This window comes from Erpetoichthys calabaricus, chromosome 11 (assembly GCF_900747795.2).
Source record: "Erpetoichthys calabaricus chromosome 11, fErpCal1.3, whole genome shotgun sequence".
Lineage (NCBI taxonomy): Eukaryota > Metazoa > Chordata > Cladistia > Polypteriformes > Polypteridae > Erpetoichthys > Erpetoichthys calabaricus.
The window spans coordinates 126028506-126172684 of NC_041404.2; the positions used below are offsets into that span (position 1 = coordinate 126028506).

At 37.7% G+C, this 144179-nt stretch overlaps 3 protein-coding genes across 4 annotated transcripts in view; 1 reads left to right on the forward strand and 2 right to left on the reverse strand.

Annotated features, from left to right (window-relative positions):
• Nucleotides 1-27118: 27118 nt before the first annotated feature.
• On the forward strand, nt 27119-46382 carry snn (stannin). Its single transcript, XM_028813862.2, has 2 exons — nt 27119-27346; nt 44540-46382. The coding sequence occupies exon 2, from the start codon at nt 44650-44652 to the stop codon at nt 44911-44913; it is 264 nt and encodes an 87-aa protein (XP_028669695.1). The 5' UTR covers nt 27119-27346; nt 44540-44649; the 3' UTR covers nt 44914-46382.
• A 2620-nt stretch (nt 46383-49002) lies between these two features.
• Nucleotides 49003-105858, reverse strand: txndc11 (thioredoxin domain containing 11). 2 transcript variants are annotated; one of them, XM_028813863.2, is made up of 12 exons: nt 105466-105858; nt 101647-101863; nt 98936-99033; nt 96840-96969; nt 87451-87544; nt 84223-84335; nt 83426-83626; nt 76955-77699; nt 70583-70728; nt 61810-61922; nt 59469-59549; nt 49003-50259 (listed from the first exon to the last, which is right to left on the reverse strand). In XM_028813863.2, exons 1-12 carry the CDS (start codon nt 105588-105590, stop codon nt 49707-49709), a joined length of 2616 nt encoding a protein of 871 aa, XP_028669696.2. In that variant the 5' UTR covers nt 105591-105858; the 3' UTR covers nt 49003-49706. The 2 variants fall into 2 exon arrangements, with proteins under 2 accessions (XP_028669696.2, XP_051789570.1); XM_051933610.1 differs by lacking the exons at nt 70583-70728; nt 76955-77699 and having other exon boundaries at nt 105466-105854.
• A 21248-nt stretch (nt 105859-127106) lies between these two features.
• The window catches only part of zc3h7a (zinc finger CCCH-type containing 7A), a 103198-nt gene continuing 86125 nt past the window's right edge, over nt 127107-144179 (reverse strand). The window contains exons 19-23 of the mRNA XM_028813864.2: nt 144037-144142; nt 141383-141491; nt 140977-141110; nt 135823-135986; nt 127107-129766 (exon numbers count right to left, since the gene is read on the reverse strand). Coding sequence (XP_028669697.1) covers nt 129577-129766; nt 135823-135986; nt 140977-141110; nt 141383-141491; nt 144037-144142 — 703 coding nt within the window. The 3' untranslated portion in view covers nt 127107-129576. The remainder of the gene's footprint in view (nt 129767-135822; nt 135987-140976; nt 141111-141382; nt 141492-144036; nt 144143-144179) is intronic.

Genomic DNA, 144179 nt, shown 5'->3' on the forward strand with positions numbered 1-144179 from the left:
ATGTGAATATCAAGTTTCAGACAACCAATACAAAAAGGTGATATCATTTTTTAAAGGATATCAAAATTGATAATCAATTTCCACAACCTTGATGTCAACCTTAGAAATATCAATGTCAAATTTTAAAAATGAAAAGTTTTGAAAAGTTCAGCATCAAATTTTAAAAAGGTGACATGAAATTTCCGTGTTTTGATATTGAATTCAAAAACATGGATAATAAACTCTATCCCTCAAATGCTGCTGATTCACCTGCCTTGTAATTTAGAGCCTCCCTCCTCATATTTTATTTTAAGTTTTCAACAATTTAATTAATCATTTGTGACTGTACAATAAATAAGACTATAAACAAAATTTACTGTCAATAAAGGTTACAGATATTTAAATATTGGTATGTCAGTTTTCCAGTTATAGCTCTGGATTTTTAGCTGCACTTTCAATACAGAGGGTCTCCAATTAAGGGTCCAGGAGTGTCCCTAAAGAATTTCTAAATTCTCTGAACATTTGTTGTACACTGTCAGTGTAGCATCTGTGCATTTTCCCCCATGTCTTCCATGGGTTTTCCTCTGAATAGTCTTTTACTGAGCCTGAAAACAACCTCGTCAATATGTATTGGAAGAAGTAAGTCCAGAAAATAGTTCAGTAAGTGAATAATTGAAATGTGTAATGGACTGATGCCTTGTATCCCGTTAGTTCCTACCTTACTTCTGATGTTATTCTGTTGAATTAATTAATGGGTGTCTGTGTGTCTGTGTCTGTGTGTGTGTGAGGATGCCCTGTGATGTTGCTTGTTCTTTGTTGATTACTGCCTTGATTCTGATACAATGGAAATTGGCTCCAACTTCCCCACAACCCGTACTGGAATTAGTGGTTTCAGAAATGAATGAATGAATGAGGGTTCGCTTCCCGGGTCCTCCCTGTGTGGAGTTTGAATGTTCTCCCTGTGTCTGCATGGGTTTCCTCCGGGCTCTCCGGTTTCTTCCCACAGTCCAAAGACATGCAGGTTAGGTGGATTAGTGATTCTAAATTGGTCCTAGTGTGTGCTTGGTGTGTGGGTGTGTGTGTGTGTCCTGCGGTGGGTTGGCACCCTGCCCAGTATTGGTTCCTGCCTTGTGCCCTGTGTTGGCTGGGATTGGCTCCAGCAGACCCCCGTGACCTTGTGTTTGGATTCAGCGGGTTGGAAAATGGATGGATGGATGGATGGATGAATGAATGAATGAATGGGTGTGGATTTGTGTTCCATTTAAAGAACTGGTATGCCATCTAATGTGTGGATTTCTGCCTTACATTGGATTCTGCCATGAAGGCTCTGGACCCCCGCCACCCATGGCAATTTCTGTGAATGCCATCAGTTCACTATTTTCCCCAAATTTTCTTTCTCTTTTTAGACCAATTGCACATTCAATCTTGCATTAAAATATCTCTAAATTCAAATTCCTTTCATTTTGCCTCTCATAATAATAATGCCCCTAATTTATACTCTAGTGAGTTTCTGTCTTTAAATGTATTGCTGGTGCCATAAAAAACTGTTTTGAGCAAATCTGTAAACCTTTACCTTTATCCCTTTTTACCCTGATTTTAACCCTGTTTCCCCTTTCCTTTTCACATATTGACTCCTTTCAAATTAGACAAAGATCTCATTTGTCAATTTTATTTTTTGGAAGCATAAAACAACGTCAGCATCACCACGTTGCCAATTATTTTCCCTTTCACTGAGTGCTTGTTTTCCATAACCTCTAAATCTGCTATTCTGTTTTCTTACTCAAACCATCGCAGTCTTCTGTCCTTATCCTTTTATTTCCATTCTGTATTCTCAATCCATTTGTATCTTTGTTATTTGTATTCCATTATATTACACAGTTTATGTGTGCTCCCTTCAGTAATATCACAAGACTAAACAGGATTTATTAATTGTAGACATATGGCTTCCAATCTTCGACACCTACAATATTTAATGTAATATATTCACCCATAAAGTCTAATACTCCAGAGATCTTGTTATCTTTGGATGCAGAAAAAGCACTTGATATGGTTGAATGGGATTACCTGTTCATCACTTTGCATAAATTTGGGTTTGGCCCGAACATATGTGCATGGATCAAACTACTGTATACCAGTCCAGAAGCTTCAGTTTGTATTAACAACATCATCTCAGACTACTTCAAACTAGAATGCAGTACTAGACAAAGATGTCTCCTTGGCAGTTCACTTTCGAAATGCATCAGAGATAAAGGGGATTTTCAGAAAAGGACTTGAACAGAAAATGTCACTATATGCAGATGATGTGGTACTGTATATATCAGACTCACAAAAATTTGTGCCTACAGCCCTAATAGCACTAATAGAATTTCAAGCGATATCTGGACTCAGAATTAATTTGAACAAAAGTGTGCTCTTTCCAGTGAATTCTCTAGTAAGCAACATTAGATTGGACACTTTGCATATTATCATTGCAGATCAGTTTAAATTCCTAGGAGTAAACATCACAAGTAAATATAAAGCTCTTTTTCAACAAAATTTTGCTGTTTGCATGGACAAAATTAAATAAGACATGCATAGAGTGTCTACTCTCTATCTTACTTTTGCAGGGAGAATTAACATTGTCAAGATGAATTTCCTCCTTAAGCTTCTGTTCCTATTTCAAAACATCCTCATATATATTAACAAATCTTTTTTTAAGAAATTAGATTCAATCATAACCTCATTTATTTGGAATTCGAAAACTCCATGCATTCAAAAGGCAACCCTACAATGATCTAAATCAGAAGGTGGCATGGCTCTACCTAATTTTCTATTTTATTACTGGGCGGCAAACATACAACCTATAAAAACCTGGACATTGACACAAATAGATGAACATACACAGGCTTGGTCTGCAATAGAAACGAAATCCTGCAGTACTTCTTTATATTCCTTGCTTTGTGCACCATATAAATACAAGTTATCGCCAATATACTAACAATCAAATTGTCCTTCATTCATTCAAAATACAGAACAAATGTAGGAACAACTTCAAGTTAGAGAAGCTTTTATCTGTGGCACCTCTACATGATAACCACCTCTTTCCACCCTCTCGAACTTATACAGTTTTTAATGTTTGGAAAATGCATGGGATTAATCATTTAGAGATTTATATATAAATAATATCTTTGCATCCTATGAATAATTACTCTCCAAATTTAATCTCCCATCAACACAATTTTTCCACAATCTCCAAATTACAAACTTTGCTAAACGAAATCTGCCCAATTTTCCTCAACTTCCACCTATTTCTATTCCAGAAAAAATATTGGAATATCAGTCTTGGTTGCTCAGACAGCATTTTCTATAATATATAAAAACATTTTAAAGTCCCTTCCTTTTAAAGATCACAGAGTACAGTGGGAAAAGGATCTCATACTCAGCATTTCAGAAACAGAGCGGAAGGCAGCCACGCACAGAATTCACTCGAGCGCCATATGTACAGAACATTCAATTATTCAACTTGAAATCTTTTATCAAGCATGTGTGTCTCGTTTAAAATTGTACAAAGTGTTTCCAGGGCAAGATGAAACCTGCAAACTTTGCAATCAAGTTCTAGCCTCATTGGGCCACATGTTTTGGGCCTGCACCAAATTAATATCATATTGGATCAAAACTTTTAAATGCCTATCAGACAGCTTTGGTGACACAATCACTCCGAAGCCATACACTTCTTGTCGCTCTCTCTGGTCCTCCAGCAGTAATCTCCTTACTGTCCCACGCACCAGACTCTCCACCCTGGAAGCAGGTCCTTCAGTGTTTTGGCCCCTCAACTCTGGAACTCTCTTCCTCAGTCTCTCCGAGATTGCCCTTCTTTTTTCACCTTTAAATCTCAACTGAAAACTTTTCCTCTTCTATGAACTTTTGTCTTCTGTGTAATTTTTTTTACTCTGTTTGTAAAGCAACCTTGGGTTTGTGAAAGGAGCTCTATAAATTCAACTTATTATTATTATCTGATTTTACACCCTTTCAAATTACTGAGATATTTCATGCACACCCATTGTTAACAGGTGCATACAATCGAGCACATAGCAAGGCAATCTCCATTGACAAATACTGGTAGTAGAATGTGTTATCCTGAAGAGTTCAGTACGGAAGTGAAAACAGCACGACTCAATGAACATTAGAACACTAGAACACTCAGCCCAACAAAGCTCACCAGGCCTATCCACTGATTTCTTCCAAAAAAGTATCAAGTTGAGTTTTGAAAGTCCCTAAAGCTCAGCCAGCACATAAAATTTCTCTTCTGCTAGATCTGCCCTGGTCAACTGTAAGTGCAATTATTCTGAAGTAGAAGTATCTAAGGGCCACAACAGCTCAGACATGAAATTTTAGACCACACAAAGCACATAGCATATAAAAACCGCCCATCCTGTGTTGCATCACTCACAACATAGTTCCAAACTGCCTCTGCAAGCAGCACCAGTAGAAGAAAGAAGCTTCACAAAACAGGTTTCCATGGCCAAGTAGCTGCACAGAAGGCTAACACCTATGTGTAATGCCAAGTGTCATCTGGAGTGCACACTACCATTGGACCGAAGCAATGGAAATGTGTGACCTGGAGTGGAATCACACTTCACCATTTAGTAGTGTGATGGTTGAATCTGCACTTGGCGAATGCTAGATGAACCCTAACATCTGGACTGCATAGTGCCTACTGTAAAGTTTGGAGGAGGAGGGATATGGTCTAAGGCTGTTTTCAGAGTTTGGGTGAGGCCCCATGGTTCCAGTGAATGGTACTATTAATGCTACAGCCAGCACTGGCTTAACAGTACATTGCACCCCTTGGCAGAGGATGTTGCAAGCACCTAAAAAGAGATATTCCAGAAGAAAGTTCCACTTTTAGATCCATGTGATCAGATTCATCAGTGATACCGATGAAGGGGGGGCCCTCTGGAGAACAGCACCCACACCATCACATGCCATAAACAGTGGCATAGCTAGGGGCGGGCGGAGGGGGCGGTCTGCCCCGGGCGGCACATTTTTGGGGGCGGCATTATTGTCCAAAAGGCTCAGAACACTTCACGCGTAAGCAGCAGGGTTCGGAAAAATATCACTCATGAATGAATTCTCTGATTTTCATCCACAAATGCTTCAAAAATCATTTTCAGACAGCCCTTCTGTGACGGTATCAGACACGGCAGTTGAAATTTATGAGGCAATAACAAAAATAAACAGAAACATTAGATAGATAGATAGATAGATAGATAGATAGATAGATAGATAGATAGATAGATAGATAGATAGATAGATAGATAGATAGATAGATAGATAGATAGATAGATAGATAGATAGATAGATAGATAGATAGATAGATACTTTATTAATCCCAAGGGGAAATTCACAAATTCATTACATCGATAATAATTTCTAAGAAGACAAACAACTAGTTCACAATGTATAATTTCATTTCGTTAACAATCCGAATGCGTTCTTGCTCATCCCCACCTATCACTTGTACACCATACCGGTTATGGTTTTCGCAGCGTAATTATATTAAACTAATAATCAGAACACGGCTTATCAGTGCATCTGTACTATATTCTTGTCTAGTTGATGCTTATAAATAATTATATGTGAAAAAAATATTGCTGTTTCTCTATATATAAATAAATCTATGCAAAATGTATCTTAATTTTTCTCTATACATCATTTTAATTTTCTATTTAAATAGGTTAACATATTCAGATACGTTGGAGGGCGGCAAATTGAAGCCAAGCCCCGCCCGCCCCGAGTGGCGCGAACTCGAGCTATGCCACTGACCACAAACTCATGATCTGTCCCAATTGGGAAATGGAACCCTCATGATCGCATATGAAATTAACATTTTGGTACCTCCAGACCAGTGCTTACTCAGCCTATGCCTAGAGCTGGACCTGATTACAGCATACAAAGACATTTGATACAACAGTGTGCTCCCAATTTTAAGGCAACAGCTTGGGCAAGGCCCCTTTCTGTTTAAGCCTGACTGTGCTCCTGTGCACAAACCCAGGTCCATAAATACATGGAGGCCTTATGTCCTGAAAAACAGCAGATGCTTCATCTGATTATACATTATATGGCCAAAAGTACGTAGACCTGAACAGAGCCCTGACTTCAACCTTATTGAACACCTTTTGGTTAAATTGGAATGTTGAATGCAAGCCAGGTCTTCTCGTCCAACATCAGTATCTAGCCTCTCAAATGTTTTTTTGGCGCAAATTTCCACAGAACCGCTCCAAAATCTTATGGAAAGCTTTCCCAGAAGAGTGAACTCCATATCAATGCCAATGGTTTTGGAATGGGACGTCCAACAAGCTCATATAGGTGTGATGGCCAGGTATCCACAAACTTTGTTTCAACATAATTAAGTATTTATGATGATATTACTTCAAATGCCACATGTTCCTGGTAAAAGAAAGAGTGACAATGGTTTTCCGTTCTCGGTACCGCTCAGGTCTAATGTTTTAACAATTTATTGTAAGCATGTGCACCATTTCAAATATGAAGCCAGTGTTTACTAATTTCCTCTATCTATGTCAATATATCCCAGTAGTTCTATATGATTCATATTGTATAGCACTCAGAAACAGAAATACAGGAGTGGAGGATCAGTGTTTTTATTAACAACTGAATGTCAATACTTGATATTTTTTAAAACAATTCTATTTCTTTTATCATTGTTCTCTCACATTGACTATCTTTAATGGCACAGTGTGACATCAAGCCAGAGCCATACAGCCATTCATTGGCACAAAATTCCTGCTCCCTGGAGTTGTTCCATGCTCTTCCCTCTTACATTCTGAGTAAGTAAAAGTCCAGCTGGTGTGTTAGCCTTTTAATTTATAATGTCTTATATTGTAATAAATCTAAACAAACAGCCAGAAAGGTCAATGCTACCTCCTAAAGGATCCAACATCCTGGGATTTGAATTCCAAATCCAGTCAGTGAAAATCAAAAAAGGAGAAAGTAGGGACATCAGGAAGAAGCAACAGAACCAAGATGTGTCACCCTTTCTGTTCAAGAATATCAACAACATCTTTATAATTGTATTTATTACAGTAAAAGGAGTATTTCAGGGCAGATTTATAAAGTTACAAGGAAAAGGCAACGCTCTTTAGTTTAAAAGAGCACAGCTCATGAGCAGTCCACTTGTTTCCTACTGAAATGCCTTATATTGTAAAGAAACGGCTTTCATTGACTGCTAACATTTTTATGGACATTTCCTGTGTCTCTAATCTTGGATTTATTTAATAAAATGTACAAAGCAGTTTAGATTTTGGAGTGGCCGATTCTGTATCTGTAGGTGGTTTGTATAAACCTTGATTCTTACTGATCTCCCATAACATTTTGCCTCCTAGGATTTTTGCATTTACACAAGTAAATTACAGTCCTTCACTGACGTAAAGATGGCCATGTTTCATCGGAGGGCATTGTTTTAATGAACACCTAATTAGTAAATTATTTTAACCTACAAGTTGTGTCTGAAAGTATAATAACTTGAATTTCAGATTTCTCTGATGTTTTATTGAAGCACAGAGCTCATTTACAACCAAGCTATTGGATATTGTATTTATAATTATTTAAAACTGATAATATAATTAATTAATTCGCTTACAATTATTATAATAATTTTAAAATGAAAGATTTATCAGTTGTTTGGCCATTAAAGCTGTATACTGATGAAAACTTTGATAATGGTTTTAAAGTTTAATCCTCAACCTTCTTGACAGGATTTCTATTTCTGTTGCTCTAAAAATAAACTTCCCACCAAAATTGTTTCTGATCCAGAATTTCCGTTGTTATTATGTTTCTAAATAGGCTTCTAAGTGCCTCCTCCATTAATAGTGGATGCACACCTGGAGCACAAGATCCAAAAGATCCTGGACTCTTGTTCTGTAAGAGCAAAGTGTGATATTTGATTAAGTGGTGTGTTGATCATCCAGAGTAGCATTCTTGGGTAGAGGTTGCTGACTAAATTAAATTAATCTTAATTCAATTTATTATTCCTTCATTTACTAAATGTAATATTGCCTCATTTTAGGCTGGAAAAGACCCCAAGTCTATGTTAACAGTGTCAGACGTCATGTACAAAACAAGGCTGGATGGGGTGTGAGTTCACCGATCACTTCCTATACACTGAATTACATTGTGACTCCAATTTGTGTGATTGGCTGCTAACCAAATAACTAATAACGCATTAATCATTATAATGAACTCACTTAATCCATTTTAAGAGTCATAGTTAGCTGAAGTTCCAACAGCACTGGGCACAAGGCAGGGACTAACTCTGGGGGTGACATTACCTTACTAAGATGGTATTGGTGGTACAAGCAGGACACACTACAGTGGGATACGGTAAATATGTCATTCCAATTAGACCACAGACTGGTTACATGACCTGGTACAAGTCACAAAAGATATATACAGTTATATATCTTTTATAATAATATTTAATATACATAAATATTTTGACAGAGACAACTTTTTTCTAATTTTGGTTCTGTACATTACCACAATGAATTTTAAATGAAACAACTCAGATGTAGTTGAAGTGCAGACTTTCAGCTTTAATTCAGTGGGGTGAACAAAACGATTGCATAAAAATGTGAGGCAACTAAAGCATTTTTTTAACACAATCCCTTCATTTCAGGGGCTCAAAAGTAATTGGACAAATTAAATAACTGGACATAAAATGTTCATTTCTAATACTTGGTTGAAACCCTTTGCTGGCAATGACAGCCTGAAGTCTTGAACTCATGGACATCACCAGATGCTGGGTTTCCTCCTTTTTAATGCTCTGCCAGGCCTTTACTGCAGCGGCTTTCAGTTGCTGCTTGTTTGTGGGCCTTTCTGTCCGAAGTTTAGGCTTCAACAAGTGAAATGCATGCTCAATTGGGTTAAGATCAGGTGACTGACTTGGCCATTCAAGAATTTTCCACTTCTTTGCTTTAATAAACTCCTGGGTTGCTTTGGCTGTATGTTTTGGGTCATTGTCCATCTGTATCATGAAACGCCGCCCAATCAATTTGACTGCATTTAGCTGGATTTGAGCAGACAGTATGTCTCTGAACACCTCATAATTCATTCGGCTGCTTCTGTCCTGTGTCACATCATCAATAAACACTAGTGTCCAAGTGCCACTGGCAGCCATGCACGCCCAAGTCATCACACTGCCTCCACCGTGTTTTACAGATGATGTGGTATGCTTTGGATAATGAGCTGTTCCACGCCTTCTCCATACTTTTTTCTTGCCATCATTCTGGTAGAGGTTGATCTTGGTTTCATCTGTCCAAAGAATGTTTTTCCAGAACTGTGCTGGCTTTTTTAGATGTTCTTTAGCAAAGTCCAATCTAGCCTTTCTATTCTTGAGGCTTATGAGTGCCTTGTACCTTGCAGTGCACCCTCTGTATTTACTTTCATGCAGTCTTCTCTTTATGGTAGACTTGGATATCGATACGCCTACTCCCTGGAGAGTGTTGTTCACTTGGTTGGCTGTTGTGAAGGGGTTTCTCTTCACCATGGAAATGATTCTGCAATCATCCACCACCGTTGTCTTCCGTGGACGTCCAGGTCTTTTTGCGTTGCTGAGTTCACCAGTGCTTGCTTTCTTTCTCAGGATGTACCAAACTGTAGATTTTGCCACTCGTAATATTGTAGCAATTTCTCGGATGTTTTTTTTCTGTTTTCGCAGCTTAAGGATGGCTTCTTTCACCTGCATGGAGAGCTCCTTTGACCGCATGTTGTCTGTTCACAGCAAAATCTTCCACATGCAAACACCACACCTCAAATCAACTCCAGGCCTTGTATCTGCTTAATTGATAATAACATAATGACGGACTTGCCCACACCTGCCCATGAAATAGCCTTTGAGTCAATTGTCCAATTACTTTTGAGCCCCTGAAATGAAGGGAATGTGTTAAAAAAATGCTTTAGTTGCCTCACATTTTTATGCAATCATTTTGTTCACGCCACTGAATTAATGCTGAATGTCTGCACTTCAACTGCATCTGAGTTGTTTCATTTAAAATTCATTGATGGTAATGTACAGGACCAAAATTAGAAAAAAGTTGTCTCTGTCCAAATATTTATGGACCTAACTGTATGTATATAGTTTAGCTCTCTTTCTCATTAGCTTGACTGGTCTCTGAACATTTGTCGTTCACAAAATATTCTGCTCCACCTCCTGCAAAATGTTTTGCGGACGCTCTTGATGCTGTGCCACATACTAGCATACACAGTTGTGGTGAAGTCATAAGGGAGTCGAACACTGAGTAAAGCACTGTTGAAACAATTATATCTCCACCAGCCTGATGTCTCATTCCAAAAACCAGAAGCAGCAGCAGACTTTAGAGAAGAGGATGACAATGACAAAGAGTCAGCAACAAGTCATGTGACGAGCACAATTTATGAGACATTTATACAAGAACAACAGCAGTCTTTGTTAAAAGTACACTGTGTTAAATAATGCATCTTCAGCCTTTATTGAAATGCTTAAACCACAGAGGAAATCCTTACGCAGACAGACAGATCATACTAGAGTGTGTGGATCAATTTCTTTTTATTAAAATTTCATTATTTTGTATTGCCTTAACAAAACATAACAACTTGCAGAGGTGGGTACTGCTGTACCCTTAAGAGTTAGCCTTACTTGCAAGCCTTGCTTGTAGAGCCTCTGCCATTTGACTGAAGATATTTTTATAAAAGGAAGTGCATCAGCAGATGGTAATATTTTGACTTGGGGCTTGCTATCAACTTCATCTTTTTGTTTTTTTGTGTAGCACACTCAGTGCAGCCTCAGAGAAGTGTAACAAGTTCACAGGGAAAATGCAATATCTACCTTACCATTTACTAATTACGTAATGAATACATGTAAAGATACAGACTAATTAACTAATTAACAAACAGTAAATGTCCATTAACATTATCATTGAATTATAGCTAGTTGACAAGGAGTACAGAAAAACAAAAACTTAAGTTAGCAACATCCCTGAAGAAGATTAATTTCTGACAAGGGGGTTCAGAGTCAGTTATAGCTGACAAAGTCAAAGTCACAGCCACACCGTTACCTCCTGCCATGTTCCTCACTACCAACCCTCAGCTATTGTTTCATCATGGAGATTTTGCTTATTTTCTCTTGATTTCTTTGTACATATATGCACAAAAGTAACTTAAAGACTACAATTAATTTGTTCCTTAAACATTTCTGATATCCAAAATGTTTTTAAAGCTGCAAAAAGAAGGTGAAAATTGTGGATCCACTAGGGATTCTCCTTTTATTTTCAAACATAAAGGAAAATGAATAAGCACCTTTCCAATTCTGCAAATGAGATGTGTATGCCTCACGGTGGGGAAAATTTATATGATGGAACAAGTGCTTTTGAGCTTGGTCAGCTGTTACAGTGCTTAGGACAGGTATTCACCCCCTTGGAAGTTTTCACATTTTGTTCTTATAACATTGAATTACAGTGGATGTAGTTTGGCTTTTGTGACTCTGATCAACAGGAAAAAAGTCTCTTTAATGTCAAAGTTTAAACAGATCTCTACAGTGGTCTAAAATAATCACAAATATAAAACACAACATGATTCATCTTGTAAGTATTCACCTCTTTTAATATAGCACACCTAAATCATCATGGGGGAGCCAATTGGTTTTAGAAGTCAGAGAATTAGTTTGATGGAGATAATGAAAGTGAAATGAAAGTATCATTAATTACAGGAGGTCTATAAACCACAGCAAACAGTAGAGAAGGGGAGCTGCAGACTTCGAAAAGTTGGAGTTCAAAGCTGCTAAACGGACCTCTTGTAGGGCTCCAACACAAGAACATACTTTTAAAAATAGTGGCAATGCCCCCCCCCCCACGACGAGTCAGGCGAGGAGAGTTTAAAAATGAGTAACCTGGTGGAGTCAAGTCAGTAAAACAAGAAGAGTCACCATTTCAGGCCCGGCCTTAGGCATAGGCGAAATAGGCGACCGCCTAGGGCCCCGGCGTCCGGGGGGCCCCGGATCGACTCCTTGGTCTAATTTTCACGCATTTCACAGAGCTTCCAGGGGGCCCCTGGACCCCCCTTTCGCCTAGGGCCCCATAATACCTAAGACCGGGCCTGACCATTTAAAATCCAAGTCTCAGTGATGAAGAAGAAATCCAGATTATTTGAGGTAATAAAGTCTTGCAGAATAAAAGTTTTATTAGATAATGACCTCACGTTCAAGAGAGCAGCCTTGATAGAGGTAGAAGAGCTCGTTGCAGGATGAGCACGGGTGAGCGTGCGAAGATTAGCAGTGTTTACTACTTGATTGCAGGCCGAGGAAAAGTGATGCTGTCTTGAAATTGAGAAATTAAATCCGGTGTCCAGCGCCCATGAACCAGTGATGGAGTCCTGAGCAGGAGAAGATGGGTTATAAACGACTCGCAGGCATCGGGAAACAAAGCTCTGGGACTTGAGTCGGCGTTGTTTAACAGCAATTCCTGCTCTTTTTGAGATCTACCAATCTGGCTTTAGGCGTTATCATAGTGTTGAAACGGCACTCCTGAAAGCGTTCAACGACATCTCTCTTATTACTGACTCAGGTGATGCGGCAGTCCTTCTCCTCCTTGACCTGTCTGCTGCCTTTGACACAATTGACCATGAAATATTGCTGATGCGGCTTGAACATCTTGTTGGGCTTAAAGGGGCTGCTCTTAACTGGTTCAGGTCATATCTAACTGGTAGACACTTTTCAGTGACTTTTAATTCCTCTTCTTCATCTACTGCTCCTCTTAAATATGGTGTTCCTCAGGGATCCATTTTGGGTCCTATTTTATTCTCCATATACCTTCACCCTATTGGAGCAATTTTTAGGAAATTTAACATTGCTTTTCACTGCTATGCTAATGATACTCAGGTTTATATTCCTGTCTGCAACTCTACAACAAATCAACTCCACAACTGTCTGTCTGAATTAAGATCCTGGATGGCTAATAATTTTCTTGATCTGAATCAAAATAAATCGGAGGTGCTTATAGTGGGTCCATCAGCTAAAGCCCAAATTGGTCTTGGTCTTCTCGGCTCTTTCTCTGTCTTTTCCAAACCTCAAGTCCGCAATCTTAGTGTTACCTTTGACAGTAACCTCCCTTTTGAGAAACAAGTAAATTCTGTAGTCAAGAGTTGCTTTTTCCAACTTCGTCTATTAGGTAAGATCAAGCCTTTTTTATCTTCTAGGTATCTTGAGATAGCTACTCATGCATTTATTTTTTCTCGCCTTGATTACTGCAACTCGCTGTATGCTGAGATTAACAAATCCTTGATACACAGGTTACGGTTGGCCCAAAATGCTGCCGCTCGCTTTCTGGTTGGGGCAAGAAAGTATGACTCTGTCTCTCCTATTTTGGCTTCTTTACACTGGTTGCCTGTCAGTTTTCAAATTGGTTTTAAAATCTTGTTGCTAGTTTTTAAATCTTTACATGGGCTTGTTCCTGCCTATTTATCTGAACTGTGTGTTTTACATCAGCCATCTAGAGTGCTTAGATCTTCTGGTCAGCTGTCTCTGGTTGTCCCTCGTACCAAGTGTAAAACCAAGGGGGACAGGGCTTTTGCAGCTGTTGCACCTCACATGTGGAATTCTTTACCTCATCATGTAAAGGAGTCGTCTACAATTGAATTGTTTAAAACAAGATTAAAGACTCATCTCTACTCACTTGCATTCAGTGACCTTCAGTAATACTGATGGCTTCCTCTTTGTGATTATATTACATTTCTTCTATTTTTTATGTATATAACATTACTTCTATTTATTATGTATTTTATTTTATGTTCATATATTTTATTTTTATTTATGTTTTATGTTAATTTGTTCTATTTTTGTAAAGCACTTTGGTCACAGCATTACTATGTTGTTTTAAATGTGCTATATAAATAAATTGACATTGACGTTGACATAAACTGTCTGGGGTATCAATTGTAATATAAATGAACCTCATCTGAAGGTCCGGCTTGTGGTGAGTCAGTATGGTGGGTAAACTAACACCACCATCCATCCATTTTCCAACCCGCTGAATCCGAACACAGGGTCACGGGGGTCTGCTGGAGCCAATCCCAGCCAACAAGGTAGGAACCAATCCTGGGCAGGGTGCCAACCCACCGCAGGACACACACAAACACACTCACCACACACTAGGGCCAATTTAGAATCGCCAATCCACCTAACCTGCATGTCTTTGGACTGTGGGAGGAAACCAGAGCGCCCGGAGGAAACCCACACAGACAACATGCAAACTCCACACAGGGAGGACCCGGGAAGCGAACCCAGGTCCTCAGGTCTCCCAACTGCGAGGCAGCAGCGCTACCCACTGCACCACCGTGCCACCCCCAACACCACCAATTCTTTGAAAAAGTGATTGAAAAGCACAAGTCAGGAGATGAAGCCAAGAAAATATCCAAGTCATTGAATGTCCTTGGGGGTCTAGTTAAAACAATCAAGAGAATGGCACAGTTGTGAACCTGCCAAGAGCAGGCCATCCACAAAAACTGATTGATCATACAAGAAGAACAGTATGGGAGGCCACCAAAAGACCTATGAGAATGTCAGTAGGGAACATTTTTCTACAATGGGTGGTTTCTTTTGTCTTAGGCAAAAAAAGCAGGTAATAATAATATGTAAACGTAAAATAATAATAAATGGAAAAGCCAATAGATGATAGGGCGATAGGCACTCTTTGCTGAGACAGAGGTGAAAAGTGAAAAGGCAAATCTCCTGAATAATTCTGGTTACTGGTTATTGTCTATGTCTTGTCTATCTACAGGACGTAGATATTTACCTGTCTTGCAAAAGAGTCACGTGCTTTGAAGATTAAACCTCTTTGTATCTCTTCAATATACAACATTGTGATAACTGCCTGCTTCCTTGGAAAATGTTTGCAGAAAATTGACATGTTCTGGGGACATTGGTTTCTGATCAGCATTCAGTGATATATGTACTTCTTGATAGCTGAAAAAACAATACTCTTTTTTTAACTAATGAAAATGTGTTTACACTATAACGTAAGGAAATTGGTATGCACCATTGTTTAATCGGAAAGGACAGAGTGAGTCCAGAGGATGGTGTGAGAAGGCAGACAGTGTAAGAGGGAGAAGGTACACTGAGAACGATGTCAAGATCACTTGTACTGAGCGCAGGAACTCGCAGGTAGACCAAGGTACATTGGCTTACAAGACACAAGGCGCAAGGACGGTGACCCCTATCTCCAGGGAGGAAGAGACAGTTTCACCAGAGAGACATCAGGTCCAGCGAGAGAGGGAAGACTCACAAGAGGACCAATCAAAGCCGGCAGAGAAGAAGCAAGACTTATGTTCAGAAACAAGCATTTGGTGAACAGAGTGTTTCAGTGGGACAGCAGGGAGACTAATCGCTGTGTTTAAACAGTGTGCAACTTGGACTTTGCAGCACCAAAGGTTTTTAGATTCTTATGTACTTTTATGTTCTTAGTAGATTTTATATTTTCTGGTGTAATACCAGTTACTGAAGTTTATCTTGAAATTGCATTGTGTGTTTACTCACCGTCCAATTTAAAGAAACCTGTGAACTATTATCTTTAAAGTTCATGAGTTCCCAGACTCTTAATAAAACTGTGGCATAGTCAGATATTTTAACTGTGTTTAGGACAGATTACCTATAAGTGTGACCTAGACACCTGTCACAAGAACTCTAAAGTAGAGTTAACAGCTACAGTAGATGAGACTGGAGAGGTTGTGCAGATAACAACTGTGTCTGGGTCTTCACCATTCACAGTTTTATTGTAAAGTGGCAAAAAGGAAGATACTGTTACTTGGGAGAAGATTTGTTTTCCAGCAAGATAACAATCCTAAGCATAAAGCCAAAGTTTCACAGAACTGGATTCAAAATAACAAAGTTAATATCCTGGAGTGGTTGAGTCACAGTCCAGATCTCAATCCAAAAGAGAATTTGTAGCTGGACTTAAAAAAGGCTTCACTTGATCCCCATGCAACCAGACAGAGCTTGAGCAGTTTTGCAAAGAACTTTGAGATGTGCAAAGCTGATAGAGACCTGTGCACACAGACTCAAGGCTGTCATGGCTGCCAGAGGTGCATCTACTAAATGCTGACTGGAAGGGGATGAATACTTATGTGATCAGTTATTTTTGTGTTTTATATTTATAGTTAATTTAGCCTACTTTGTAGAGATCAGATTTCACTTTGATATTAAGAAGTCCTTCCCTGCTGGTCAGTGTCAAAAAAGCCAAATGAAATCTACCGTGATTCAATGCTGTATAAAAATAAAATGTGAAAATTTCGAAGCAGGTGAATACTTTTTATAGGCACTTGTTTTGTCATGTTATTAGATCACTGATGACATGCACCTAACAAGAAAGGTATCAACTAACATGTTAGATTCTCTTCTTAATGTGGGGCTGGAGGAAATGTCAAAACCAGCCATGTAACTGTTAGCTGTAACCTCTTATTTATCCCACTGTCCTTAATCTATCCCATATATTCAATCCTAAGGACCCCTATCAGAAGGATGCTCTCTGACTGGGTTACTTCATCCCAGTTTGCCACCAATAGAGGACTTCAAAATGAGTGCCCTTCAGACAGGTAGACAAGGAATGAACAATCATGACACTCAGCAACACTAGTAATCAGTCATCGGACAGAAACATTGAGTTAAAGCTTGAACTTACAAATTCTGTTTATTTGCATTATAACTGATAGTTGCACATATAAGAAATACAAAAAAAAACTACACAACCTGGGTGGGTTCATACAGTCTTCATTCAGTCCCAGATGGCATTTCCCAGATGGTTCATTTCCTTAGAATACAGATTATATATTCTTAATTGAAAAGTGAAAAGAAAGATTTCTTGCCAGGGACAGAACTCCTTGTCCAGCAGCTAAGCAGATAAAATGTTTGTGACTCCTCTCAAGGTGTCAGAAAGGCAAACAATTATCCAAAAGCTCCACTCCTACAACCAAGCCTCAGCTAAACTAACACTGAACTGAAAGCTGAACTCTTCTTGGAAGAACTTCTTATAAAAGGCAGCTGCTCTCTCCCCCTTTCTTGTCCAAATTAACAGCACACACACATTTTATTTTTTACTGTTTGCTTACAAAGTGGCACACCTCCATTATCACAAAATCTCATGTTGATTCCATTAAACTGCAAACAGAAAGGTTTTACAAAACATTTTACAATCCTGCTTTGCTTTTCACCTTTCCCTGAATACACTTCACTCCTGTCCAACTTGACAATTCTTTCAGGCTGTGACATTTAGCTGAATCTGTCAGTTCTAAAGGTTAAAGCATCCTCCATACAGCACTGTACAAGTAAGCCCACGATTCACTAGCGAATCGGAAATCCAAGAATGGCAATCAGTTTCCGTTCTGTCCGATATTTGGATGGATGACATATCATGGAGGGTGGGTGCATCTGGGGAAATGTCATTTAATTCAATAAGCATATCTGTACTAAAGTGGTTTCGTTTTGTGGAGACGTGATTCTGTTGCCTTTGCTGACACCGACTGCTGGCAGAGTGGAGCACAGCAAGTGTAGTTTACAGGTTGTGGTGTTCGTGTGCCAGCCACTGAGTCGGGGAAGCCGCTGGGTTTGAGTCTGTGACCGTTATGTGATCTATATCACTGGCACAGTGGATTAGAGCAAGTGTAGTGAACAGGTTGTGTTGTTTCGGCGCCACCTACTGACTCTGGGAAGCCGCTGCATTTGACTCTGGGGCGTGCGCCAAGGCTCAATATGCGCCTCAGTGGGAAGCCGCTGCGTGATGAAATATCATGGAGGGTATATGTGGTGGTGTGGGCGGTCGCGGCTGTACAACGTGGCGTGCACGCTTTACGTCAGGTGTAGTTCACAGGTCGTAGGCATGGTAAAGTTTCCATTTAATTCAATAACCCTATTTGAACTAAAGCGGTTTCTTTGTGTGGGTGCCTTCGTTCATTGTTTGTATCCATGACTGTACAGGTTGTGTTGTTTGGGCACTCACAGGTTGTGTTGTCTGGGCGCCACCTACTAACTCTGGGAAGCCGCCGCGTTTTGGGAAGCCGCTGTGTTTGACTCTGGGGCGGGCGCCACGGAGCAGCATGTTGTGTTATCTGACTCTGGGAAGCCGCTGCGTTTGACTCTGGAGCTGGCGCCGCTGCGCTTGACTCTGGACTCTGGGGCGGGCGCCAAGGCCGCAGTGCGCATGCGTGCGTTTGACTCTGGACTCTGGGGCGGGCGCCAAGGCCGCAGTGCGCATGTGCCTCGGTGTGTCCGCCGTGCATATATTAACTGTGGTTTAGTAATATAGATATCATTCTTTCTCGTTGGGTGACTTCAGAGCTGCAGAGGAAGTAGGCCGACATGTAACACTTACACCTTTAGACACTGCTACCTCCTATGGTATTGAGGTCCATGTAAGGGCAGCAGAATGGTCACACTCATGACTGCACCTTACATTGGTGAGTCTAACATCACTCCATAAAGTCAAGGACTAATCCAAGATGACAGATCAAATGAAAATTAGGATTATTTCTGTTTGTGAAGTTTACAGTTGCTCAAATAAGACAGCTTTCAAAAGTAAATCACAATTAACAGGAAAACAGCTGGAAATCATGTTATTCTGTTCAGTCACAAAAATGACAAACGCTGAGAAAAGACCAGATCATACTATCTATCATTAAAGTGGCAAGGTGAGCATTCATTTTTTGCTGTTAAAAATTATTTAGCAAGCATTTGAAATATCTGAACAGTAGGATAATAGACAGAGGTTATGCAAGATTTTAGAGAACCTCCATATGGAAATCAGGGGTTTGCTTTTTACAGGAAAGATTTTATTTGTTTATTCTGTTATGATTTCAATGTAACCCAAACACTCCAAACGGACATAAAGACAAAATGAAAATTTGTAGGCAAATTTAATGAGCTGTGCAAATTAAGACAAAATGAACACTTAAACCATATAAAATAAATGTAACATGTAAAAATAAGTTATTTGAAAATAAGACACTCAAGTGGCATTTAGAAAAACAGGACCATGGCAGGTAGCCATGGAGGAAGCCTTGGAAAATCAAAGTTGATTCATGTAGAGCTGAGCCATAGCTCTACAGAAATTTAAATAGAAATACTCTGCTTTTGTAACATGAAATCAATAAACATAGAAAAATATTTTCTTGCCATAAAACGTAAAAACTAGGATCACTTAACTTAATTTCACACAGTAAACTTCCTTAGCAAAGCACACTTCTGTTTGCCAATTTTTATATTTATTATGCCTCCCAGTGGAAATCTGCCATTAGCAACTAATGTAGCATTAATTAAGAGACAGACAATGGTGGGCAGCCATTCGAGTAGCCTGGAAAAACAGAATTCAGTTTTTTATATAGCACTGTATCATATGTTTCTCTCTCTAAATTGTAAATACAAGCATTATTGAATGAAACAATTAAACAGCTAAAACTGAAGATCTTTTAATAGTTAAAGAAAATCAAGTACAGTTTAACATTTTCCTACAATGCAAACATTTATCTTCTACCTTAGCTCTCCAGTTCTCTTTGCTCCATAAATTTTGATAATAAGTCTTTGAAGATTCTGGAAATAACATGCCTTGACACAGAAAAAGGTTTGGGGCAGCCTCCCTGAATACTTTCAGTATGTTTGAAAAATAGGCAAAAAAGGTAAATGAAAGGTTCTTACAGCTACGACTCCAAAACAGTACTGATTGGCAGAAAGAATATGGCAGTTTTAAAAGTCAGAAAGGGGAAATGACGTCAAATAGACAGGAACCAGAAGTGATGTCATTGGGTCTAGAACCAGAATTGACGTAATCGGGCCCAGAACCAGAAGTGACATCATCAAGTCCAGGCAGAGTTTCTCGTGTTTGGTCTGCACTCTGCCATCCCCTGCTTTGGCATGGAACTACCTTCTTTTGAGCCCTTTAGCTGCCTCCCATGTGCACATGTCTGACAATATGTATGGTTTCACTGCATGACTGAAAAAGAACTTGAGTATCTGTGGCTTGTTGTAGGGATATGCACAGTGACATCTACTGGAGTGCCATGGAGCTGCAGTGTATTTGCTAGTGGACTGAGCAAGGTTAAAGGTAAACAGTGATCACAAGTGATCAAATAGTTAATTTCTTTAGAAGATGAGCCATTTCTTTCTTGGAATAATATATTTATGAATCATTGTAAATTGGTTTTACAGTAATGGGTCTTCTTTCTTCTACATTTTCTAAAATTTGTGTGAAAATGTGTTCCTTTGATCATTTAAAGAGTACTGCAATGCCCTTTCAGAGTCCAACCAACTTATAGACATTTCAAAAAGTTAACCTTGTGAGACAAGTAAACAAAATTTAAGTTCTTTTTGTTTGGGAAAACTATCCAGCTAGATGCCGGGTTATGATGCCATTGCCTGAGTCATTTATGATTTGGTCTCTCATGATAAGGTCTCTACATCTTAAATAACATATTGCAGCATGTTCTGTGCCTGACTTGGTAATTTTACAGCTTTGATCATTCACGTACTGAAAGAGTAAATTTCTGAAAATCATACTAGGAATTCACCTGGGGAATGGTTGTATCAGATTTAGAGGACAGTGACTTTCATCAATACAAGTCCTCAAGTCAGTAGGATAATGGTAAATTCTTGAGATAACCTGCATATCCACAATGTCGTACAGCTTTCATTCACTTGTGTCTTCAACCTGCTTGTATTGCTGGGAAAACAGTTATGGATGAAAGAGGATCCTTCCAGTCATATGTGACTTGGACCTTATAATTTAATTGTAATGCCTGTGAAAATCACCATTTTTTCAAAAGTACAATTATTTGTTTCTCTTTGGCCGTGGTAGGGTCATTTTTTCCCCTTTTATAGTATTTATTACATAGACCTGAGCAAACCTCCCAAATCCCTGTTATAGCCCTCGTATGTTAGACTACCTTTTATATCTTTGACCTTAGGCAACAAGAGTAGTACTGGAACAGGCAGGAGAAAAAGTTACAAATTTCTTCATCATTTATTATAGCTAATATGCCCAAAATATAAGCAGAATACACATGTGAGTGTTGGCAAAATTAGAATGAATACAACCTGGATAATAATCAGTTAATCTTGTTTAGGCTACTAGGTGGTGCTCTGTCTTAGTATACTGAAAGGTCTCTGCGACCCTATGGCCATTGAATGGAGCAACAAAAACAGGTCTGTCTTCTACTTCTTCTCAGGATGGAAAAATGGCAGTGAGAGACCATCGTTAATTTGAATGAAACATTTAATTATAGCGATTCAGCAAATAATTATGAAAAGGATTGTCAATTTCCTGCGGTGGGTTGGCACCCTGCCCAGGATTGGTTCCTGCCTTGTGCCCTGTGTTGGCTGGGATTGGCTCCAGCAGACCCCCGTGACCCTGTGTTCGGATTCAGCGGGTTGGAAAATGGATGGATGGATTGTCAATTTCATAAATGCCTTTGCAAGCTTCAGTTATCCAATTGTAATGGTCTCTGACAGGTCTTTTGCACAAGTGGGAGTGTGTACTTCCCTAATGACCCAGCTTAGGCAGATTCAGCCCTCTTCTTATACTTTGTTACACTTTTCACTCCCAAAATGTCCTTATTTGTCAGAAAGCTGCTTCTTTTCTTTAAATATCAAGTTCCTTCTTAAATGACAATTTACAAACTTCTTCTTCTTTCAGCTGCTCCCGTTAGGGGTTGCCACAACGGATCATCTTCTTCCATATCTTTCTGTCCTCTGCATCTTGTTCTGTCACACCCATCACCTGCATGTTCTTTCTCACCACATCCATAAACCTTCTCTTAGGCCTTCCTCTTTTCCTCTTTCCTGGCAGCTCTATCCTTAGCATCCTTCTCCCAATATACCCAGCATCTCTCCTCTGCACATGACCAAACCAACACAATTTCGCCTCTCTGAATTTGTCTCCCAACTGTCCAACTTGAGCTGACCCTCTAATGTACTCATTTCTAATCCTGTCCATCCTCGTCACACCCAGTGCAAATCTTAGCATCTTTAACAATGCTACCTCCAGCTCTGTCTCCTGCTTTCTGGTCAGTGCCACCATCTCCAACCCATATAACATAACTGGTCTCACTACCGTCCTGTAGACCTTCCCTTTCACTCTTGCTGACAATATCAAATATTAATCTACATTACATATTTATCTTGTGCTGCCACAGGAGAAGCTGAGCAGCCAGCTGGCCTCAGTCCACCACCCTTTGCCCTGAACTTTATGACCCCACAAGCTTTATGGAAGGGATGCAGCTACCCAGCAATTTCCTTCCTCTAAACTTTCATCACACTGAGGTTTCCCTTTTCCTCACCTTTTCAGATTACAACTGGCTTTAAGCATATTCGCATGAGGTGTTTGTTACAGCCATATTCATTCTGTAACCTATGACAACTAACAATTTATTTGTACTATTAATCGTGCTGTATAAAAATTAACTAAATATTGCAATTTTGTCGATGTGCCTCGTGTTAGTACACCATTTGAAATAAAATTTAATCAAGGAATTGCTTTGCATGTCACCTCTAACTTAAAAAATAAACTGGATTCCTAATAATGTCTCTCTAAACCTAACATATTGCATGAGCTTACATGGGGCACAGCTTTGGAGTGACTAAAACAAAAAATAATAATATTCTGTTCAAATCTGTGCAAAGCAAAAATAAAATTCATAGGGTGGGTGGTTACAACGATAGGTGACTAAAAATAAGAGGGCTTAAAATAGGAACTGCAGACACATCAGCTCCCTTAATTAAGAATTTAGTGACAAGACTTAAACAAACAGCATCCGTAAGCATCTTTTTCTCTGAGTATTACATTTTATTAACTTCAAGAGTTAACAGCTCAGCCATTTTTAAAGAAACATACCGTATAATAGAAAGGCTCTGTAAATAATCAAGCACAGATGTTAACAATTAATACAAATTGATGCATAATTTGGAAATAGCCACACTGAGAAATGAAGGAATTGTGTAGTTGAGGAAAGAAATTCTGTTAAAAATAGCAGCAGCTGTCTCTGAATCACACACAGTCATCTTGGAATCACCCAGGTTAACATATCCAGGGTTCCATTTGCAGTTTCCTTGTATTTCTATTTCTGTTTCTAGTTTCCATGAGCCAATACCTTGTGACAAGGCCCTGTGAGTATATTTTAAAGTAATTTTTTATACACCATTTGCTTTATAAGCAATAGAGCCTGGATTTCTGATTTATTTATTAGTATTATTATTTATGTAATTTCTGAATTACATATTGATTCTTCAGAGAGTCACTATACAACACAGAAGTATTTTTCTTGCACTTGCTTCTTGTCCCACTTCTATATGGGGTCAATGTGCTTAGTCAACCTTCTCCAAACAGCTCGGCCCTGCACCTCCTCCCTAGTCAAGCCCTTTTCCTTCAGATCTTCTTTTACTTTATCCATCCCCCTCCACTTCGGCCTCTCTCACTTTCTCATCCCCTGTACTTCCATTCCCATTACTCTTTTGCCACATATTCATTGTCTCTCCTTAGCATAGGTCTATTACACTTTAACTTGCTTTCCTGTACATTCTTAGATATCTCTCCTACTTGTTTTGCATTTCTGAATGTCTAATCTCTTATTCTGTCCTTCTTTGTAACTCCACACATCCATCTAATCATTCATGTTACAGCCAAATATAACTCCGTGTCCTGTACTCCTTTACTGCCTGTGTATCAACTCAATATGTCATTGCTGGTCTCACCACTGTCTTCATAATCTTACCTTTATTGTTCTCCTCAATTCTTCAATTACACAGTACTCCTGATACCTTCTTCCAATTGTTCAATCCGTACTGCAATCTGTTGGTTATCTCTGCATTTCATTTTCCATCTCGGGCTACCACTGATCCTAGATATTTAAATGTATCCACTCTTTTCAATATCTATCCCTGCAGGCTAATTCTGAATTCTGTTCATCACTAAACCTCAAATATTCTTTTTTCTTCCTATTTATCTTTAACCCACTATCTTTCAAAACCCTTCTCCATTCTTCCAACTTCCTCTCCACTTCCTCTTTTCTGGTGCTACACAACATAATGTCATCAGCAAAAAAAATGCACTAGGGGGATTGGTCTTTTATCCCATGACTCAACACATCCATAACCAGATCAAAGAGGTAAGGGCTTAAAGAAGATCTCTGGTGCAGACCTACTCAAACTGAGACCATCTCTGTTCCCCTAACACTGCTTTTAACCCGAGTCTTCACTCCCTCATGCATATTCTGGACAAATCTTCAGATATTTCTCTGGTCCTTCTTTCTCTCTCATGCACCTCCAGACCTCTTGATGTGTCACTCTATCCTGCGCCTTCTCCAAATCAATAAGCACCATATGAAAGCCTTTCTGTTTTTCTTAATGCTTCTCTATCATCTGTCTCAATGCAAAGACTGCATCAGTTCTTTCTCTCCCAGGAATAAAATCAAACTGCTCCTCTCCTCTCTTCCCTAAGCCTTCTCTCAACAACCCTTTACCAAATTTTCATTGCGTGACGAAAAAGTATTTTTCTTGTAATATGACACAGATATACAAGTACCTGAATAAACATCTTTTTGAAGGTGGATAGCTATGATGAGGTGGCATTGCAGCTTCATTGACTTGGGTTCATTTGCGATATGGCCTCATCCCATGTGGAGTTTACATTTCTCTTTCTCTGGGGTCTCCAGTCCTATTGTCACTGCTAAATAGAGGTTATAAATGAGTTTGAATGTGTGTGTGTGTGTGAGAAGGTTCCTATCATGAGATCGAGACTGTAGCTCTCCATGGCCAAGGAGTACATGATAGTAAATATCAGAATCATACACTAAAGAAACACGAAAAATATTATGAAAAGCTCAAGTATGGATGTTTGACTTAAGACATAACTGAAATTAGCAAAATCTATTTTGTTGAATATTGGAAAATGGATGGATAACATACTAATTACAAAGTGGAATAACTTTTGCAATGAATGCTGAATATGTGTATTGTAATAACTAATAACAGACTAACATATGTGGGTATCAAAAATGGCTCAGAAAGAAAGAAAGAAAGAAAGAAAGAAAGAAAGAAAGAAAGAAAGAAAGAAAGAAAGAAAGAAAGAAAGAACTTTATTTACCCCAGAGCAAGTATTTAGCTTTTTACAGATGCTCAGGAAATGATACAGCAAACAACAACAACAGTGTGGAAACTGAAACAGACACAAACATTCTGGTGTGTGTCTGTCTGTGTCCGGGGGTACACACCAGAATGTCCAAAACACACTTCTTTATTTTTCTTACAGCACCACAATGCCTTCCTCCACCAACTCTTTCTTCTTTCTCTCTTTCTCTTCTTCTTTCTCTTTTTTACCTCCACTCCCCTCCTCACAAGCTCCGTCTCCTTCCTCCCAACTCCGGCTCGTCTACTGGAGGGAGGCGGCCCCTTTTATACTGACCCGGATGAGCTCCAGGTGCTCCCCCTGAAAAGACACTTCCTGGTGTGGCAGAAATGTCAAGAGAGCACCTGGAAGCACTCTGGGTGCCCCTGGGATTTCTTCCGGCAGCACTTCCTGGTGTGGTGGAAGTGCTGCCATCCAGGATTTCATAACCATCTGGGCGCCCCCTGGCAGTGGCCACGTCCTCCGGTAGGGATGAGCGTCCCAGCTCTGGTCCAGTGGCCCACAAGCAGACCCGGGCGGCAGCCCTCTCGTGGCCCTGGGGAGATATCGTCCATCTCGGGGACCGTCCAGGCATCCCGGCTGGGTGGGGTCCCCAGCTGTCTGGGACAACAGCAGCAACACCCATTCTCAAATAAATACATTTAACTATAAAACTACAAAAAAGAACCAGACTCCTGACTTGGCTAAAGATAAGACAGCAGTCACACTGAGGCATCATAAGTACAGTATAAAGCAGCCCCATTATTCTGTTGAATAATTTGTTGACTAAAAGTGCATAATGTTAGTGTGTCAGAGGGAAAATATGCAGCTTTATTCATAATGGCCATTATTTTTGTCTTTTTCATTACAACCACCAGTGCATCCCATTACTAACCCAGCACACCACAGCACAGAACACTGCATTTGCCATTAGAGTATTTAAACAGATAAAGGATGTCACTAACAATATTTCAGGTACATCTCCTAAGTAAGAGACTACTCTGCACTTTCTCATATAGGTACTCTGTGCCAGACCAGTCCCAGCCTGTCCTTGATATGGACCCTCAAGTTCTTGTAGCAGTTCACTATCTTCATGACCTATCCCAGAACGGTGACTGGGAGTAGAGGCAGTGGTGTGGTGAAAGTCAATAACCAGTTCCTTGGTTTTACTGATGTTAAGCTAAAGACAATTCTCTTTGTAACAAAAAACAAACTTCTCCACCTGACTTCTATGCTCTCACTCCCCTTCTGCCAATGCACCCATAAGAGCAGAAGCATCACAGAATTTTTATAAGTGACTTGACCTACTGTTATCATACTTACAGTCCAAGATGTACAAGGTGAACAAAAAATGAGACCAGTTCAACGCTCCAGGGTTGCTCACATCCACAAGAGAGATACAAATGTGTACATTATAAGAAACAGTACCATCTATTTTCCTAACTCGCTTTTCCACTTCGGCTAGTGCCAATTCTTTGAGTCATCTAGGCACACCTGTGGACGGGGTGCCAGTTATTCGCTGGACACACAAACACACCCATTGACACTCACTGTAGAACAGACTAGAGACTGATAATTCTGAATACTTTACATATGTGGCCAATTATTGCATCCATTTTTCCATTTTTGTGGCAGCTGCCTTACAACGCGATTCTATCACATAAAAACAAACTACCATGAATTTCGGATCGGGGGACAATCTGGTTTAACAAAGCATGTAAAGGATATTCGCTGTGTATAATGTAGCAAACATTAACGTTCCTACAAAGTACATATACATTTGACATGCACTTTAGATACGATCGCCCACTGGCTGTAATCCACATCCAGCTGACAAAGCCGTTTTGACTCGGAGTGCCCCTCATCAGCTGCTCTAAAGCCACGCCCTCTTGTCAGCTTGTTGCTAACGCCTCGTGTATGCCACGATTGGATGGCACTGTCGCCTCCGTCGGTTATGTCACTTCCTGTGAGGGGTGGGCCTTCTTGATTTTATTTGCTGCAGCAGTATATGCAGAATTAGCAGGAGAACGACAGCTCGAGAAACGCAGAGAAAAAAAAAGAAATAGTGTTGTGTAACGTGGGTTTAAGCGTGCGGTGCACGGTCATGGATGTGCAGCCTGATGGATATTGGAACCTTCTAGCAAAGCGTTAAGCAAGCATCGTTTGCTGCAGTGGTTATAAAAAGAGAAAACAAAAGCTAAACAATGGTGAGTGATATTCTGCTCTCAAAAGATTTTTTTTTAATAATATACTGTTAGCGCTTTGTCTCCGCTTCATCACAAGCTCACGACAACGAAAGCAACTGCGGGAGACTTCACCTTAAGTTCGTCTCGCGTGCAGAGCTACTGGACCCTAATGTCGTATACGGGAAAGTGGGGCAACTGCGGCTCCGGTAGCCACTCGGCGATATTTGCTGGACATTGGGATTGTGGGACCGTTTAGTGGCACGGGGCGAGAGCGCGCGCATGCGTGGGGTGGGGGCAAAGGGAGTGGGGCACAAATTCATCGTGACTGCGTTCAGGCGCAGAGCCGTTTTTTCAGGGAGTCAGTCCGTTGATTTACGTGAATATATTGTGGTTGGGTTTTCGAGTTATGTAATTCTTGAGTTTCGTAACTTGCCTGAGGGTCCATGCTGCTTTGAAGCGAATAGTATTGCCCATTCTTTAAATGTCCAATTTATCGCTATACAGACCGTTCGACAGCGACGTGAGCCGTAGACCGCACGAATGACGGGAACGTCGTAAATGAAAGGCAGGCTGTCCACGCGCGCGCGGCGTTTAACGTCGGGGAGACCTCGGGCTTGACGTTGTCAATCAAAAGGGGGCTTGGTTTTTTCTTAATGTTCGCGTATCGTGTACTTGTGTATGAATAACATATTGTGTAAGTCTGCCTTTGTCTCGTCTTTGCGCAGTTTTGGTTTGCATCGAGTAGAGTGCCATAATTTGATCATCGTAAGTACTCTTTAAACTATCAATAGGCCGCCGTCCCCGCGACACCACGGTTTTATATTGTGCGAGTGGACGCCGCAAGAAGGCTTGTCGTTTCCACGAGGAACACTGTGGATATGAAGGTACCTTCAAAAAGTTCTTCGAGGCATCGATTTCCTATTAAAATTGCTGAAGCAGCAGGTACAGTAGCTTCCTTTTCGTTGTTTTGTTCTGTAAGATTCGGACCGTTTAAATTAATGGAGCAAAGGTACTTTGAAACTAACGGCCTCGGCTTGGCAGGCGCTTGTCAGTTATTTTCAAAATGTTGATGACAAGCGTCTCAAAGATAAGTCAAGCTCCAGACGTTTACTTGTCTTTTTATCGACTTTTTTCCATTGTATGAGTCGGCTTCGTTTTCCCTATTGAACATCCTGCGTATTTTTAGATTTTTTTTTTTTCTTTTTTAGATTAATTTGTAAAGGAAAACGAGACAAATCTCTACCTCGATGTAAGGGAAGTTTAGTTTTAGAGCTGTTGAAACCCTAATTGAAAAAGTGATCTCTTGGGAAATCCTGTTTTTATTAACATTTTTAAACTCGTCTGCCTCTTTATTTGCTCTCCACTATGTTACAATTTGCAGCTACAGTACACAACTTGCGGGGTTTTTTAAGCCTAGAAATATTAGTACAGTATAATACAGTGACACAGAGCATTCAAGCATAGTAGTAGCCCATCATTAGATATGCAAGAACATAAGCTCATACCAGGATGAATGGATTGTTTACTATTATATAACAGTATCAGTTTGATTGTTTGGCTATTGTAGGTGTGAAGCATCATCCACTGAATAATTGTTGCTAGTTGAAAGAGTGTAACATTTACTTATTTAGTCGACGCCTTCATCCAAGGCGACTTACAATATTTATGATGCAACTGGTTACATTTCCTTTATTTCTAATTGGAGCACGGGCAAGTTAAGTGACTTGCTCATGGTCACACAGTGTCAGATGAGGGATGTGAACCCACAACCTCAGGGTTTGAGGTCCAAAACCTTAACCACTATAATGCACTGCTGGCCAATTATTCATTGGATGATGCTCGTCATCTACAACAATACCAGCTTGATCAATTGATGGGCCTTTCTTGAAGTATTTTTACTAATCCAGCACATAAAATCGTATTGGCCATTACAGTGTATTAGAACAGATTAAGGATGTCATTAATGGCATCAAAGGAACATCTCCTAATGCCAATGTCTGGCACAATGAAAAATGCTTCACACTGGGTTTTGCTGTGGTGGGAGCCAACACTGCTGTCCTTGTAGCTTACAAGTACAACACCTTAGCTCTAAGTCCACTCAATTATTTGCTGACTATAATTGCTGTGCTATTACATCTAATTTTTCCTCTTCAATTATATATAAAAAATGCGGAACTTTCAAAGCATAGTACTTTCTTAATACAAAGGCAACACTTTAACACAATTTTTGTAGCCTGAAGGACTAGTAAGATGAAATTTTGACTGGTCCATGGTAAGTCTGTAGTCCTGTCCTCAGTAGACACATTTCAAAATGAAACAAAAAATTCTATTCTGCAGTTAGCATCACACACATTGCGTTGAAGCTTAGCATTAACGAAGCAGTACTTATTAAAATCTGAATGCATGTCTTGAATGGGATCAGTATTTTCCAAATCTAAAGCCAAACAAACACATGACAAGCAGTATTAACATTGAATGTTTGTATTTCTTTGTTTGTTTTGTGCCTGCTCCTATTTTAATTTTGGTTACTCAAAAGTGTTTTCTTTTCAAGATATCCAAGAGTGCCACATCATGCAGCTCAGTGCACCCAAGTAAACCACAAGACTTCTGTCCTGTGCACATTTCTCACTGTGCAATTTTATTAATGTATATTAGTCATGGTCGCTTTTGTCATGCCACCAATCCATTTGAACTGCCACGCTAAGGGGAATTCCATAATAAATGTACTATTAACTGAAGTCATTGAAATGAAGGAAAGAAGGGGCTAATGAGTCGTGCCAAAGTTACTAGTCTGGCAGAAATCTTAGTCTTTCACTAATACTTGTTAATGCTTCCCAAAAAGCCATCTTCAGTTATTTCAGTAGCAAAAAACATCCATAGTTATGGTCATCAAACATGGACATGAGTGACTGTCAACTAGAATTACATTTTGATTTGTTATATAAGTAGTTTTTAAAATGTTATAGGTGTTATTTTAGTTATAAAATGTATTGCCATAACACTAGATTACTTTAGCAATGTGATTGTTCACTAATTGTTCTTAGTTATGTTTGTATTTGTTAATATGAAACCGCTGATTGTGCAAGATAATTGTGCTTGTAGCTAGATAGCCTTTAATTATCTGTATTAAAATACATTTAGTATCATTTGACAGCCATAAATTGTTTTGTCATTTAGTAAGGTTTAAATCTATTGGTTGTGTAGATTCTTTGTAAACATCCAGTCTCAAACTAAGATGTCATTCGATTCTCCTTCATATTTGGAGAGGTTTGCTTTACTGTCTGTATTTGTTGTTTTATCACTTCATTTTGAAGAGTCATTATTTCTCTTTTTATGTGTTGTCATTAAACCGATGGCTTGTAGTTGTGTCTTTTAAGGCATCCTGTCAAACCACCACCAAAAAGGCATAGATTGTGTGTGACACCACATGTTGCCTAAGGTATCTAAATGTATGTTGCTGATATTGAAAATACTCTTAAAATGGTGATTTCTAAATCACTTATAATAATAAAAGGAAAATCAGAAATATGATAGTTATTTTCCTTTGTCATTAATGAGTAATCAAACCTTTTTTTTTTGTTTGGTAGGTTGGAGGCTTAAGATTGAATTGGAGTAAGATCAGAATTGGAACAGTACCTCTGGTACTGTAAAAGTGTTTTAAAAATCTGTTATTTGTATACCTGTGGATCAAAATATAAAACTGCAAAGTAAGACAATTTGCCCCAAATGGCATTGTGATTGTGAAGGGGTGTGTTTAAAAAGCATAAAGCTGTCTGTTTCATGGTGATACAGGCTAAATATTTCAAAATTATGAAAAGGCAGATTGCAGAAGTAATGTGCAAAAACAGATTTGCAAAATATAGCAGGATTGCATAGTGTGTCTGGAGTACCAAAATTCCAAAATTAGCACAGTGTAGAATAAGCAACCCTTCTCTTGCAATCAAATGCCAGGTTTTGCCTTAAATTAAGACTTTTACCAGATACATTAGAGTTGTTGTCAAATGATGACATTTAATCTGACGGTCCTTCTTTAGAGTATTTATTTTGGTATAGTGTTTATCATGTTGTGGAAAGGTTCTGAATTATGGTGTGTTAAGACCCAAAGCTTTCAATAATTGTACTGATTTGACACTTCCTTTTTGTCACAAGAAACATCCTAATAGGTTCAATTTGGTAATCTGTCTTGGAACTGGCCTTAGCATTCTCTGTGTAACTGTCAACTTTTGGAAAACTTTCCTCCTTTTTTGTTGGTAGCATTTTTTTTAATTGCTTTGCAACAAAAATCTATTTTTATATTCAGCATTCAGGAAATGCCACTTAGATGAGTAATATACAAAATGAAAATAGAACAAGAATCTGAACTTTGATAAGCATTGTATGATGGTGTATTATGAATGTAATGTTTATTATGTAAGTATGTATTTGTGTGTTATCATAATTGTAATGTGACTTTATGAATAGGAAGCATATTGCCTGTGGCAGAGGGGAACATGCTGAGTTGTAAAAGCATCTTGTGCTATCCATCCATCTTCAAACCCACTTATCTAGAGTAGGGTCGCAAGGAAGCCGGGAGTCTTTTCCAGTAAGCCTTTTTATTTAATTATTAGCTTAACATTAAAGGATGGTTTGACAAAAGGATGACAAGTTTCCTCACTATTTTTAATTACATCGATCATAGCAGAACAGCAAGCCAGAAAATCTTAAGTTAGTTTAGTAAGGAAGGTTTGATTTTCTTCAAAACCCAGTCATTGTGGGGAGAATACTGGTATTCTTGTAGTATATTTTATATATTGCTTGTGTTGGCACAAGATGGATCAAACTAATTGGCCAATTTAATAAATTAATGTTGATTGTTTATTAAACGTTAATCAGAAGTCTCATTCTACCCTGATAAATCACTTTCATAATCAAAAATGTTATGACTTTTAGTATACAGGTGTCTTAATACGGTTTTTTTTTTTTTCCCCCTCCATTTACTTGCTTGTTAATTAGAATGTATTTAGCATGCCCTTAAGAAACAAAGAATAGAACCGATAATTATAGTGGTTCAATTTTTGCCTGTGTATTTGATAATCATTAAGTAATTGCGTGTTTTCTTTTTAAAATTTATAGACTAAGCTATTCTGATTCTTCCTGAAACCATTTTATTGATTCCTTTATAACTAATATTTGAGTTGGGAAGACTGATAAAACCGAACAATATTGGCTACAAGGAACGTATTTTTTAAAATGGCATATTCCATAAGCAAAAGAATTGGTATCTAAGAAATTAATTGGATTAAAAAGTTGGAGCCACTTTGGCCCTTTAGAAGGAAGGGTGAACACACCATGTTAGCATTTCTGGTGGCTTGTTTTTTATTTTAATACATTAAAATTTATCCATTAAAAAGTTGAGAAGCGGGGTTTGAGGGGTGGTATCCTTAGTCCTTCATCTTTGGTTCATTTAAGGATAGCTTTACATTTTAAGACCCTGTAACATTCTGCACTCCCTGATCTCTATAACACTTTAATTCTTGCAAAGGAAGTGCTTGTTGGGTTTGCTTGTTGACTTTTGTGAAACCTTGTTAATGGAGCAGAATGTTTGACATTCCACTTACCTTTATATACTCGCGTATAAGTCAGGATTCAAACATAAAATCAGACCCCGACTTATATGCCCGTTCAAAAATGTGACTTTTTTTTATACATCTTCTTGCTTCCTTCAATCTTGTACCAGTTTCTCAGACGCATCAAATTTTGTTGCAGCAGCACAGTTACCAATTTCTTTTGCCACTTCAATGACTTTTGATTTAAAACCCAGCTTCATATTTTCTTCTGATCAAACGCACCTTCATAGATAAGGGATGCTCTTACGATAAAGGTGTGTGAGATGTAAAAACCACACAACCGTGCAATCGTCACTTTGGAATAGTTTGGGTATTACCACGTGGTCACGTAGGCACAATACATAGAAAAAAGGCAGTGTGCTCCGTGGTTACTCTCTCAGGTGGGCATAAGCATATCATAATCTCTTGGATCAATAGCGTGAGTTTTCCATATTTGACTTGTACGACCAACATTATAGAATACCGGAAATTATATGGTAAATCGAGCCCCAACTTATCCGCAGGAGAACTTAAACGTGAGTATATATGGTATTTGTTTGTCTCTTATGATGATTTCAGAAGAGTGCAGCTGTTCAACCTGCATTTCTTTGCTGGATGCAACCACATACACAGACACTTTCATCTTAGTCAATGTGCTTTTTAGTCTTGACAGAGCTGAAGCAATACATCGGGCCAAAATATGTTTAATTTCCCTTAGTATGGCCTGGTAGAATACTTTGCAGCTTGCTGTAATATCAAAGAATAAAGAAGCAAAACATCCTGGAGTAAGTAACTTGAAATATGGCATAAAAGTAACAAGAAATTGAATGTCAAGCTAGTACTCCTCCTATGTATAAAATGTTTTTATATAAATTTTTTTTTAAAAAATTAAAAACTTGCAGCCTAACAAAGCAAGCTGATGTAGAAAGTGGTTTTGCTGCTGTAACATAATGCAGCTTGTTCACAGTGCTGCCATTCAGTACCGTTACCAGCAAGCCCGCGATTCTCGAAAGAATCGCAAATCCAAGAATGGCAATCACTTTTTGTCCCCTCCGATACTTGGAGGGATGAAATATCATGGAGGGTGGGTGCGTCCTGGGAAAGTTCATTTAATTAAATAAACATATTTGTACTAAAGCAGTTTCTTTTTGGAGCTGTGACTCGGTTGTAGGCGCCTTCATTTATTGTTTTTAGTCATGCAGTCTCGTTTTTATTTTTCTATGGCTGTGTCGTCAGCGAGAAGTCGTTTGCTGATGGCAGCGGATTCTCGTGCTGAAGTGGCCATGGCGGTGAATCCGGGCATGGAGGGCTACATTACTAAACGAACGTGGTATATGCGGTGGTGTGGGCAGTCGCGTTCGGGCGGCTGTACAACCTGGCGTGCACGCTTTACCTCAGATTTAGTTTACAGGTCGTAGCCATACGGGCTTGTGTTTGTATTTAGTTGAGCTCTTTCATTGTGGAGCCGTGACGTCTTTGCTTCTGGTGTGTCTGAAGCGTGTCGTAGGAGCCTCCGTGTATTGTTTATCTATGCGGTCTCGTCTTTGTTGTTCTGTGGCTGTGTCGTTGGGTAGAAGTCATTTACTGTTAGGAAGCATACTCTAACCTATACACACTGACTGGTGGCACAGTGGATTATTCGTTTTGGATCTGTGCCTCTCTTGCATGTAGTGTTTCAGAAACGCGTTGTAGGCGCCTTTGAGCTCTGTGTTGTTGGAGCCGTGACTCCTTTGCGTCCGCTGTTTCAGAGGCGCGTTGTAGGCGCCTTTGTTCATTTTGTTTATCCATACGGGCTCGTTTTTGTATTTCCGTTACTTGAAGTGTTTCGTTTTGGAGCCGCGACTACTTCGCTTGTGGTGTTTGTGAAGCGCGTGGTAGGTTCCTCCATTTATTGTTCATATCTATGTGGTCTCGTTTTTGTTTCTCTGTTACTGAATTACCGTTATGTGATTCAAACATGCCACACAGTCTGCTGGCACATACATACTACTGACTCTGGGAGGCCGCTGCGTTTGACTGTGGGTTGTGGTGTTTGGGCGCCACCTACTGACTCTGGGAAGCCGCTGTGTTTGACTCTGGGGCGCCGCGACGCACTGCGCATGCGTATCGGTGCATCCGTGCATAAATTAAAACTGTGGTTTAGTGATATAGATGTAAGGTGACACCGTTTTTTTTTTTTTTTTTTTTGTTCTTCTTCTTCATTCTATAAGGTCCGATGGACAGGGACTGTTTTAATGGTTCTTAATGTAAAAAGCTCAATTTTCACTTTATTCTAAAACCAACTAAGAAGTCATGTAAGTAAAAGATAAGAAAAAAGTAACAGTACTTACAAAGTGTGAATATGGCTAAACTTATATTTAGGTTTAACTTCACAAGGTAGCTCACAAAAATAAATTTAACAGTACATATAAAACACCTCTTCAGTAAGAAAAAGACTTTGTAAACAGGTTAAGCCGACTGCAGCTTTCTTTCTGTGAGGGGGGGAAAAAAGAAAGGCTCCTGAAAAATAATGAAGTGGTTGAAGCAATCGATCAAAGGCTTAGAGGGAGAGTAAAGTACTATCACTCAATGAGAAAATAAAAACCTTGGATCATTTGAAATTTTTCTGTCACTTGCCAAAATCATTTTCTTCTAAACATCACAGTACTGTATAACAACTATTTTATATAGTATTTACCTTGTATTAGGCATAAGTAATCTAGAGATGATTTAACACACACAGGAGGATGTGTGTTGGTTATATGCAAATACTTTATATAACAAACTTGGGCAAGGTTTTGGTATCTGTGGAGGTCCTGGACATGGTGAGCCATCAGTATTATAGAAAATGGTATAATATTGTTCACTTGAGTAACAAAGTACTTTAATAAAAATACGTTTGACACTGATTTGTTTTTTTTTTCCCCCATGGTATCAAGTAATGTAGAATTTCACTGGTATTGGTATCAATACAACAATTCTGGTATTGTGACATCTCTAAGATTGCTTGAAAAAATCACATCCTCTTTCTTTGTGAAATGTTGAGGCTGGAAAACTTCAAAAAGCTGCAACCTTTTATTGTAAAGTGACTTGTATATATTGCCAGAAAGATTAATGTGACATCTACAGGGCATCCCATAGCTGAACATGAATCCACTGTAGCACTGCTTGGAAGTGTGTACTGTGTTGTGGAACATTTTCAGCCTAAGTATATGGGAAACCACTCTGTTCAAGCCAGAAGTTGCATAAATGTGCATGAATCCACTTTAGCAATTTACACTGAAGTGTATGGGGGATACTGTCACCCTAAGTACATGCACACATTATAGCTGTTGAATTTGTAGACTACATATGTGATAGAAATGGGTATTTATACCTTAGGCACTTCTATTACTGCATTAAACAGTCTTATTTAATATTAATTTATTCATGAATTAATTTTCTGTACCTGTGTAGTCCAGTTCAAGGTCAATGACTAAGGGTAGGGAGGCATTAGGGCAGGATCCAGCTGTAGACAAAGTGCCACTCGCTACATATAAAAAACTTTTATGTTAAATGCATTTATAACATTTGTATGTAAAATTTCATTAATTTACCAGGTGTAACCAATTTTCCTAAAAAATAAATGAATCCACCAGCTTTTTCTGAAATAGTAATTTCAAAGTGTTTGAAATTATTAGGTACCATAACAGGACTTCAGTTAAATAGGAAACCCTTAAAGAAATTATTGAAAAGCAAGCCTATAATAATTATAATAAATACAATAATAGCATTGTATAACTTATTACATCAGTTTTTGTGGTCCTGTTTATGAACATAGAGGAAAAGGGCAAGTGAACCACAAATGCTTCTAATGCCAGAGTTAACCAAAAGATTCTTTACACATTTTAGAAGTGAGAGCAGCAGTCAAGGAAGAAAGAAAGTAAGATCTAAGCCCCAAAAATCTTAAGTATAATTTGGTAATGTTGTCTGTAAAGTACAGATATTTCACCCTGTCATCAAGTACTTTGACCTCTCCTTTACCACTAATTTGGCTTTCCAGTTATGAACAGTACTACACAATACAATATAAAAAAATAGGAAAAGGAGGAAAAAGGTAAAAAGTCTATTTTGTTATATTTTTATAGAAAAAGCACACACTATGTGATCAAACTAAAATATATAAATCGTACAGCTCTTTTTGCTATAGTGCCAGAGAAATTTGGAATGTTTTATGTTCCTGAACAATTTTGTGCCAGCCTTTTGTAGCAGGGTTTTGTCCGGGTTAGTAGTAGTATCTTGATCTGGACACCTCTGTGAAAGCACTGTTCTACTTAGAACAGGCACAAAGGAATATCCTTGATCCTCGTCACCATATGTATCATCTCTAGCAGTTCTATTGCTGAAATGGGTCTTGCAGCTGTGTTCTCTAGAAATGTATTTACAGTTATTTACAGATTCTACAAGCAGTCAAAAGATCATACTCTCAGGAAACAATAACAGCCATAGCTAATGTTTATACAGGTTGTTACTAGAATCAGTTGACAGTCATTGATCTGATTGACTCTATTGGATTACAAACAGTAATTTGGTTCACTGTGAAAGGCTGATAATCCCGCCTCTGATTGCCTGGAAAACCTTGAAATGCACACTCCTATTGGCAAAGATTTCCATCCTTCTGCATAAAGGGATGTTATGTAGTGTTGACTAGACAATGGGATATACATGCAGGTTTCAAGAAGATGCAAACAATACACAGAAGTGATGTATATCATTTGAATGCTTGTGTTCTGCTCTTATTTGGAACTTCAAGCGTCTTGAAATATCAAATAGACCTTTAATGAATAATACCAAAAATGTGGTTCTGAAATTAATCGTCTGCTATTCGTTTGGCCTCCATAGGTTTAAGTAAACAAAAATTCAAGTGTAAAATTATGAAGATTGTCAGTAAGGTGAATGTAAGTTGTTAGTTTAAAGCTATTGGACACAAAAGGAAATTGTTTAATGTCTCTGTAGAAATAACATTTAGGCCAGTTACCAAGTAGTGTACTTGAAAGAAGTGGTTATGGCACAGCCATTAGCTGCCTAGTAGCTTCAGATTTTGGCCTGGCCATCTTTATATTTTGCTTATCTCCATCAACACTGAAATTTTAATTTAGGCACTAGGGTTTTTCTTCCACATCCCATAGGCACAAAGGTTTGGTTTATTGTTGAGTTCCAAGTTTACACAAAGCAAACTCTCTGCCGTCTGTACTGAATTGCTCTGTACTGATGACTGTTCTTCTCTCTCTATACAGTGTTTTATGAAATAAACGTGTATTGACATGTAGTCAAGGTGACTGTGTAGTATATTATCCGTTTTTGAACTATTTTTCTGTTTATTATCATGTTTTAATACAAATTGAATTAAAAAAAAATTAACTTTGGAAGGGGGAAAAAGCATGACATTAACACGCTACAGCTATTTATTATTAAGTTGGAAACCCAAATTCCATGTTATACTTGAGTGCAAGTGATCTCTTCCATATACTGTACACTTTTTTAATAATGTGCCTATGATGGTTCTACATAAAATGTAAGAATTTTTTTTTTAATTCTTTTGTGCAGAATACACACCTGTTAGTGCTGATGTTGGGTTGTGTCTAAAGTAATAAAGAAAATTTTCTAAATTTGCCAGGATCTGTATTATGGTGATAAGTGACGCAGTTTCTTGGAGGTGCAATGGATCAAGAAGCCACTATCCCTGTTTAATCTTTTTATTGAATGTATTTCCATTGTTTTAACAGCTGTGCAGACTAATGGTATTACCATTTGCACTGAAAGAAAATGCCTTCTGAGAACTGGACAGGTTCTGTTCCAGCATTTAGGGCAAATGCCATCCATTCATTAATTTTCAGAAGTGCTCATCCATTTCAGAACTGCTTGTTTGTTCAGGCAGTTATGTTTGCTGGTGTATGAAGGCCCTCCGTGTGTGTGTGTGTGTGTGTGTATGTATGTATGTATATATATAATATATATATATATATATATATATATATATATATATATATATATATATATATACACACACACACATCTGTAGTAACTGGTAAAACGTACTAGTGTTTCTAACAGCCATGGCTGTCAATTGTGGGAATAAACTTGTGTGATTGTGAAAACATCCTTGCAGGAGGCATGAAACCCAAACTCTAGCATAGATCTATTCCTACCTGCTGGTCAGATTATTATTATTATTTTTTTTTTCCTTTTAAAGGATTACCAGCCCTGGAATTTTACTGAACGTTCCTCCTGAAAACTGATTTGATCAAATGTGTACATGTTACACTTTCAGCAGTAGGACATGTTCTTAAAAGTATGGATTATTTTTGTGCATTGTGTTGTCAATGGCTTTGGGAATAGCTTTTAACATATGCTTCTCTAAACTAGTACAATTTACAAAAATTAGCAGTTTTCAGTAGCCAGAGCATGAATACATATAACATGAGCCTTATTGCAACAGTCTGTTGCTGTGAGAAGCTCTCATCCCCTGCTGCAGTGCTATGTCTTCAAGGATGCTTTTGCTCTGTGTGTCATTTCACCTCAGACTTGATCTAAAAGGTGAAGAGGTACTTCTGCTGGGAACCTTCATGACTTCATCTGAAAGCCCTCCTTAGTAGGTCCAGGGTGCTTTTTCAATTACTCCCAGTTAAGGTCACTGCAGTCTTGATACCTCTGTTCTTTTGTAAAGACTTGCACATTGTGGCATAAATATCGGGAAATAATCTGGGAGGTTGGTTGCACCACTGTTATGTAAGCGTTGGAGGTGGGGGCGGACTGGAGTATGTGGTTCAGCTGCTATTAAAGGATGTGGTTTCTTTAAAGGAAGTCTGTGGGGTTTACCAAGTTGAAACATATTTGCAACAAAATGGGGATGGAGGGCTGCATGCTTTTTGTTTTTTTTCTGGGGGCTTTAGTGGGTGTGTTTTTTGTAGTGCAGTGTCAAAGAGAACCAGTGCTTATCCAGGCAGAAATGGATGCAAATTCAGAGGCAGTTGATATGCTGTTGTGCACCAGGTTCATTTATTCAAATCCAAATGAGGGTTCAAGAACTGTAAGGCAGCAATTGGGCCCACTTCACCACCAAGAGTGTAAATCATTTGTAGAAAATTTAAGAAGTTTAGCAGCTAAGCCTCTTAACAAAAATGAAGTCCAGTGACCTTCTGTGAGGCGGAGATGGAAAGGGGTGTTACTGTGATTTGGCCAAGACTGTCAAATGTGGTTCTACCAGTTTCAGAGGGCTTGTATTCGTGCTGAAGCTAATGACAGTGGCGCAAATGTTCATTTTTAGCTATCTCTTCCTATCCCTGTAAGGTAGCCTCCCCACCCCACCCTGGTATTTTTCAATATTAATATGAATTGGCCCTTTTCTAGCTAGCTGAGAGTGGTATGTATTGTTTTAGAATGTTGTGAATATTATAATGATGCAGTTTGCTTAGGGAGATGCTGCTGGAACACCTGTACCTGTATTTACATTACACCATATTCCCTTCTCCATCTGTCTATATAGGAGTCCTTCATCTGAAAGCAAAAGCAGTGTTATCCAAGGTGTAGGGTAAAAAACGATGCCACTCTAAGGTGCAAAAAAACAGATTGTGCAGGCTTTGTAAAAAGGCAGGGGTTATTTGATCCTGGCTAATTTCTGAATGTCCCTCATATGCTGCAGATATTGAGAGAATGAAAAAAGAAAAGCAGCTGATACACTTCTGAATGATTTTGGGCAGGCAGTGGAGTTACCCAGTTAATACAGATATCATTGTGTTCATGTCCCCTGACAGACAGACCATGACAGTGGGCAGAGCAGACTACAAAGTTTTGAGTAGCAGATGTTACTGTGTGATCCTGGAAAAGTCCTGCTGAATCGTGTCATAATATAAAAAACCAGAGGTGCTACAGATCATTCTGGGATTTTTTTTTTTATGATAAGTTATTGAGGGTTGGGGACATAGGAGGGGTAAACCAGAAGTTTAGCATGATTAATGTAAAATTCTGAGAACATAATGATAATCAGAAATCTAGAAAGAGAAACTTTTGTGCTTTTGCTGCTGTTATAGGTTAACATGGTCTTTGCCACTTTGTGCCCCATGGTCCTTCATCAAATAAAGCTCTTATGACTGGTGTATTGCCTTTTCTGTTATAGAAAATGAGAGCAGTTACATCTCAGTGTCATTGTGATACACATTGCGCATGACCACAGTCCAGCTGGAATGATTCTTTAGGAGAAAATGACCGAATCCATAACAATAAATGGAGAATCCCCAGTTTAAATACCAGGGACAATGCCCTTCATAATGTTGGGGGGAGGGAAGAGATCCATGATTTACCCTTCTGCTCCACAGTTTAAAATTATAAACCTAATGATTCAGATGAGATTAAAGTGCACATTGCAGAATTTAAGGGTATGTTGATGCATTTCAGTCTGATTTCAAAAGGACAGCAGTTTGATGTAACATTAATTTGCTAAACTCCATTTCCATAGCCATCTAGTGCATTTCTGGACATCATTTTTGCCTGTGCATTTGGTTATTCTTCTGTGTGTGTGTGTGTGTGTGTGTGTGTGTCACACACAGTACCCTGAACTTGCATGAACCCCTGGAACTCTACCGTCTGGAGAGGTCTTGTCAGAAGTGGTCTCCATGAAGACTGGCAACAAAGGAAAGAGACTTGCCTGTGCGCAAAAACAAAAGGACTGTGGTGGTGAACAGTGGCCAAAAGTCCTGATACATAAGTCAACATTTGAAATTTATAGCTCAAGTAGGAGGCTTGTTCTCTGTAGAATTGGAAAATCATCGGTGAATGATGCAAAAGGTTCCCCGCATGTTATGGTCTGCATGCCTACAAACACAGTTGAGGATTATGTCAGAATTAAAGGAATTCTTGATTCCTAGAAGTACAAGCAGCTTTTCCTGTATTGCTCTGTATGTGTGATCAGGGCCAAGGTCATATCTTCAGGAAAAAGAAACAAGTTCTGCAACAGAGTACCTGATCACAACCTTCTCAAACTGTCTAAGATTACATGGAGAGATGGAAGCAAATAAAAATTCCAAAGTCTACAGAAGAACTGCGCCAAGCTCTCCAAGATGCTCAAGGAGAAGAAAAATTGCCAGTTTTTTTATAAAACTACTCAACAGTGTGCCTAAGAGAATGTATGCCGTTTTAAATGCAAATCTTGATTGATTATTTTTTGTTTTACTATTTACTGCTTTTTTTAGAACTTATTTCACTATTTTTGAAAAAATCTTTGCTTTACATTTTATTTATATATCTATACAGTGGTGTGAAAAACTATTTGCCCCCTTCCTGATTTCTTATTCTTTTGCATGTTTGCCACACAAAATGTTTCTGATCATCAAACACATTTAACCATTAGTCAAATATAACACAAGTAAACACAAAATGCAGTTTTTAAATGATGGTTTTTATTATTTAAGGAGAAAAAAAATCCAAACCTACATGGCCCTGTGTGAAAAAGTAATCGCCCCCTTGTTAAAAAATAACCTAACTGTGGTGTATCACACCTGAGTTCAATTTCCGTAGCCACCCCCAGGCCTGATTACTGCCACACCTGTTTCAATCAAGAAATCACTTAAATAGGAGCTGCCTGACACAGAGAAGTAGACCAAAAGCACCTCAAAAGCTAGACATCATGCCAAGATCCAAAGAAATTCAGGAACAAATGAGAACAGAAGTAATTGAGATCTATCAGTCTGGTAAAGGTTATAAAGCCATTTCTAAAGCTTTGGGACTCCAGCGAACGACTTTGAGAGCCATTATCCACAAATGGTAAAAACATGGAAACATGGTGAACCTTCCCAGGAGTGGCCGGCCGACCAAAATTACCCCAAGAGCGCAGAGACGACTCATCCGAGAGGTCACAAAAGACCCCAGGACAACGTCTAAAGAACTGCAGGCCTCACTTGCCTCAATTAAGGTCAGTGTTCACGACTCCACCATAAAAAAGAGACTGGGCAAAAATGGCCTGCATGGCAGATTTCCAAGACGCAAACCACTGTTAAGCAAAAAGAACATTAGGGCTTGTCTCAATTTTGCTAAGAAACATCTCAATGATTGCCAAGACTTTTGGGAAAATACCTTGTGGACTGATGAGTCAAAAATTGAACTTTTTGGAAGGCAAATGTCCCGTTACATCTGGCATAAAAGGAACACAGCATTTCAGAAAAAGAACATCATACCAACAGTAAAATATGGTGGTGGTAGTGTGATGGTCTGGGGTTGTTTTGCTGCTTCAGGACCTGGAAGGCTTGCTGTGATAGATGGAACCATGAATTCTACTGTCTACCAAAAAATCCTGAAGGAGAATGTCCGGCCATCTGTTCGTCAACTCAAGCTGAAGCGATCTTGGGTGCTGCAACAGGACAATGACCCAAAACACACCAGCAAATCCACCTCTGAATGGCTGAAGAAAAACAAAATGAAGACTTTGGAGTGGCCTAGTCAAAGTCCTGACCTGAATCCAATTGAGATGCTATGGCATGACCTTAAAAAGGCGGTTCATGCTAGAAAACCCTCAAATAAAGCTGAATTACAACAATTTTGCAAAGATGAGTGGGCCAAAATTCCTCCAGAGCGCTGTAAAAGACTCATTGCAAGTTATCGCAAATGCTTGATTGCAGTTATTGCTGCTAAGGGTGGCCCAACCAGTTATTAGGTTCAGGGGGCAATTACTTTTTCACACAGGGCCATGTAGGTTTGGATTTTTTTTCTCCCTAAATAATAAAAACCACCATTTACAAACTGCATTTTGTGTTTACTTGTGTTATATTTGACTAATGGTTAAATGTGTTTGATGATCAGAAACATTTTGTGTGACAAACATGCAAAAGAATAAGAAATCAGGAAGGGGGCAAATAGTTTTTCACACCACTGTATATAGAAATACATAACTATGCAGCTCTGTTCATGAGGTCTGTGAGTAAGCAACTGTAAATTCACTCTAAAACCCATTCCAAATATATTTTAATTATTCAGCATAAGATACCTATAATTATCATATAAATAATTTGTACTGATTGTATTTAAACAGAACACTTATTGTTGAGACTTCCTGTAAATTTTGAATACCGTGTATCCACACTTGTCTCGCCTCTCTCCATTTTCATGTATTTGGCTTTCAGATTCCCTATGTAATGTTATTCAATCGAAAAAAACAAGTATAGAAAACCTTCATATTCTTCCTTGAAATATTTGGACAAAATTGGATGAGAGGCTAGATTGAGATGGTTTGAGCATGTGCTGAGAAGAGGTACATTGGGGAAAAAAATACTGAGGGTGGATCCACCAGGCAAGAAGAGGAAGGCCAAAGAGGTTTATGGATGTGGTGAGGGAGGACGTGACGGCAGTCACTGTGGCAGAAAATGATGTGAAAGACAGGGATAGATGGGAGACGGATGATCCATTGTGATGACGCCTAAATGGGATTGGCAGAAAGGAGGAGTTCTTAGTCAACCGTTTTAATTGTTAGCAGTAGCCCTCATTTTTATAAGGGGTCATTCTGTACTGTTGAAAGGGAAGTCCTTGGGTAGACGGTGTCCTCGAGTGTACAGACATTTCTGGTCTGCCTTGCCATCTGTTTTCACGTATTTTTGTTTTTGTTTTTTTTCTTTCTGATTTGCAGAGTTCCTTCTTCAGCAGCAGTGGAGTGACATCTTGAACCTATTCCACGCTGATTAGTTGTTGGCGGAGATCACCTACCTTGCCTAGTGTTTGCAGACCAGACTCGAAGTCATGTCTATTATGGACCATAGTCCCACCACTGGGGTGGTCACAGTAATTGTGATCCTTATTGCCATCGCTGCCCTGGGGGCTTTGATCCTGGGATGCTGGTGTTACCTGCGACTCCAGCGCATTGGCCAGTCAGAAGACGAGGAGAGCATTGTGGGAGAGGGGGAAACTAAGGAGCCTTTTCTACTTGTGCAGTATTCTGCAAAAGGACCAAGAGTGGAAAGGAAAACCAAGCTGACCCCCAATGGCACGGAAAGTCACAGTTAACTTTATAAGCCCTCGTTACCTGGGAGGTCCTCCTTTCTGACCCCAGTGGAGGCTGAACTGCAGGCTGTGAAATTTCATACTGTGAAGATTTAAACGAATAAGCTGCTTCCCCTGCTCAAAGTTTCCTTTGACTTAATAATGGACTGTTTTATGACTGGACAGTGCCTTGAGGCTTTGGAGGGTGACATTTTTAATGAAAAGACTGCATGCACTGAAGGGGACAGTTTTTGGAGGGGGTGGGAGAAACGACTGGGGCCTTGGAGCTGTGGCTGGAAGGTGGGCACTTATAGACTTGGCTTTGTTTTTGTTTTTTTTGCACAGTACAGTACATCCAACTTGGCAAGTCAGTTGAGCCTAACCCTTTGAACAAGCAACTGCTAATCATGTAAATGTGAATTGTAAATATGCTGAAAATCGGGGAATTTGATCTCCTTTTCCTTGCCGTGTTACATACCGGACTGGAGTGACACGCTCAGAGCTGTAGAGGGTGCGATGACACTACTGCTACAGGCTGTAACAGAAAGTTGGATTGTGCTTTTTTTACAACTTGTACACCTCTAGGTTAGACGCAGGTGCTTATTTTGGAGAGATTGTGTTTTAATACGTGAACAGTGTTATCAGCATGGTGGATGTGTTATTGATTGCCATTTTTCGTGTACAAGCGTAGCTGCTGTATTTTATTCTATGAAACTGTGCTAAAATTGGAAGATGGCGACTGCAGTGATGCTACCATGTTGTTAAAACGGGCAGTTTTGACCAGTGATAGATTGATTGTGAAGTGTGGTTGAGGTAGGACTGCACTCTTGGAAGCCAATCTGGATGGTCCACTGCGATCAACGGTGGTTGAGCAGAGTCTATTTTGCTAACTGTACAGAGCATGCTGAAACAATCCTGAGCAGAACTGATGTTTTATATTGTAAAATGTTTTTTCCACTTGAACTGGAATGGCTGTAGTTTTCCCTTTTTGTATACTGTCACCTCTTTAAAGATCAAGCGACGTTGCACATTAACAGGTTTCTTCCCTGATAAGTTTTAAAGAGCCACACTAAATGCAATTGTAAGTGTAGCAGATTTGTTTTTAAATGGTTGCTTACAGTGGATTTCAGATTTTATACCAAATTTTTCCTCCTTCTCATTTGAGATGAAATTATTTTTGGAAGCTAAAGACTTCAATGGATAGCATTAATGAAACTTTAACCCTAATCATACTTAAATAGGTGTAGATTGTTGTACTGTTGAAAACAGGATTTATGAAATCATTTCCACTTTACCAGTTAATTCATCTTCACAGAGCAAGGGAAACATCAAGAAAATATGCAGGTGTGATGATGTTACTGTCTAAGCATGTGTAACAAATGTCTGCATGTTGAACCCTTTGGAGCGGCTTGTTGACGCTGGCAAAACCCAAGCAGCCGCTTAGCTCTCTTGTTCTTCTGTGAAAGAAAAATTAAAGAAAATCCCAAACCTCACATTTGAAGAGGGTGTATGAGTTTTTTTTGTTTTTCTGTTTCTATACTGATATGACTTCATACTGACTGTCTCATTGGTATTATAGTGGCTCGAAAAGAAAACCAGTTGGCCTCATTAATAGGTGTAAGCTTCATTTTATAATAAATGCTGACAAGGAAATGTCACTTAGTTGCTCCCAGCCTGCAGGTTTTACAAACATGGACATCATCAGGCTCAGTTGGTTAGCCTATGTTGTCCCAAAATCTCACCCAGATGCTTTCCATTTTCACTTCAGGACTCAGTTTGTTTCCAATTCCCACCTCTCTGAGTAAAGAAGTGGTTCTTGGCTGTGGTCTTTAATTTTCTTGATTTACATTTCCATTGGGGTCCTCCACTATGGATTTTGTTGCTCACTTGAAAGAGTTCTGCTGGATCCACTTTCTTCAGAATTCAGAAGACATGGATTAGGTCCCCACAGTCTCCTCTTCTTGAGAGGTTTAAAGGATACGTTTGAATCGCTTTAGTTGCTGTAAAAATCTGTCACATGAAATTTAAATAAAATTCACTCCAGTCAAATCCACTTTTAATTTTTGCCCCATATCATGAAAGCCAGAGAGAGGTGTGTGACTCCCCTACCCGTTATTGTCTAGTGCAGGGGTCCTCAATCACAGGCCTGGAGGGCTGCAGGTTTTAATTGCTTAATTAGAAAGCAATTCTTGCCAATAATTTAATTTCATGATTTGTTAGTGCATTAACTCTGTTAGGTCATTCTCATATCCTAGATTTTCTTCCCTTTCTAAGGATATCATCCAAAGGATATGAAGCCTAAAATGGAGGAGTAATTCTCAGTCCTTCACTTTTTTCTCTTCACTTTACTTCCAAGTATTTAATTAAACCCAATAGTGCATGATAAATACACACAGGAGTAAATGGTAATAAGCTAAATGGAGAAATGCTGGTCTCTCTTGTCATTTGCGTGGTATTGCTAATTAGGAGTAATTAAAAACCAAGAGTACAGCTGTTTAAGACTAAAATAAGCAATAAGGGTTCAAAATCTTAACGAGCGAGACAACTAAAGTGAAGCAGAAGTGTTACTTGAGCAATAAGGGCTTCTTATTAAGCAACTGGGTTGGAACAAAAACCTGCAGCCACTGCGGCCCTCCAGGACCGTGATTGAGGACCCCTGGCCTAGTGTATAAAATAGAGCCAACAATGTTTATCTGGACATCGACAGTCGTAGACCGCTTTTAAAAGTGAAACTGCGCACACAGGCTGAAAGGCTGATGAGGGTAGACAGTCAACAAGGTTGAGTGCGCAGCTGGTCTCCATTTTAAATGGCAGAGTCTCACAAAAATAATATGCTGTTTAGCAATATGTGTGCAATCTCAAGACATGGACCAATACTCTTCAGCTCTTGGCTTGAAAAGTGGACATATTTGGCAAGTTTAAAAGCCTTTGTTTTCATGTGTGGACTCCTGTCCCATCAAGTCAGTTTCAAAATATGACTAGGGACTAAAAGAAAAAAAAAAAGCAACACTTTTAGAAGACGGGGTGAACAGAGGCTGCAGAGTTTTGCTCTAACCCAATTTATTAATGAAAAGTTACTGTTCAAGTAGTATTTCAGCTTCACTGGACTTGTCTCACTTTTTAACATTTCCCACCTTTAATTGCTTATTTTATTTTTAAATCAGTGAATGAAGGTTTATTTCTTACTAGAAATAAGAGGCAAATGTCAAAGGAATTAGCAATTCTCCATCTAACTTGTCTCCATTTACAGTGATGTGTTCATCGTGTACTATCTGGTTTAATAAATTATTTGGAAGGAAACGAGGGAAAAAAACTTAGGACTGCAAATTACTGATCTGCTTCAGGTTACAAATCATTTGGAAGAATGACGTGACATGGCAGAGTTAAAACACAAATCAGCCCTACAATTAAATAAGGTTGGTTACTGGCAAGGGCTCGTGTCCAATTAAGCAACTGGGTTGCAACAAAAACCTGTGGCCCTCCAGGACCAACGCTGCTCACTCTACTATATAACATAATTGTGAAGAAGTAACTTCAAAAATGCCAAATTTACCCTTTAGCTCCCCGGCTCTGTCAGACTAGGCCATGTCCTTCAATCCCAGGATGCCCTTGGCTGTATACACCATCTAGACCTGTTACACCTTTTTTTTGTACTGTGGTGACCCCCAAAAATACATACAGTTGTCAAGATGGGATCTCAGTAGTCCCCTAATTTAAATTCAGTTTTTATGGTATAATCTTAGATCTTACTTGCCTTCATAATTGCTTCTGCATGATGCAATCGTCATCTTCCATGAATCAACCTAAATCCTTTTCAGAAGCTGCTTCCTTGTTATTTATAATTGGTGCTCCTTTTGGACTTTATGATCCATGTGCACAAATCCAACTGCAGTGGAGCTGATCTGCACTGCAAGCTCAAAAGTACCCAGCGTTGGGATACACTCTGGGATTGGGTCTGTGACAAGAGTGATGACATCTTGTTAAACTCGGATTTCAGTAATCTGTAAAGGAAGATGTACTCCCAAAGTTAAAAACATGCAGCTCTGTAGATCACTATGTGAGGAACAACATTTTTAACCCAGTGTAAAGGACAGGCCATTTAGAGTGTGCAACTAAGAAAACAAAATAATTTATTCTTCAGATTGTAATTACAGATCACGTTGCCTTCATGAACATCACTCTCTGTAGTCCTGATGTAAAGCAGTAGTATGTTTAAACTAACCATGATTCTGTAACCCTGAATCCATCCATCCATCCATTTTCCAACCCGCTGAATCCGAACACAGGGTCACGGGGGGTCTGCTGGAGCCAATCCCAGCCAACACAGGGCACAAGGCAGGAAACAATCCTGGGCAGGGTGCCAACCCACCGCAGAACCCTGAATCCCCAAAGTGTATTACAACTCGGCAATAAGGGTTTTTTTTCCCTCCATCCAGATGGAGAATCATTAAGATTTTAGTGTCGGTTGGAAGCACCACTCAGAATTTACCTCAGATGTTTTTGAACCTTTTGCCGATCCCAATAAAAGCCCTTATTTTTTACAGGAGCTAAAATTAAAGGCACACAATCTGTGCAATTTCTTCCCTCACACAGCTTGTAACATGGAAACCACAGTTGTCATTTTAACATAAATGCTGTAAAAATTAAATGATTACTAGAAGATTCTCCACAAATATTTTATGCTGCTTCCTTAGTTTCTCAAACATATGTGAACATCAGTTTGTTAGCGTCCAAAAAAACACCTCATCACAATATGATGTCTGAACTTTGAGAAACCCACAGTGTTGTGCAGCTACCTGCTTAAGCTTGGTATTCTTCTATAGTTCTTCTCTTTGAGAGGCGGACTTTTCCAGCAGATGCTCATCTGATGAAGAGGAAGTTTCTGTCAGAGCAGCTTTTCTTTCTTCTTTCATGGAAGCCATCAAGATTTTAAGTAGAGTGTTCTCGGTTAGCAAGTTCTCGGAAGCATCAGCAAGCTCCTGGAGTTTCTCGACTGTGTCGTCCAGCTCCTGCTTCTTCTGCTCATAGAGTTTTTCAAGTTTGTTACCCTGAAGCTGAAGCTCTGTGTTCCTCTTCTCTAGAGTGTGGGCATGAATTGTAAGTTGCCGCTTCTCCTGCCTAACCTCAGAAAGTTGCCTTGAGAGTTGATCTTTTGCTAGCTGCAAGGTAAGGACCTCTCGGCGTAGTTTATTGACCTCATTCTCCAAGTGCAACATCTGAGCTTGCAGACTTCCTGCCTTAATAGGAGGATTGGGAGCAGCCTGGCCTTGAACTTCAGTAGAGGAGCGCCGACTTGAATACCGTATGACAAAGCGGACCAGATTGGGGAGGTTGATGGGCGCATCAGGAAACTTCACACTCGAGTGCTTTCTTGAAAAGGAAAAAAAAAAAAAAACAATCGTTACAACATGATGGAACTTCTTTTACTTTCATTCCTGAGTGCAGACCAGTTCTAAATCAACTCCACAATTCGAACATTAAAGCAAATACTTTTTGAAATATGGTGTGGTTAAAGCCTGTTATCCATGTAGCATTCACCATTGAAACTTGGACATCTTTAGACAAACTTTTTGCAAAGTTGCACATTAAAATTGTGGAATTTGAGTCATGGCCAACATACCACTTGAGCTCCACACCACAAGCATGCTGGAAGGGCTGTGGTCCATAACAATTGTTCTACTTTTGAACTCATTAGAAATTTGTGTGTTATGATATTTAGACTAACTTAAATGAGGGAATCTCTACATTTTGGTCTAAAACGATAAGCCCAAGTGAAATAAACAGGCACTGAGACCTCATCCATCAGCTGTGGAGCAGCAGCCAGGCCCCAACTTCTTCAACAGATTCCAGAATCAAGTCAGTAAACACATCAATCAGGTTCTTTTGTTCATTACATGCTGTGCCGACTAAGTGGTGAAAGTATTTGGAAAGCCTCTCCTTACACATCCACTTTTGTGCACATCTCTCATACCCTACATGTTCACTACATTTCTGTGTACAGTAATCCCTCGCTGTATCGTGCTTCGACTTTCGCGGCTTCACTCTATCGTGGATTTTACATGTAAGCATATTTAAATATATATCGCAGATTTTTTGCTGGTTCACGGATTTCTGCGGACAATGGGTCTTTTAATTACTGGTACATGCTTCCTCAGTTGGTTTGCCCAATTGATTTCATACATGGGACGCTATTGGCAGATGGCTGAGAAGCTACCCAACCAGAGCGCGTATTATGTATTAAATAAAACTCCTCAAATATATTGTGAGCACGGGGGCTGTTCGCACCCCTAGAGGATACGGCCGCTCCTCAAAAAAACACTGAAAGATTACCTTCACATTGCTCTCTTCCTTGCTGGGCTTACATGTGGCTGCTTTGTCAAGCGATGTGCTTCACGCATGGTGCTTCGCATACTTAAAAGATCAAACAGCCCTATTGATTTTTGATTGTTTGCTTTTCTCTCTCTCTCTGACATTCTCTGCTCCTGACACGCACTCCTTTGAAGAGGAAGATATGTTTGCATTCTTTTAATTGTGAGACAGAACTGTCATCTCTGTCTTGTCATGGAGCACAGTTTAAACTTTTGAAAAAGAGAAATGTTTGTTTGCAGTGTTTGAATAACGTTCCTGTCTCTCTACAACCTCCTGTGTTTCTGTGCAAATCTGTGACCCAAGCATGACAATATAAAAATAACCATATAAACATATGGTTTCTACTTCGCGGATTTTCACCTTTCACGGGGGGTTCTGGAACGCAACCCCAGCGATCGAGGAGGGATTATTGTATGTCACAAAATGTACCGCATCAGGTAATATTTATAGAGTGCAGCGGCAGAATTGTGAAACCCCAATGACAGTAAAAAAAATGATCTTATTTTCCTTTTATGTACATTAAGGTTATGTTTTAACTAGGAATGTTACAAGAACTGATACTCCGATGCACAGTCTATACCTGAATTCTGAAAACGTTAATGTCTCCAGCTTTAGTACAGTGTCAGTAGTAAAGAGGAAAAGTCAGCACTGCACTCCTGCGTAACTGATTGTAAGTAGACAAAATACTTTAGAAGGCACAATAATATACCGGGAGTACAAACTACGTACACATAAAATGGTGATATAGCACTGCACAACACATGTCGAAAAGAAAAATGGCTGAAGTCATGTCTAAAAGGGCATTGAATTCAATGCTAGAGAATTTCAGCATGTGATTGTGACAATTTGTGGTTTTTATTAAAAAAATAAATAAAACTCATGCAGACTTTTATTATTGCCACTTTTATCTCAAAATGAAGTTAGTTTATAAAACATGCATGCTTTGAAAGGATAATGACTGACCGATTAGATGTTGAATTTTAATAGTTTAACGTATAGTGTCACAAATTTCTAAGAGGAGATGAAATGAGGGTGAAATGAGTTGCTTTTTAATCCAGTGCGCTACAAAGACCCGACAACGGAGTTGAGGTTTTGTATTCTCTGATTATAATGAGCACATGAACAGATGTCTATCTGTTTTCTAACGGGTGTGTACAGTTCAGGGTTGTGGAAGAACATCCGTCGTTAAGCACATAGGACAGTTGTAGCAAGTAAAAAATCAAAGTGTCAAATGAAGTGGCCGTGTGGCTTGTCTACACCAGAGATGAAATGAGCTGCTCAACTTGTTAATACCAAAATAAGATGTATTTATTGTTTCAATGCTTCAAAGCACATCTCCTTATTAATATTACATGTGCTGTACTAATTGAAATGCATATTCGCTGATACACACAGCAAAATGGGAAAAGAAAAATGATTTATGGATAAATATGAATCTGCAAACACTAAATTTGTGTCATTTGTTTGGTTTTTGAAGGCAAACTAAAGGTCATTTGTATAACCCCTGACGTGACGATCATACTGAAAGCATAAATGTCATATACAGTGAGATCCACAAGTATTTGACAGTGACACAATTGTCATCATTTGGACTATGTATGCCACCACAATGTATTTGAAACAAAGCAATCAAGATGTGACTGGAGTGTAGACTTTCAGCTTTAATTTAAGGGGTTTAACAAAAATATCGTATGAGCCATTTAGTAACAATAGCCATTTTTCTGCATAGTCCCCCGATTTTCGGGGGACTCAGAATTTTATAGACATTTGACTGACAAGATGTTCCATAACAAAGTGGGAGCAGTTCCCTAATCATATCATTTCAAATATTTCAAGTAAAAGGCCTGGAATTGATTCCAAGTGTGGAATTTGCACATGGAAGCTGTCATTGTGAACTCTCAATATGAGGTCCAAAGAATGAAAAAACAGTCCATCATTAGGTTGAGAAAACAAAACAAACCCTTTAGAGAGATGACGGAAACACAAGGAGTTGTTCAAGTTCTTAAATAGAAGGAACACAGTGGTGAGCTCATCAACACCAGAAGGTCTAGGAAACCACAGAAGATAACTGTTCTGGATAATTGCAGAATTCTGTCCTTGGTGAAGAAGAACCCCTTCACACCATTTAGCCAAACCAAAAACACTCACCGAGAGGTAGACCTATCATTGCCTAAAATCACTAAAAGACTGAATGAAAGTAAAGACAAAGGGTTCACCACAAGGTGCAAACCACTGGCAAACCTCAAGCATAGGAAAGACAGTTTAGACCGTGCCACACAATATTTTTTAAAATCCTGCCCAGTCCTGGAAGAAATTTCTTTGCCCAAAGGAAAGTAAGATCAATATAATGGAAAGAGAAGAGTATGGAGAAGAAAAGGAATGGCTCATGATCTGATGCATAACCACATCGTCTATGAAAAATGATGGAGGCAGTTTTATGGCATGAACATACATTGCTGTGAATGGAAGTCAGTTGCCAATGTTTATTGATGATATGACTGCTGGCAGAAGTAGCAGGATGAATTGTGAAGTTACACTCTCTACTCAGATTCAACCAAATTCTGCAAAACTATTAGGCCGATGCTTCAAAGTCAGCCATTCCTAACACAGGGTCACGGGGGTCTGCTGGAGCCAATCCCAGCCAGCACAGGGTGCAAGGCAGGAACAAATCCCTGGGCAACCCACCGCAGATGCTTCAATGTACAGATGGACAATGAGCCAAAACATACAATGAAAGCAAACCAAGTTCTTATCAAGGGAAAGAAGTGGAATATTCTTCAATGGCAAGTCAGTCAACTGACCCCAACCCAATTGGACATGAACTTCACATGCTGAAGACAAAACGGATGGCAGAAATTCCAACAAATAAGCAGCAACTTAAGACAGCTGCAGTAAAGGCCTGGCAAAGTATCACTAGGGTGGAAACCCAGCACTTGGAGATGGCCATGGCTTCAGACTTCAGGTTTTCATTGACTGTAAATACAGTGGAACCTCGGTTCACGACCATAATTCGTTCCAAACCTCTGGTCGTAAACCGAAGCAATTTCCCCCATAGGATTGTATGTAAATACAATTAATCTGTTCCAGACCGTACGAACTGTATGTAAATATAATTTTTTAAAGATTTTTAAGCACATATATAGTTAATTACACCATAGAATGCACAGTGTAATAGTAAACTAATGTAAAGACATTGAATAACACTGACACAAACACCCAGGCTCCCTGCTCAACTGCACGCGCAGGCTCTCCCTCTCTCTCTCCCTCTCTCTCTGTAACATTGCAGTAGTTCGCGCTATAGCCTTACAATCCAATCGCTGTATAAAACACTTTTTTTTTTTATTGAGTTTTAAGCACAGGGGGTAAAAAGGAACATTTGAACAAATCCGAACTTTATTTAAAAGCCAACCAAGACAGTAACATTGCAGGAGTTCACGCTAATAGCATTACAGCCCGATCGCTGTAAACACTCTTTTTAAATGAGTTTTAAGCACATGGAAAAAAATAAACATTTGAAAAAAAGAGACAAGTAACATTGCAACACTTTCTTCTCACCACTCTTCACTTGTTTAGAAGCCATGGTTAACTGCAAAAGCACACGAAATACTGTAGAGCACAAAGAGTCCACAGGTAAAGCATGCACATCTGATTGAGAATAATGAACAGGGAGAGGCTGAACACGTGCTTAAATACAGTAATTGGCGCGTACGAACCGGAAGGGAAATGAAATAGAGCACAAAGAGTTCACAGCGAAAGCACGCACGCATGTGCAAGCACGCACGTCTGACCGAGAACAATGCAACAGGTGCAGAAATCATCGGCGCGCACAAACCGAAAGGGAAACTGGCTTGTTCGTATACTGAGTGTGTGGTCGTGAACCGAGGCAAAAGTTTGGCGAACGTTTTGGTCGTAAACCGAGTTGTACGTGTACCGAGACGTTCGTGAACCGAGGTTCCACTGTACTGAAAATAATAATCATATGTATGATTGTTAGTTTTTCCCAATACTTTTCAGCCCCTGAAAATAGGGGGAGCACATATAAAAATGTCTGCCATTCCTAAATGGCTCATACAATATTTTTGGTGAACCCCTCAAATTAAAGCTGAAAGTCTACACTTGTACAATCACACAATGACTGCTTTACTGTGGTGGTGTACAGAGCCAAAATTATGAGAATCATGTCACTGTCCAAATAGCTGACTGTATTTGAATGGAACATTATCAGATGTAGTGCAGTCTTCTCAGCTACAATTAATTGAATACAATTAGTGATGTTCTAAATCAGATGATTTTCACTACATAAAGACTTGATTGATGATCAGTAAATTAACCTGATCACAAAATACAATTTTTTTCAAAATTACTATTTATACTGTAATTGTTTTATTCTATTACAGAAAAAGGCATTATATTGCTCGCTTGAATAACAAAGGTACCTTTAATTAAATGAATGTTCTGTTTTTGCCATATTATCAAGATGGTATCAAATATCGTGAAACTGAATACAGAAATGTTGGTATTGTGACACCCTAAGTTTCAGCAATGCACATCTGGTGAAACTTTGCATCTCTGTTTACAAAATTAAGATAATGAAATAAAATCTGTTGCCTACTAAAAATGACAGACCTTTGTGAAAGAGTATAATGCCAGGGCAAACCCAAGTCTCAATGACAAACTGGTAAGTCCATGGTGAACTTTACACATGATGTGCATTTTAATAGCAAAAATCCCTCAGGTCAGCCTTAATCCCTCCAGAAATCTCCAATGAGCTTAAATTTGGAGTTTGTGATGTGGGATGGTGGTGTGCACTGGGCCTCAGGAACCAGGTCTTCTAGTGCTACTTCTATCACCATGAATATTTGATTACCTTACTGGAAAAAAGAAACTGTTTAAAGCCTTTTATAGTCACCATTATGTTTTGTAATTTTATGAAACTAAAAACATATCCCAAATTCTTTAAGACTGTCACACGCACTGCTGACTCAACATCAAATATTTTTGCTGTAATGTTTCTTGTCATAACAGCTAGTACAGTACATCTGACACTTTAGTGATTCACGATTGTAAGAAGGACCCAGATTTCTTTGTGATCTGTCATCATTAAACATTTACACAACTAATGCCATAGCAACCATATGCCAGAGCAGCCAGCTCACTTCTGCTTTTTAGAAGGCAAATAAACTAATATTTGTGCATATCACACAGAAAGCCAAGCGCATATTTCCCAGACTCATCCACATATGAGCAGCAAAGTAACTAAACGTTGATTAAAGGGTGATTTAGGTGATGGAACAAAAGTTCTTTATCTTCTGTGACATTGCTCTCAACACATTTCACTACTCATCATGATATACAAGAATATCAGCTCTGTTAAGGTCAAAAGAAAAAATAAATAAATAAATAAAACAGCTCCCGCTTTAGTTTAATTCAGATGTGATTTTTTTTGTTGGTCATTTTAAAGTACAGTATAGCAACCTAAGGAAGGCACGCACACAACTGGGATAAATTCTCTTTTAAGGACATGTTCATTTCAGTGACTCTTGAATTAAAATGAAAGGCAGATTATGCCGTGATGTCCAATCAGATCAAGTAAAACGTGGCCTAACTGTGCAGCACTCTGACACATAAAAGAACAGAATAGACTGTGAATCAATAAAGAGACCGAGCCTTTGTATAAATTTATTTTATCACTGCTTCCTATTTGAATTACCTTTAACTTTTGTTTATTTTGCATTGGTTATTTTGAAATATTTAATAATTAATCCGCTTGTAATCTATCAGCAATAGTTTTGTAAATGGGAGCAATAATTAAAAATATTTTATGATTTTAAATAAGTGCACTTTCCAAATTATTTTCAGGATGAAACTTAAATTAATGAACAGTAGAAAAAAAAAAAGTTTAAACATCCCAGAATTTGTACAGCTTCTAAGAAATGTTTACCTTGCCACCTCTTGTGGGTTATGAAGTTTGTTCACAACCCATAGAAACATCCCAAACGGTGTCTTTTCAACTCATAATTACTTATAAGAAAAGGTTTTTAGTAACACACCCCTACATTACAAAAAATAAAAAAGTTTCCAAATGTCACATTTCTTTCACAGCTGCTACATATTTTATTTCCCCTTGGGACAAATGAAGCACTATCATAAAGTGCATCTATTTTAGTAGTTTCTAATCTCTATTTTCAGTGGAATTTATTCTCAATTTAGGGTACTATTTATTTTACATCCCATAAACACATCCTGAATGTCACTTGTTTTCAAACTTAGGATGACCGTGAATACAGGTTACAATGACCAATTAATATAAAATAGGGCCAGGGTGAAGAATCAGGTATCCAGGGCACCTAAAAATGGGTGTGAGAATTGGGTCAAAAAAGGCTGTAAAGCACAGCTTTGAGTCAGCACCTGAAGACACTGTGAGGGATCAAGCATTTTTCACATTAATGGACTACTTTTTTATCATAAAAGGGAAGTTTACATGTTGATATACAAACTCATTATAACAGTAATCACAATTTGTATCAATACATCTAAATATTTTATGGCTGCTGCTTGAATTTTTAATAATTTGTTTTCTTTCACTAAAATGAACTAAACTGTAATTAAAGTTGTTGTTGTTAACAAGATAATTAATATCAGCCTTATATTTATAAAAAATATATATATTTTCTGAATATCAGCACTTAAAATAAAAGCAAATACCTACTTCTTGCTAGCTCAGATCTATCATAAAAGATCTAACTGTGTTCTCTCAGGTAGGAGAAAGCAACATCATTCACTGCTGCTCAAGACAGAAAATCAGAAGCATTAAAACCCAACAAATAACAGACCCACATTATATCTTACCCATTGACATTTTGTTATTCCCTTTGTCAATATATAAATAACAGAAATGTAATTAATATTAGATTACTAAAATAACTTTTTGGTGTGGCAACAATAAACCAACAGGCACTGCTGCAGTTATGGGAATAGCCAGGGTTGATTCATAAAGGTATGTAATGCGGGTTTTACAGTAATCCCTCCTCCATCGCGGGGGTTGCGTTCCAGAGCCACCCGCGAAATAAGAAAATCCGCAAAGTAGAAACCATATGTTTATATGGTTATTTTTATATTGTCATGCTTGGGTCACAGATTTGCGCAGAAACACAGGAGGTTGTAGAGAGACAGGAACGTTATTCAAACACTGCAAACAAACATTTGTCTCTTTTTCAAAAGTTTAAACTGTGCTCCATGACAAGACAGAGATGACAGTTCTGTCTCACAATTAAAAGAATGCAAACATATCTTCCTCTTCAAAGGAGCAAGCAAATCAATAGCACCGCGGCACAAAGCTGTTGAAGGTGGCAGCTCACACCCCCTCCGTCAGGAGCAGACAGAGAGAGAGAGAGAGAGAGAGAGAGACAAAAAAATCAATACGTGCCCTTCGTGCTTTTAAGTTTGCGAAGCACCGTGCAGCATGTCGCTTCAGGAAGCAGCTGCACAGAAGGTAGCCAACGTGAATCTTTCAGCATTTTTAGACGAGCGTCCGTATCGTCTAGGTGTGCGAACAGCCCCCCTGCTCAATCCCCCTACGTCAGGATCAGAAAAAGTCAGCGCAAGAGAGACAGAGAGAGAAAGTAAGCCGGGTAGCTTCTCAGCCATCTGCCAATAGCGTCCCTTGTATGAAATCAACTGGGCAAACCAACTGAGGAAGCATGTACCAGAAGTTAAAAGACCCATTGTCCGCAGAAACCTGCGAAGCAGTGAAAAATCCGTGATATATATTTAAATATGCTTACATATAAAATCCGCGATGGAGTGAAGCCGCGAAAGGCGAAGCGCGATATAGCGAGGGATCACTGTAATATGGAATGTGTTTATGTGAAGGTTGAGTGCTGGTAACTTAAGCTTATTAAAGTTTTTGTATTGTTTTGTGCATGCAACAGATAAAAGAAAACAGTTTGGGGTATCCAAATAGACCCTCGCAAGGGTAATAATGAGATCAAATGTCAAAATAGATGAAGATTGCCTTATATATCCATTTAGTGATGATGAGAAATGACCAGTGAAGCAAGGAGCTACCCTTCAACAGTAACTTTAGCATGGATTCTTTCTGGTTTATGTCAGGCTTGTTAACTGCATCACCCAGTGAGAAAGAAGGAACAAAACAAATCCATGTACCAAAAAAAAATAAATTATATATATAAATCAATTTAGCAGCTTACCTGTCACTGGGGAAGAAAAGAATAGTTGGAAACCGGTCAACCATGTACTCCCAGGGCAGATCATTTTTAGCTGCATTTATTCTAAAATAAATATCATAAACAATAATTTGTACCGACAACACTTCTTTTGTTAATCACACAGAACACATTTATGGTACAACTGCCAAGGCCTTGAGTGGACACACTGGGGTCTTGGATGCTCTATCAGCTCTTGTACATGATCAGGGTACAAAGTGCACCTCTTCAAAGGAATCTCCAGAATATCCACCTACTTCAGCATTATGAAATCTTTCAGGGCAATGAGGTAATAAGTCTGGTTATAAATTTATGGAGTCATCCAAACCCAGCCCTAAACTTCACTATTTTTCAAAATTAGTCTTGCTTAAAATAGCGTTCTTATTAAAAAACAGAATTGTCAACTATGAGATTGTAACTTTACACAATATCCCTAAGCTAAGAGGAAACATAACCTCTTTTGAAGAGCACAATGTGTCTGGCGATTTTTAAAAGTCAGGTGCTGTTACCAGGTGTGAGATCTGCTGATTTTAGCTAGTAAGTAAAATTTATTTATAAAGCGCTTTTCTCAGACAGGCATCATAAAGTGCTGTACAATAAAATAAAAGGACAAAGAAGTTATAATAAAAATAAAGTAAAATATACTAAACAAAAACTACCCAAAAGCTTGTCTTAAAAGGTAAGTCTTAAGCTGGGCTTTAAACTATTCAACCAAGTGCAGGAGGAAGTCTGTTCCACAGTCTGGGAACAACAGATTGAAATGCTTGATCCCCACGTGTTTTCAGCCTGGAGCAGCGAACGGAAAGAAAGCCTTGTTGGCTGGATCTCAGGACTCAACTAGAGGTGTAATGGAGCAGGAGATCCACCATGTATTGAGGAGCCTGACCATGCAGGGCTCTATAAAAGAGTATAAAAATTTTAGCATGTATCCTGAATTCTACTGGAAACCAATGCAAAGAGAACAAGACAGGAGTAATACATGTCCACTTATGGGAACATGTCAAAAGCCTGGCAGCTGCATTTTGAATGGTCTGAAGGCGTGTTAAACCAGAATTGCTTAGACAGGTATAGTTACTAAAATCAGTTCATGATGAGATAGCAGCATGAATAAGCATTTCCATCTTGGCCTTAGAAACAAGAATCCTTAATTTGGAAAGATTCTCAAATGAAAAAAGCAGGCGTGAATAAGGGACCTCAAATGGCCATCAAAATTCAGGGATTGATCAAAGACAACACCTAAGTTGCACAAAGAGACCCGAGAGAAGCTAGGAAGTGCCGGATAGCTTTTGGCTAATTGCTGTGTAATAGGTCGGAGGGGACTAAAATTAGAAGCTCTGTTTTCTGAGAGTTTAGCTTTAAGTTGTTGGCTATGAGCCATTTATTAATCTCTGTCAGATAATCAACAAGAAAATCAAAACTGTATAGCTGTTGGCTTGTAAAAGAATAATATAGCTGGATATCATCAGCATAGAAATTAAATATCCTCAAGATAATTGAATATTATTAAGGCATGGAGCTTCACAAGGATGACAGCAACTGAGAGAAATGTCAAAAATTGGTAACAAATGAAGTGTCCAAAAGAAGTGGCAAACACCTGGTGTGTGTGTCCAAGAGCAGTGAGAGCTTCTAACATCTGATGCAAGACAGGATCAGTCATCAGCTAAATCCTCTTTGATCCCTTTATTTATAGAGAAAATCCTCTACATTATTTTTTCCATCCAAAAAGTGGAACAGGGGTTTATGCAGAAGGAATGCATGCATCTGTGGTTATAAAGAGCAGACTGTTTTGGAAGTCACCCTCCTCGGCAAACACAATAGAAACATGGACACTACCTATTCAGGTACAGATCAAAAGCTTCTAACCCAGGTGAGATTGTAGTGTATGAATTTAAATCAGTCCGATGCAATGATGTCTGATCAATCTCATTTGGTTGCATAAAATGCCACATTACAATCCAGCATGCTCTCCATATGCTTCTACTGTACAATTTTTAGAGTATCTTAATTCAGCATATTCCGGTTCCTTTATACAGAGATATTTCATAACATTTCTGATAATAAGACACAATAGTTTTGTGAAACATTTTCTTCGTTTTTGTCTTCTAGTGTTGTGTCCATTGATTTAGTACAAAACATTATTTTAGATGCAAATGCATTATTGGTAGAATGTGGTGTCCAAAAATGGAGGCCAAATTCTAATAACCATACAAACATGAAAACAGCTACCAAAATAACTCTCTGCAAGCAACTAGATATGCATCTATTCTCACGAAAAATGTATTCTAAAACATAATTTACGTTTATAAATGAATATATATATATTTACCTGGATACAGTGACCATCTTGTTAAACTGAAAAAAATGAGCCAACTGGATGAGGACATGATTCAGGACAGAACAAAATCCACACCACTGTGTATAGTAGAATAAGAGGACATCCTGTGAGAAAAGAAATGAAAATGTCAAGTACAAGCTGGACCTGCTATGACAACACACAGAAATACACACTGTGAAGCTAAATATTTTAGATAATACAAAACTAAGATGGATAACCCAAAAAGTACACTATCAAGGCATACTGCTTTTTAATGAACTGATGCAGTTATATGGGTAATATTTTATTTTTGTCTGGCCAGGTGCTAAGTGAGTAAATTATTAGTTATGAGGAGCACATAAGAAAATTATTGACATTATATGTGCTTTATTGTGAAAACACAACACTTAATATGACAAAAATTGATTTTATTAGTAAACAGCTTATCAAATGAAGTCATTTACAAATTAAAAGAAAACTTTTAGAACATATCCTGTGTAATGTGAAGAAAGGAAGGAAGGAAGAAAGAATAAAAGACTAACAAAAGTAAAGGAAATTCTCTTACATGGCAGGCCATACAACTCCACAATCAAATGCAATTTCATCTTTATGTACTGAAGTGTTTTAAGAACAAATTAGTAACCACAGTTAGTGCTATGAAAGGGAGTAATAATTTAGTTATACAAATGTTTAAACTTTTTTTTTTTTTTTTTACTTAGAAATATTAAATATAGCAGATATATATGGAAATGAAAAGGTCTTCTTCAGTGATCCTTCAAATATACTAAAAAGACTGCATACTGTGCAAAAAAAAAAAAAAGAGCATGAAAATGCAACAATCTTGGTCCCTAGAAGTGCAAGCCAGTGGTATTCATGTGCAAACGTTACACAAAGCATTCAATGTAGAAATAAATACAGTGGTGTGAAAAACTATTTGCCCCCTTCCTGATTTCTTATTCTTTTGCATGTTTGTCACACAAAATGTTTCTGATCATCAAACACATTTAACCATTACTCAAATATAAACACAAGTAAATACAAAATGCAGTTTTTAAATGATGGTTTTTATTATTTAGGGAGAAAAAAAAATCCAAACCTACATGGCCCTGTGTGAAAAAGTAATTGCCCCCTTGTTAAAAAATAACCTAACTGTGGTGTATCACACCTGAGTTCAATTTCCGTAGCCACCCCCAGGCCTGATTACTGCCACACCTGTTTCAATCAAGAAATCACTTAAATAGGAGCTGCCTGACACAGAGAAGTAGACCAAAAGCACCTCAAAAGCTAGACATCATGCCAAGATCCAAAGAAATTCAGGAACAAATGAGAACAGAAGTAATTCAGATCTATCAGTCTGGTAAAGGTTATAAAGCCATTTGTAAAGCTTTGGGACTCCAGCGAACCACAGTGAGAGCCATCATCCACAAATGGCAAAAACATGGAACAGTGGTGAACCTTCCCAGGAGTGGCCGGCCGACCAAAATTACCCCAAGAGCGCAGAGACGACTCATCCGAGAGGTCACAAAAGACCCCAGGACAACGTCTAAAGAACTGCAGGCCTCACTTGCCTCAATTAAGGTCAGTGTTCACGACTCCACCATAAGAAAGAGACTGGGCAAAAACGGCCTGCATGGCAGATTTCCAAGACGCAAACCACTGTTAAGCAAAAAGAACATTAGGGCTCGTCTCAATTTTGCTAAGAAACATCTCAATGATTACCAAGACTTTTGGGAAAATACCTTGTGGACAGATGAGACAAAAGTTGAACTTTTTGGAAGGCAAATGTCCCGTTACATCTGCCGTAAAAGGAACACAGCATTTCAGAAAAAGAACATCATACCAACAGTAAAATATGGTGGTGGTAGTGTGATGGTCTGGGGTTGTTTTGTTGCTTCAGGACCTGGAAGGCTTGCTGTGATAGACGGAACCATGAATTCTACTGTCTACCAAAAACTCCTGAAGGATAATGTCCGGCCATCTGTTCGTCAACTCAAGCTGAAGCGATCTTGGGTGCTGCAACAGGACAATGACCCAAAACACACCAGCAAATCCACCTCTGAATGGCTGAAGAAAAACAAAATGAAGACTTTGGAGTGGCCTAGTCAAAGTCCTGACCTGAATCCAATTGAGATGCTATGGCATGACCTTAAAAAGGCGGTTCATGCTAGAAAACCCTCAAATAAAGCTGAATTACAACAATTTTGCAAAGATGAGTGGGCCAAAATTCCTCCAGAGCGCTGTCAAAGACTCATTGCAAGTTATCGCAAACGCTTGATTGCAGTTATTGCTGCTAAGGGTGGCCCAACCAGTTATTAGGTTCAGGGGGCAATTACTTTTTCACACAGGGTCATGCAGGTTTGGATTTTTTTTTCTCCCTAAATAATAAAAACCACCATTTACAAACTGCATTTTGTGTTTACTTGTGTTATATCTGACTAATGGTTAAATGTGTTTGATGATCAGAAACATTTTGTGTGACAAACATGCAAAAGAATAAGAAATCAGGAAGGGGGCAAATAGTTTTTCACACCACTGTATCTTCTTATGGAATATGTGTTGCTTGCTTTGTGATAAATTGCCTGTCTTGCCTAAACCCACAGGCGACTGTTGATCATGGATAAACATCAAGTCATAATTTTTATATTTCTTTTGTAAATATCTTCAACTCCATGTGTTCCAGGCTTACAATCTGATGTCAGCCCAGTGATCCATAAATATCCTCTCCCTGCCTTGTGCAAGAAAAGTAACATGTTTTATCAGCAGATACACTTCTCAAATAACCACAAACGTTCTCTTTTATTTACTTGCATGGTTGCACAGACAAACCCACGTGTTTAAGAGCCCAACAGGTGTTTTTTGTTTGCTTTCTTGATCAGAATTCTAGTGATAATTCTCTCTCTGTGCCTTAACTTGGCACTGGTGACCACTTTATGAAAGAAAACATTGTCACATCCTATTTGTAAAATGCATTGTTAAAAACTTTCCATCCAGCCAGCCATTTTCTGCTCATAAGATGTAGCAAAATGCCCAAACCAGTTAATTCTAATATAAAAATTTAAATTTTCACTTTGAGTACTTTGTATTGAATGGCAAACTCTGCTAAATACATTGTGAGTACAAGGTGTAACATGACATTATGTGAAAACAAACCCAAACAGGGGCAATGTCTTTTAAGTTATTCTCTTTGGATTTGCTCCAGGTACAACAGATTTTAAGAAATCTTTCATTTTTTCAGTTTGCAATGACCATAAGAAGCCATAATGCACACTGATTAGTTCAGAAAAACCATTATATAAGCAATGCTCAAAATATCACTATATAGAAGCATGTACAGTATAGAAGTCATTCTATTAACTACTGTCAAGTGTCTGAATAAATAAACTTCTCAGATATAAAAAGAGTGATGACACAAGAAATGGTGAAACATTTTGACACAATGTATAGTTGCCTATATAATGATTAAATAATGTACATCCATCCATCCTGGATTATTCAAAGTTATTGTCCGTTTTTACCTGCATTTTTATTACTCTTTAATTTAATATTGTTTTTTGTATCAGTATGCTGCTGCTGGAGTATGTGAATTTCCCCTTGGGATTAATAAAGTATCTATCTATCTATCCATTTTCCAACCCGCTGAATCCTAACTATAGGGTCACAGGGGTCTGCTGGAGCCAATCCCAGCCAACTCAGGGAGCAAGGCAGTAAGCCAAGCCACCGCAGGACACATTCTCCATTTTATGGAATCAAAAAAAAGGAAAAAAGTATACTTAGATTTTCTATGTATCTGTACTTTAGTAAGTATACAGTACAAGCAAGTCTATAAATGCTGCAGAAAAAAAAAAAAAACATGCCTTTATGATCATTGCAGCTTATTGGACTCCATACAAGAAAATAGGCAGATTTAAGTATGAAGAAAAAGGGTTGACTGTTGTGTATTATGGAATTTATATGTGGATAAATGATACTGTGATGCAATATGCAAAATCTCCAATTAAAGATATAACTTTTTCAAATATTGAGATATATTGTGCATTATCATTAATTGTGTTTTCAAGAGACTGGAAATATGCCCAAGCAATTAAATGATTTGATCATATACTGCTAACACAGACACAATTATAGTAGCCTCCTGCAGAACAAGAAAAGCTAACATTATTATTAACTGCTACAAATAATTGGCTCAAAAAGGTGTTTGTTCATTAGTTAGAATAAGGGCAAATAAAATATTGTTTGAAGAATGTAGTAAAGTGAAAATAAGCTACAAATAATAATAAAATAAGCTATGAAACACCAGTGGTCAACCATCTGATGGCCACCAGCACTAAGCACAATTCAGTGACCTGTTACCGTCATCTTACATGCTCTTCAGGTTCAAGAGGGATCACCAAGAGCCTTTAAAGCTTGTTATAACCATATACTAAATATTTTTGATAGTGTTTAAACAAGCATACATACTTTTAACCATACTTTGCCATTAGGGTAAAATGATTAATATTCTCACAGTCACAGAACTGACTTCCTGACCATTACTCAGACCCTCTAAAATAAGCTATCACTTTGGCCGCAGCCTACTGCTCTGTGTAGGAATCCTGTAAACCACACATACATTACTGCATCTTATTAACTAAACAGTGTAAGACCAGGATACACTGAGCTTTCAGGTATTTTGACTCAATCAAAAATTATTTTAGGAGCATCCATGTAGTGCTAAAAGCTGAAATTTTGTCCTACAAAATCATTCATTCTGTCTATCCATTTCAAAACTTGTTTTTCTTTCAAGTTTAGCAAGAAGTCATGAACCTATTGCTGGAGAATCATATGAACCTCAGCGTGCAGGAAATTACTCTTGATGGAGTTTAGTCATTTTCATTAGTCATTAAATCAGTACATCAATCTGTTTGTTATATCTTCACAGTACAGTATATGTACTGTATAACAACTTTCATTGAGAAATCCTTAACAATTATAGAGAAACAAGAATCAATATAAAAATGAATGAATAAAACAGCATCATACAAACATTTATTAATAGCTAGTATGATACTTGGTGTGGTATATAAGCAACCTCTGAAAAAGGGGGTGTTTGTTTAGAGCAGGGGTCACCAACCTTTTTGAAACTGAGAGCTACTTCAAGGGTACCGAGTAATATGAAGGGCTACTTGTTTGATACAAACATCCTGAATAACAAAGTTGCACGGTTCAGCTTTAATGATAATATATTGAAAATTTTCCTTAGCTTTTCTGCCATGTTTTTCTTTATTTTTAGGGGGTATGGAGGTTTGTCTTACGCACAATATTGAACTTTGAACACAGACTACCCCCCAATCTACATCAATGCAAGTGTCATTGATTCAAAAAGAACAGCAACACAATTAAATACAATTTTTAGACAGAGCTCCATAGTGTCTAGTTCTATTTTTAAAACATGCCCTGTGGGCAACTCACGTGGTCCCTGCAGGTGACCAAGTGCCCGTGGGTACCGTGTTGGCTACCTCTAGTTTAGAGCTTGAAAAAAAACTTCAGTTAAGGTTAGCCTTTTCGTGCTCCTTATCACTTTTCCATATTCCAAATCTACTTCAATTAAAAAGGGCTTATGTTATTATAACATATTTCCATAACATGTACTTGCAGGTGCGTGCATTTTTTTTATCTTGTTTTCCCCAATGCTGTTTTTATGGGATTCTGAATCATGACATTATAGCTACTAATGTCAGCAATAAAACATTCTGCCTACTTATTCAGTATAAAACTAATGCTGAAATGTTCTGAAGCTGATATTCAGTCCCAGTGCATCAATCTTTGTAAAGTGCTTTGTGAAATAAACAGTAAAGGCTGAAGCAAGGTTGAGATAATAAGTTAGGATACAGAAATAAATTAGGATTTGAAAAAATGTGAGAGACACTGCATGTTTATTTTATTACTTACCACTGATGAACTGTGGGAGTAAGTAAATGATATTAAAAAACTGCATTATAAAAAATTTGGCTAATTACATAAAAATATGTACGTCCCATGGTAGTGAGGGCCAGTATGTAAGAAGAAGCAGTTCACTCCTACACACCAGTATGAGAGCAGCACTAACCTTAAACTCTCAAAGTTAACACACTGACTAAAATACTCCAGACCCAATTTCGCCTAAAAATCACACAGCTAATCTGCTTGCTATTCTGGACTTGTATACTGTATATTAGATTTTTGTGCATTTTTAAACTTAAAATGCATTAAGTACAGATAAAAAAATATGCTAAAATTACTTAATGTAACATGAGAAATGCCACAGATGCATAGTTTTTCCCCTCACGTACATATTAATTCATTTTTGGTTAGTAATGGTAAAGGCTGCAATCACAGTTCTTCTAATACCCTTATGTTAGCTATCCTAGCTAACATATAATATTCAATGCCAACTTCCGCAAGCTGATTTCCAAGATGCATGACGGAATGATTGAAAGAAATGAACCATATAATGGGTTTTGTCATTCACACTCTTTATAGGCAACGGGGGGGGGGAGAAAGGAGTGAGAAGTTGGATGCAATTTCAACCATGTTCAGTGAACATATGACACAGCAATAACAAATATTCATTACCAGTGGCAATTTTGTATACACATACTTTTTTGCTGTTTCACATACAACAAAAGATAATCAACAGGAAAAACATACCATGGGATGCTAGCTTATCATTCAACTTTCTCAGACACACAAACAAACACATACTGTACCCACACTCATTCAATTAAAGCCAATTTAACTAACATGCACAAAATAATAACAAGTGTGCCAGTCTACAAATCCAGGTCTAAGGAGCTTGGAGACAAAAACACTGACCACTACACAACATGTTGATGAACCAATTCACTGAAGTTGAATTAATCACAATATAACCAGAACTCTCTCTGGCTCCCTGCAACTTTCAATGAACTGGGCAGATTCTGAAAACAGATGAACAGGATGAGTGTTACAGGCCATGATAGTGTTCAAAAAATAATTGAAGTGCATCACCTCTCATTTATTATTTTGAATAAAGAAATGGATATGTAATGTATATACACACATATATATATATTATACAGAAAACAGGCAATATTTTAAAGAAGCTTGTTTCTATGTACTGTATGTCCACAGAGGACGCAACACATTTAAGAGTAAACATGCTTTAAACAACTTTTTCAAAGTTGATTTCGACCTCCTGATGAAGTATCACCTTGGACTTGTCACTTTCTTGCCGCATCTCACTGGCAGAAAAGACTTGATCTAAGCATACATCTTTAACCATAAATGGGATGCAAGAGATATTAAAGGACTGTTTATTCTGAATTCAACCTGGTGCTCATACAAGTCTTAACACTGAATTGTACTCCAATGACTTGAACAATGAATATATCCTTAAATTATATGCATGTTTGAAATGTGACACTCTTGGATAATGAACTCTGTCATACCTCAACTAAGTCATGGTTATTATTATAATTCATTTGGAAATCTATCCAAGGTCGCCCGAATTTGTTACTTTATATGTTAAAAAAAGAAACAATTTAAAAATGTTTAAAGGGGAAGTTCACTATTTTTAATTCATGTACTCATTCTGATTTTTAAAAGAACATGTGACAATAGCCAAAAAGGGTTTAAATATATTGCAAAGACTTTTGGTAATTTGCAATTTTCTTACAAACTGCTCATTTTAAATTACACAGATTAGATTTCAACTAATCTATTTACCATTATAATTTATAGTGTTTTAATATCAAAACCGGGCGGCATGGTGGCGCAGTGGGTAGCGCTGCTGCCTCGCAGTTGGGAGACCTAGGGACCTGGGTTCGCTTCCCGGGTCCTCCCTGCGTGGAGTTTTCATGTTCTCCCCGTGTCTGCGTGGGGTTCCTCCGGGCGCTCCAGTTTCCTCCCACAGTCCAAAGACATGCTGGTTAGGTGGATTGGCGATTCTAAATTGGCCCTAGTGTGTGCTTGGTGTGTGAGTGTGTTTGTGTGTGTCCTGCAGTGGGTTGGCACCCTGCCCAGGATTGGTTCCTGCCTTGTGCCCTGTGTTGGCTGGGATTGGCTCCAGCAGACCCCCGTGACCCTGTGTTCGGATTCAGCGGGTTGGAAAATGGATGGATGGCTGAATATCAAAACTTTTCAATACAACAACTGCCTACTTCTTTGCACAAGTCTATCACCTCTTCTTACAGTTTTGCTTTTATTCACAAGAGGCTCAATAAAGCAAGATCTTTTACTATGTACTACACAAAACACTATTGCTAAAATGCAATCTGACATACGTATCAGCCATTTCTACATAATAATAGTCACAATGGAAATGATACATTGATAAATCACTAATTCGTGCCTTTCGAAATGTGAAAAAATATATAAAATTTTGAAGTACTTGGGGAGAAAAAAAATCTTGGTGACACTCAATTAAGGACTGTTACAGTCCCAGAAAAAGTAATGTTTGGGTATATATATTATAAGCTGGGGTTTGACTTTAACAGCTTTCTCTGGGGAGAAATAATTGCATAAGTTTACTGATGTAAATCAATTTTCAAGCAACAAATGTAAAAATAGCCACTGACCCTAGTGAATGTTACAATGAGCCCAGAGACAAAGATGAACTTCCACTGGTAACAAAAAGGATTGACTCAAAGACCCTGCATAAAATAATCTTTGTACATGAAAATGAGGCAAGAGGCAAAATGCTATTTGTTAACAACATCCTGCCGAAATTTGTTACGATGTAGGATGAAGACAGGAGGTTTTAGTTTGCCAACAGAAATGTTTCATTTACCTTTTCAGGATCCATCACTGTATCATTAAATGTTTTTGTTGTTACTTCTTTAATTAAGGTATCTCTCAAAGTTTCGGAGTTAGTGTCTCCAACAAGATGTCTCTTCAGGGGACTGTATGGAACGCTGTAGTTATGAATAAATGCTTCTGTTGAGAATCAGAGTTTTTAGTTAATCCACCTTATTGAAAACTTTCATAGTTACTTAAAACTTTTTTTATTCTCTTTTTCCATCATGGGTTTATATTGTTTTCTAAAAGTAAACACTGTCATAAAAAAGATAAAATCTCACTGCAACAATAATGAAAATCTGTATTCTGTATAAAAACATGGAATGTTTAGTGTCTACTACTGTATACTGCTCGTTTTATGTGGGTCTGTGTGCTGTCCCTGTGTTTGGGACGGTTTTCTTTCTACATCCCAAAACATGCATGTTAGTTTAATCAGTGACTCTCAATTGGGTCAGTATGAGTGAGTTAGCATATGCTCTACAATGAACTGGCACACCATACAGGTATAGCCTGGACTGGAAAAGCCATTTAGAAAAAGGATGAAAGGCTAGATAACAAGCTGCTATATTGCACTTTAATATTTTGCTTTAAACTACAAAAAAAGTTATTAGCTGCAAGTCCCCTTTTCCTCATTGCTATTTTCAGGTTTTCATATTGGATATACCTTACGTATGAAGCCCAAAAATATCATTTTTGATGTATATTTTTCACTTATAATTCATCAACATATCTTATGTTAGACCTGCACAGTGACCTTTCACCAGAGTTTTATCAAATATAGATTAGGCTGTATCTCAGTAATTACAGAATATAAATTGACAGTTAATTTGTTTTTAAACTGATTCTGCAGATTTCAAACTGGAAAAGAATGTTTGATTCAGTTCACTCATTCTTACAAGTCACACTTCCACTTAAAAGCCCAGTGCATTATTTATGACTGCAAGCAACAGTGTAGTATACTTAAATTAAAACACAACCCAACACGCAACAAAAACACAAATTTAATTCTGAAGACAACGAAAAAAATGTATCTTTCTTGCTGTATTTTCAAGGCCTTGCAAATATTAAATCCCATTGAAAGTAATCACCATTCTCTGAATTTCAAAACTTTCATACACATCATTGCTTAATGTGGGCTGGATCTCACCAGTACCAGCACCTCTTTCTATGTTTGTTAGCATGAGTGAGTACCAGCATGCAGTACCAGTGGCACTCAAAGTTTCAAGGGGTTAAAGCTCTTTGATTATTTTACTGCAGTCGTCGAAGTGTAAGGGAGGCACACACCTCACTTTTATCTTCTATCAAATCACTGTCTGACTTCCAAAGTGGAGCCCTACCCCTGCTTGACTAAAATATTGTGAAAATACAAACAAACTAATAAATAAATAGCAAAAGGCAAGACACAAACTAAACACAGCACCACCAGTAAGTTGGTTCCACTTCAAGCACCGATACATTTATTCCTCCAGTAAGTATTTTTATTGACAAGCAAAGTAAATAATTTGTCAAAGATGTACTTCTAAAAACTGAAAAAACACTGTTTGTGTAAGTATTTAAACCCTTCAAGCTCCAAAGTCTTAAAAGCAGCAAAGTATTCCAAAACAAGACACAATTTCCTTTCATTTGGACTTAATTATTTTCCACCAATGAACAATCAGAGTAAAGGTCACATTTTCTGCAAACAATTCACCCTGTGTAGGGATAATTAGCGAGACTGTAAATCCACTGCTAAAATGAACACTAAAGAGCATACCATAGAAGAAGTAATACATAAAGTGATACAAAAGGCTACAAAAAATATCAAAGTGCTTGGATAGTGAATCCATCATCAGGAAGTAGTAGGTGTATCACACCACTTAGTCGCTGTGTAAAGAAAGCCGTCTATCAAACCTTAGCACCAAAGCAAGACATTGACTGGTAAGGGAAGCAAAAAAGAAGGTAGTCCTCACTTCAATGGAACTACAGACGTCTGTTGCTGAAATTGGGGTACATGGGCATGAGCCCTCCATAGCAGTAGTCTATTTCGGAGTGTGGAAAGAAAGAAGCCTTACTCAGAACAATACACAATACATTAGATTGACTCAGTTAGGATTTGAAAAAAATATTTTATAATCAGATGAAACTAAAATAACTAAATAAAGCTTTTTGTTCAAAATTCAAAAAGCACTATGTATGGTGCAGGACCAACACTGAATATGCCTTAAAAATTCCATCCCTACAGCAAAGTGTGGTGGCAGAATGATACTGTGAGAATGTTTTTCATCTGCTGGGACTGGGAATCTTGTTAGTGTTAATGAAAGAATGGATTGAACAAAATAGAGGGACATACTGGATAAGATTCTGTTCCCATCAGGTAAGAAACTGAGGCTTGGGAGAAGGTTCACCTTCCAGTAAAATAACAGTCCCAAGCAAAAAGACAAGGAAACATCAGGGTGGCTCAAAAATAAAAAAAATTAGTGTCCCAAAATGGCCTAGTATCTATCTATCTATCTATCTATCTAGTCAAAGTCCTATTCAGAATCTGTGGGACTCTTAGAACCAGCTAATCTAAATTATTTGCATAAAATTTCCCAGGGAGAATGGAACAGAATCACTCCTGAGTAGTGTACAAAACCAAAGGGCTTAAGGAGGCCCTACTAAATACTGACGTGTGGGGACTGAATACTTTCTTAGACAAATACTTTAAAAAACTTATTAATTTTTAGAACTTTTTTTTTTTAAATGTATTAATTTTTATAACAAGTTGGTTGTTAGTAAAAAAATCTTATTGGAGGAATATGTATATACAGTATGTCTTTTGAAATCTAAGGAATGCTGAAATTGCATATATTTGCAAGGCACTGTATTACAGAATATTTGAATCCTTCTGTTTAAAATTTTGAACTTGACATCAAACTGAATTTTTAGAGAACTTGCCAAGTTTTTAACACTAACCAACTCGTTTATATATTTTTGCTCTTTCATCAGTGCATTTTTATGAAATCTGCACAACCTCACAAGTTTACTGACAATACTTGGGTCTGCATGATTTGTATATCTCAAACTTCTAAAACAGACTGATTACAAGCTTCCCTGAGTGAATACTGTCTTTTCTTTAGTTTGCTTTCTGTATACTAATCACTTGGAATATTCTTTTCATATTTTTACATTTGTTGCTTCTAATACAATAAGGCCATTTATTTACTTAACTTATCAATATCTAATGTCCTGCCTTTTATTTTTTTAAGAAATTGAATATAATGGATGCTTGAAAATTTCTGTACTGTTCGACACAGTTTAAAATGCAAAGCTTAAGTATCTCCCTGCTGTTTAAAGGTTTTTGACAACTTTTTGTTTTTCCTTTTATTTTGATTCCTCCTTTTCAAACCTCTATAAAAATCACTCAGATCAGTTTAAATACTTAGGGGTAAACATCGTAAGTAAACATAAAGCTCTTTATCAACAAAATTTTGCTGTCTGTATGGAAAAAATGAAGCAAGACTTGCATAGATGGTCAACCCTTCATCTCACTCTAGGTAGAAGAATTAATGTTGTCAAGATGAATATCCTTCCTAAGCTTCTCTTTTTATTTCAAAACATTCCAATATACATCAACAAATCATTCTTGAAGCAATTAGATTCAACCATAACCTCATTTATTTGGAACTTAAAACATCCATGTATTCAAAGAGCGACCCTACAAAGACCCAAGGCAGAAGGGGGCATGGCTCTACCCAACTTTCAGTTTTATTACTGGGCAGCAAACATATAAGCTGTAAAAACCTGGACACAAATAGATGAACATACACAGGCTTGGTGCGCAATAGAAATTAAATCCTGCAGCACTTCTTTATATTCCCTGCTTTGTGCCCCTATTAATGCAAGTTATCGCCGATATACTAATAACCCAATTGTGCTTCACTAACTCAGAATATAAAAACCAATGTTGAAAGCATTTTAAGATCGAGAATCTTTTATCTGTGGCACTTCTGCACGAGAACCACCTTTTTCAACTCTCACAAACATATGCAGTTTTTAATATCTGGAAAACATTTGGGATTAAATTACTTAGAGATCTTTATATAGACAACATCTTTGCATCCTATGAACAATTACATTCCAAATTTAACTTTCCAGCAACACATTTCTTTCACTATCTTCAAATTAGAAACTTTGTTAAACAGAACCTGCCCGATTTTCCTCATCTCCCACCTTCCTCTATGCTGGAAAAAATATTGCTCAGTTTTGAGGACTCAGACAGCATTTCTGCAATACTATATATAACGTTATTTTACAGTCCCTTCCTTTCAAAGATCCAAGAGGACAATGGGAAAAGGATCTCTCACTCAACATATCAGAAAAGGAGTGAAAGGTAGCAATGCAGAGAATTCACACGAGCTCCATATGCACATAGCATACAATTATTCAACTCAAAATTATATATCGAGCACATCTGTCTCGCTTAAAACTGTCCAAAATGTTTCCAGGGCAAGATCCAACCTGCGAACGCTGCAATCAAGTTCCAGCTTCACTGGGTCACATGTTTTGGGCCTGTGCCAAATTAACATCATTCTGGACAAAAATTTTTAAGTGCCTTTCAGACAGCCTTGGAGTCACAATCCATCCTAACCCACTAACAGCTGTGTTTGGTGTTCTTCCAGATGGGTTTAAAGTGGAGAAGGACAAACAAACTGTGATTGCCTTCACTACACTATTGGCATGCAGACTTATTTTGTTAACTACACTGGAAGAATCCTATCTCACCTCTTTTAAGTCAGTGGGTAACTGATGCTATATATTATTTGAAATTGGAAAAAATCTAATTCTCACTTAGAGGACCTGCGCAGAACTTTTTCAAAACCTGGCAGGATCTAATCAATAATATTTTAGAATAAGCTCTTAAAGCACAAAGGAAGCAGATTCTCTTCCCATTTTTTTTCTTCTCCATTTATCTTTATCTGCCTATTAAACTCATCAATTTACTTATTTTTACTAGCTTTAAGTTTTACTCTGTTGGCCATGCTCTCTGTCTCAGGGGTGGGGGTTGATTTGTTTTCAATCCTATTTTTTGTAAAAATTGATCTATTTGTATGGAATGATAATAAAATCAAAATTATTATTATTATTTTCTTTTTTGCTTTTAGATTTTTTTTTTTTGTATCTGTGTCTGCATGTCTAAAATATAGCAATGTATTAACAAAATGCATATTTTGCATTTTGAACTAACTTTTGAAGATTATTCTATTGCCCAAAATTCCACATTTTACAGCTTTTTTCTTTTAGTGTTAATGCTTATTAGAGTGTATATAAACAAAATGCTAACTTAACTTTGATGAGATAAAATGCCATACTTAGTCTTTCTCACTTTTTTTTTTTTTGCTCTTTTTTGTCTATTTTATAAAAAAAAACCTGAATTAACTAAGTAGCATCACCCCCCCCCCCCCCCACCACCACCACACACACACACACCCTTTGTTACACAGAATGAATGAAGAGTAATCATACTGTATGTCCTGTCTTAACAAACTATATTTATAAATACAGTATATGCAGCACTCAGTGCTTATAAATGGAAGTCCGATATACAAAAATTAATCAATCTGAACTGCTTCTCTGCATTTTTACTGGGGGAATGGGAATGAATAAAACCTTTGTTACTAATACAGTTTTGTTATTTTTTCCTTTGCATTTAGGCAATTATCTCAGACAGAAACATTAAGGATAAAAATGTTCTATTAATCTCCACCTTACTTTTAGCTACAAGACTGGAATATAATTTTAGCATATCCTGGGAAAACCAAATAAACTAACTTTAGGGAGTATATAGTAATGAAAGACATACACGCAGCAGGCCCCATTTAAACGAACTTTACATATCTAATTACTGCAAATTTTGTGAGGATTACAGACAGATGTTATATTTGCAATCTAACATTAGGCCTGTGCACAAACAAGTTTATTAAAATCAATGTTCAAGTGAATATGCTCCAAGGCTCATTATTAAATTATGCACTTCCAAACCTGGCAGGATCTAATCAATTACATTTTAAAATAAGCATTTTAATTGTGGAAACAAACAGATTCTTTACCCTCTTTTTGTTTTACTCTATCTATTTTTATTCATTTATTAATGTATCTATTACTCTGCTGGCCTAGCTCTCTTTCTCATGTGTGGGGGTTGATTTGTTTCAAACCTAGTTTTGTAAAACATATTTGTATGGAATGTTATTTGATTTGAATAAAATCAATAAAATAAATAAATTATGCACTTCCTAAAATAGTAAAATAAATCAAATAGTATTTGATTATTGCAAGCATTCTCCCCTCCTCCAATAGAAATGATAAAAAAAACCAAGCGATTTACGATAAAAATATATAGTCATACCTAGTGGATTTTTCTTAATTGCTTCTTTCTGATCCAAAACATGGTGAATCTCTTCAGGAAGATTCACTATAGTTACAAACTTCTTCATGGTGTCATTCTCTGAAGCACCTAGTCGTACTGCAAACGTCCAGTGCAAATAAGAATCCAACAGATAAAAATGAAGAGTCTTATTTGTTATACATTTGAGCCCAGTAACACTGGTAGTCCTAAAGGGCAAATAAATGTCATCCTCAATGTGAGGAACAATATTTTGAGGATCCTTATGAGCTTCCTTGACCTGTGAAAATGGTATATAGCCATGCCTCCAAATGGCAGATGGGTGCAAAAATGCCTTATTGTTTGCAAGGCTTGTATTTACAGTTTTACAACATGCTGAGTAGTAACGGAAAGGGTTGTGTAAATCATGGATGTTACTACATTCAACATTTGGTGACATAAAGCGAGTAAAAGTGTGTTCTCTGAGGTAGAATGAGTCTAGAGCAGCCCCCATCTCCTGAAATTGGCAGTGCCCTGCCTCAAGCTTGGTTGGCTGGATGCTGAGAGAGTGATTGATGCATAGTTCACACACATTGTGCTTTCTGGAGACAGAGTGCCACTGAGGAATAACCACCGTGTTACAGCATAGAAAGCGGCTTGACTGGAAGGCAGAGTATTCTGGTGAGGTCATAATACCCATTGCTTCCAGAGATAGACTCAAAGTTGGGATTCGATTACAGTTATGATATTGTAGAGCAACATCTGCTACCTGTAAGAGAGACAAAAAAACAGTTATCAAATATAAAAGCAATATGTGGCACTTGTCAGAGATAGCTTGTAACTAGAGAAAACAGATGGGCTTCACCTGCCAGTCTATATACTCTCCCGGGATTAAGATTTGTATACTATACCCGTTTTTTTTATTTTTTTTGGAGCAAGATAGCAACATGTATTGTATAATAAAAAACAACAAATCATTAAAAAAATAAACATTTTTTGTGGTGAAAAGTCAATTTTAAATAAATTTATTTAATGTCATTTATTCCTTGGAACTTGAGCCAGTCCTGATCATGATGGTTGCCATCACATGACCCATGTAATCCAGGCAAGCTCCATGCAAAGAAACCAGGTTAAGCCACTGTGTGAACTTACCATGCATAAATCAAAGGGAAAATGTATCAGTCAGATGACAGACATACCCCATACTGGGACAGATCTAGGCAGAATACACCCTTGACAATGGAATATGACTATTAGGACATATAATATTAGTAGTGTCAAGGAAAAGGCACAAAGACTGTAGTGTGAATCACATATTCATTTACGCTGAACAAGTGAAAACTGAAAATCACTTTTCTCCCAAACCTACAACTATGAAAAACTCCTTACAGAAATAAAAAGTTGAGTTACCTTGTGAAGATATGTTACTAGGCACCTCTTGATATGCACATTGTAAATGCAGGCCTGCATCTGACATACAAGCTGCTCTTCCTATTTGGTAACAGTGGTTTACACTTATAAGCACCCAATAAGTAAAAAAGAATCCAATACAAATGGTAACAACTTTGTTTATAACAACTCTACCAACTATTGATGCTCCTTCCTACCCCTCTTTTTCATGCTTTTGTAAAGGATGCAGTAATAAGAAAAAATAGTTAAATATTTCTTTACAGAGGCAGAATTTTGTTTCATGGAAAATAGCTAAAAAAATAAATTTGACTTGGTACCATATTGTCCAGTCTCACTGAAGGAAAGGGTGGTGCTCAAGGCAGAGAGAGAGATCATACATAAAAGCAGCACATTTATCTACTAGAAAAGGGGCTTTGCTGATTAATAGATCAGCAGATTATTTTATGCTAGCAGAAGACGACAATTATGTGAGACTTATAAGACTGTAGCTGCTATACAGAGTGACATGACAAGGTGCAACCTTTTAAACAGCATTAGAGACACTGTATTTCTTTAATGTAAAAAAATAGCTTTATTTTAAAAACACAGTTCCCAAGGAAAATTAATGCACATCAAGATGGTGGAAAAATAACTGAATTCCAAAATACCAAAGTTTTAATTCAAACTCCACATTCATACAGAACATTGCTCATTAATGTGTACCTTGTTTCATGTGAAAAAGGTCAATGATAAACTTTGTAGTTGTGCAATCTCACTTTAAGTTATATGCTCTAGAAAACTGGCCAAAGAGAGATGCAGATCTGTTAATGGACTACTTGGTAGTGAGTTTGTTCAGATGATCAAGGAAACAGCTGAACAGACCAGAGAACAAAAGGTAAGCAATTGTCTCCTAGAGACACCTATTGGATGCCTCAATTTCAGCGGAGATCATTTGTAACTTCCAAATAACCTTCTCCCATGTCACTGAAGGTCAGGGACACTGAACTTTAATTGATGTTATTCAAGACCTCGGAAGAAGAGAAGGCTAAACAATTGTTGCACCCTGTCATGAGGATAACCCTAGAATGAGATGTTTAATTAAAAGGAGTCATCATCCCATGAATAATAGCCAGAAGGTTTCTAAATCTGAGAAGGGTGCCAAATTATCGGGAAAATAGAAGTGGTCAAAGTCTAGGAGTAAAATAAGATTGGTGAGGATGTAGAGTGACTCACGAGTGGCCTTAAAGAAAAAACAGAAGCTGGGACATTACCCTGTTTGCTCTCAGTAAAGGTAGAGAAACATTACTGCTAATGGAAAACAAAAGTTGGAAGGGGGACTATACAGAGCCTCAGAAGCAGAAATCCTGTAACTTATAAAATACATTTTAAAGACTTTATTTTTATCTTTGGAACAAACCTAACTTGTTTTAACTGTGAGTCACCTGGGAAAAGGCTTTTGTTTTTAATAACGGTACCTCTTTACTCAACAATGTTCTTTTCTATGACAAATGAGTACACCATGATTATGAGAGAGAAAAAAAAACATTTCATTCTTTATTCTCAAATCTCAATATGAAACTGAAAAGCCCTCATCCCTTTCTGCAGGCCTGAAGTTAAAAACAGAATCCTGCAAAAAATATTTGTAAGCAACATTTGACAAAAAAAATAAGATACTTATCAGCTACATACATTTTTATTTCTGGACAATAAATTCACCAAACTACTTTGTACTCTTCACTGATGATGATATAAACTACTGTAAAGCCAAAAGGTTCTTGATAGGTATACAGACTAATGCTGCTTCTACTTTAAAAAGGGTTTAAAGATGGTTAATCCCACACTTCCTGGCACTGTAACCTTGCTGTAGTGGGGAGGCTTGTGTGCTTCTGTGATCCTTAGAGCCACGTTATCTGTACATATATGGTTTTGATAGGTGAGATAATAAATTAGTGAAAAGTAAGTGGCTAGTCAAAGAACAACCTACAATGAAACCCTGAAGAATATGCTAATTAAATTTAGAGGTACCTTTCCTAGAAGAGGCTCACACCTGCAGCCAGCCCTGAGAGTGTTGTTCACAGGCATGGTGGCGGGGTGATTCATATAATGCAGTTGGGCCTGTATAACGGACGGACATTATCCATTTTTGCTATGGCTAGATACAAGTCCTGGCTTAAAAGCCAGGGCCTGACACTCTTAATTCCAGATAAAAAGTCTAATTTTCCATGACAGAGCCCCTCTCTGGGGTGCAGATTTCACCGGTTTATCTGATAAGATGATTGATACAAGACCATGTAACATTGCAGGGACATCTCTTAGAGGCACAAATTGAACACCTAAGTTTGAGCAAAGGACCATATTCTCAAGGATGAATAACATTGATGGACAGACCTTTGCACCAATGGTTAACCAAAAGGATAGGCATATGTGCACACAAGAAACAATGGCAAGACTTCTATTTCTTAAATATCATTGCTTTCCTATATCAGCTCACTGCTCAACTTGGCCATTACGTCTGCTACATAGAAGAGACCCAAGTGTTTACATGATGTGGCCATTATGAGTTTCTCATTAGAAATCCAGTATGAAAGTGCAGAGCAGCATCTAACACACAGAAACTGCTATCTGGTGGTGGTAAGCCAATACAGATTAGCGGTGGGCAAATGAATGCCATGGTGCAGAAACAAGAAGCTAAATAATTAGCTAAATACCTTAAACATCCTGAAGGTATGAATTGGAAGTGACAGGCCAAAAAGGGGGAGGCCATGACAGCGGGCAAAGTGTAGACCCTTGCGTTGGTTGAGTTTTGGGAGGCTATGGAAAATGACTTTTGGACAGCTTCAAAGAAGTTGTTGATGACCCAGAAAATACTGGAGGGACATTACCCAGGCTGTTCTCAGCAAGGTTGGGGAATCCAGTGTACATGTTCTTTGTGGATCTGGGAAAAGTTTATGATCATGCACCTAAAGGCATCTTGCTGACAGTGATATTGGTATAAAGTTCAAGAGTCTCTCCTACATGTTATTCAGTTCCATGCATTTATGAAGTCAGGTCAGGTTGGGGAGCATGCACTGGTACAGTGCATTGCCGCACCCGCTACACGACGAAACAGCTCGGGATCCGGGTTAGCAACTCCCCAGGCAGACATGCGGTCAATTCCTACCCTCCAGAAATCTTCCCATATCTGGAATTACATGTGCATCCCCTTGGCCTGGTCCAGCCTCTCAGGTCCTCAACAATGAGGATCCTGTGAGCTGGATCACCCTCAGGGAATCACGCCACATGGCCATAGTGCGAGAACTGATGCTCTCTCACAATGCAGGTAATGTGTTGCTCATGAAGTCCCTAATGAGGCACAAGTTCAACACAAAGACAAACCAGTGGTATCCAAGGATTCTCCGAAGAGACACAGTACCAAAGGAGTCCAGTCTTCGTCTCAGGACAGGAGGAATGTCCTGCAGAAGACCTCCTAAGAAGTCATTAATTAGGCATACAAAATTTATGAAATGTTATATCTATTATTGCCAGTTTGGAAATTTACTGTTTCACTGATATTCAAATGTCAGCTGGAAATTCATATTATATTTCAATTGAAATTGCATCATAGAAAGCTATAAATACACAACTTCAAAGAAAGTTGCCATCAATAAATGACCTCCGATAGACTTTTTAATATGTCAAAAAGTGCTTAATATCGACTATATACTGTAGAGTTTACCAATAGTCAATTACAGAATTACCTGTTTAAAAACCTAAATATTATACAAATGGTAACACTTTATGGCAAGAAGAAAACGGCTAAATAAACTAAACATTAATTGGATGATGCAGGTACCAGCATTTTTACTACAATAGCTTTATAGTCTCTCAATAACAGATGCATTTACAATTAATAGGCTGTATACTTTGCTGTACTGAAATCACAACACTAGGTGCATGGAATTAGAATTGGTATAGCCCATATAAAGAACAATAAAAAAAACAAAGGGTAAGACATTAATAATTAATCAATAACAGCATTCAATCTTCCAATTTAACAAAACAAACATATCCATCAAACTAGTACAACAGACTCTAATATCTAATATCAACATGCTAAGTTAATGCATGTCACATTTTGTAGCTACAGAATATTATGAAACCAGAGTTATGGCAATATCCTGGCAGAGACATAGCCAAACCACACATCGAAGGAGAACGACAAAAAGGTTGCCACTTTCTTTGATATTCCTAACTTCTTTAATGATCTCAGAAACAGTATCTTCTGATCTCTGCCATAACAGGTGTACTTAATTGCCATCCTAAAACATTTAAAATGGTGCTTCTCCAGAACTTGAACTCCTTTACTGCATCTACAATCTAACCTATGACGTATACAATACATGTTAGAGTGTTCTATTGCATCGCTTAAAAATTACAACGTCATGTTTTCTTTTTGATTTACATTGAGTTGCAGGCAACTTTCTTTAACAATTTGATTACCTCACTCTTGCACACTGACTCATCATAAATTTTGATGCTGTCATTCACATTCAATTAGCATGGACATTTTCCTAAAAAATAGTTCAGGGCATCTGTAATAAAGGGAGAGTAGTGTTTTAAAATGGTATCATTGGGGGGGGGGGGGGGTGTTGGGGGGAAATAAATAAATAACAACCATAGAACTGATTGACACCTATACTTACATTTTTTAGAGGGAGAACTATGTTAGAATGAGGGCCTCAGACACACTGCTCCACTGATCTATGTGCTTTACAGGAACATTTGTATGGATACAAATGAATATTAGACAATACACTGTGAGTCATTAAAATACCTTCACTGTGGCAGATGTCAAGGAAATGTGTGTGTAATCATCAAGGGCATGCACAGAGAACACTTGTTCCTGAACTTTGTAATATATTTTTTTTAAATCATATCTTACATTAAATGTATAGATCGAATTAACATGTAATGTTTTAAACTTCGTATTCCATAACAAACAGTGCAATTTTATATATACACAAAACAGTAACATTTTAACTGTAAACTGTTCTACATATACAGTAGCTAAGGTTTCCACGTGTTTTATGACAGTCTTCATTGTTCAAAGATGAGAGAAGTACTAACCTCATCAATTTGCGGTTGGCTCTCAGCCAGTGGGTCAAATGGGAGGAATACCAATAAAGCAGCCCCTTTTTTCAATTCCTTGTCCATCAAACGGCTCTTTCCACCATGTGGTCTCAACCATCGGTAAAACAACTCCAGATTTTCATATGCCCATTTGCAAATATTCTCAGATGTAAAGTTTAGTGCATCACGTGGGAAAATCTACAAAATAAATATTAAATACATGCCAAAAGTAGAACAAGTTATGTATAGGACTATAAAATAAAAAAAAAATTATATATATAGTTTAATTACGTAAGAATACTCAGTGAAGGAGCTGCTTCTATGTTTACTCATATAGTAAATAAACCTAAGCAGTATAACAGGCTGGAAGCTACTAGATAACAAAAAAGTAAAATGCTTAATTTGGAAACCTCCCTGATATGAATTAAACTGGTCTCCAGAAGAAGCATGCCATCTTTAATTATATTTACAGATTATTAGTTGATTTATAAAAGTAATTATATGTATTCTACATTTTCGACTGTTCCTATCTGGTTCACTTTCACATTTAGCATACAGTATTACTCAAAGACAGGAGTAGAAAATTGTGATGTAGTAAATTCATTACATATATTTTTACTACTGAGTTTCCCTTTGTATAGGCAGAACAAATTGGTGGCAATTGGGTTGGGCACTTGATCATCTCTCTTCTGGTATAATCATGATTTTTGATTTTTGCATAGTTGTCATAATAGAATAAAACTAAAAAAAAAACACAATCATAATATATTTTGTATGGTTTTTGCTTTACCTACCAAAGAAGTGTTAAAATGTCTGTGCATGAAGACTGTCCCATGGCTAGTCAAGGAAATACGGTTTGCCAGCTGCCTACTTGTTATCACACCAAAGCGCAACACACCTTGGAAATCTGCAACAATAATTCAAACATACTTTCATTTAAATGAAAAATACAGAAATGTTTTATGTTTATTTAATTTATGGATCTATCTATAAACAAATGTATTGTACTTGCTATTGTTCAAGTTAAAAAGAAAAATTTGCTTAGAACCTTAGTCTTAAGTTGTGCATCAATTAAAATTAAGGCAAAGAGTTAATTAGCAGCAAAATCTAGTCACTAATTAAGAAAAGGGTTAGAATGAAAACCTGTAGCCACAGTAGCTCTCCAGGGGCCTCATGCATAACACCATGTGTAGAATTCACACTATAACATGGCGTACTGACAAAAGTGGAAATGTTTGTATGCACAAAAAGATCCAGATACATAAATCTGTGCGAACGCAAACTTCCACTTTCTTCCGCTACCTAAATTCTGGTCAGCGTGAAAAGTAATGCACGTGCACACCCCTGCTGTCCTGCCCCAACTCCTCCCAGAATTACGCCTCTTTGAATATGCAAATCAAAATAAATAGCCCTTAAGCTCATCCTTCTGTGAAAAGACAATGGCAAAAGCACAGGGGAAAATGGAAGAATTTCAGCGAATACCAAGTGGAGGCAAGGAAAACTTACTATTTGTTGAATTAAACAGTGATATAATCAACAAAGGAAGTTGATCGAGTGACAGAGTGTTGGAGAAACTCGAAAGCTTAAGTTCACAAAGTCGCACAGTGCCCGAAATAAAAAAAGAATTTGTCAGATATCAAAGTCGCCATGAAAAGGCAAGTCATAGCCCACCGTCTGAGTTTCATATGAAAGCTTATTAGGGTACAGAGGAAAAAAAAAAAAAAAGCACACAGTGGGGAAAAAAGCATGAAATGTTAACTTTAATCTTGAAATTGCCACTTTAATCACATAGTTTATTTTGTCTTTAAAGTAGTTCATAAACTTCATCTTAAAATCGTTTTTTAATTTACTAGTTTCTCAAATCCCATCGTAACTAAAGTAGCACATTAAATGCTTTGTTTTGTATTTGATCTTCTATGTGCTGTGTGTGTGTGAATCATTACGTGCTTCTTAAACGGACTTTCTCTTCCTCCGACAGGACACAGAATCCATTACATTCATGATATTACAGCTCTCTGAATAATTAAAATACTGAGATGTATACTTGATATCATTTTCATGATGATAGGAGTTAAAGTGTGTTCTTAAACATGGGAACACAGTGGCGCAGTGATTGTTACTGCCTCACACAAGATGCTTGCTGTGCGTGACCTTTGATAAAATAATTTATTGCAGCAGTACTGTCTCTTTCAAACGGACTAACCCCCAATTCCTGTCCTTACTTTTCTTTCTCCAAATACCCAATCGCCAAATAATAAGCTCTGTAAAAGACGTTAAGCCATCTGTAAGCTGAGAACGCCGATTCTTCAAAACTTTTAAGGAACATTGAAATATCTTCGTAGTACATGTTTAATTATTCTATCCATCTATCCTTCCAGTGTTGCGCCCGCCCCAGCAAGAATACAGCGCGAGGCAGGAACAATCCATGAATGGAGCGCCAGCTCCTCACTAGCGCTGCAGCACCATGTCCTCACATGTTTAATTATTAACAATATAGATTATTTAAATTAAGTTTTATCTGTATAATATAATAAACATATTTTGAGGCATTTCATCTTAAAATGATATCATCATCATCTGTAAATACGCGCTTTATAAATTGGCTCAGATAACTGTATCGCAAGTTTACAGTGAGGTAATTGTACTTGTAAGTACAAAGCGTTCTACAAGGAGCACTTGATGGACTGATTGAGTGCGTTTATAGTTCTTGGGATTAAACTGTTTCTGAACCGGAAGGAAAGGCTCTGAAGCATTTGCCATATGAGAGCAGTTCAATAGACAGCATGGCTGAGGCAGCATGTGCTTGATGCTGTATACCAATAATCTATTTCCAATCAGCTGCTGTAGAGCTGTGATTCCCCACTCAGATACATTGATATAAATATTCTGAGTGGTGCAGTGAGAGTAAAATGGAAAAAATGATCCGCTGTGGCAACCCCTTATGGGAGCAACTGAAAGAAGAAGAATGTACAGTAAGAGTAACAATGCTAAAGCAGCTATTGTATTTAGAATAGTTTGACCATTCTATGGACAATTATACTGTTACAGGTTAATTACAATCAGATGCATTAAACTAATAAACAATATGCGGTTAATTGCAGTGTATTAATAAAGCCGCATCAGGGATGTGAATCTAAAAAAGAAAGGGAAACCACACTGGAACAGTAGCACTGTTTTGACACTGGGTGCCACCAGTTTGCAAAACCGAGCAGAGAACTTGCGTACGCCAAGCATTTAGCTACCGTGAAAATGTGCGTGGCTTTACGACCAAGTTTAGGTTTTAATAATTACAATTTGAGCGTGGAAACAGGCATACGCAACATTTTTGTGCATATGCACCATTTATACAGGAGGCCCCAGGACTGGAGTTGGAGACCCTGGCTTATACCTTCTTCTGTTGCGACAATCACTGGCTCCCTGTGACCCTAAACTGTGCACTTGCTGCATTAAATGTATACAGTATGTATACAGTATGTATTACTTTTGCTCGGTTCTGTCCAGAACACACGCATGCACAAGGACACTGTATAAACAAGAGCAATATCTTTTGTGAAATAATAATACTTTTTTGGTTTTTGTTTGAGTGGCAGGAAATAAACTTTGCTAGACTATAACCTAATCCTTAACAAATAATTAATTCTTGCTCTAAAAAGAAATATTAGAGCAACAACTAAAATACACGAATGTTTAAAAAAACTAAAGCTTGTTAAATTTAAACAAGCTATTTAATGACATTTTTTTAGTTTATGTATTGTTGTGTGTTATTATACTTCTCTTTTCTTTGTGATACAAATATTTCTTCACATTAAAGGAAAATTAAGAAATTAATACAAGACAAATAAATGGCAAATTTATTAACCAGCATTATTACTTATAAAGACAAAAACTAATACATGCAGCTATAATGCGAATAAATCCTCATTCTATCATTTTATATTGCCAACACAGAGAAACAATGAACAAGGAAAGATATGTGCATTAAATTTAAAAGCATTATATAGCTGAAAAATTAGAATAATTACCTCTCTTAAGTGCCTGTAAAGCAGACATAAGAAATGTTAGGTATCCAGGTGGCTGAGGTGATGTATTGAATTCAAAATAACCCAGAACTCCAGGCTTAAAAAGAAAATAAATGTACCATGTGTCAGAAATATTTTAAAAATGCAAGGCATACACAATGAAATTTAGTAAAAAAGAATCTTTTTACATTAACATTCAGGATTGGCCGACTTGGAACATAGAATAGTCTGGGATTTTACTCACTGATAATTTAGATATTCCATTATATTTCTGAAAGCCTCATAAATGACTAACTAGATAAATGAATACCACTAGTCTGCCATCTGTAATATATTGTAGATCTGAAAAAAAGATGGTGTCTACTGTGTTACTTTAACAGTATATCTTAATTGTGCATGCTGTGTTTATAAATAATCAAATGATTTATATTCAAAAATGTGAATTTTATATATTATCAGAACTGTATTTTGTAATGATTAATAGACATGTTCTTAACTCATCTAAATGAAAAAAAGATTCCTGTGCATTAAAAAACGCAACCTTAGGTACAATTTTACCTTCCCCCTATATTAAATTATATTTCCTTTTGAGCTAGATGAAAATAGGAACAACAGTAATCTGTTTAGAATAGTATTCAGATATGATCTCATAAAAAGCATCTAAAAGCCCTTTCACTCTTCTCCATTAATGCTTTAATGTTTGGAATTCTAATTTAAGAGCACATTCTATCACAATACCACAATGAGTTTCTTTGTGCTTGTACTGCTTTTTGAGAAAAATCACTATTTTTATAATCCTGCGTTAATGACAAATTACACATTTTGCTGGTGTGTTTTTTCCCCTCAAGTATAAAGTTACAGTTTCAAACAATGTTGATTAATTTTGATTTTCTAGATGTTGTACTGTTCTGGTTCTAAACTGTACTGGAGAGGGTAAAAACTGATAAAATTAGACTAAAGTATGAAATTTTAAAAAAGTGATAATTAGATTTTGAACATGAACACCACAAGAAATAATTGGAGCGAGAATACTGTACATTTTGACAGTCTACAAAGTTAAATAGTTATAAAATCATTCACCAAAGCTGTATTTTTCCACATCCGTGAATATTAAAGTCACCCATAAAGAATACCTCTATAATGTTTAACAACTATGGACTATAACCCAGGAGGGTTTATAGGTTAGTAAAAAATTATATTGTATTCTGATCAAATTTATTCTCATCAGAGGAATATATTTCAATCCTATTCTTCAGTCAGTACACAATTCTGATCATTACTTATCCACTTAAATACATCTTCATTAATTCATACTGTATACATGTGTCTCTTCTAACCAGACAATAGTGGAAATACATTTACAGATAACATATAAATCACTTTAAAAACAAAAGTAATCAAAACTGAGTTTATGATCCAAAATCACTTGATTGCTTATAACACTGTTCTATTTAAATATCATCTACTTTACCTTTTGGCTGCAAGTGCAAAGTATTACATATAGGAAGGAAATATGGTTAATCTGAACACACATTTGGGAGGTCTGCAACCTGTAAAGGCATCTTACAAGAAAGACCTAGGAGGTGTGGACTCTTCGATTTCTACATTAAGACAGCACACAGAAGCCAGTGAGAAGGTTAATAGAATGTTAGGTAATAAAATGAGTTATGAGATCAGGTTTTGATTTAACTATATATAACACACTGATGAGACGTCATTTTGAATACAGTCTGCAGTTTTGATCACCTTATTGCAAAAAGAATGCAAGACAAAATCCAATGGAGAGTGACTAGGCTTACTCTGGGACTGTGAGGTACAGTTTGAGTTATGAGAAAAGACTATGGGAGATTAAACTTTTCAGTTTAAGAAAACATAAATTAAGAGGTGACATGATTGAATCATTCAAAATTACAAAGGGAATCAGCATAGTGGATCCAAGCTGTTTCTGGTAAATAAGACTTTAGGAGACCTTCAAAACTTGTTTTGATGTTGTTTTGGGTAATTTAACTAAATAGAGTTTATAAGGTTTACTGAATTGAATGACCTTTTTTGTCCAAATTGTTCTAATGTACTAATGTTCTAATCAGCAGATCAATTCCAATAAAGTCAATATATTAAAATGTAATATTAAAAAATAACATTAGAAAACTTGTCAACATGAGTCACTGTAATAAGTAGAAAATCACAATTTTGTTTTATAGTTTTTCAAAAATTATTTGAAGCATTCCATATTATCCATCTGTGAAGAATGCTGTATAACATGGACTTATTTTGTTATTATTTTGATTGATACCTTGTTCTGGGCACATTGAAATGCTTCAAAGCTGCTGATCAGTTAGCTGCATCATCTACCATTGACTATGGGAGGCTGTCCAACATACTGTAGTATGGAGGTGCCCCCAGTAATTAATATGCTTTTGGTTTACTTGCAAAGAACTTAACAAAATGTCAGCAACTGTACAGGAACTAATCTTAAGTTTTACATAAGTGCATTGAAACATCAAATTTTGTTTTTAAAGTGTTAAACAGGTTTTCAATGACAAAGCATAAGTTTATGTTTTGTTATAAAGATGTGACAACAGTCCTCAATTATGAAATGTTATGCATTTCTTGAGCATTACACCTTGAAAGGTGTATCAAGTCTCAAAGCTACCATAACTTGTATAGAAGGAGTATCTCCAAAATGCACTATGGAACGTACAGACATGGTTAATCACAAATTCAGCAATGAAATTAAGGCTAAAGACTACTGAAAGGGATATTGCTGTAATATCTGTCACATATCTACAAACCTGTTACTAAAAAATGGAAAAGTTGGCTTATATTTACAATAAATGCAATAAGAGTGTAAGTAAGCTTTGTTTATATTGACATGATAAATTATGTATCTGGAATTTAGCTGGAGTACTTAGCATTTTTATTAGCACTCCATATCACGAGTTTCAGATATCCTTGTAAGTGTAATCATTGACTTCTTTTCAAACTGTACATTAACATAACAAAGACAGTTGTACAAAGCCACCAAATAGTTAAAATATGATGTGACCACTGTGTGGTGGTTATTGCTAGTTAAGCATAAAACACATGTCTAAGTCGTTATTTTCAGCATTGGCACTGCTATTGCCATTTTGGGTATTAGTGATTTCAAGTTTTTAGCTTTTACAAAAAAAGAGATTTAGGGCCACCTCCAGCTATTTTTAAACAACCAATAACTGCACCCTAACTGTAATTTGATCTAAAGGAAAAATCTGTTAAAGGTATAAGTAATAAAGACAATAGTTTCTAGTTCAGAAACATTAATAATCAGTTTACAGCAGGCATTCTAGGAATGTTTACTCAAAAGAATAAAGGATCACTAATTAAGAGTGAATTCATAGAAATTATTTTTATTACCTGCAATAAGCAATGGGGCTACTGAAGTAAAAAGGAAATTATTTTCCAGAAATAAAAGATACTCTCTTGTAATCACCAAAAAGGCAAAACACAATGCCTCTTTGCTTAAAATAATGGGAAAATCAAAAGAAATCAGCCAATACCTTGGAAAAAAAGTGCACCTCCACAAATGTGGTTCATCCTTGGGAACAATTTCCAAATGCCTGAAAGTTCAGTGTTCTTCTGTATGAACAGTAATATGCTGTTTGGCCATATGTTTGCAAGAACAAGGGTTAGGCTTGCAAGCCAAAGAACACCATCCCAAACATCAAGCATGGGATTGGGAGCATCATGTTGTGGGGGTTCTTTGCTGCAGGAAGGGACTGGTACACTTCACAAAATAGGTGGCATCATGAGGAAGGAAAATTATGTAGATATACTGCAGGAACATCTCAAGAACTCAGCAAGGAAGATGAAGCTCAGTGGCAAATGGGTTATCCAAATGGACAATGACCCCAAGCATACATCCAATGTTGTGGCAAAATGGCTTGAGGACAACAAGGTCAAGGTAGTGAAGACACTACCAAAAAGCCTTGACCTCAGGCCGATTGAAAAGGCAGAAAAGAAAAAGTGTGTACATGCAAGGAGGCCTACAAATCTGTTTCAGGTCCAACAGTTCTGTCTGGAGGAATGGGCCAAAACTCCAGCAGCTTACTGTAAGATGCTTGTGGAAGGCTACCCAAAATGTCTGGCTCAGGTAAAACAATTTAAAGGCAGTTCTGCCAAATATTAACAAAGTGTATATAAACTTGTGACCCACTGAAATTGTGATATAGTCAATAAAAAGTTAAATATTCTCTCTGTGAACCTTGTTGGAAAAAAATACTTTTGCCAACACAAACTAGATATCTTAAATGATATGCCAAATTTATAGTTTGTTAATACAAAATCTGTGGAGGGGTTATAAACTAAGTTTTAAAGAATTCACCCTACGTTTATGTATACTTCTGACTTTAACTGTAAGCATTAAACTATTTTTGCAGTATTTCATTCACCTCTCTCATGAAAACACAAATAAATAAGCAAAACACAGCTTTTAAAATATAGTGAACCTTCATTTAAGTCACAATAAGCAAGACAGTCAGAATAAACAAATAGAGCACACACAATTGTACACTGCCATAGTTTCACTGAACATGTAGTGCTTAAATGTTCCAAGAAGATATTAAAAAAAAAAAAGTGTACAAGCTTTCAGGAGTAGGTCTGAGTTGCTCTGCACATATTATATTTTTATTCCTAGTTTTTGTTCACTGCTCTATACACCACAGATATGTGGAGGCGCTAAATGGCCTGTTCAAAAGAAATTTCAGAGGACTTCAGAAAAGGAGGACATCAGTCAGGGAGAGCCTGCAAGTGGAAAAAATGAATTACCTTTGCTACTTTCACTATTATTCCCCAAGTAATTATTTATCCTACAAATATTACTGCAAGAGCATATTGTGCAAACCTGAAGAAATTAAAATCTATTACATGTAATAATGTCTGTATCCATGAGTCTATGATAAGTAAAAAGCACTACAAAAAAAAAAAAAAAACACACACAACAAGTGGTACTCAATAGAGATATCACATAGTAAACCACCTTCTCCAAACAAGAACACTGCTCCCTATATTAGGTTTAACACTGGTGCAAAATGTTTTAATAAATGCATGCAACACATATAAGTGGACATATCAACTGTGAAGTTTGGTGGAGGGAGCATTATGGTATCAGATTGAACTGAACTTTCAAAGCTTGAATAGGAACAATGAATTCCAAGTTATATGCATGTAGAGAAAAACCAAGCAAAATGACACCTCTGGTCTTGGAGCTAAAATCATCATGCCCTTCACACTCACCTAACAGATGGCATCTTAACCCACTTCTATTAGCAGACAAGAACTGTACAGAATTTATATCCAAACAAATCAGCTTCTTCCTTGAGATAAACACACCCTCAGAGGTTTCTGCAGGAACACTCTGGGAAACTCTAAAGGCCTTCTTAAGAGGGCAGATTATTTCATATCTTTCCCACAGAAATAAATTAGAAACCAAGAAAGTGTCAGAGCTAAGAAGCAAAATTACTAGAATAGATGAAGAACAAGCCAGGCGTCCAAGTGAGGCTCTTCATAGGAAAAGGCAGGCTTTGCATACAGAACTCAACATCTTGACAACTAAAGAAACTGAACAACTTATTTATAAATCAAGACATCATTACTATGAACACGGAGAGAAAGCTAATAAGCTTGTAGCTCAACAAATCCACAAGCAAGAAGTTCGCAATGCAATCCCAGTAATAATCAACACGAATGGAGATGAAATCATTGACCATAAAAATATAATGCACACATTTACAGACTACTATAAAACCTTATATTCTACTAAGTTTAAAGAAGACAACAAACAATCTAATGCATTTCTGGATACATTACAGATACCACAAATAGATACTTTTAGTACTGAGGAACTGGATAAACCTCTGACGCTATCAGAACAACTAGATGCTATAAAGTCACTTCAAGGCGGGAAATCAGCAGGCCCTGTTGGCTACCCTGTAAAATTTTATAAGAAATTCTCCGCTCAGCTAGCTCCCCTCTTATTGGCAACATTTACAGAAGCCAGAGACAATCAAATTCTACCTCAAACCTTTCGTCAAGCATTAATCACAGTCTATCCTAAACAAAATAAGGACTTGTTACAATGTGCATCATACAGACCAATTTCACTTCTGAATAATGATGTTAAGATACTCTCCAAAATCATAGCTAGAAGGATGGAGAAAGTGCTGCCTTCGGTAATATCACAGGATCAAACTGGATTTATTAAAGGCCGACACTTATCTTCCAATCTTCGACGCCTGTTTAATGTAATATATTCACCAGCAAAATCAAACACCCCAGAGATATTATTATCATTGGATGCAGAAAAAGCATTTGATATGATTGAATGGAACTATCTTTTCACTACATTTGAGAAATTTGGGTTTGGCTTGAATATTTGTGCACGGATCAAACTACTGTATACCAATCCAGAAGCTTCAGTTTGTATTAACAACATTTGTTCAGACTACTTTAAACTAGAACGTGGCACCAGACAAGGATGCCCCTTGTCACCACTGCTGTTTGCAATCGCCACTGAACCACTGGCGGTCCACTGTCAAAATTCTAATCAGATAAAGGGGATTATCAGAGAAGGACTGGAACAGAAAATTTCTCTATATGCAGATGATATGGTTTTATATATATCAGACCCAGAAAACACTGTGCCTGCAGTTTTAACAGTGCTTATAGAAAATCAAAAGATCTCTGGTCTCAGAATTAATTTGAATAAAAGTATACTTTTTCCAGTGAATTCTCAAGCATATAATATTAGATTGGACACCCTACCTTTTACCATAGCAGATCAGTTTAAATACCTATGTTTACTTGTGATGTTTACCCCTAAAGCTCTTTATCAACAAAATTTCGCCATCTGTATGGAAAAAATTAAGCAAGACTTGCATAGATAGTCAACCCTTCATCTCACTCTAGCTGGAAGAATTAACGTTGTTAAGATGAATATCCTTCCTAAGCTTCTTTTTTATTTCAAAACATCCCAATATACACCAATAAATCATTCTTTAAACAATTAGATTCAACCATAACTTCATTTATTTGGAACTCAAAACATTCACGTATCCGAACAGCAACCCTACAAAGACCTCAGGCAGAAGGTGGCATGGCTCTACCTAATTTTCAGTTTTATTACTGGGCAGCACACATACAAGCTATAAAAACCTGGACACAAATAGATGAACATACACAGGCTTGGTCAGCAATAGAAATAAATTCCTGCAGTACTTCTTTATATTCCCTGCTCTGCGCCCCAATAAATGCAAGTTACTGCAAATATACTAATAACCCAATTGTGCTTCAGTCATTCAGAACATGGAACCAATTCAGAAAGCATTTTAAGATGGAGAATCTTTTATCTGTGGCACCTCTGCAAGAGAACCACCTCTTTCAACCCTCGCAAACATAGTTTTTAATATCTGGAAAAGATTTGGAATTAAATTGCTCAGAGATCTTTATATAGACAATATCTTTGCATCCTTTGAACAATTACATTCCAAATTTAACCTTCCAGCTACACATTTCTTTCACTATCTTCAAATGAGAAACTTTGTTAAACAGAACCTGCCCGATTTTCCTCACCTCGTACCCTCCACCATGCTGGAAAAAATACTGCTCAATTTCGAGGACTTAGACACCATTTCTGCAATATATAAAATTTTATTAGAGTCCCTTCCTTTCAAAGATCCAAGAGGACAATGGGAAAAGGATCTCTCACTCAACATATCAGAAAAGGAGTGGAAGGTAGCAATGCAGAGAATCCACTCGAGTTCCATATGTGCAAAGCATACAATTATTCAACTCAAAATTATATATCGAGCACATCTGTCTCACTTAAAACTGTCCAAAATATTTCCAGGGCAAGATCCAACCTGCGAACGCTGCAACCAAGCTCCTGCCTCACTGGGTCACATGTTTTGGGTCTGCACCAAATTAACATCATTTTGGACAAACATTTTTAAGTGCCTTTCAGACAGCCTTGGTGTCACAATCCCTCCTAACCCATTAATAGCTGTGTTTGGTGTTCTTCCAGATGGATTTGAAGTGGAGAAGGACAAACAAACTGTAATTGCATTCACTACACTTTTGGCACGCAACTTTCCTCTTATAAGTCAGAGGGAAACAGATTTTTTCCAGTTTCAAATAATATAAAACATCAAATTCTCAGTTAGAGGATCTGTACAGAACTTTTTCAAAACCTGGCAGGACCTAATCAATAATATTTTAGAATAAGAATTATCTCCGCATTTCTTTTTCTTCTCCATTTATCTTTATTGTCCTATTAAACTCAACAATTTAAGTATGTTTACAAGCTTTAAGTATTACTCCTTTGGCCATGCCCTCCTTCTCAGAGGTGGGTTTGATTTGTTTTCAATCCTATTTTTTGTAAAAATTGATCTACTTGTACGGAATGATTACAATAAAATTTTTTAAAAAAATGACACCTTTTATTGGCTAACTAAAAAGACTACAACATGCAAGCTTTCGAGGCAACTCAGGCCCCTTCTTCAGGCAAGATGTATGTAGAAATTCAAAATGAGAACATTAGGGCAGCAGCCCCATCTAAGGCACAAAAGAAGTTGAGTGATGCAGCATAACAATGATCATAAACACAAGAATAGATCAGTGACATAGTGGTTAACCAGAAGACATTCTGCATTTTAAAATGGCCAATACAGGGTACAATCTTTATTTTCTATTGGGTATTTTTCCATAGCAGAAAACATCCCATGGCAGTTCATAAGTAATGGCTAATAGTAATATTGTTTACTTTGTTTTTTTATATTAGGAGCACAAGCAGGTTAAGTGACTTAGTCTGAGTTACACAGTTAATCGAAGGAATAATTAAACTGGTCAAATGTTGGTTTAAATTCTAACTTCTCAATAACTGCACCACACTCCTTAACAGCAAAAAGACATGCTGAATACTTTTTTCCCCCCATCCATGAGTTTTATAAAGTAGGTTGAATATTGTTATCACACTGTAATTATATTGCACAACACATAATAATTCTTTACATTTATATAGAGCTTTTCTCACTACTCAAAGCGCTCTCCACACAGGGAGGACCTGGGAAGCGAACCCACAATCTCCTTACTGCAAAGCTGCAGCACTAACACTGCAAGACTATCTTCATCTCTTATTAAATGAAGAGCAGATCACATTTTAGAAGGTATTTATACAGGAATCTGAAATCATTCCAAAAGTTTAACATGATTGTACATGTGTATTATGAAAAAATATACAGAATTAAAATTAATTTATAAAATAAAATGTATGACTAACAAAGAAGCTCCACACAATGTAGGTACTGTTAACTTCACTTCATTCATTCTTCAAACAAATGAAAATATAAAGAATAAACTACCTCATAATGGGACAAGAATTTTTTAAGCCTTTCTTCAGAAGGTATGTAAACAAGAGGAGCAATAACTCTTCGGACAAATCTCTCCAAATAGGCAGCAGTAAAAGGTCCAGTGTACTCAATAGGCCCAAACCTAAAGAAAAGAAAAACAGAGTTCCTAATCAAAGTTTCACAGAAAAAAAGATATATTATATCAAATCTACCTTCTAAAAATAGTTGTTGGTTTCATTAAAAATGCAAAATTAAGACACAATAAAAAAGGCCAAAAAGACATTCATCTCTTTATTTTTGTGATGATCCAGTGCTGCCCACCCGTGTTTTTGGGATTGTTTTACTGCTAAAAGATGATTTTTGACTCCACTTTCAGTTATATATGGGACAAACAAGCTTTCTTTAAGTCTGAAAGTACTCCCTGTATTTTACTATACCATTCAACAGGAGCATTCAAAAACACAACGCTGACACCAGCATACTGTACATCACTGCAAGAACAGAGCTAAAAAGTCAGTTTAAGAGTATGTATACACAACAAACATACAGTATACAAAAGTAAGCCAAAAATAGCACTACTGGGAAAAGTCAGATCTTTTAAGTTTAATATTTCAACTGCTGTCAGGCAAGTTGAGAAAAAAAAAGTAATTTGTTTATTCCATAGTTAAATTTTCTCATTCTGAACTTACCGGTGTTGCAGCAACTGCTCTAGCAGTTTAGTTAGTTACAGGTAACTCATTTTATTATTCACAAATAAGTGCTATGCAGCTAGATGACAAGTGTCCTCAAACGACCTCTTAAAATAGGGCAGTAGTGCTGTGTTACTAAAACAAATGATCTATAATCAGAAAGGTGGCGTTTTAAATGTATCTAAAGCAGCAAACTGCTCTTCACTGCTGAAAGGATTCAAGTAACATTCGAGAGTCATATGTTCCAAGTACTAAGATTGTCAAGACACCAGAATTTTTGCACTCAACCAATATCATAGAAAATTCACAATACTCAATACCCATTCAGTACCACAGCAATAACAGAATACCATTCAACATGCTCTCATTCATTACAAAAAACATTTTCATGAACAAATTAAAAAAAATAATAATAATAGCATGCAGCCCTTCAAATAACTAAACAGTTGCTTTTAATTAAAAGTACCGCCATCTTTACAGTTATATATATTGTGCTTTGATTCTGTAACATAATATTCATATATATATATATATATATATATATTATATATATATTGGGACGTGATTATCACGGAAAGACCATTGGAGAGAGCGGATTCAGGGAATTACCTCCCCGGGTCGCTAGGTGGCAGCCCCCCTGGCTTGCAGTGGTGCCTCGGACTCCCACAGAGCTCCATGGGAGTTAGAGTTTGGAGCAGCCCTGTTGGGTTCTGCAGGTGCTGCCATAGGTGTTTCAGGAAAGGCTGAGCCCTTTGATGCAGCACTTCCTCCACTCCTGGAAGTGCTGCCAGAAGAAGATCACTGGACACCCGGAACACTTCCAGGTGCTCTATAAAAGGAGCCAGGTGCCACTACTCTAAGAGCCAGAGTCGGGAGGGAGGGGACAAAGATTGTCGGAGGAGGAGTGGAGGCAAAGGAGAGAGAGAGAGAGAGGAAAAAGAAAGAAAAGAAAGTACTATGTTTCTTGTACTTGTGCTTGGTGCTGCTGTGAGGAGCGAGGGAAAACCCCACATGAATAAAAAAAAAAAGGTGTGCTGTGCTGGAACTTATGTCTTGGTGACTGCTTGTGGGCAACTGAAGCACCCCTGTCAGGTCACTATATATATATATTTACATACACCCACACATATTATCTCCAATGGTAGCATTTTCTTATCCAGATATTTTGACAAGCACTTTCACTACACAAATAAGTACGACTAGCTTCTAGAGGACACCATTTAAGTCATCAAGCACATTAGATTAGCTAATCAACTCAATGTATAGATTTTTTATGGTCACATGTGCAGAATATAGCACAATTCTTACTGTACAGCGCAGAAGGGCAAATTTTCACAATTCTCAATTTAAAGTGGCACAAGCCACATAACATTAAAACTTTACAAAGGCTAGGACACTTACTGTTTCCAATTCACTTACCTCCTGTAGTACACATATATAACTGGATAGTAATAAAAATTTTTTTGCTTTCTGCATTTTCCTTGGTTCCACCAGCAGTTTATAGCTATAAATTGCACCTGTAGACCACGCAAAAAAATGATTATCAAATATATTCATATTCTATGAAAACATAGAAGAGCAAAAGTATTGACTGAAAAGTGTTGGCTTGAACCATGGCAATAACAATATGTTATTTTCCTATAATTGAACATTAAATTCCTAAATGAAGAGCACGCATTGTAAAAGAGAAGAAATAGAACATATTGAGAATTAACTGGCTGAAGGTGTTATTTAAGCTAGGTTTAATAGTTACTATATCCCAAGACTGAGTAAACAAAAATGCTATTACTAAGAAATGGATTTTAACCTATAAATTTTGACCATGTTTCATCATCAACATCTTGATTTCATGAGGGCTAAATGAAAATATTATCTAAATCAGAAAGATGTGATGCAGTTCTATAAGCTTTTGCTTCAAACCTCCAGGAAACTGGATTAAAATCATGGTCCAGTAACCATCAGTGTGGAGTTTAAACCATCTGTCCCTTTCTGCGTGTTTATTTTCTCTGGGTACTCTTGTTCTTTTTTTTTTTCTAAGCAAGCAATGACATACATGATAAGTTCATTTTTCTCTCTATATTGACCCAGTAGGTGTTAATTTGTGTAGGCTGTGTATGAGCATGCCATGCAAAAGAATTGTCACCCAGCCTACAACTGGCTCCTTCCTTGATGCTACCTGGGTAGGCTTCAGAAGCAATAACCTAGAATACAATTCAGTGGTTTTGTTATTTGATGAATGTGACCCTGAAAAATTTGACTTAGGTAGATAGATGACTGGATGGACCATCAAACTAAAAGTGAACATTTCAGAGGAGTCATTGTCATACACAATAAGTGCAAAATATCGAGAGCAGGCTTTAAAAAAATGTTTAATGATGCAACTAAGTAATGAAAACTCTGTTGATTAATCAATTATTTAATCAAATAATCTATGCAACTCCTCTTTCCATTTTTTAAACAGTTTATTTCCATCTCAAAGTAGTTGGGAGGTGAAACCTATCAATATTGGGCGCAAATTATAAAAAAATGGAGGATATATCACAGTGTGATCACATGGCATATATATTTTTAAATAATCTAGTTTATATTTAGTTTAAACTGTCAAATAGTACAGCACCGCAGCTTACAAAATATAACCACTAAATTAATATCAGCTTAAAACTAAATAATTAAACAGCTTAATCAAAAGAGAAAATAAAACTAGTACTGACATCGATTGTGCACAAGTACTTAGCTCCACAGCCTGTATTCAACCTCCTGTCCCCTTTAACGTTTGTGTTCTTGGTAAGAACAATTTGCCAGTTTACCAAGACTTCATAAAGGAACAAAGCCACTATAGTATTTTCTTGTGTTAAACAATCGTGTCATACTGATCAAACTACAGCACCTGTGATTCTGAATTGGGTGATTTTCCTTTTCATGATTCCTTCTTTCAGATATGTTACTTTGAGTGCAATACTGTCTTTTGTGGTTAGGGATAACACCACACAAATACCAATCACCAATCCTTCCACATTCTAACCCACTGACACACTTCAAAGTTCCTGGGAACTGGTACCTACCCTGATAGCAGCGGCCACAAGGTACTAACCAACTTTGGGAGTGGCAACAGACCATCACAAAACACATATACCCACACTCACTCATAGTTATTCAATTTGGAGTTCACAAGAAATAAACACAAATTTATTGGGATATACTGTAGGAGACAAAACTGGGTATGAAGACAAATGCAGACTCTACACACATCAGATACCCATATCTGGACTCGAAGCTTAGACCACAGACCTGTGAGGCAACAGGAGCACAAACTACTGGACCACTGTGCCACCTATATTGAAACATATTGAATGCATTTAACAAAGAATTTAGCTGGTGTACATCTAAGTTCATATAAGATATCTTTAAAATGAATCATACTTGGGGGATCTGAAGAGTGGTGGGGAAAAGGATACACACACCACCAATATACAGTAACACTGAAATCTAACCCAGCCTAAAACAACACCTAGTACAAGGAATATTTAGGGTAACCCAATGCTCTGTTTTTATAGTCTTGAAAATGGGGTCCAATTATAAAGCATATCTGATTGCATTACATATTGATTATGTTAATACTTAGTCATTTATAGTTCTTTGAAAAATATAAACCATACGGCTCAGTTATGCACCACAATATACTGTCAAACATTAAGAAGAGAAGACTAGCACCACCATAGTGATCCCAAGCCCATGACAATTGTCTCAGAGAATGTTAGGAATTAACATGTGTGACCCAGGGCTATACTGAGGATTCATATCCCACAAATTTTAAAACAAAAATATTTGTGTTAAGGATGTAATTTTATGAATCTAATATTTAATCTGCTGTTAGTATTCATCTTAACGTTTCATTGACAGGTGTAAATATCCTCATTACATTTAACAATAAAACTGTTTTCCTTGTTGTACTTCCTGTATTTACTATGGTTAAAGCAATATAGCCTGCAGTGTACTTAGTTTTAATAATTTTGCATGCATCTTACCACTTCTGATATTTTACTGAAAAATGCGGCATATAAATATTCAATAATGAAGATGCCACATAAAGCCTGGCTAATAAATGCTATGTAACTGCAAAGAAAAGTTACCTGGTCCGAAAGCTTCTTAGCAACCTGCTCTATCGTCACCCTTGCCGAGATAGATTCTCCACACCATGGAGCGTAGAAGTAAATTAGAGTGACATCAGAGTTACTCTTCAGCCTTTGAACTTGATCTAGTTGTCCCAAGTACAAATCAATGATAGGTGCACTGGGCGAGAAAAATCGTACAGGTGGTCGGGCAGGGGATACCACATTCTTAGCACGACTGAAACATAAATTGACAATCACACAGAATAGTTAACTGAAAAATAAAGCTGCAAAAAGTAGCTATTAATGCCTAATATCCATTGACTTCATTAAATGTACCTTATTCTTCCTACAGGTAGACTACCAAATAGAATTAAATATATCTTGTTCTTGTCCTTTATCATTAAATATTCCTGTGTAATAATTACTTCCATTAATTGAAATCTTAACTAGTATCACTTTGATAAAACCATCATAATTAATTTTATCATAATACCAACAAATAGAAACAATTGCTTCAGCGGAAGTACTTGTCAAACAAATGTATAAGTGCTTTAAAAAATACCTGCATGTAAATGAAATTGTGATAAACACTGACAATTATGTATTACTTGCTTGACCTATAAAATTATAACTAGTTTCTAAAACACATCATTTTAGAAAAGAAAAGCCAAAATAATATTAGTAGCATTATGAATAAATGAAGTTCAAACTCCCCCCCCCCCCCCCCCCCACACACACACCCAGTAATACAGTAAGGCTTCATTTGCATCAAAGTGACAAATTTACATTAGTGTGCAAAAATGCAAAATGCCTGCATTAACATTTTACTGTCAGAGAGAGAGAGAGGGTGAGGTTGGGAGGATACACCGATACAGCGCATTGCTGCACACACAACACGATAAACCGCCTCAGGAACCCAAAATGGCAAAAATGAAATAACATGTTTTCAATATGACACACAGCAATTGGGAAAATAAATTGCTTTTATTAAAGAAGTTATCAAGAATAAGCTAATACCAAACATCTAGTGAAAGAATAAATTGTCTATATCTTTCAAAAAACTCAATAACTTGGAAGGTAAAATTAAGAAAGCAAATGAGGTCATGGATGAAGAATGGCACAATCTTCCAGCCATTAATTAATTATATCAAGCACTTCCAAATTTATTAAGCATGTTCAACTAGAAATATTAAAGGAAGCCACAAAATTCAAGACCACATAAAACACTGACATTTATACAGTATATTATCAAATACAGCACATATTTTTTTTTTCCTTTTTTCTAACCAGCTTATCCAGTTCTTGATTGTAGGCAGCATTAGTTTCAAGGCAGAAAACAGCCCTGAACAGGATACATATTCATTGCCAAACCCTTACACATACACATACACACTCACACTCAGTCATTCACTCACACTGGGACAATTTAAAATCTCCAATTAACCTAACATTTATTATATATATATATCTTTGGAATACAGGAGGAAAACATATGTGTCCAGAAGAACACACATGCAAACACAGAAGTGTCCAAACTCCACAAAGGAAGTGGTTGCTTTGAGATTCCATCTGAGATCTCTGCCACTGCTCAGTGTAAACAAGTAGGAAAACACTGAGATAAAATTATGTTCTTGCATTTTTCCTGAACACACAGAAGAATAACAATGACAGAAACATTACATTTATGGACAATGGGCTGCTTAAATAATTCACGAGATTGACTGGGAAACTGCCATTAGTGAAGGGATGTTTTAATGAATGACTTTGATTAATAGTAATAACACTCCATCATGAAACAGTGCAGAGGCCTAGAGTTCATTTCATAGCACAGATCATTACAAGAAGCAGTGTAATTGCATCTGTAGATTTACAGCCTTACTAGTCAGCAAACATGAAAATCTTAATATCTACACACTAAAGAGGATAATGTTTCAATATCAACTGTCAACAACAGCAGTTATCCCCAACTTTGCATTGATTTACAAAATGCCTTTTTATTGTCATTTTATGATAACAAATTAAAATTAACAGAAAAACAGTGAATCAAGGCATCAAGCCAACCAGATATGTTTACATCTTTAAAAAACGTACAAAAAACCTTTAACTTTCCATGAACAAACATTATGTGCTGTATTTGACAATGCATAGCACATACTTTTGCTACAAAAGAACCACAATAAAAAAGTATGTCACTTGTTAGCATAGTCTCTACTGAAACTGTACAGAATCATTAACAATTGAACTGCAGTAGTGTTAGCACAGCTCCGATACCTAACCACGACTATAGTGATAATTTATATAACAGCAACAATTAACCCAAACAAATAGAAATGAAATTTAGCCATTTCTTTTCTGAACAATTCCTACTTTGAAATCACTTTTTTTTTTTTGTTCAGTGCCTCCTGAGACACCAGTGAAAGAAACCCCCAATATATGATATACTCAGCTCATTATAATGTCAAGTTATGCAAGATGTTGAACTTTTTGGGGTTCCTCCCTATTTTTGACCCTGTAGACTAAAAAAAACATTTTTATGCCATTTTGACCCTTATTTTTCAGGAAATTGCACACTTATTACGAAGAGTAAACAAATGGATGTCTTCAGCAAAAGGCCTTAAGGTTGTACATGCCACTTAAAACTGACCCAGGGGTTCACACCCTTGTGGGATATGAGGGGTCAAAGTTACTTTTCACAAAACTTAAAAACAAAAAAATGGGGAATCGGTAATAGAAGCACATGTACTTTAGGCTATTTAGAGTTTGCTGATTGCGAATTTACATTTTTTTGACATGCAATTCTTTACCAGTGGTCCTAGCCCTCTAGCAGCCACTCTCAGAAGGTGAAAAATGGCAAGTTTCAAACAAAAGGGTATAATTTTAGACTTTCATTAATATGTTTTTTTCAATTGGTTACTATGGATCTCGCCCTCTATTGACTAGTATCAAATGGTGAAAATTTACAAATTTCATTTACAATCGAGAATATCTAGACATCAAAAATTTAAATTGGACCACGCATTTTAAAATTTCAAATAAATGATGCAATTATTGCTGTTTATTGTGTACTTCTACCTCATGATGTAAATCATTAAATTTCTTCTGAACACCCGGGATTTGAGATGCTAATTCAGGCTTATCCTATGATTAGGTTATCAAGAACAGCAGTACATCATGGAGGAAGCAAGTATAAAGAAGCAACTCCGGTCGGGATGCCAGTCCTTGGCAATGCATGCATACTCATACTGGTATAAATTATATAAAATATTTCAAAAACCCATAAACCATAGTAATTAATTAACATGGCATACGTGTCTTTGGCATGAAAGTGGAAAATGTGGCAAACAGAAAACATACACATATATTGGGGGAATGCGCACGCTACAAAGGCAAAGCTCCGGAAAGAATCGAACACAAGTCCCAGGAGTTGTGATATATTGGAACGAATCAAGAAAATGGAAAAAGAAAGGATTCCGTCTATGCTGCTTAAAAAGGCACTACAATATAACCGTACTGAATTAAGCATTAAATATATTGATAGTCAATGTTTCCAAATTGTTTTAAACAGCCATAATAAAACTTTCTATGCAAGTATGCAAATAGTTCCGCCACAGTTTTGACGCAATAGAGTCGCGTTCGATTGTCCCATTAGTGATTCGACTGTTTTCTTAGCAACCGGACTTAATCAGACTGGAAGTTTTTGCCCCGTGCGGGGACAAAGTCTGTGACAGGTGTCTGTAAAGCCAGTTTGTCTATAAACATGCTCTAAACATCTGAGTCTGGTTGCCTCTGTGGTGTCAATACCCAAAAGATTAATCATGAACAAAGTGGTCCTTTTACCTGTAGGCGAATTTGACAGACAAGATGAGGGTGCAGCTCAGCACGATGGCTCCACACAGCAGGTCGGGTCTCCGGGCCATCTGAATGAGCAGCTGCCGGAGAGAAAGCCGCAGTCTGAACTGCATACCGAGCTTAACCCACCGCTCCCATTTGTACAATCGCTTGGTTTCTATACTACACAAACACAAGGTGTCAAGGGTAGAGAGGGGAGGGGGCGGGATGGTACGGGAGTCTACGGAGAACAAGGACAGGGGACAGGCCTCAGGCGACAGCCTGTTTAATTTGAGGAGCGTCCGACTTCAAACAGCACACAATCGGCTAACAAAACCCAACGAATCTTCGCCACGTACTCCCGACACTTCCGCCTTGCGTCTCCAAAAAAAAAAAAAACCAAAAACCTTAGGGGCTGTCCTCAAACTACCATATGAGGGGAAGTGTGAGCAGCTGCGCTTTATTACTACCCAGGGAGGCGCGCCGCGAGCCCACGAATACAGCCCGACACAAAGCCCGCGCGCGCACTTTGAACGTCGTTCGGATTTACTGGTCAGCATCGTGATAATGGATTATCCTGAAAATTTTAACGCGGGTTTATTCGATATGAAACGTAGTTATTTAATTGTTGCAGTTTTGTGTCATTTGAAAGACCCCGTTGGCTGTGGAGCAGGCGATACTTGTGATCAAAGCTGTTAATTTAGATGGGACGGGAATTTATTCTGTAAGGGTACAGTGAGGCACTCTTCCCAGGTTCGCGCTTTATGACAGGGGAATACAAGAAAATTAGCTTGTCAACCCTAAAGTGTAAAACTATACTGAACTATGGTTCAGAACTACATAGTAAAAGCATTTGTTTAGAGTTGAAAAAGAGTGAGAATTTTGCCACACTCCCCAGATTTGGTCCTCAGTTACACAGCGCTTTGTGGCCGTAAACGGGGACGTTTTACTCTGCGACGCAAAACTGCCAAAGTATGTTGAAGAAGTTATGTGACAGGTCCAAACTTCGATGTGGAGTTTGCAACATATGTAAAGGTATTAGACATCGCTAAGACTTTTATTTCGGAGTGGTACGAATCGGTGAACTTGATCTTTCATAAATATATTACTGAATTGGAAAATGGATGGATGGATGAATGAGTCCGGGTGAAACCTAGCAGTTATTAACACTGGAAGAAATAATAATAATACATTTTATTTATATAGGGCCTTTCCCATAATGAAGGCGCTTAAAACAAAATGATACACATGGTTCCTGCATAGAACAATACACAAACACAGCATATACAAAAGAATTAAACAATAAAAGAAAGAATAAACCAGAGTACAATATTAAATTCAGTACTAAAGGAAATGCCGGAACAAATCACATAGCTTATGATAAAACACACACGCATATAAATTATCCTGAGCATCTGGACAGAGAGATAAACTGAAAGAAGGGGTAGAGTGTTAGGTTAAGTTAAAAGCCTTCCTGCACAGATGAGTGAATCGAAAAGTCTGGGCGCTATACAGCTGAAGGCGCTGTCACCCATAGAGTGCAGGTTAGTGTGGGGCACAACAAGACCAGAATCAGACGACCATAGTGGGCGAACATGTGCATAGTGATGGGGAAGGTCACTGAAGTAGTCTGGTGCAAGGCCATTTAAAGCCTCGTAGGTTATTAATAGAAGACGCCTATTTAAACTGAGCAAAGTCCAGTAAGTTTTATGTCTAATTCTAGAATATAAAGGGAAAACATTGAGATGAGTTTTCTGCAGAGCTTTTCATGTCAGACTATTACTATGTTGATGTCCCTACCTTTGTACGTTTATATCATTCCTTTCCAGGATTTGGCTATATGCTGTGTATAATCTGTTACACAAACCTCCAAAGGATTCCTGGTGTCTAATAATGGTACATATCTAATAAGAGTGTTCATCCTTAAAATTGTAGACTTCAGTTTTTTATTATTTAACCAGTAACGGCGCACTGCACAATAACGTGCAGTGAATAACCTTGACTTGAGCATTCCTAGTTTTCTTACTGTTTCTCTGTACGTTTAGCATTCATTTGCTCAGAGGTTGACGCGCTTGCTGCTTCCTGAGCAGCTCTTCTTTTCTCCACCCTAGCGGCCCGCTTCTTCTCTTCTTTCATCAGCATCTTTCGTGTTAAAACTGATTAAGTCAGTGTTTGTGTTACTTAGTACGTTTTCTTTAATTTTTCACTTATGCCAGCACTTAAATCTTCAATCTGCTTCAAGAATGAATTAAGAGATGAAGAGGTAGAGGAATTGACGGCGAAGGTGGTAGGGAATGAGAACGGTGCCTGTACATATGCTCCACATGCCTGCCCTGCTTGCCACTGCCAAGAGTTGATTCTACAATAAAATAAAATAAAAATAAAAAGAGGAATAACTTTGGAGGTCAACCATCACCCTGAAAGCGGACAGTAGACGTCATGTAGTATATGTGTACCAAATGTCAGGTCAATAGGTCAAACAGTTTGCAAGCTACAAATGATTTAAAATCCTGGACAGACAAATGAACAGCCACGGTAGCGTATTATATATAAAGATATTATATTGTACCATAGTTATCCATGTAAAGTCCCTTTTGTTTGTAATGGTGTTTTATAAAATAAAAATTAAATATTTTTTCTGATGTGTGTCAATTTGATCAGTTCCCTTTTAACATCTCACATACATTTCAAGTATTTATATAAAACATAACTGTAGTCTGCAGTACTGTTGGAGCACACACACTAAGAAGTGTAATACCTTTGTCAATGGTGCGGGGGCTGAATTAATGTGCTGTAACAATGCTGAAAAGTTGCATTAGCTTCGGGATATGTCACCAAATGTATGAGAGGGCATTCCATCATGTTAATGAGCAGATTCAGAGTCAGCTGCAGGGGCTCCTAAAATACAGCAAGTTTTCAAAGTTGCATATGAATTCCATCTAGCGTGGGAAAAGTGAGCAGTCCTCTTAAGGATAGCAAGCTACCCAAAATAGTGACGTAAAGGAGAAAGAAGCCATATTACCACTCAGTGTTAGAAGTGGGACAACAATAAGTCCTACTTCAGACACCAATTTAGCAAAGCGTCAAGTGCCACACAAGTGTAAAATGTGGCTCTTCTGCGGAGTTGCTGGAGCGTCTTGATGACAAATACGGATATCTGAAATTCCGTTTGAATAATTGCTACGGGGAAGGAAGACAGTCGAGAGACTGCAACCTCTGCAGCTCCATCAATGCTTTTCCATCTGTTAAGGTCCATTGGCCTCCGCTTCAGGCTCATTGAGCTAGAAACAAGTGTGGCAGATCAAGTTGCCACTGACACAAGATGAGCCTTATGAAGCAGAGCCTGTGGTAAAACTGTACAGAAAAATGACTAGGCAGATCATAAAGGCATTACAGGGCAGCCTTTGAGGGAGAGTCTCAAGTCTGAGATGCGGAATGCCATTTGTAGTGTCAGTTCCATGAAGGAAGACAGCCAAAAAACCAGCACATCTGCATCTCCACACAAGGAGGTTCTTCTACCCACATATAATAGACAGATCACTGCACAGAAGTTCAGAGATAAACACCTCTGTTGCACCATGGGACAGTGTAGCAGTCCCTGCTGCACCACCAGACAACAAAGCACTCAAGACCCCTGCTGACATATTGCTGTCACCAGCTGCATGGTTGATAAGGAAACAAAGACCATCTTGTCATTCTGAAGTGTCTGTGTGCTGTTACAAGGACAGCGTCTTTGAAGGGAGGGCTATGTATTAGCGCTGACAAATTGCATGAGCCTAGAGATGAGTCACCACCACTGTGAACTGACATTCTGCCATGTAAATGAGAACCTTCAGAACCATCTGCAAGGGAGTATATAAAAATAGGAAGCCTGCAGAGTCACAAAAAATTCTATCCAATAAATACCAATAAAAATACATTCATTAATAAATAAGTGATAATTTAAAAATAAACTGTGTTTTTCGCGAAATCACAACTGTCAACCTGCTTTTGTGCACCCCAGTACAACAATAAACTGTTTTGCACACTCACAACTATTAAGCAACTTTTGCAAACTGCTATACAAGAATAAACTCTGTGTTTCACAAGCACTGGTCACAGGGACCAGTCATTTTAAGGCAAGCAAGCTACCCAAAAGAGCGATGTAAAGGGCAAAGAAGCCAGCAAGCACTATAGTTCTTCAGTATTTAATATTTTCTAAAGTGTCCACATTTTATAATTCAGTCCTATATACAGCACACAACTAAATATTTCTTCATGAAATAAGTTGAATAATTCATTTATTTATTTTTAATAATAGCTAACCACACTTCAGAAAAGTCAATGTTCAAGAAATACAAAAGAATCAAAGTTTCAGCACTGACAGTTATTAAGTGAGTGAACTTTTAGGGTTCTGGAATGAGCGGCATGCTTTGTCTTTTCCAGTGTAGTTTATAAAATGTGAATCCAAGGTTTCATTCTCTTTGTAGGCCTTGTCTGTCATTTGGTACTCCTTTGTGAAGGAAAGAATAACCTGAGCAGATCCTATCTGTTACTGCATAATAAATGAATCACCTTGCTTAACTAATGACACTATCCATCCATCCATTTTCCAACCCGCTGAATCCGAACACAGGGTCACGGGGGTCTGCTGGAGCCAATCCCAGCCAACACAGGGCACAAGGCAGGAACCAAACCTGGGCAGGGTGCCAACCCACCGCAGGACACACACAAACACACCCACACACCAAACACACACTAGGGCCAATTTAGAATCGCCAATCCACCTAACCTGCATGTCTTTGGACACACAAACATTAATTACAATTTTCTTACGGCATCACATTTTGTTTTCACCAGAATAGGTTGCTGCAAATTATTTTCTTTTTCAGCCCCACAGTTTTAAAGAAAAAAAGGATTTAAATTGTGTCATTGTACATAATTTGCATGTCAAACATCTGTTAAAGATTAGATGGAAAACAAGAAAAACACATGTTTTAAAAAATCAGTTAGAACGGAAGGAGCTCAGAGTGCAGCTGTGCAAACCAAAATGGTATTTCTTGTGTTAATGAGTCAATATGAAAAAAATGTAAATATAATAGGAACATTTATTTCAGTGCTATAACAGGTGTCCACAAAAAAATCCAAAAAGAGGTTCTAACTTACATTTGCTATGGGAGAAGTGGTTTGCTTCACTACTATCTTCAGAAGAATCTCCTGTGTCGTCAGTAGGGGGTGCCACTTATCCCAAACCCCCAGACACAACTACCACAGACACAGTCCTGGGTCAATAAAAGACTTTATATTTACATGATCTGTACACTTTACAGGCTCCCTTTTCCCATTTTCCAGGACAAACAGAACTTTTGCTTTTCCTTGCATTTTCCTCCATTCCTCCCAGTTGAGTGTCGCTTATCCTCTCTCCCGGCTCCGACTCTTAAGGCCAATTGGTGGCCTCTCTTTCAAAACTTGACCCGAGAGTACTTCCAGTGGACAATCTATTGTAACTGTGAAGCACATCTGGATCACACAAGACCACAACGGTGCTTGTGCCATCAATATCTGATAGCTCCCCCTGGCAGTCCCATCAGATCACAACAGGGTAACCCAATGGAACCACAACTCCCATACTGCCGTCCTTACTGGGGCTGCCACCCAGAGTATGGGGGGATGATCTGCCCATGGCAGGAAGTTCTCCACTGTCCTTGTCTTTCCAGGCTCCCAAGCTCACCACTTGTGTCCTTTTATGGATGTTTGGGGGAGTGAGGAGGGCAGCCCTAGTGAAGCTGCTGCAAAGTCCTTCAGTAACCAAATCTAGGCTCAGAAGGGGAGTATCACAGCTCCCTCACTGACCTGCTGGTCTTCCTTTAGCAAAGCCTTCTGGCCAGATAAGGGAGCACCGTCCATCTCAGCTGGGGAACCAATCTGTCCCTTCCACCTGATATTTACTGTTAATATTTAAGCTCAGAATATTCTTCCTCATAATGATGTCACAATTGCCAAGTAAAAAGTATCATTTTCATAACATTTGTATACAGTATATTTATATCCTGGCAAAACTTATGTGGCTACAGAAATAAAAAACGGCCAGTCTATAATATTGGGGTATAAGTGTACATTTCAAAAGTATGTAATTGTCTAAAAGTCTAGCACAGCATATTATCCATCCATCAAGCTATTTTCAAACCTGTTTGGTTGGGTGCAAAGCAGAAACTAGTGGTAGATATGGTGATGATGAAGATGATAATTCAACTTTATTGTCATTGTACAGGTACAACAAAATGTTGTTATTGTGCATTTGTCAGCTTTTGTATAGCACCCCTGGAGCAATTGCAGTTTAAGGGCCTTGCTCAAAGATGCCAGTGCTCTAAAGTGCTCACTCACATGGAGCCACCTAAAGTCAGCAGGTAACCTAACACACACTTATTGAAGTTTTGAATGAAAAAACCTATGGGGAGAGCATGCAAACTCCATGTGTACTGTAACTGGGCTCATCTTCCTAAGCTGTGCGGCAGCAATGGGCTGGAATTCAATGAAAATTCAATTAGGGCAGGAAGCACTCTTATCTCCAAGCCCTTAATGTCAGTAGCAGTTCTGAAGGCAATTACACTATATGGCTAAACGTAGGTGGACACCCATGCAAACTATTGAGTTCAGGTGTTTCCAGCTGTACCCAGTGTTAACAAGTCCATAAAATCAACCACATAGCCATGTAATCTCCGTTGACAAGCATTGACAGTAGAATGAGCCCTACTGAAGAGCTCAGTGACATTAAATATGGCACTGTCATTGGATGCCACCTTTGCCACAAGTCAATATGGGAAATATCTGCTCAGCTAGATCTGCCCCGCTTAGCTGTAAGTGCTGTTATTGTGAAGCATTAAGGAGAACAGCTCAGCCACTAAGTGGTAGACCACATAACCCTAACCCTATCCTGAAACACGTAGCACTTAAACACTGCCTGTTGTGTATTGTGTCACTCACAATAGAGTTCCAAACTGCCTCTGGAAGTACTGTGTGTCAGGAGCTTCATGAAATGGATTTGTGTGGCCGAGCAGCTGCACACAAGCCTAGGAATGCTATGTGAAGCTACAAGTGTTGGCTGGAGTGTAGTAAAGCACAACACCACTGGAGTCTGGAGAAGTGGAAGTGAGTTCTCTGGAGTAATGAATCGCACTTGACTATCTTAGCAGGGTAATGGATGGATTTGGGTTTGGTATATGCCAGGAGAATGTAACCTTCAGGGCTGAATAGTGCCTACTATAAGGTTTGGTGGAGGAGGGATAACAGTCTGGGGCTGTTTTTCAGGGTTTGGGCCAGGCCCTTTGGTTCCTGTGAAGGGTACTGTTAATGCCACAGTATACAAAGACATTTTAGACAATTGTGCGCTTCCAGCTTTGTGACAACAGCTTGGGGAAAGTCCTTTTCAGATCCAGAATGAATGTGCTCCTATACTCAAAGCCAAGGCCATACAGACATGGATGAACTCAAGTGGCCTGTGCAGAGCCCTGACCTCAACCATACCAAACACCTTTAGGATAAAATGGAATGTAAATTCTGAGTCAGGTCCTCTTGTCCATCATCAGGTCCTGAACTCACAAACGCTGTTTTGGCTGAATGAGCACAAATTCCTGCAGACACACTCTAAAATCTTGGGGAAAGCCTTTCCCAGAAGAGTGGAGGCTGTTATAGCTGCAAATGTGCATGTGGGACGGGTTGGTGTCAATATTAATACTCATGTCGTTGGAATGGGATGTCTAACAAGTTCATATAGGTGCGATTGTTTGGTGTCCATAAATTTTTGGTCATATAGTGGATGTGGTACACTCCTGAGACCTAAATGTCAACAATAATAATAGAAAATCAGCTCTTTAATATGTCCAACTTACTGTAAAAAAGCTTTACATTATTTGCACATTAAATAATTTACTTAAAATCAATTATTGAGACACTTTTGCAACACAACTCCACAAAGCAAATGAGCAGTTTTAGAAGTATATACAAGAAATGTCTTTTTGGATAAACTAAATCAACAGGATCTCACAATCTTCAAAGAAAGAATTCCTCCATGATGTCTGATAGGTTTACAATATAAAAATCTATTTTGTATTTATAACAAAGGAAAAATGAAAAGCAATAGTTTCTGGAATGTAATAAAAACTGCATTTCTAGCTTGTCTACTTTCACAAAAAGATGCCAATTTGTTTTAGACCCACTGCTCAACCATTCCGTTTTTTGCAGTATGATACTGCAGCTTGCGAAACGCACAAAAGCTCACAGGGTGCATTTTTACTCAGTGATGTCCAGGTGGAGCACAGCTGATCAAGGTGCCTTTAAAAACACTTTCTTTCAAAGCTTAAGTCACAGTTGGACAGAGGTCACACTTGGTCAGTTTTCTATGCATTCTATAAGGAAGGTGATCATTTGTCTTGCTGCGGACAGGCATGTCATGTGCCAACGTTGCCAGACACTCAAGTTAAGCCACTCCACTGTGTCCTGGCAGTATGCAAGGTTTCAGCAGATTGGCAGGACAAATGACTTATCAAGATCTGGTCCCCCTTAAGTGACCACATCAGAATGTTAAGTTTCAGCCAGGATTGCTCCTTTGGTTGGAATTCAAATTCTTGTCTGTTTTGTTCACTTTTGATTACTTTGTTTATGTTGATATTGTACCTAACAAAAGCTTCCAAAAGAGAGACAACTACAAATTATCTCTCTCCTTCCACTCCTCCAGGCCAGCTTTGTCTGTCTTTCACCCAACTTGAACTCATTTGGATGAGGTTGAGCAGCTTCTTTTATCTTGAGTATTTCAGATGCTAGGAAATAGCCTTTTTTGAAGCACGTCCTGGTCAAGCAGAAGTCCCCTGAAAGCAGGGATCACAAATCCCCACAGAACCCCTTGGCAGCATTCATGGAACCCAACAGGGCTGCTCCACAGCACTACAGTTCCCAGCATGCCCTGCAGGTATCACTTTGGGTACCAAGGCCCAGGGGTGCTGCCATCCATGTCCCATTGTCTCTTCTTGTCCATCCAATGTACTGACCTACCTGCTGGGTAACTGTCTCTTCTCAATGCCCATGAGGATGGCAAAACACTCTTCATAGCATTGGCATCTTCTGAAAAAAAACTCTTAGAGAGAGCATGAAAGGTTCTGTTTTTCCTTCTTCCTGGCCTCCTGGACAGGTAATGAACCAGTACCCATCCTGCATGTGGTGCCTGCCAATGGGTACTGTCCATCACATTTGCCTGGTCCCTTTTAAAAGCATCTACTATTATAAATTTACTTCAGATGTAACTGTATGTAGGAAGGAAGCTTTGATGATGAGAAACACCCATTTTATCTACCTTATCATTCAATGTTTTAACAGAAATTATGCAGAAGCTTTGGACTTTGTGTCCATCTACATTATGAAATACAAGCACATTCCCAGCTTACTGTGTTACAGCTTATTACATGTGACGTTTCCTTTAATAAAACATAAACCGTATCCTCTAGATAAAACCTTACTTACTCTGATCAACACACCATCATCTCATGTGTAGCTCTTTATCATTTTCATGTCATCTCTTGTACTAATTTGATCAAACTCTACACTCACTCGCCACTTTATTAGGTACACCTTGCTAGTATCAGACCACATTTTGCTTCCAAAACTGCCATAATTATTCGTGGCATAGATTCAGCAAGATGCTGGAAAGATTCCTCAGGGATTTTGGTCCATATTAACATGATACCCTCACGCAGTTGCTGCAGATTAGTCGGCTGCACATCTATGATGCAAATCTCCCATTCCAACATACAAAAGGTGCTTTGTTGGATTGATATCTGGTGACTGGGGAGGCCATTTGAGTACAGGGAACTCATTGTCATGTTCACAAAACAATTTGCTTTGTGACATGGTGCACTACCCTGCTTGAAGTAGTCATCAGAAGATGGGTACACTGTGGTCATAAAGGGATGGACATGGTCAGCAACAATACTCAGGTAGGCTATAGCATTTAAACGATGCTCAGTTGGTACCAAGGGGCCCAAAGTGTGCCAAGCAAATATCCCCCACACTATTACATCACCACCACCAGCCTGAACCGTTGACACGAGGCAGGATGGATCCATGTTGTTGACACCAAATTCTGACCCTACCATCCGAATGTCACAGCAGAAATCAAGGCTCATCAGACCAGGCAACGTTTTTTGATTTTCTTCTATTGTCCAGTTTTGCTGAGCCTGTAAGAATTGTAGCCTCAGCTGCCTGTTCTTAGTTGACAATGTGGTCTCCTGCTGCTGTAGCCAATCTGCTTCAGGGTTCAACATGCTGTGCATTCATAGATGCTCTTCATCATACCTCGGTTGTAACGAGTGGTTATTTGAGTTGCCGTTATGTTTCAATCAGCTCAAACCACTCTGGCCATTGTCCTCTGGCAACAAGGCGGCATTTTTGCCTAGAGAACTGCCGCTCACTGAATATTCTCACTTTTTTCGGACCATTCTCTGTAAACCCTACAGATGGTTGTTAATGAAAATCCCAGTGGAGCAGCAGTTTTTCAAATACTCAGACCGGCCTGTGTGGCACCAACAACCATGCCATGAAAGTCCCTTAAATCACATTTCTTCTCCATTCTGATGCTTGGTTTGAACTTCAGTAGGTCACCTTGACAATGTCTACATGCCTAAATGAATTGTGTTAACAAGCAATTGAACAGGTGTGCCTAATAATATGGCTGGTGAGTGAATATGTAGCTCTCAGTGTTATTGGATCCAAGGAACAGAGACAAGAAGCAAGCAGCAAAGAAGGCCGCAGCAGATGAGCATGGCAGGGATGAATGATTCTCTCGTTATAGGTAAAATGGTGCGCACAAAGAACGTCAATGGCCAGTACTTGCTGACAAATGTTCGATTATTATATATTATTATTATTATATATTATTATTGTATACAGCATTTTTCACTTCAGAATTATAGCAAAAGTTAGACCTCTTATAACATTGCAAGATGCTGAGAAATTAGTTCACGCTTTTGTTTTCAGTCGACTAGATTACTGTAACGCACTCCTCTCAGGACTACCCAAAAAAAACATCAATCAATTACAACTAGTGCAGAATGCAGCTGCTAGAATCTTAACTAGGAAAAGAAAATCTGAACACATCTGTCCAGTTTTGATGTCTCTACATTGGTTATCTGTGCCATTTAGAATTGACTTTAAAATACTGCTTATGGTTTACAAAGCCTTAAAAAATCTCGCTCCATCTAATATTTCAGAATGTCTTACACCTTACACTCCAATTCGTAACCTTAGATCTTCAAATGAGTGAGTGTCTGCTTAGAATTCCAAGAGCTAAACTTAAAAGAAGTGGTGAGACGGCCTTCTGCTGTTATGCACCTAAAATCTGGAACAGCTTACCAATAGGAATTCACCAGGCTAATACAGTGGAGCACTTTAAAACACAGCTGAAAACACATTACTTTAACATGGCTTTCTCATGGCTTCATCTTAGTTTAATCCTGATGCTCTGTATATTCAATTCACAGGTCTACAAAAAAAAAAAAAATTTTTCCAGGTGCCAAGGTTTTTTGAATGGATGTAGGGTATTTTGAGGGTGCTGAATTCAAAAATCCCATTACTTCTGCTGAATTGGTTCTAGTTTTGGAGACAATGGACATCCATGAAAATAATGCATTCCCCCAATGCGACTTGTGTTTGATAACAAATGCAATAGCTCTTGGTCTGTCTTTTGACTCTTTAACAGTGTCTTAGGTAATGCAATATCCCATATAATTATTTTGTATTTCAATTTGTAGGCCTACAATGCTATAAAGGTGACTTTTTGAAGCCAGAATTCAACTGTGAATTTGCAGAGGAAAGAAGTCGGCTAAAGTATAAGTTTGTCAACCCAGTCTTGGTTTATACCCAAAAAGTTATGTCTTAATAAGTATATACTGTAAATACATGTAAAAATTATGACTTCATCAAGAAGAGCCTGCATCAACAATCCTGATGTATTCTGCTACATCTATGGACAGTACATGGATGAAAAACAAAGAAGAAATATCACAGACTTTGTGCATCGAGTATACCTGGCTTATTTTTGAGCACAGCTTGGAGACCAGGATAAGTCTTGGGTTCCACATATGGTTTGCAAAACATGTGTGGAGCACCTACGACAGTGAGCAAAAGGTGAAAGAAAAAGTTTAAACTTTGGTGTGCCAATGGTATGGAGAGAACCGAAAAACCACCATGACAATTGTTATTTTTGTGTTGTAAAGATTAAAGGCTTTAATCATTACAAGAAAGCTTGATGGGATTATCCTGATTTGGAATCAGCAAGACGACCTGTTCCACATGGCAATGACGTTCCCATACCAGTGTTTACCAGACTACCAAACCAGCCACTGTCAGATTCTGAAGAGAGGCAGGGATTGGAGTGTATGGCAGGTAGTAGCAGTGGAAGTGAATTTGAGGGAAGCTCTTCGACGCTCAAACCATTAAGCCAAAAAGAACTCAATGACCTGATTCGAGACTTACATCTGTCCAAGCAAGAATCTGAACTTTTAGCGTCCAGACTTAATGAACAAAATCTTATAAAGGCAGAAGTTAAAATTACAGCCTATCAGACAAGAGAAGAGAGGCTTCTCCCATATTTCAACCAAGAGGAAGAACTTGTATACTGCAATGATATCCCAGGAATTGTACTTCAAATGGGACTAACAGAATATCAACCAGAAGACTGGCGGCTTTTTATAGACAGCTCCATTAGAAGCTTGAAATGTGTTCTCTTGCACAATGGTAACCGTTATGCATCTCTTCCCATTGCTCACTCAACAAAACTTAAAGAAGAATATGAAAATGTAAAAATCGTATTACAGAAAATCCGTTATCATGAACATCAGTGGTCAATTTGTATTGATCTGAAGATGGTGAACTTCTTGCTTGGACAGCAATCTGGATACACAAAATACCCATGCTTCATGTGCCTCTGGGATAGCAGGGCAAAGCAAGTTCATTGGACAAAAGTGTCATGGCCTACAATGGAAGAAATGATTGTTGGCGCTGCGAATATCATCAACAAGCCGCCGGTGGACAAGAACAAAATCATTCTCCCACCGCTTCATATTAAGCTAGGATTGATGAAGCAATTTGTTAGGGCTTTGGACAAAACGGGTAATTGCTTGAAGTACATTTGTAGATCATTTCCTGGACTGAGCATGGAAAAACTAAAAGCTGGAATCTTTGATGGTCCTCTGATTCGTAAACTCATGAACGATTCCAATTTTACCAAATGCATGAATGACACTGAGGCTTCGGCCTAGAAGAGTTTTGTCTCTGTTGTGAAGAACTACTTGGGTAATCACAGAGCAGACAATTATGAAGAATTGGTGCAAGATATGCTTGCTAACTTTAGAAATTTGGGAGTTAATATGAGCATAAAGATGCACTATCTCCATAGCAATTTAAATAGATTTCTAGATAACCTTGGAGACTTCAGCGAGGAACAAGGCGAGAGGTTCCACCAGGATATGAAGGTGATGGAGGAGAGATATCAAGACAGATGGGACATACACATGATGGTAGACTAATGTTGGAGTCTCCAACGTGATTGTCCTGATGACACACATAAAAGGAAATTGCTCTCTTCGTATGTCAGAGGACTGGGACATCGCGAAGTGGGATCTAGCCTCATGGGGGGAGGCAAAATGGGGGGGTGGGGGGATAAAGGGGGGAGAGAAGGAGAGCAGGTTATATCTAATCTATTCTTGTAATCCTTATAATTATAAATATCAATGCAACAATAGGCTAAAATGCAATAACTCATGGGGAATCTTGAAACTAAGATTAAAACTGCCATATTACCAATTAAAACTATAAAATGACATTAAAAACTCAGAATCAATGTCTTCATGATGGGACAGTTAACTTTGTGAGCTGGAATGTTAAAGGCCTGAATCACGAATTAAAGAGAAAGAAAGTATGCTCTCACCTAACAGGCTTAAACGCTAAAATAGTATTTTTACAGGAGACCCACTTACTAACCAAGGATCAGTTCAGACTACAAAAAGACTGGACTGGCCAAATGTTCCATTCTAGCTTTATAAAGAAAACTAGAGGGGTGGGAATTCTCATACATAGAACAGTTCCATTTGTAGCATCAGATGTAGTATCGGACCCTGAAGGGAGATATGTGATGGTCATGGGCAACTTATATAACAGTAAATGATTTTGATAAATGTTTATGCACCCAATGTTGATGATAAGGAATTCATGCAAAATCTATTTGCATCCATTCCCAATGTGAACACTCATAAAATTATAATGGCTGGGGACTTTAATTGTGTTTTAAATCCACTCTTAGATAGGACTCCTGTGACAGGGGGGACGACATCTAATACTGCAAAGATAATTACACAGTTTTTAAATGATCACAACTTATCAGACCCCTGGAGGTTTCTTAACCCAAACTCAAGAACATATTCGTTCTACTCACCAGTACATTATAGCTACTCAAGAATTGATTATTTTTTTATAGATAATAATTTCCTGCCTACAATTAAATCATGCAAATACGACACAATTGTTATCTCTGACCATGCCCCTCTAGTCTTGGAGCTAAAATCATTAAGCCCCTCACACTCACCTCGCAGATGGCATCTTAACCTTCTTTTATTGGCAGACGAGAACTGCACAGAATTTATATCCAAACAAATCAGCTTCTTCCTAGAGACAAACATGTCCACTGAGGTTTCTGCAGGAACACTCTGGGAAACTCTAAAGGCCTTCTTAAGAGGACAGATTATTTCATATCTTTCCCACAGAAATAAATTAGAAACCAAGAAAGTGTCAGAGCTAAGAAGGGAAATTACTAGAATAGATGAAGAACAAGCCAGGCGTCCAAATGAAGTTCTCCACAGGAAAAGGCAGGCCCTGCATACAGAACTTAACATCTTAACAACTAAAGAAACTGAACAACTTATTTATAAGTCTAGACAGCATTACTATGAAAACGGAGAAAAAGCTAGTAAGCTTTTAGCTCAACAAATTCACAAACAAGAAGTTCTAAATGCAATACCAGTAATCACCAACAAGAATGGAGAAGAAATCATTGACCATAATAAAATAATGCACACATTTAGAGATTATTATAAGTCTTTATATTCTACTGAACCCAAAGAAGACAACACACAATCTAATGCATTTCTGGATACATCACAGATACCACAAATAGATGCTTTAAGTGCTGAGGAACTGGATAAACCTCTAACACTAACAGAATTACTAGCCGCTATAAAGTCACTACAAAGCGGGAAATCATCAGGCCCTGATGGTTACCCTGTAGAGTTTATAAGAAATTCTCCACTCAGCTAGCTCCCCTCTTATTGGCAACATTTACAGAAGCTAGAGACAACCAAATACTACCTCAAACATTTCGACAAGCATTAATCACCGTCTTTCCTAAACAAAATAAGGACTTGTTACAATGTGCATCATAGAGACCAATTTCACTCCTGAATAATGATGTTAAGATACTCTCAAAAATCCTAGCTAGAAGGATGGAGAAAGTGCTGCCCTCGGTAATATTACAAGATCAAACTGGATTTATTAAAGGCCGACACCTATCTTCAAAACTCCGACGCTTGTTTAATGTTATATATTCACCAGCAAAATCAAACACCCCAGAGATATTACTATCATTAGACGCAGAAAAAGCATTTGATATGATTGAATGGAATTACCTTTTCACTGCATTGGAGAAATTTGGGTTTGGCCCAAATATTTGTGCATGGATCAAACTACTGTATACCAATCCAGAAGCTTCAGTTTGTATTAATAACATTTGCTCAGACTACTTTAAACAAGAACGTGGTACCAGACAAGGATGTCCCTTGTCGCCACTGTTGTTTGCAATCGCTATTGAACCACTGGCGGTTCACTGCCGAAATTCTTATCAGATAAAGGGGATTGTCAGAGAAGGACTGGAACAGAAAATTTCTCTATATGCAGATGACATGGTCTTATATATATCAGACCCAGAAAACACTCTCCCTGCTGTTTTAACAGCACTAACAGAATTTCAAAAGATATCTGGTCTTAGAATTAATCTGAATAAACGTATACTCTTTCCAGTGAATTCACAAGCATATAATATTAGATTAGACACCCTACCTTTTACCAAGGCAGATCAGTTTAAATACCATGGGGTAAATATCACAAGTAAACATAAAGCTCTTTATCAACAAAATTTCGGCGTCTGTATGGAAAAAATTAAGCAAGACTTGCATAGATGGTCAACCCTTCATCTCACTCTAGCCGGAAGAATTAACATCGTTAAGATGAATATCCTTCCTAAACTTCTCTTTTTATTTCAAAACATTCCAATATATATTAATAAATCATTTTTTAAACAGTTAGATTCAACAATAACCTCATTCATTTGGAACTCAAAACACCCACATATCTGAAGAGCGACCCTACAAAGACCTCAGGCAGAAGGTGGCATGGCTTTACCTAATTTTCAGTTTTATTACTGGGCAGCAAACATACAAGCCATAAAAACCTGGACACAAATAAATGAACATACACAGGCTTGGTCTGCAATAGAAGTAAAATCCTATAGAACTTCTTTATATTCCCTGCTCTGCTCTCCAATAAATGAAAGTTATCGCAAATATACTAATACAGTAACCCAATCGTGCTTTACTCACTCAGAATATGGAACCAAATTAGAAAGCATTTTAAGATGGAAAATCTTTTATCAGTGGCACCTCTGCAAGAGAACCACCTCTTTCAACCTTCGCAAGTATATCCAGTTTTTAATACCTGGAAAAGTTTTGGGATTAAAATGCTCAGAGATCTTTATATAGACAACATATTTACATCTTTTGAACAATTACGTTCAAAATTCAACCTCCCAGCTACACATTTCTTTTACTATCTTCAAATTAGAAATTTTGTTAAACAGAAATTGCCCGATTTCCCCCACCTTGCACCCTCCACATTGCTGGAAAAAATACTGCTCAATTTCGAGGAAATAAACACTATTTCCGCAATATATAAAATCTTATTAGAGTCCCTACCTTTCAAAGATCCAAGAGGACATTGGGAAGAAGATCTCTTAATCAATATATCAGAAAAGGAGTGGAAGGTAGCAAAGCAGAGAATTCACTCGAGTTTTATATGCGCAAAGCATAGAATTATTCAACTAAAAATTATATATCGAGCTCATCTGTCTCGCTTAAAACTGTCCAAAATGTTTCCAGGGCAGGATCCAACCTGCGAACGCTGCAACCAAGCTTCTGCCTCACTGGGTCACATGTTCTGGGCCTGCACCAAACTAACATCATTTTGGACAAAAATTTTTAAGTGCCTTTCAGACAGCCTTGGTATCACAATCCCTCCTAACCCATTAACAGCTGTGCTCGGTGTTCTTCCAGATGGACTTGAATTGGAGAAGGACAAGCAAACGGTGATTGCATTCACTACACTCTTGGCACGCAGACTTATTTTGTTAAATTGGAAGAATCCTAATTCTCCTCTTATAAGTCAGTGGGAAACCGATGTTTTATATTATTTGAAATTGGAAAAAATCAAATTCTCAGTTAGAGGATCTGTACAAAATGTTTTCAAAACCTGGCAGGATTTAATCAATATTATTTTAGAATAAGAGAAATAACTATTATTGCATTTAACTCCCTTCTCCATCTCTTATTTACATATATATTTACTTCTCCCTTTCTTTTGTTTAATGTTGCCTTATTAAAAAGCCTTAAGCAATTTTCCTTTAGCTAAGCTCTCCTTCTCAGGGGTGGGGTTTGATTTGTCTTCAGTTTTGTTGGGTTATAAATTGATCTGTTTGTATGAAATGATTACAATGAAAATTAATAAAATAAAAATATAAAAAAAAAGGAAATTGCATAAACATCATTTTTTGAAGCATTGACATTAATAACAATTAATAACTAATTAATATTGTATTAATTAATCAAATCATACATAACTTTTTTCCTGTCACTGTTAGATATTTTTAATTTCTTTTTCGTATGATGTAAGACTGTTTACTTACAATAGTTGTAACTAAAATAAAAATATTCTTGCAATTCTGAATGCTTTTCAAACGTGTTGCGTTAATTAATTAACTATTAAATATCTCAGAAACTAGAGCCAATCTGGCAAAACCAAAGTCATATTCTTAATCAGCACCATAAACTTAATATAAAACCGTTCAGACATCGTTGGCACCAAAATCACCATTATTATTCATGACGGCTTCAAAATCCATACTAACCCCTACTTTCTCTTCTGTTCTTTTTCTGTGGTGGCGATCTGCACCATCACCACCCGATCAAAGCACCGTGATGTCCCTACATTGATGGATTACATTGCCAGAAGTCCACATGACCATCATCATCAAGTTCTTCCATGAGAACCCTGAATATAATGAGGACTTATTGAGGTCATTTATGTTAGGTAGAATGCCTAGAGGAGGCTGGGCGGTCTTGTGGCCTGGAACCCCTGCAGATTTTATTTTATTTTTTCTCCAGCTGTCTGTTGTTTTTTTTTTTGGTTTTTCTGTCCTCCCTGGCCATCGGACCTTACTTTTACCTGCAATTGCTGAGCGCTTTGAGTAGTGAGAAAAGCTACTCAAAGAAAAAGAATTATTATCCTGTAAAGCACTTTGAGCTACGTTGTTTGTATGAAAATGTGCTATATCATATAAATGTTATAAATGTTGTTGTTGATTACTTTATTGGAAGTGTAATAAGCTGCAATGCCAAATCAATACTCAGCTAGACATAGAAGCCTGCTGTGTGCTGATTTTCACAGAAAATCTGTTGAAAGTAAGATTTTCAAGTTACAGGCTTTACAGTTCAGCCAGCAAACAGAGAGATGAGTGCTTTATTTATTTTTTTTTTAAGTAAATGTTCTATTGATACAGGGAGATCCACTCGAAAGAGGCCCCAAATATTCTGTAATAACTCTCGCTAGGATGAAGCAATCTGAACGAAACAACGTGCAATGTGCTCCTCACTATATGGAGCTTCGAACAAGCCAGGATGTCCCTGTGTTGGAGTGATGAGGTAGGCACTGGACAGCTGTCATGACGTTTAACCTCCGTTTGCAACTTCTGGGTACATACCGCCTGTAATCCTTCACTCAATTGACTTCTCATCAGGATGGCGGTGCACAGTATTGAGCAGCGTGTCTTCATGGTGCAAACCTATTGGGTCACCAACTCGTTTAAGCAATGTCAGAATCAACTGGATGATCATGAGTTAATGGAAGGTTCCTTCCAGCAAGACGGAGCAATGTGTCACACATCGGCAAGGAGCATGGCAGAAACTGAGTTCTTCTTCTGCAACAGGGTATTTTCAAAGGGGCTTTGGGCACCAGTCGCCTGATCTGACACCACCAGACTTCTTCCCTTGGGGTATGCTCAAAGGAATAGTCTATCAGAACAAGCCTCACACTGTGGAAGATTTGAAGGAGGACAAACAACGTGAAATTGCTGCTATAAACTTTCAGACGCTTGCCGATACGTTCAGGAACATGGAGCGGTGTGTGGAAATGTGTTTGGCACAAAACGGAAACCAATGTCAAGCATCCCATGTAATGTAATCAATTACACATATGTCAAGGTATATTGCGGATTTTTTGTTCAGATTGCTTCATCCTAATGGGAGTTACAACAGAATACTCGGGTCCTCTTCGAGTGAATCTCCCTATAGTAATGAACAAAATGAAATTGAATTTGCATTGAGAGTCAGTGTTTTTCTTTAGAAAAAAATTTGCAAAATAAATTGCATTTTGTCTACCAGCAAAATTCATGCCATTCACACAAGAAGAAAGGTATTTAGTTCCTGCCTGGAAATACAGTATTCACATGAACTAATATGCATATGCTTTCCTTTCATTTAGTATTTAAATAACAATTGCTAGTTTAAAAAAAAAAAAAAATCACCCAAATCATACCCTGTCACGTGATGACATTTTTGTTGAGTCGTCAGTTGCATGTTGCAGTTGTTCTGGTTGTACGTACTAAGATGATCACTTTGCTAAAGATGCATGGCAAACAGAAAAGAAACTGAGAGATAAATGGTGCATGAAAAGTACATATCTGTAACTTCCTTAGTGTTATGTTTACCTCCGGGAAAAACAAAGCAAAAACACTGAATTTTTTTCAACAAGAAAAAATGTCATTATGTCTAACAGAAACATGTAAATATCAAAACTTTGACATAAATACAGGAAGAAAGGTATGTCAAGTTTCCACTACTGCACCGATGCAGATTTGGTTCATGTCCTTCATTTGATATCTTTTGAAAAAATCACCAAAACAGTTTGATGTTGCCAACAGGACAATAGAAATGAGTTCCTCTGCACACTTTGCTTGTGAACGAAAGGGTAGAATGTCAGTGCCTGAACCGCACGATCGACATAATAACCCTTGGGTTATTGTAGGCTACTACAGCACAAGGCTTAACAACTTCCACATTTCCCAGACAAAAACACTGACTGTTGGTGCATTCTGAACAGTGCTTAGAGGAGCTAATGTCTTTTTGGTCTTCCCACTTGACCGTAAACATTTTACCATTTTGCCACGTACTTCAACCCTAACCCTGAATTCACCAGGCATATCATGGCAGTTTGCTCGTACAGTGCATTCACTTGATTCAACTAATGTTTTAGTTTCAGTTAACAGATAAAAACTAGATTTACATTTTTTCCACTTTACACTCCATTTTGTGTTTTGTTTGAAGGCTCATTAATACTGATGTTACCACAGAGTGGAGATGGCAGCAGACCACTGTACATGTGAACAGTACAGCTGTTCCTAGTAGATAACTCAGGCTTAACTGTATTTACATAGAATACTGAGAACAAAATATTCATTGGGTTAATGCCAAGTCATTTGGGTGGGGGAGTTGTTAACAGCAACTTTCTGAGTGGAAACGCAGCATGTCATATTATAAATGAGAAATAAAAGTATTGCACTCTTCTGCTGTTGCATCCCATTACAAGTAAAAGTCCAATACGTTCTGTGTTCTAAGATGACACTTTGCTCATAGATGCTGCCTGGGTGTGGTCCGTGTTTTTGCTTGTTAAAGTCTTGTGTTTCTCATTAGACAGTCAACCTAAAAGCTGTTTACATCCAAAGAACTGACAATAACAGGCTTATTACACCATTCTTGTTACACTCGGCGACAGCAGTAGCTATTTGGAAGAAGCTAGCTCCGGCATGTTAATTGCCAACTATCATGCTACCTTGAAGGTCACCAAGATCATTCATTTTGGCCATTCCAGTTCTTAACTGAACACCAGAAACACTGGTCTGCCCGAATCATATTACACATTTCTATCTCATGGTATATATGTTGAAATGTAGCATTTGTGGGGTGGGGGGGTTGGGATTGGGTAGGGTTATGGGGTTGGTACCTTGTAAACTGCCAACTCTGTAAAAGGATTCTGTAAAACAAGGAGACCTGGCTCTTTCTTTCCAGTTTTTAGCCAATCCAGGCATTCACTTACTATCCATCCATCGATCAATCCAAATACCCACTGAATCCAAATCACGGTCTCAAGTTATTCAGTTAAGGAGGCAAATGTAAGAAATAAGAAAGGAAGAAAATATTTTACAGGAAGAATACTTTATTATTATTATGTAATATCACTGCTTTGAGAAAATTAATTTAAATAACATTTTTAAAATTGGTAAAACATAATGCATTGAACAACTAACAGGGCTTTGGAGTGGAATGAAAGTTAGGCATCCCAAGAAGCCTATCTTTAGTAACACAGAAGGGATTATATTACATGTACCATTAACAAGCCCAGGGTTTTTTTTAAAGCATAATTAAACAGGTAGAATCTGTTAGAAAAGAGAACACTATACATTTTTTATTTCAATTCTTTGAAAAGTCATAGAAGAGGCATCTTTCACCTTGTTCACAAATCATACCTTGTCCTTTTTGCCAAACAGTTGAAACACAGGCCCCATTTGGAAAGGAACCATTCCACACCATGGATTTAGGGCCATTGGAATGGCTGAGGTGCAAGAGGTTAACAACTTATTTCATGAAATACTTTTATGTAACACTACAAATATCTGTTAAGTAAACATGCAAATTACTTGTGCAGAAAATGGCTTGGTTACTCTTTTACAATGAAAAATACTTTCAGTTTTTGATTTCATTCTTAATCATTTACAAGTATGGTCATTGCTTGCTTCACAGTTTTTCTTCAATAAAGATTTTTATTCCATATCCAAAGTTACTTATTACAAGTAAGTTGGATGTGGACCTATATTTTTTTGTCAAAAATAGATTCATAATACATTTCTAAATATATTACTCCCAAAACATGTGCAAGTTTGAGGTTACACAGTTGCTGTCTCCATTTACCCCAAATTTTGGCGAGGGTGAAAGAACATTACAGTTTTGTTATGCGGTCTTGTTGGATTTAACTCGTGGTTTAGAACTCAAGTAGCAGCTTGTTCTGTGAATTAGTGAACACCACTATGCTGCTGTGTGAGAAAAGCACAAGACACTTAGCTACATAAGAACTGTTTAAAGCAAAAAATTAATATATATGGCTTAAAAATTCACTTTACCCTGTATAACTTAAAGCTGTAGGGGAAATTGTTTTTAGAAGATCAGGACCCAACAGATGATCTTCATGATTTGTTGAAATTCAACATTATGAGGAAGAAGAGCTACGTGCAGAAGCAATCATTGAGCATTATTACTATTATTATTCTTTATTTAGCAACTGCTTTATTTTTTAGGGCAACTTTAAGAAGTGAACCGTAATACATAGTACTTCAGTGATCAGATGGTATAAATTTAACAAGAAATAAAGAACAACGGTCAGGCTCATACGCACTGAATCTGATTTATGAATGATTAGACTTTCATAGTTATATAACAGTTGCTGCCGTGTGCCATGTATTCAATGCATTTTTCTTTCAATGAAAAACTGGCAATGACATAATACAATTGGTATCTTAAATCAGGCGGCAGAGAGCTCAGTGGGGAAAAAAATTAAAATAAATAAGCTAAGCGAGGTGGTGACAAGAAAGAAAGAGACAAAGGAGTTGGACAAAACTTAAGGATGACAAAACACAAGCCAGAAGTGAAATACACAAACAAACAAAAATGAAGAGAAACATCTGCTCTAGGCACTCAAAGACCACAATGAGCGTTCAACTTAACACTACATAATCCTAACTTTTACACAAGATATGATAATGAAACAAGTTCTCTACCAGTGCTGTGGAAACTATTACTTGGTGAAGCAACCAGCAAAGAAAAAAAAAACACACATATCCAGCAAGCACAGAATCAAGTAAGTCATTTCAAATTTTACAGCAAAGTAAAGTACACATAAGTGGGTTGGGTGACAAAGTATTCCTAACTTTATGTCATTTTTGGGTTATAAGTTCCAAACATACTGTATTTTCAAAATACAAATATGCTTTTGCACTCTTACCAATCTATGAGATAACCATTTATGACTGATAAATGGATTAACTTCAGCAGTTAGTACTGGTGTGATTTTGAAGTTCAATGATAAATCCCTCATTAATTTAAATAAGCCTTAAAACAAATCAAATAATCAAGCATCATATGCAACATTAAGGTAAGAATTTAAAATTTCTATAACACAGTCCCAAAATCTTATAAAGTCTTGGAAAAATAAGTCAACTTTCAACCAATAAGAATATTACAAGTGGATAAATCTTTGTTTTGGAAAAACAAATTCTTTGACACCTATTCATATACTGTGTCTCATCTCCCATCAAATTCTTATCCCAATGCTTACACCACTTTAAAACCTTGCCATTTTACAACAGTTTCATCAAAGAAGGTTGCTAATGAGTTTTTCAGATTTTAATTTGTGTGTGACAGTCGTTAAAGGACATTCTGTTCAAACGTAAACAGCTCAGTGTGTCTGCTTCTATCATATGCTCATGATGTTTTCCAACTAAATATGTTTCTTGCAGCTGACCAATTACTCATTCATTTTCAGTTTCAAGCACTGAAGTGACACTCTTGTCCTGACATGAGGTTGCTTGTATGACTTTCACCTCACATTTAGTTTGTTTTTCTTTTTAACCTCACTGAACATGCATAACTCTGTACCTTTTACATTTAATCAATTAATATCTTTAAGTAAAAAACTGTATTTTCCAAAATCATTATCATCAGGGGCAATGAGATGGTCCTTTCTAGCTTTGGCAAGTTTCATTGCTAGAAATTCCTTTCTGTCATGCCATTCCTTTAATTCTTCATTTCCATGGGCCAATTGACAGTTTTCTTCTTCTGTGCAAATGCCTTTAAGGTGCCTAAAATATAATAAAAATTAAAATTTACATTTTTGTTTTTACTTCAATTGGTATAATATCTGCTGGTTTATGGATATACATTACAAACCCTGCCCTTGTCACAGAGCACAACTAAAACAAATCCCAAATAAGCTGGAGTTGCTGTTTAACTTGCTTTTAACAACGCTGGACTTGTTTATTTTTTTTTCAAATGTTTGGCTTTCTGAAAAAATTTTGGGTGATTATGATTGAACATAAATAATTTCAGTCTGACAGTATCATGCGGGAATTTGAAGAAATACAATATTAACTTGAATTGAATTTAGTGTGTTTAATTGATTAATGTTGCTGACATATTGCATTCATTTAATTGAGCTAAAAATATTTTACTGTTGATTCTTGTTTGTACTCAGCACCTGAAGCTTCTTGTTTCAGTGTCCAGCAATAGTTGACCAGCACATTCACTTTTCATTATATTTAAAACATTTTTTCTTAGTAAGCACAGCCATCTCCATTTGCTGTAATACGGCAACTCCCAATATCGGGCTAAGGTAAAGTCAACATCTGCCATGTACAATTCAAGAAACAACACACCCTTGATTCTCTGCGGAAAGCTTATTCAGGACGATTAAATTATTTTTGCTTATCAATTAATTGATCAATTATCATTTCAAAATATCTGGAATTTTAATAAAACGCAACATTTGTGCAAACATTTTATTAGAAAAATTAAAGTTTTATTCTTTTACAATGCTCTCATTCATAACGATAGTACAAGTACTGTATACTTTAACACTACCTGTAGCTTACAATTTTTTTCGTTGTCCCTGATGTCCTTAAATTTTTCTGACATACACCAAGAAATACATAGCTCCTTATCACTGCACTATTAGCCTGCTTTTGTTTTGTAAATGTGTGGTTTAGCAGAACGCACCGCTACATCCCCCCACCCCCTCATTCAATCACATGAAAGCAGCGCCCTGCTGCAATCCTCATAGTTCAAGTCTGTGTTGAAATGTTTATCTTGTGATGTGTTTGTAAGGAATTATATAGGTAATGAAATATTGTGATTTGAAATGCATACATTTCATCTGTGTTGCGGGTCTACAACGATCTGTGTAAATTTAGAATGACAAAGGAAATGTGAAGCAAAAAATGCTGAACACAAAGCTAAAATAGAAAATGTTTTCATTTGTTAAAGTAATAACAACATAATTTTGACATGAAGGATATATGAAGACAGAAGCCCAAATATTCACGAAACACTTTCAGAAAAGGTGCAACAAAACAAGTATGCTTTTACTCAAGAATAAAAAGAAGAAAAAGAAATTGCTCATTTGACATGTTGCTGAAGCCCAACTGTCAGTCGGTACAATGTAAAAGACATTTTGCATACGTGTGTGTTTGCATGTTTCATTTTCAACCAGTTGTCACAGTGGTAATGCTGCCTAGTCACGGATCAGTGCAGATGGCGTAGTAGATAAACTACCATTTAGCAATGGAGCGGTAATAGGTTCCAGTCCCGCGTCATTTTTGCATTTAGCGCTTTGAGCAGAGAATAAAACTGAATTTAAACAATTTTTTTTTCAGTTTTATTCTTGGATTCTTGAATAAAAAAATCATTCAAATGACATGTTGATGTAAATATCTGTGTTTGAGGAAAAGTAACATTGATCATAGACACTGCACTGTGTGTTTGTTCAACAAGACACCAAGAAGAAATGATTGAAATGCGTTTGTGTGTCTGCTTTTATCTCTTCAGAGCTAACTTTTACAAGTACCATAAATTTACACCAGCTGTTGCAGATTTGGGCAGCACAGTGGCACAGTGGGTAGCACTGCTGCCTGCAGTTAGGAGACCCGGGTTCGCTTCCCAGGTCCTCCCTGCGTGGAGTTTGCATGTTATCCCCGTGTCTGTGTGGGTTTCCTCCGGGTGCTCCAGTTTCCTCCCACAGTCCAAAGATATGCAGGTTAGATGCATTAGCGATTCTAAATTGTCCCTAGTGCGTGCTTGGTGTGTGTGCCCTTCGGTGGGCTGTTGCCCTGCCCGGGGTTTGCTTCCTGCCTTGCGCCCTGTGTTGGCTGGGATTGGCTCCAGCAGACCCCCCATCACCCCGTAGTTAGGATGTAGCGGGTTGGATAATGGAGGGATGGATGGATGTTGCAGACTTAAATCAAATGTATGTTTTTATTATATAATAGTAACAATAATAGCAGCTCACTACTTAAAACAGGGGGCCCGGGATCAAACCCACAACCTCTTGGTTATGAGACAGTAGTCCTTACCTCTGCACCAGCCAAATGGACGTGTTTACTTCCTATCAATTGATAGTTGGGCTTCAGTTTTCACACATTGCCAATAACATGTAAATTGAACCATTTCATTTTCTTCGGTTATACTCTTGAATAGAAGTGCACTTGTTTTGTTATAACTTTTGTGAAAGTGTTTATTTGATATTTGGACTTCAATCTTAACACTTTATATACTTCATGTCAGCATTTTGTCATTATTACCTTAACATGGAAAGTTTGTTTTAGTTATGTGTTCAACATTTCTTGCCTTGCATTTTCTGTCAACCTATATTTACACAGATAGTTGTAGACATGTATGTATTCCACATAACAATATGTTATTTACCCTATACAATTCCAGACACCTAACTCCCAGATAAAGAGACTAAACACTAGAATCCCTGAAGCCTACGAAAAATCTCTTAATCCCGGCCCACCTTAAATTTCTTTGCACCTCCTCATTAGCATCTTTTGTTTTGTAAATGGGTTGATCAGCAAAAGCAGCAAGCAGCCTGCTGTCCCATCCCCACTTTGACAGAGCTCAACTCGGGCAAAAAGTTCTCCCAGGTCAAGCCATAGGTCCTTATCTGCGTGTGATACGCCTGGAGTTGTATAGTGTAAATAATGTAGTATACAGTGGAACCTTGGATTGCGAGTGACTTGGTCTGCGAGTGTTTTGCAAGAGGAGCTAAAATTTGTAATAAATTTTGACTTAATGAACGAGCGAGGTCTTGCAATACGAGAAATACGTATACGCTTTGTCTGCTGAACGTCACGTGATCACAACTGAGCTGATGGTTCTTCTCTCTCTCGCTGCGGGATTGTGGGCAATCGTCTCCCATTTTAGGGCTCTGTTGGCGTGCCTCACTCATATAGTCAACATCCGTACGAGCGTATACTGTATACTATAGCATTGTGACCACGTGTGTGTGTGTTGTAATGTGTCTCAATCTTGCACCCCAAAACACGAAGCTGAGTCTCAGTACTTTAGGAACACCAGCTTTATTCAGCTTGAAACAGGAACTGCACGGTTATTTATTGTAGCGGGATCTGTCACTCTCCTATACACAGACACAGCAGTCAGGCAAGGTGAAGGCCAGGTTAGTGGCCAAGTAATACTGTGCCCTGCGCATTTATAATGTTCCTTGTATCACCATCAATGGCAGTCTCTTATAGCATGTCCGCGATCTTTCGGATTCGCTTTTACGGCGAACTGCTACAGTGCTGGGAGCCTGCGGTTGCTTTGGTACGCTCTTCCGCATGTTGTCCCGTTGGGTGGAATCCCAAAAAAGTTTAGAAACTCACTCACACCAGCCATGATTCTTTTCAAAGGTAAAGTGAAGGTTAATTTGTTTTATGTATTTTTACTTTATATTTTGTATTAATCATTTTTATATGAATAGTTTTTGGTTGTGGAACGAATCATCTGAGTTTCTATTATTTCTTATGGGGAAATTCACTTTGATATATGAGTGCTTTGGATTACAAGTATGTTATCAGAATGAATTATGCTCGCAATCCAAGGTTCCACTGTATTGTTATTTCGAACACATGCATTTCATGTGTGTTTCATGTCTACAAAGATCTGGGTATGTGTAGGATGAAAGGAAATGTGAGGCAAAAATTGCTGAACGCATACCTAAAGCAGAAACTTTTTCCATGTTATACTAATAATGACGTGAAGTGTATAATGTGTGTAGACTTCAGTCCAAATATCAAATAAACATAAAAATATCAAGAATATAACAAAAAGTAAAAAAAAAAAAAATCATTTAATTTACATGTTGCTGTCAATGAGTTACAAACCCAAGCTCAAATGTCAATTGACAGAACGCTAATACGTATTCCAGGATAGTGTAGAGGTATGAGCTGCTGCCTTATAACTGAAAGGTTGCTGGTTCGAGAATGGGCGCTGCACATTTTGAGTAGTGAGCTGCTATTATTATTACTGTCATATAATAAAAACATACGGTTGATTTGAGTCTAACACCCGGTGTAAATTTTCTATTGTTAAGCTCTGAGAATTTTGCATCTGACTTGACTCCTGCTGCCTCGGTGGAGGATGAGTGAGCAGGCTGCCAGTGCTGATTGACACATCTGCAAAACAAAGACGCCGATGACAAGGTACGAGGGAATTTAAGGTGGACCGGCATTACAAATATGTGTTAAAAATACATTTTTACATTAAAATAAATTTGATAAAATGTGTATCACAATAAGTCTCATTACTAACTTTAAGGTCTAGCTTAATACTTTCAAGATTGTTGCAAACATCAAGGGGAGTAAGGCTGAAACTACTATTATCCATTGACAAAGGCTTACTGTATACATACAGTGTATTGTTTGATTTTATCTGTTAGATTAGTGGTTTCTAGGTTCCAACCACTTTCACAATCAGCAAATCTTTTTATCAACCTTTATTTAATCTCATTATTTAATTAGCTGCTGTTTTTTCCTTCTCTTATATTAAGAAAGGTGCATTACAATTTTTGCAGTTTCTTTCAATGCTTAACTTTGTTTTGGCATTTTCTTTTAAATTTTCCTTTTCAATGGAGTTTGCACTCTTAATTATATTCAATTACACACACCACTTGAAACAATGAATGAGAAAAGCGAGTTATTTCACGGTTAACAACTTGTGTGTGTATTTGTAAATAACAGCTTAAATGATTAAAACATTTAAAAACAACAAAATATTCAAAAAAAAAAAAAAACAATTATTCTTCTGCATTTAACACACAAATCTTTGCTTCTATTTGTAAATATTTTGGCAAATTGAGTTTGTAAGTTCGGTACTACCATTAACACAAATAAAAAATAAAGAAATAAAATAAAGTAGGAAATAGCTTGCTTAATTAAAGTTGGAATCCAATTAAAAGAGAAATTGGTAGTAATGAAAACTTGAAGCCACATGGGGCCCCCAGGGCTGAACTTGATAGATGTGCTAGACTGGCAGCAAAGACAGAAAGATGAAATGAAGGTCTCATATTTGATATCTCCTATTTCCTATACAGCACAACATTAATTTCAGGCCATCGTCATCATCAAAAAAATGCCATGTTAAAGAATATTTGCATATCGTTGATGGGTCAGGCTCTGCAATTAGATAAGGATTTTGAATAGCTAAAGAAATGGAAGGAAATGACACAGAGTGATGCTTGATTATTACCGATTGTGAGTGAAGGAGGGATCACTTGTACACTAACACATTTCTTTTTGGGTACTCCCATGTAGTGGTTGTGCTCCCATACAGAGGGAACCGATTTTTTACAGATCTTGCAAGACACATTTTTGTCAGATATGAAGTTGAAACGATTCCACACTTTTGAATTCACTGCTCTTCGATCCCCTACCGTATTTACATATTCTGTCTTCACTATATCTGAAACTGTGATTAATGTTACTCTTTTTCAATGAAGTGATGCATGTAACATATATCAAGCCAATTAATTTTGTTATCAATTAGTTGCCAACTATTTTCAGTATTGATTATTATCAATGACACTGATTAGTTGTTGCAGCTGTATTCAGTTTCTGTGCTTAGTTGTTTTACTCGTTTGCATTACTAGATCAAGGCCACAGATGATTATTATCATGCATGTTAAAAAAAGAACTGTTAGAAGCCTATCTACTCAGTGTCTCAAAAGTCACTCTTCCTTTCTGACCAAGTAGAAAGTAACTATTTTATTAAGATTAATGTATAGTGCTAGTCTCATGAATTCCTATTGCTGTACACTGCAAGTCCTTTATAAGGTTATTCAAGATTATTTTAAGTCAATACATACCGTTCACAAATCCTAAAAACACCCGTTGGGAAACGATACTGCCAACAATTCTGATCATCCTCAGAGTTGAACACTTTCTCTTTGTGTTTCTCCGAGGTGATGTGCTTCTGCCATTGTTTCTCACTGTTGCAGTTCTTTCCACACAGCCAGCAGTGGTAATTAGCCTGAGATTAACCACAATGAGAAAATGTATTAACTGAAAACTGAAATAAAGGACAGTGCCTCAAAACTCTGAAATCGTGGTTAAAAATGATGAAAGAAGCAGGCACAAAGGTTAAGTAAAATCACTATATACATTCTGTTCATATCACTCCAAAGACTTCACATGATCAGTACCTTCTATAGCTGGCAACTGCCATTTCCTTTACTTTTTATCACATCTTTACTATTAATTAAAAAAAAATGATGTACGTATGGCTAAAAGCAGGGCTGGGCTAATTAACATAATTTAAATGTATGCATTTTCAAGATATTCAAAATAAAATACACTAATTTGTATTAAAACACATCAAAAGCAGCTGTAATTGTAACCAGTTATTTTTTTCATTGCATAAACAAAGTAAAATAAGAAAAAAAAATGTATTTTTGTGTAACATAATTTAATATCACTTTCAAAAATTAAGACACAAAATAAACACTTGAATAATAAGCACACACTCAACATCGGTTGATGCTATGATACTATGATAAATATTGTCATGTAAAAGAAGACTCTTCTTACCAGCAGTGTGACACTGTGTTTTGAAAGAGCAATATGAAAACGCTGCTCATCTACATACCTCATACCGCCTAAATGAATCTGCAGTATGCCTGCATTTTTCATCACTCTAAAAACCACAACCTTTAAAACACCATTATGGTAACAAGAGTCATTCAAATACATTTTTTAATACTTATACAAACAATATGATCCCACTCTAAGGATAATACATACCACTATAGCCTTTTTCACTTCCTTAATATATAAGTACCACTATATTACATGATTTGCTCAGAGTCTAAAGATGCAAACTTTGGCTTCTTGGGGCTATACAGTCAAATCTTCCAGGCAGACAGATGCAAGGCATGTTTTATTTAAGTCAAAAGGAAGCCTAATCTCATGCCAACACACAGTTCTGGTCATACAAAATAACTTCTAATTTATAAACTGCAATTGCCACCAATCCATTTTAGATTTAGATCAACCTTTTTCTGCCTTCTCTCAAGTCAAGAATTATCAGGTTTATCTTTATATAAAAATGAGCAGGTTACACATTGTATCTGTTTTAAATAAATAATTTTCAATGACAACTTTTGACTGTTCATTACCAAAGTGAGTGTAACGTTTATCTCACATTCAATTTTAGTAAATAAAATGAATTCTCTTTTCAGTACAGTAATCCCTCCTCCATCGCGGGGGTTGCGTTCCAGAGCCACCCGCGAAATAAGAAAATCCGCGAAGTAGAAACCATATGTTTATATGGTTATTTTTATATTGTCATGCTTGGGTCACAGATTTGCGCAGAAACACAGGAGGTTGTAGAGAGACAGGAACGTTATTCAAACACTGCAAACAAACATTTGTCTCTTTTTCAAAAGTTTAAACTGTGCTCCATGACAAGACAGAGATGACAGTTCTATCTCACAATTAAAAGAATGCAAACATATCTTCGTCTTCAAAGGAGTGTGTCAGGAGCAGATCACGTCAGAGAGATAGACAGAGACAAAAGCAAACAAATCAATAGGGCTGTTTGGCTTAAGTATGCGAAGCACCGCGGCACAAAGCTGTTGAAGGCGGCAGCTCACACCCCCTCCGTCAGGAGCAGGGAGAGAGAGACAGAGTTTGTTTTTCAAGCACAAATCAATACGTGCCCTTTGAGCTTTTAAGTATGCGAAGCACTGTGCAGCATGTCGCTTCACTAAGCAGCTTCACAAAAGATAGTAACATGAAGATAATCTTTCAGCATTTTTAGACGAGCGTCCGTATAGTCTAGGTGTGCGTACAGCCCCCCTGCTCAATCCACCTACGTCAGGATCAGAGAAAGCGCAAGAGAGAGAGAAAGAAAATTAAGTTGGGTAGCTTCTCAGCCATCTGCCAATAGCGTCCCTTGTATGAAATCAACTGGGCAAACCAACTGAGGAAGCATGTACCAGAAATTAAAAGACCCATTGTCCGCAGAAACCCGCGAAGCAGCGAAAAATCCGCGATATATATTTAAATATGCTTACATATAAAATCCGCGATGGAGTGAAGCCGCGAAAGGCGAAGCGCGATATAGCGAGGGATTACTGTACTCTTATGACTAGTTCTACTTACTAGCCACATTTTATTTTTGATGGGCTCAAAAATCAACTACAGAAAAATTAGCTTTGCTTTTCTGAATGAATGTGAGAAATAATACTTGTCTTCAATGAAACTGTTCTACCTTTTTGGACAAATAAACTTAATTTTAATAGAACAGAATTAAGTAGTGCCTGGTAATGAATCAAGCTGAATTATTTTATTTTTATGAATAAACACCTTACATTACAAGTGTTACTTCCTATAGCTGGAAGTGCATGTAATGCAAAATCTTTCTAAGAAAAACTACATAGTAAACTGTTAAGTTTCATGATGTTCCGTTTCATCAACTGATGAAATACAATAAATAGATGCTATTTTAAAAAACTGACCCAAGTATGAACAAATGTATTCAGGAATAAAAGCAGGCGTTTGCCAGGTATTCCCATATTTATTTAGGAATTGCATGTATGGAAGTTTTTACAATTTTATAAAGACAACAGAATAGTGGCAGAAATCTGCAATTTACAGTCTCAATCAAACTGAGAAACATGAGGTTCGCCATCTGCTAGGCATCCCAAAGAAAGTTTTTGGCAAAAATGACAGCTCTTTTATTGAACACTGTGCTCAGTGAAACAAGGCCACTGCTAGGTAAACATCTGTGTCACTTTAATATTGTGCCTTTTGTTGATCAGTTCATTTTCTGCTCACTTTAACTATTCACAGTAACGGACATTTTAAGCAAAGGTGCCCAAACCTTTGCATGCCACCGTACGTGAAAATACGTTTCAGATATTTCAAAATATGCTTTGCTTCTCTCTATTACTCAAGTTTATGAACCTTTATTACTACTCGTATTGTTATACAGCAGCAATGTCACTGAATTGTTATAATATCTTAGATTAAGGTTAAAATATACCATAACGTACAAAATATATAAAACACTGATCAATAACATCATAATATCAAATAAATAGTCATTGGAAAAAAATATGGAATATACTATTACTTTTTCTTATTAGGTGGAACTATACACATCAGAATATACTGTCAACAGTATACAGTGCATCCGGAAAGTATTCACAGCGCATCACTTTTTCCACATTTTGTTATGTTACAGCCTTATTCCAAAATGGATTAAATTCATTTTTTTCCTCAGAATTCTACACACAACACCCCATAATGACAACGTGAAAAAAGTTTACTTGAGGTTTTTGCAAATTTATTAAAAATAAAAAAACTGAGAAATCCCATGTACATAAGTATTCACAGCCTTTGCTCAATACCTTGTCGATGCACCTTTGGCAGCAATTACAGCCTCAAGCCTTTTTGAATATGATGCCACAAGCTTGGCACACCTATCCTTGGCCAGTTTCATCCATTCCTCTTTGCAGCACCTCTCAAGCTCCATCAGGTTGGATGGAAAGCATCGATGCACAGCCATTTTAAGATCTCTCCAGAGATGTTCAATCACATTCAAGTCTGGGCTCTGGCTGGGTCACTCAAGGACATTCACAGAGTTGTCCTGAAGCCACTCCTTTGTCATCTTGGCTGTGTGCTTAGGGTCGTTGTCCTGCTGAAAGATGAACCGTCGCCCCAGTCTGAGGTCAAAAGCGCTTTGGAGCAGGTTTTCATCCAGGATGTCTCTGTACATTGCTGCAGTCATCTTTCCCTTTATCCTGACTAGTCTCCCAGTCCCTGCTGCTGAAAAACATCCCCACAGCATGATGCTGCCACCACCATGCTTCACTGTAGGGATGGTATTGGCCTGGTGATGAGCGGTGCCTGGTCTCCTCCAAACGTGACGCCTGGCATTCACACCAAAGAGGTTAGTCTTTGTCTCATCAGACCAGAGAATTTTCTTTCTCATGGTCTGACAGTCCTTCAGGTGCCTTTTGGCAAACTCCAGGCGGGCTGCCATGTGCCTTTTAGTAAGGAGTGGCTTCCGTCTGGCCACTCTACCATACAGGCCTGATTGGTGGATTGCTGCAGAGATGGTTGTCCTACTGGAAGGTTCTCCTCTCTCCACAGAGGACCTCTTGAGCTCTGACAGAGTGACCATCGGGTTCTTGGTCACCTCCCTGACTAAAGCCCTTCTCCCCCGATCGCTCAGTTTAGATGACCGTCCAGCTCTAGGAAGAGTCCTGGTGGTTTCGAACTTCTTCCACTTACGGATGATGGAGGCCACTGTGCTCATTAGGACCTTCAAAGCAGCAGAATTTTTCTGTAACCTTCCCCAGATTTGTGCCTCAAGACAATCCTGCCTCGGAGGTCTACAGACAACTCCTTTGACTTCATGCTTGGTTTGTGCTCTGACATGAACTGTCAACTGTGGGACCTTATATAGACAGGTGTGTGCCTTTCCAAATCATGTCCAATCAACTGAATTTACCACAGGTGGACTCCAATTAAGCTGCAGAAACATCTCAAGGATGATCGGGGGAAACAGGATGCACCAGAGCTCAATTTTGAGCTTCATGGCAAAGGCTGTGACTACTTATGTACATGTGCTTTCTCAATTTTTTTATTTTTAATAAATTTGCAAAAATCTCAAGTAAACTTTTTTTACGTTGTCATTATGGGGTGTTGTGTGTAGAATTCCGAGGAAAAAAATGAATTTAATCCATTTTGGAATAAAGCTGTAACATAACAAAATGTGGAAAAAGTGATGCGCTGTGAATACTTTCCGGATGTACTGTAAATGATACAAACAGTTGGTTTCAGAAAGGTGCCCTAAATAGGAACGCAATTCCAAAACCACACACTGATATGCCCACTCAGAATACATCCTGAAACACGTACAGTTCATATTTTGGATGTGGTAGGAAACAAAAAAGTACACAACACAATGCAAATATCAACAAAAGAAAAAGAAAACAAATAATTTCTCTAACCATTTCTTCTGCATAGTCTGTGGGCATGTGGATCTGCTTTCCATTTTCTCGTACTGCAAAACATGCAGCCTCCTCTCCCTTCTCAGACTTTTGACTCTTGAGCCACAACTCATACAACTGCTCCATGTCTGAAACTGTGACAGGAAAGAGAGTGCAAGGATGAAAATTACATTTAAATCTACTTCTGTTATTGTGAGTTGTAAAATGATCAAATTGGAGAAGGGACTTAAATGATACTTTTAGCTCTTAATATGATATAAACATTTATGAGAAATTAATTAGAGACTATACTTTCGTAATTAAGAACATAGACATAGGAAAGCCATTAATAATTTTTGTTCCTGAAGAGGCCAATCACATACGAGGCAAAACACTGTTCTATTATAACACTGTAAGTTATACTCACTATTATTGTCTTTCATGAATGTCCACATGTCTCTCTCTTCTGGGCTGTGAGCAAAAGTACAGTTTCCAATGTACTGGCATTTTTTCCCTGAAGCTATATGGATGCATAACTGTCAATATAAGCAAAGAAAATCCAAAAATATTGTGGTGGCCTATTCATTTATATATTAATCAAATCACAAATAAATTAACTTGTCTGGTTACTCCAGTCTAGTTACATATATTACAGGTACATACAAACACATGCAAATATATAATATGCAACACCTCAAAAGTGTCACAGGGCGATTGCCTCCATGCCACACTGCATTGATGCAGCAATTCAAGCAAAAGGAGCCTAAACCAACTATTGAGTGCATACATGGACATACTTTTTTTTATTGGTCTAATGTAAAATTCTAATTTTCTGACATACGGAATTTTGAGTTTTTATTACCTGTAAGCCATAATCAGCAAAATGAAAAGAAATAAATGCTTGAAATATACAGTGATCCCTCGCAATATCGCGCTTCGCCTTTCGCGGCTTCACTCCATCGCGGATTTTATATGTAAGCATATTTAAATATATATCGCAGATTTTTTGCTGGTTCGCGGATTTCTGCGGACAATGGGTCTTTTAATTTCTTGTACATGCTTCCTCAGTTGGTTTGCCCAGTTGATTTCATACAAGGGAGGCTATTGGCAGATGGCTGAGAAGCTAGATTGCTTACTCTTCTCTCTCTCTTGCGCTGACTTTCTCTGATCCTGACGTAGGGGGATTGAGCAGGGGGGCTGTTCGCACACCTAGACGATACGGACGCTCGTCTAAAAATGCTGAAAGATTATCTTCACGTTACTATCTTTTGTGCAGCTGCTTCGTGAAGGACATGCTGCACGGTGCTTCACATACTTAAAAGCTCGAAGGGCACGTATTGATTTTTGTTTGTCTCTCTCTCTCTCTCTCTCTCTCCCTGCTCCTGACGGAGGGGGTGTGAGCTGCCGCCTTCAACTGCTTTGTGCCGCGGTGCTTCGCATACTTAAAAGCCAAACAGCCCTGTTGATTTGTTTGCTAAAGATTGTTTTCTCTATCTATGTGACATTCTGTGCTCCTGACACGCACTCCTTTGAAGAGGAAGATATGTTTGCATTCTTTTAATTGTGAGACAGAACTGTCATCTCTGTCTTGTCATGGAGCACAGTTTAAACTTTTGAAAAAGAGACAAATGTTTGTTTGCAGTGTTTGAATAACGTTCCTGTCTCTCTACAACCTCCTGTGTTTCTGCGCAAATCTGTAACCCAAGCATGACAATATAAAAATAACCATATAAACATATGGTTTCTACTTCGTGGATTTTCTTATTTCGCGGGTGGCTCTGGAACGCAACCCCCGCGATGGAGGAGGGATTACTGTATCACTCTGTGCATAATGAGACTTTGGCAACGAGATTTTTAAAGTCACACCCTCCTCTCAACCATATTCAAACACGCACGCGGAACTCTCGCCTCTCATTTGTGTCAATCCTTTTGACAGACACAGTTCCTGCTCTCTCAGCTCTTATAAATTTTAACGTTTTCCTCACTTTAAGTTCACAATTAAAGAAGGCATATTATGTCCAGATCTTTTTGAAGAATTTCATCACAAAAGATTATCAACAGAAAAAATGAGTACACTGTCAATCCTAGCACAGAGAAACGATGAAGTCAAATGAATTTACGCAAAAAATGTTGATTGGTTACACGGTAAATTGGTTAAATGCGCATCAATAGACTATACTGAAACAGTCAGTGGTGATTGTGTGGAAGATGAAATCAACAACTTACAATATCCGGAAGAATATCTACAACCATTACTACCGTCCGGTCTTCCACCGCACGAATTACTGTAGAAAGAAGGATGTATCCAAGAAATGTAATGTAGTACAACTTCCACGAATAACATTAGACAACAAAGGAGATCTTGATATGCCATTTGTATTACAACGTTAACAGTTTCCTGTTAGAATAGCTTTTGCAAAGACAATTAACAAAGCTCAGAGGCAAACATTCGAAAAAGTCATTTAATAGAGAGAAAGAAATAAAATTCAATCACAGGCAGTTATATAGTTATACATCAAAATTCAATGTGATATTGACAAAAACTGAATTAAAAAATTGTTTTTACTGAAGTATTAGATACAGTAAAAGTGTAAGTTTAATAAGTATTTGCGTGTTAATTTCAAAGCCAAACAGAACGAAATCGTATTATGCAATGAATCGCAACATGAAACATAATTTACTTTCAAATGATTACGTTTTCTGCGGTGGGTTGGCACCCTGCCCGGGATTGGTTCCTGCCTTGTGCCCTGTGTTGGCTGGGATTGGCTCAAGCAGACCCCCGTGACCCTGTGTTCGGATTCAGCGGGTTGGAAAATGGATGGATGGATGATTACATTTTACTATTTTTTAATATGGTTAATTACGCGCAGTAATGTAAAATAGTTAGTTCTATTATGCATATGTAACAATTCCCATGAAAATAACAATCTGTTTAAATTGTACATCCGCATCCCCATACGCGAGCGGAAGAACCACAAAGAGGCTAGCGTGAAGCGCAGGACCGGGGGTTGGTGAGCAAAACCCCCTAGTGTATATATATTTATCTTTACATTTAACTACATTTCTAACCAACCCACTTACATCAAATTGCAAAGGAATGGGTTTTTTTGTTGGGAGGCTCCGAATAGTTGTCCACTTTTTACGTTCATTAGACATCACCAGCATGACACGTCTCTCCTTAGACCATCTAGAAGAAAAATTGAGATGAATGTAATTAGAAATTA

What these genes read in the sequence shown, in the direction of transcription:
- snn (XM_028813862.2), top strand. Translation starts at nt 44,650, where the DNA reads ATGTCTATTATGGACCATAGTCCCACCACTGGGGTGGTCACAGTAATT.
- txndc11 (XM_028813863.2), bottom strand. Translation starts at nt 105,590, where the DNA reads ATGCAGTTCAGACTGCGGCTTTCTCTCCGGCAGCTGCTCATTCAGATG. An exon ending in TCTGTCAAATTCGCCTACAG is followed by an intron (nt 101,864 to 105,465) that starts GTAAAAGGACCA and finishes TTTATGTTTCAG; the next exon opens with TCGTGCTAAGAATGTGGTAT. An exon ending in ATATATGTGTACTACAGGAG is followed by an intron (nt 96,970 to 98,935) that starts GTAAGTGAATTG and finishes TCTTTTCTTTAG; the next exon opens with GTTTGGGCCTATTGAGTACA.